At 41.6% G+C, this 144,179-nt stretch overlaps 4 protein-coding genes across 10 annotated transcripts in view; 3 read left to right on the top strand and 1 right to left on the bottom strand.

The window, feature by feature from the left end:
• Nucleotides 1-44,730, top strand: part of AGK (acylglycerol kinase) — a 75,681-nt gene extending 30,951 nt beyond the window's left edge. For both annotated transcript variants that reach the window (XM_042468093.1, XM_042468092.1), the window contains 12 exons: nucleotides 5,140-5,215; nucleotides 6,747-6,839; nucleotides 9,031-9,063; nucleotides 14,861-14,955; nucleotides 17,460-17,529; nucleotides 20,106-20,185; nucleotides 23,006-23,063; nucleotides 37,771-37,918; nucleotides 38,232-38,329; nucleotides 40,453-40,523; nucleotides 41,097-41,181; nucleotides 43,831-44,730. In XM_042468093.1, the coding sequence (XP_042324027.1) occupies nucleotides 5,140-5,215; nucleotides 6,747-6,839; nucleotides 9,031-9,063; nucleotides 14,861-14,955; nucleotides 17,460-17,529; nucleotides 20,106-20,185; nucleotides 23,006-23,063; nucleotides 37,771-37,918; nucleotides 38,232-38,329; nucleotides 40,453-40,523; nucleotides 41,097-41,181; nucleotides 43,831-43,965 (1,042 nt within the window). In that variant the 3' untranslated portion in view covers nucleotides 43,966-44,730. The remainder of the gene's footprint in view (nucleotides 1-5,139; nucleotides 5,216-6,746; nucleotides 6,840-9,030; nucleotides 9,064-14,860; nucleotides 14,956-17,459; nucleotides 17,530-20,105; nucleotides 20,186-23,005; nucleotides 23,064-37,770; nucleotides 37,919-38,231; nucleotides 38,330-40,452; nucleotides 40,524-41,096; nucleotides 41,182-43,830) is intronic.
• Nucleotides 44,731-49,425: 4,695 nt separating this feature from the next.
• DENND11 (DENN domain containing 11) lies at nucleotides 49,426-91,664 on the bottom strand. 2 transcript variants are annotated; one of them, XM_042470213.1, is made up of 9 exons: nucleotides 91,357-91,664; nucleotides 64,414-64,513; nucleotides 62,773-62,931; nucleotides 60,943-61,090; nucleotides 58,808-58,946; nucleotides 55,716-55,847; nucleotides 52,914-53,064; nucleotides 52,487-52,555; nucleotides 49,426-51,411 (listed from the first exon to the last, which is right to left on the bottom strand). In XM_042470213.1, exons 1-9 carry the CDS (start codon nucleotides 91,604-91,606, stop codon nucleotides 51,216-51,218), a joined length of 1,344 nt encoding a protein of 447 aa, XP_042326147.1. In that variant the 5' UTR covers nucleotides 91,607-91,664; the 3' UTR covers nucleotides 49,426-51,215. The 2 variants fall into 2 exon arrangements, 1 of the variants encoding a protein (XP_042326147.1); XR_006104240.1 differs by having other exon boundaries at nucleotides 51,350-51,411; nucleotides 52,487-52,551.
• Nucleotides 91,272-124,278, top strand: WEE2 (WEE2 oocyte meiosis inhibiting kinase). 4 transcript variants are annotated; one of them, XM_042470210.1, is made up of 12 exons: nucleotides 91,272-91,309; nucleotides 96,528-96,889; nucleotides 104,669-104,868; nucleotides 107,539-107,590; nucleotides 111,531-111,703; nucleotides 113,240-113,361; nucleotides 116,053-116,199; nucleotides 117,459-117,560; nucleotides 119,161-119,246; nucleotides 120,342-120,512; nucleotides 120,618-120,760; nucleotides 122,701-124,278. In XM_042470210.1, the coding sequence occupies exons 2-12, from the start codon at nucleotides 96,533-96,535 to the stop codon at nucleotides 122,882-122,884; spliced, it is 1,737 nt and encodes a 578-aa protein (XP_042326144.1). In that variant the 5' UTR covers nucleotides 91,272-91,309; nucleotides 96,528-96,532; the 3' UTR covers nucleotides 122,885-124,278. The 4 variants fall into 4 exon arrangements, with proteins under 4 accessions (XP_042326144.1, XP_042326146.1, XP_042326143.1 ...); XM_042470212.1 differs by lacking the exon at nucleotides 91,272-91,309 and adding an exon at nucleotides 93,124-93,183 and having other exon boundaries at nucleotides 120,345-120,512; XM_042470209.1 differs by lacking the exon at nucleotides 91,272-91,309 and adding an exon at nucleotides 93,124-93,183.
• A 3,009-nt stretch (nucleotides 124,279-127,287) lies between these two features.
• On the top strand, nucleotides 127,288-137,556 carry SSBP1 (single stranded DNA binding protein 1). 2 transcript variants are annotated; one of them, XM_042470682.1, is made up of 7 exons: nucleotides 127,288-127,421; nucleotides 128,874-128,944; nucleotides 129,969-130,035; nucleotides 130,196-130,336; nucleotides 132,513-132,600; nucleotides 134,367-134,455; nucleotides 137,378-137,556. In XM_042470682.1, exons 2-7 carry the CDS (start codon nucleotides 128,921-128,923, stop codon nucleotides 137,419-137,421), a joined length of 453 nt encoding a protein of 150 aa, XP_042326616.1. In that variant the 5' UTR covers nucleotides 127,288-127,421; nucleotides 128,874-128,920; the 3' UTR covers nucleotides 137,422-137,556. The 2 variants fall into 2 exon arrangements, with proteins under 2 accessions (XP_042326616.1, XP_042326617.1); XM_042470683.1 differs by having other exon boundaries at nucleotides 127,395-127,515.
• Nucleotides 137,557-144,179: the final 6,623 nt, after the last annotated feature.

The raw sequence follows: 144,179 nt of genomic DNA, 5'->3' as shown, positions 1-144,179 counted from the left end.
CGGGTCCTATTCTCTGGAGTAGCAGAAAACAAGCTTGCTCCATCCTCAATATGACATCCCTTCAAATATTTAAAGAAGGCTGTCATATCACCTCTTAACCATCTTTTCTCAAGCCTAAGCATACCCAGTTCCCTAGGTCTTTCCTCAGAAGGCATGGTTTCTAGACCCTTCACAATTTTGGTGGCCCTCCTTTGGACATGCTCCAGTTTCTCAACATCCTTTTTGAATTGTGGTGTCCAGCACTGGACACAGTATTCTAGGTGAGGCCTGACCAAGGCAGAATAGACTGACGCTATTGCTTCCCTTGATCTAGACACTATACTTCTATTGATGCAGCCTAGAATCACATTGGCCTTTTTAGCTGCCGCATCACACTGTGACTCATGTTCAACTTGTGGTCTACCTGGACTCCTAGATCCCTTTCACACATAGTCTCATTCAGCCAGGTGTCCCCCATACTATATCTACTGTATACATTTCTTTTCATTTCATTTCTTTCTTTCTCTTTTCTTTTTCTTCCCCTAAGTGCGGTACAATTCTCTCTGTTGAATATCATTTTGTTAGCCTTGACCTAATCTATTAAGGTCATTGTGAATTTCAATCCTGTTTTCTGGGGTATTAACTATTCCTCCTAATTTGGTGTCATCTGCAAATTCTTTCATCTAAGTTATTGATAAAGATGTTGAATAGCACTGGGCCCAGCACAAAACCCTGTGGCACTCCACTTGTCAGCTTCTCTCCAGGATGAAAAGGAACCATTGCTGAATACCTTTTGGGTTCTGGCAGTCAACCAATTACAAATCCATTTAACAGTTGTATTGTCTAACCCACATTTTACTAGCTTGTTTGCAAGAATGTCATGGGGGACCTTTTGGAAGTTTTGGTTCCTTTTAATTGAATCCCTCCATATGGACTATTTGTTTGGGCAACTTTGGGAAATAGTGGTTTCCAAAGCATCAGTACAAATACCCAGTCCAAGTATTTGTAATCTGCTACACAGTCTCCTCCTTCCATCTCTGCAAATGTCTGATTGACTGCTGCAGCAGCTGGCATCAGTTTGTCTAAACTGCAAGAATATCTGCTAAAGAAGGAATCACAGGTAATCCTACCTTAAAACCAACAGCTTTGAAACCAGCTTTGCAAACCCACTCTTCAGTCTGTGAAAGAGAAGGTCCTTTGTCTCATCATTGTAAGAAGACTTCAGATGCTGAATCTGATGTAAATTCTCCAATGGAGGTTATGCTTCCAGAAATGTTGCCTACCTAGAAATGTCTGAAAAAGAACTGGAGAGCTGGAAGGAACTCTAAACCAACTGAGAAGTTCAAAGGATAGGTTTTTAAAAATGCTTCCCTCCCTGCAGATAGATGACCTGCGCAGCAGATAAATGACAGAGCTTCCTGAGAACTTTATCTTAAATTTATTTTTAGCAGGTTATATGTTGTAATGCCCTTTGTTTCAAATCTTGTTTTCTATTCCCTGGATACTATAAATTATTTTTACAGAATAATTTATAATTAATGTGCTTATTTATTATGCTGTAACAGGCATAAAAATTCTTGAGAGCCATTGCAAAATAAGGTCAGCTAAAGTTTTTGTTTTAATGTTGCTGAATAATAAAACAAGTAATATTTCACCTTAAAGGTAGAATTTGCTTCCTGTCAACTAAGGGATGGTATTCCAGATCTCATTAGTTGGGCAATAATTCATAATTTGCTTGAGGGATTATTTACAGAGTGTGGGGATCACATGGGAGGCATTAGGGTTTCTGAAGTTGCTGTAGAAACATGATGGTCAGACTGGGGAAGGGGTGCAAAAATATTCACCCATTTTCTGGACAAAAAGAGTATGTCTCAATTATCGGCATTCTCTGCTGAGAAAATTGTGACATGGTATCTTCTGCAGTTCAGGATTTTTTTCACACAGAATTTGTCCTTGTCTAATCACAAGGGACTTTGATATAGAAAACAACATTTCCAGCACAGTAAACTTTAGAGTTTGTTTTCTTGGGGGGGGGGGGATGCCACATTATTTTTTGTGTGCAACATGATTTTGTGAATATCAAAATTGCATAGGAAACATGATGTTCTAGCATATTTTTATGGGTACTGGGATACACATTTCTAGCTCAGAAAATGATATTTTCTATGCAAAAGATTCATTTGGAGTGTTTTTCCTGCAAATTGCTCCTTTGTAAAAGTGTGTCTTTTCCTCAGTTCCTCTGCCAGCAGAGAGAAAGCAGTTGAAATTTTTGGTTCTTGCAAAATAAGCCACGATTTATATTCCTATGGAGGAGATGCAGCTATATGGCTAATTGAGGCACTTTGCAGACCGCCCAAAAGGGCGGTCTGTAAAGCACCCTCATTTGCTGCGCAGAGCAGCCTCAGCGGCCAAACTGCGCGACTGCTCCGCGCAGCAAAAAGAAGCCACAAAAAGTGGCTTCTTTTTGCAGTGCCATTATGACGCCGCAAAGCACCAGTGGTGCACTTGCAGCATCATAATGGCGCCAAGACGTGCAGACGCTAAGCGTCCGCTACATCAAGATTGCGGCGCCCATGTAGAATGGGTGCCGCCATTTTATATGTGCTCGGTGCGTTCTAGGGTTGGGGCGTACTTTTTGCCCGTGCGGAACAGGCCTGGGTTACCTTGAGTCAATTGTCACCTCTTAGCTTACCCAGGTGTGTGGTTATGAGGATGAAATAGGGATTGTGCTGGGATGGAGAATGCCACATTGAGTGTTCGGGAGAGAGAAGAGATAAAATGAAGTAGTTTATGTGTAGGGGATTCCCTGTGTCTAAAACGTGAGGGGTATTCTTAAATTCTCACAATGGCATTACTTTACTGTGGTGGTGGAATTGCATGCTCCTGTGAGGCAAGAGGCTATGCTGATGGTAGCACTGCTGCCAGTAGGGTTTTGCATATCAGGCAGGCTCTTGCTCAGGAGCCAGACCAAATGTGCCAAATAGCTACTGGGCAGCAACAGCAGTGCAGTGTGTGTGTTTTTTTTGGGGGGGGGGGTGTACACTAGCAAAGGATTTCTCAGAGACAATGGAGTGGTCCCCTGGCTTACACTTGTTAATGTGCACAAAATGAGCCACTGGTTTGAATGTTGCTTACCATGAAAAACCCTATGAGGAAAATAATCCATAGTGAAACAAAAGATATTATCAGAAGATGAGACTCCCAAGGTGGAAGGCACTCAATGAGCTACTGGGGAAGAGCAGAGGACCGATATAATTAACTAATGATGCAACTGGATTCAAGCCAAAACAAAGTTCAACTGTTGATGTTTCAGAGGTGAAAGGAAATTCCAAAGATGCACGGTACATATTATAGAAATATGGAATGTGAGAATCAGGGGAAGCTAGACATAATAAAACAAGAAGTGGAATGTATAAACATTTCTATACTTGATGAGAAGGAGATAAAGTGGATAGGAATCTGGCATTTTGAGTCAGATTACACAGTGTTTTGCTCAGGCAACAAAAATCTAAGAAGAAATGGAATGGCATCAATAATGAGGAGAGATGTAGCAAAAACAGTCAGGGACTATAATGCAAACTCTTGACCAAATAATATCAATAAGACCTCAGGAGAAACCCATCAGTATAACCATAATCCAAGTTTACGCTCCAACTACAGAGACAAAAGTAGAAGAAATTGAAAGATTCTATGCTGTGGTCCAGTAAAAAATCAAGAAAGCCACAGCCCTGGATCTTCAAGACCTGAGCAAGGCTGTTGATGATAGAGTGACTTAGAGGTCTCTTATTCTTAGGGCACCAAAAGTCAAAGTCTCACACACATTCTTGAATTGATGTAGAAATGGATATTGCACTAACTAAGGTATGTTCATATGGAAGTAATTGCTCAGTTGCTCAATTGAGTTGGTTTCTGTGTGCCACTTAACAGTGGAAAAAATAAGTTTTTTAATTTTACCTACACAGTTAGTATCATGTTGATTTAGGTCCTAAGATGAATCTACAACTTCACAGAAGAGTGAGGGATCATTATAAAGAGAAATTGCAAGACCAACATAAGTTGCACGCTCTGCATGAGCCAATGTGGTGTAATAGAACATTGTTTCCTTGCTGTATAATTTAGAGTTTAGAAGGACTCCCAAATACCCTAACGATACCAGATTCTGTCTGATCTTGGAAACTAAGCAGGGTCAGCCCTGGTTAGTACTTGGATGGGAGACTGACAATGAATACCAAGTGTTGTAGGCTATATTTCCAAGGAAGGAACTGGCAAAACCACCTCTGAGTATTCATCGCCTAAAAAAACCTTATGAAATTCTTGGAGTTGCCCTATGTCAGCAGGGGACTTGGAGGCACATACACACACAGGATTCCAGTTTGCTCTTAAATAGCCTTATTTTTGTGAAGCTCCTCTGCAGATGTTTTCTAAAACTGCCTGTGGTATGGTGGATAAAGTAGTTCAAACTGATTGCAATAAATAGCATTTGTCATCATAATTTCTCTAATGAACAGAGGAGATACTTATTTTACCGCCCTTAGGAACGTCATATTGTATCAGAATTATGATTATCTAAAGTTTCTTGTTAAGCACTGAAAATCAGTACGGAGTAGTGAACAAAGGTATTGTACTAGAATCCAGAAAACATGGATTGAAGTGTCTGCTGACCCATAAATTTACTGGATAACTTTAGGACAATTAGCATCTGTCTAATTTACATTGTGGAATGGTGTTAGAAAAAAAATCAGGTGTGTAAAGGAGGGAGAAACCATGTAAGCTGCTCATGGAGGAAGGACACAGTATAATGCAGTAAATAGAACAAGTCCAACACTGCCCCATGTTCCACTCTTCATATTTTCTTTCCCACTAATTTGCTTTGGCTATGTGAAAAGAAGATTCCATAGCTTACACAGGTATTGTACCATTTAAAACAGTATACTGATTACTCATTCTGCACATAAAACTAATGATGGTCAAATAGCCACTGTTATGTTGATAAAATAAGACTCTTTCCCCTTGACAATGGATTTAATTTGGTTCCCTTGCCAATTAGAATTTCCCAGGGACGTTCAGAACAGCTTGTTTTTATTGTGAACATAACTTGGTGTTTAAAGGCTTTTAAAAGAGCACCTGTAATTAAATGATCTGTCACCTTTTACTTTCCAGCAAAGCCAGGAGCCTTTTTGAAAAGAATGCTGCCCCAATTCTTCATTTGTCTGGTTTGGATGTGACTGTTGTAAAGGTAAAAACTAAGAACAGAGTTCCACTTTCTCCTCCTACTGAATATTTTCCCTTTAGAATTGCCTGGGCTTGAACAGAAGCTATTGTGGAAGAGAATAAATGCTAAGGAGGAGGAGGGCTATTTTTTATTACATCTGAAAATTGTGCCAATTTTAAAAAGTGGTTCAATGGCTTTTCATTTTTGGAATAAAGGTGATGGAGAGCAAGTGATATATCTTGATGAGAGATGTAGCATAGCAGTTTGGAATGTTAGCTGCCAATAAACTGTAACAGGCAGGGGTTTGGTGGCTTTGCCTAAGCAAGTTGAATTGTGTTGTTTAAGAGCTCAACCACTGCAGTAAGATACTTGAGATACATGAAAAGAGGTCCTTTGAATCAAAGGAAAAGGATGCATTACTGAAAGAGAAATTTAAAAGACAGGAAGGAAAGACTTGAATGGGTGAAATAGTTTTGAGATTTTGTAACCTAGATTTGTGGCAACAAAGGAGTTGTACAGGCCACCCCTTTTAGCACCAGATTGGGGCCAAGGCATGTAGTTGCCGTGGCCCCAATCTTGCCTTTCCGCAGCGTAAAAAACAGCTCCTTTTTCCACCGTGGAAAGGGTGCCACAGCTTTTTGCGCTCCTTTGGTGCTGCATCATGTACAGCCCCAAAGACTTTCTTTATTTTACTTTGTGCTATGCTGTACTTCATGAATGTTGTTTTTTTCTCCTCAACTGTAGTGTTCCAAATCCTGCAACTGGACATGTTGGTGATGGCTGAGATGTATATATTTTTGTCAATATGTATGGTACTGATGGAGTACTTTCTTGTAGGCAGAATGTGTTCTTTTGAGCTGTGAATCTTCTTTATTTCAAAACATCTATGTTTGTCCAAGTTGAATGTTTAAATACATATGAAACACTCACAGGTTGAGCAGGATTTTTTTCTCAGTGTTTGGAATGGAGATGTTTGCAGATCCCTCTACTGCTTTAGGATGTACCTTTGTGTAGTTCAATAGGTGGCACTATTAGCTTTCTGAAGTAAGCAAGGAGAAGGATAAATAGGAAGATGTGATTTTCAAAAGCCATCTATTTAAGCCATCTATTATTTCTGCAACCTTTTGAGGAAAAAGTGATTACATGTTTGAAATTAAATCATGTTAATTTAAAAGTAGTATGTACTATCTTTACAGTATCTTACCTGAGTATTAGAACCTTTTATAAAAATTTCTATGCATGATATTCTGTAAATGTAAACCAACTTGAAGCATTTCCTGTGGGATGGGGAGGATACAAATTTCAAAAATAAAGTTATACAAACCGCTGTATTGACTTAAGAGTACACATATGCAGCTAGGATGTTTGTCAGCCTTCAATTTGATAACCTCCAAATTGGTTGGACAACAACTCAGGGTATACTGAGAGTTTTAGTCCAACACATCTGGAGATGATCAGGCTGAGAAATGCTGGCATTATGATTCCACCGACAAACCCTGGTCTGGCTAGGCTGTGCTAAACATATTGCTTTTCTGTGCCCTTTTTTGTATCTTAGACAGATTATGAAGGACAAGCAAAGAAATTGCTAGAACTGATGGAAAACACAGACATGATCATTATTGCAGGAGGAGATGGAACTGTACAAGAGGTACTGTGAAAGTTCTTATTTATGCCTTCATTCCAGCACCTATTGCACATTACAAGTAGAGAAATGTCCAATACAGAGCAATTTTCCAGGGATCCTATGTAAGCATTTATCTTCATAGTGGAGACATTTGTGTAAATAATCTCAAACCTCCAAAGTGCTGCTGTCTGAGCACACAAGATTTAGGTGCTAGAAGTCAAGAGTATAGTGTCTGAGGCATGTAAAGCTAGTTTTTGGATTGTTGTCATTCTCATAATGGTTGGTGGACCAATCATTGTACCAAAAATCTCCCTTCTATAGTAATTGTCCCTGTCAGCTTCTCTTCCATGCTTGCATCTGTTTTACATCATAATTTTCTCTGTATTACTAGCAGAATACATTTCTGAGTCCAAAGATGGTTTGGAAAAAGTGTTTCAGGACTGTTCCTCCATTCTAGCTTCAGATCATTTGTTTTCAAAGGTTACTCCTGCCATGTATGTTGTTCATGATGAATGATGGCCGTTTTCCTATTGAGAAGAGAGCTTGTTGTCCAATAAATTACAACAGCACAAATGAGTGGCTTTTCCCTTGGTTGTGGCTAAGGCTCAGGAGCAGATGCAAATATGGCTGCATTCAGAAATTGTTGTTTTAACTGTTTCAAAACAGGATTTCATTGATACTTGCACAAATGTTTGGTTTTCCTGCCTTCTCTGCAACACCTTCTCCTGGAATACATATGTTATTTATTAATCTAGTTCTCTGGTAGCCTCATACCAGATTTATGAGAGAAGGAGCTACTTGTAAAACTGCATCTCATTAGAAAAGGAGCTTTAGCATTGTTGTTAGTTTTATTTTTTAGTTTAGGGAACTGGACATGGCGAGTATGCCCTGTTCCTGCTGGGCCTCATGGCAACTTTCAATATCATCAACCATGGTATCTGTGAACACACACCCAACTAAAGGTGGTGGCAGGTTTGGGTGTGCAACGCCGGTACCCTGGTAAGATCAGACTCTTCTACCCAAAAACGCTCTGATGCTGAACGTAAAGTTCAAAAAGGGTTTTGTTAAAGAACCTTTTGTTAAAGAACAAAAATAAAGAGTTTTCTTCTCCCCAGCTCTAGATAAAATATACTTTACAGACTTTCAGCAATCTTCAGGGTACCATCTTTCTGGGTCTGATCTTGGTTTGATCTCCTCTCTCAATGGAGCTGGTGCAGGGTCTTTCAGCTCCTGAATTCTTTGACTTGAAGTAGGTAACTAATTTCTGGTAACTGATGTGGCTAATGTGTAAGAAATGCCCTTTCCGGCTGCCTGGGCCTGTTTGCCACCAAAAGACAGCTCTCTGCCTGCTCACAACAAAGACTGCGCCAAACTAAAAAACCTCTAGCTAAAGCAGAGCATGCTGCGACAGGGGAAACCAAACCTGGAAAAATGCAGGGGATCCTACAGCTCCTCCCACAACTAATACAATGAATTTTCCTACACTAAAATATTCTATGGCCTGAACCAACATGAAAGAAAATGCAGGGGGAGATTCAAATAGTCCTGGCAGGACATCACAGTATCCTTCTGGACCGCTTCTCTGAGATGGGATTGGGGGCACTGCTGTGCAGTGGTTCTGGTCTTTATTAGAAGGACAAACTTAGAAGATGGTGTTGGGGGAATCCTGTTTCACTCCCTGATGTTTGGAGTCCTACAAGGTTCTGTTTTGTCCTCCATGCTTTTTAACGTCTGCATGAAACCACTGGGATAATTCATTTGGAGTTCTGGGGTGCAGTGTTATCAGTATGTGGCTAACACCCAACTCTCTCCCCTTTCCACCCAACTCCAATGAAGCTGTCTCTGTACTAAACCAATATTTGCTGTCAGTAATGGACTGGAGGTGGGCAAACAAACTGAAACTTAATCAAGACAAGACAGAGGTGCTCCTGGTCAGGAAAAAGACAAATCAGGGAATAGGGACTTTGCCTATACTGGATCGGGTTACACTGCCCCTGAACTCTCAGGCTCACAGACTCAACTCTGAACTTGGATGACCCGGTTTCAACAGTGGCCAGAAGCGCACTAACCTGATAAACCATTTAAACTCATTTCCATCAGGGGTTGGAAATCAGAGCAAAATGGTGTATCTTTGCTTTGAGAGTGAAGAAAAAATGTTAGTTTAGTTTTTGCTAACTTTTTCAGTGTTAGCTAATATGTTTTCTGCTTGTTTCAGGTCATAACTGGGCTTCTCCGAAGGGCAGATGAGGTAGGATGTCGTCTTCTATTGCCTAACAAAGCCTAGGAATCCTGTAATCTTTACTGTCAGCTGTAGTTGTGCTTTAGCTAAATTTTTAAGGCCCACAATCTTCTTGCAGTTTTGCCTGTCTGTCTTTGAGCCAGTTCTAAATGAGGTGGAAAACTGGTGACTAATTTATACCACTTTGTACTGCTAGTGATCATTTCTGAAATTGAATGCTTCTGAGTACAAAACTGTTTCCCTTCTCACAGAAGAGTCACACTTAAGGGAGAAGACAAGACTAGAAGAACCTTTCTCACCAGGACACTAATTTTCTGTGTTTTGTGACTAGTGGAAGAGCATTCCTTCTTGTGATCCTCCATCTGCAGTGTGAAGTGCTTCATTCTAGGCATAGGTTTGCCACCCCATTGAAAACAATGTTTTGGAAATGGATTCTTAACTCATTTCTGAGACGTTCCATTTAAGCAAAAGTGGAGAGTCTAAATATAAAATATTTTGAGAAGCTCATGAATGTGTGTGTGTGTGTATATATTTGTAATCTCATGAATCAGTCAAAGATCTGAGGACATTGTTTGCAAGTAGAATTGTGCCTGCTATTTTGCTTCCTTATGGGGAGACAAAATTATATTTCAGCATCAGTGAAAAGAATTAAATTTCTGTCAGATTTTAAGCTCAAATCAAAGCTGTCGAATCCCTATAGTAGAAAAGAAATTAGACAAAAGGAATAACATGCTGTGACAGCTTTGGAGCTAAATGGTAGATCATTATGGGGCCCTGCTATCTCTTCCCCCACCTCTGCAACAAACCAATTCAAGGGTGAACAAGCAGAGTATCAGTGCTACAGCAATTTGTAAGCTAGTCTCTGTTCCATGTTTTAATGGCTGAAGTGGCTTGTTGTTGCTGTTGTTGTTATTGTTTGTGTCTTCAAGTCATTTCCATTTTATGGCAACCCTGCAGTTGCTTACAGGTGAACTAGCTATTACAGTAATGAATTCACACAGTCTTTGTGTCCTTCATATCTGGCCCTGTAGCTGGAAAGTCCCTTTGCATGCTTTGAGAGACCAAATGTGCCACCTCTGGGTCTTGCCTTTCAGTTCCCATGCAGCATTTAGTTTGCATGTGCGAGCTTTTGGGAAGAGAGTGTGTTTATTACCATCTGTTCAGTTATGTACCTCCATAACTGTCATCTTTCGGCCTGTGAGGGAGTGAATAGGCTGGCCCAGCTCCATCAGGGCTAGCCTGAAGAAAGAGGCTCCTCCCTCCATAACTGACATCTTCCGGCCTGTGAGGGAGAGAATAGGCTGGCCCAGCTCCATCAGGGCTAGCCTGAAGATAGAGCGACCTCCCTCCATAACTCATCTTTCGGCCTGTGAGGGAGAGAATAGGCTGGCCCAGCTCCACCAGGGCTAGCCTGAAGATAGAACGCCCTCCAACCATAACTGTCATCCTTCAGCCTTTGAGGGAGAGAATAGGCTGGCCCAGCTCCACCAGGGCTAGCCTAAAGAAGAAGAGCCCTCCCTCCAGTCCTTCTGCCTTGGTCCAGGCCTCAGAGGGAGAGAAGAATGCTGGACCTGATCCCCTCCCTCCCTCACCATTCCCTTCTCCTTTTGTGTCGTGTCTTTTAGATTGTAAGCCTGAAGGCAGGGAACCATCTATTATCCCCTCTGTTGTAAGCCGCCCAGATTCCCAGTGATTGGGCGGCATATAAATAAATCCTATTATTATTATTATTATTATTATTATTCAGAAACTTTGTTTATTTTTCATTTTTCACTGATAAGGTAATTTTTCATTATTAAGGGCTGCTAGCTGATGAGATAGGATTAAATGGTCCCATGATGATGATTCATTTGAATGTTCTACCTCTACTCTGATTTAACACATGTGACAAAATGTCATATGCTTGTGTACAGTGGGCCTTCTGTATCTGCGAGCAGATTGGAGCATCCACGGATGGCCCTGCCCAATTATTGTCAATGGTGGCATGTGCATGCAGCCCTGCCAACAAGGCCACGCACACGTCAGCACCCATTGATAATAATGGAACATGAAATCCCATTTCACTGCCCTGGCTTTGGAAGGAGAATGGAGGCAGGCACAGCTCCATCTTGCTTGCCCCAGAAGCAGAGTAAAGGCCCTCCCTCCATTCCAACTGCCACCACCCTGGCCTTGGAGGGAGAGAAAAACCGGCAGTATCTGCTGGACTTGATCCCCTTCCACACTGCCAATCCCTTCTTTTTTGTCATGTCTTTTTAGATTGTAAGCCTGAGGGGCAAGGAACTGTCTAATTAACAATTTGTAAGCCACTCTGAGAGTCTTTGTGGCAAAAGAGCTGGGTATAAATATATTCTAAATGAAATGAAATGATTATTGAGATCCATGGAGATCCAGAACCAAACCCCCGCCAATATGGAGGGCTGACTATAGTTTACATTAACTTAAAATGTCCTTCATGTGATTGTTCTACAGATGCAAATCCATACCCCAAAGGCTCGATGTGCAATATTAGCATAAACCTCAAGTATAATTAATCTCTCTACTTAGTCTGTATGCAAAGGGATCTTGTAGTAGCCTTGAGACTAACTGAAAGGAAGAAACTGGTAGCATGAACTTTCGTAGGCTTGAGTCTACTTCCTCAGATGCATGGAATGGAGTAAAAGGTCCAACCATCAGACTTATATAAGCAGGCTATGAGTGTGAATGGCAAAAGAAATGCAAAAAGTTTATGGCTATGGAGATAAAGTGACAGGTTAGTCTGTAGTCAGTAATGTAGATATACTGTAATTAGTATGTTTGTATGATAATAGCCTACCTGTTGTAAGACATGAGCTGACGAAAAAAGAAAATGACACGAGGAAAGGAGATTGAATAAAGGGAATAATAAAAGAAAAAGATATTTGTAAAAGTGATGCAGAAGAAATGGATTGGATTTGCTGACTCACAGTGCTTCATGCTGCAGTATTCTGCAGAAAACCAGGGAGTTGAGGTTATATAGTCATGAACATTGACTTGCTGACACACTTAAGGGAGCATAGTGTACATGTGTCTGTCTGTCTATGTATCTGTGTTTGTTCTAGTAATGTGGCTTTAACTGTGCCCTCGTCAGAAGAAAAACACAAATAGCGACTTCCAGCCAACAGTTGGTAGCAAACAAGCTATCAAGAGAACACAGAGCTGCAGCTAAACTGCTAAGTTCTGTCTTAGCCATGGGATCACTGTGTGCTGCTTTTTAAGCAAATCACTCCCGTTTCCTCAGTGTGCAGAATCATAATTAAAATGATTTTTCCTCTATTGGAAGAAAAGCTCCAACAACCAGAGGCAGTTTATCCACTGTAAAGTCGAAGGCTTTCATGGCCGACATCCGTAGTTTTTTGTGGCTTTTTCGGGCTATGTGGCCATGTTACAGAAAAGTTTCTTCCTGACTTTTTGCCAGCATCTGTGGCTGGCATCTTCAGAGAAAGTTTATCCACTCTGCAGCATATTAGAGAGCATGAGGATTTCTTGCACAGAGTGGACAGGATTCTCCTGGTTGAGGAACACATAGGGTTGTCTCTGGGGATGAGGTCTTGTTCTCTATATACACATGAGATAGACAGTTGGAGAAGTGTGACATGTAGAAATAGAAGGATCAGGGATCATTCTGTGAGTTTGGAGTTGCACAATCAATTTCAGTGATGATGAAGCAAGAACAGCAGCAGTGTCAGTCCTCAGAGAATGTACTTGAGACCTTGGAAGGTTCAGTATATAAAATGGCTTCTGCCAAATCTCGCAGAAGGCATATAGTAGTGATAGGGGACTCCCTGCTGAGGAGTACAGAATTAATAGTTTGTGGGCTTGACAAGATGTTTTGAGAGGTGTGCTGTCTTCCTGGGGCAAAAATCCAAAACGTAATAGGGAGGCTGACAAGACTCCTCCAGTCCACTTACTGTTATCCCTTTCTTTTGGTTGAAATGGGAACCAATGATACTGCAAGGATTAGCCTTTAGAATATCACAAGGGATTATGTATCTCTGCGTAGGAAGCCGAAGCGTCTGGATGCACAGGTAGTTATTTTGTCTGTCCTTCCAATGGAAGGGCACGGCCCAAAAAAGGAGAGAGAAATAGTGGAAGTGAACAACTGGCTCCACAGATGGTGCCTCCAGGAATGATTTGGCTTCCTAGACAGTGGTGTGAGGTTTCATGGAGGTGGAATTCTAGCAAGGGTTGGGTTTCACCTCACAGCAGTGGGCAAAAATGTTTTTGCTAAGAGTCTGAAATATCTAATCAGGAGGGCTTTAAATCGAGTTATGTTGGGGTAGGAGACAGTATTCTTCAGGAAAGGAATTGATCACATGCTGGAGGTGATAGCCCAAATGTTATATAGAGAACAAGACAAATAGCACAAGAACAAAGCAGTGGGAGGAAAAAAACCTTTAAAAGGCAGTATAAAGAGATGGTCTTAGACATCTCTTTATACTAATGCACAGTGCATCAAAAATAAACAGGACAAACTTGAACTCTTAGCACAGCAAAGGAAATCAGATATAACAGGCATCACTGAAACCTGGTGGGATGAGTCTCATGATTGGAATATAGTAATGGAAGAATATTAACTATTTCATAAAAGCAGACCAAACAGGAAGAGAGGTGGAGTAGCTTTATACCAGGAAATATTCTAGAGCAGATTATTAAACAGATACTCTGTAAGCACTTAGAAAGGAATGCCCTGATTACTAAAAGTCGCTTGGGTTTCTCAAAAACAAGTCATGCCAGATAATATTTTTAAAATGGAATCAAATATATATATTTTGATAGAATTATAAGCTTGGTAGACGAAAGGAACACTATGGATGTAATGTATCTTGATTTCAGTAATGTCTTTGAGAAGATCTCCCATGATATCTTTGCAAAAAAGCTAGTGTGACTGTCAGGTGGATTTGTAAGTGATTGACCAACTGAATTCAAAGAGAAGAAACAGTTAAGAGGTGATAGCCCTGTATAAATATTTGAAAGGGTGTTGTATTGAGAACGGAGCAAGCTTTTTTCGGCTGCTCCAGAGACAGAGCAATAGATTCAAGAGCAATAGATTCAAGCTACAGGAAAAGAGATTTCACCTCAACATTAGGAAAAACTTACTGACAGTAAGAGGTGTTAGACAGTGGATTGTGATGCCTCAGAGAGTGGAGGGGTCAAAGAAGAAGTTCTTTGGAGGTTTTTAAGCAGAGGCTGGATGGGTTTCTGATGGGAATGCTTTGATTGTGTTATTCCTGCATGGCAGAGGGTTGAACTGGATGGCTCTTGTAATCTCTTCCAACTCTATGATTCTAAAAATTTGTATTCTTTTGAACAATAAGAGTGTTCACCCCATATTGCCTTGATGCTTTTGAATAGTCTTCTCATTGGCAACAGGTGTGTCTTCATTATTAATTTCTGTCCAAGTGAGAAATTTTTTACTTAGAGATAAGATGAGGCTTGAATGCCACCATGCTTTAGATGCCACCTCCATTCATTTAGTAGATGGCAGGTTGCTGACAGGATCTATATATTGCTTGGAGAAGAGGTGCCAGCCTCTGTGTGTGTAACAATGTGCCTAATGACTACAGAAGGCTGCTTTGTAGCCAGTTGGCACTTAGAAGAGTTGTCCGAAGAGCCTGATTTTCTGCATCATTATTTATTATGCTTCTCTTTCAGGAAGCGCTGCCTGCTTCATGCCAAAGTGTGCATGTCACAGCTGTGCTCCATCAAAAAGAAAAAAGGGGGGAAGAGAGAAAAAACAAGCCTGAATTCAGCTGTTGCTGATGTAATTTTCTTTTGCATTTGTTCCTAGGCAGCTTTCAGTAGGATTCCTATTGGATACATTCCCCTTGGAAAGACTAGCACCTTAAGTCACACTCTTTATCCTGGATGTGTAAACCAAGTCCAGTAAGTTTGCATTTTCACATCTGAACATATTAAAAGGAATAGGTTGACGGGTATGAGAAAACTAATATAGGATTGGTGGGAAGGCTAGCTGTTAATGTGATTTTTTAAAAAGGAAAAAAAATCCCCAAACCTATGTTAGGTGCTTTGCTCTGAGATGCAATATATGCTATTGTTTTTAAAGATCTAGAATTATATTGAATATTCTGGCCTTCACAATCCTTTCTTCACAGTCCTTTCATCCTCATAGCAAATAGCTCTGTAAGATAAGTTGGGCTATGAGAGACCTACTGCTTTGGGTCACCTTATAAGCTTTGTGGAAGTGGGGGTTTGAGCCTGAGTCCTGTAATCAGAGACTTACACCGCAATTCAGAGTTGCGGAACCTGAAGGGCTGGGCCAAATATTATGGTCCTGGTAGTTTCTCAGTTTCTAAGGTATCTCTGAAAGCCACTCCTTATTCTCCCTAACACTCACTTCCCAGCTTTAGTACCGCTTTTTCCCACATGGGCAATGCCTCTCTTGAGGCTTAGGTACTGGCAGTAAGAACTTTAAGTAAAGATTTATTGGTATTTTTTGGTCCCACCTTTTTACTTTTGGCTCCAACTATTAGTTGAATGTAGCCCCTGGGTACTTCTGACAAAAAAAATTAGCTCTTGGGCTGAAAGATTCCTCATCCTTGCTTCTGCTCTTACTACACTAGTTCTCATTAAATGCTGGCCTGGCCTTTATATACATTCAAAACAGCATTGTGGCTTGCTTGTGTTTAAAACAATGAAGCCCAGGATAACTTTTTCCAACAGATCACTTCCTATTAGAAATAAGTCCTTTTGTGGCCCTAAACTGGCCCAGAGAAGGCCAAAACCATGGTGTCATGGCCAGCCAAGATCAGCTCTCGGAGGATGAGGAGGAGGATGAGCCTCCTCCAGAGCAAGGGCTGATTGAGGCAACGCCAGGTGCTGATCCTGCTCTTGCCAGTCCCGCTTTGTCTTCCAGCCCCAGAGGAGGAGGTTCAACCAGGTCTTAGTGCTGAAGAGAGGTCTCCTATGGTACCACAGCCTAGTGGTGACTCTGGAGACGAAGCTTGCCTGCAGGTGCCTTCTTACCAAGAGAGAAGGGCCGAGAGTGCTTGCAGGCGCAGATCAAAGAGGTTGCCGAGAGGCAATTAGCCAACCAGCCTCAGGTGGCACGAGGGAGAGTTTCCCTTACTTAAGTGGGAGAGAGACTGTTGCTGGTGGACTAGAGTTTATTGCATGATCCCTTGGCGTGATTGCTGCTGGCACTAGCTCCTCGCATCTTGATTCCTTGTTATTGACCTCGGACCGGACCTTCGTTATCTCTGGCTGTTTTGACCTCGGACTGTTTGACCACGCTGTTTCCCGGTATCCTGACTTCAGCTTGACTCTCGGAACGTTCGGACTTTGGATCCTGACCTCGGCTTGTATTCTCGGACTGCTCTCAGTTTGCTTCCTTCCAAAGTCTGCTTTACTTTCAATGGGCTGAGGTACTATTATCAGCACTTGTCAGTGTTTGCTGGCAGCATTCCCAGACAGAATAAACTCTAGCCACCAGCAACAGTCTCCTCCCACTTAAGTAAGGAAACTCTCCCTCGTGCCACCTGAGGCTGGTTGGCTAATTGCCTCTCGGCATCCTCTTTGATCTGCGCCTGCAAGCACTCTCGTCCCTTCTCTCTTGGTAAGAAGGCACCTGCAGGCAAGCTTCGTCTCCAGATCACCACTAGGCTGTGGTACCATAGGGACCTCTCTCAGCACCAGGACCTGGTTGAACCTCCTCCCGGGGCTGGAAGAGCACAGCTGGGACCTGGAGAGCAGGATCAGCACCTGGCGTTGCCTCAATCAGCCCTTGTTCTGGAGGAGGCTCATCCTCCTCCCCATCCTCTGAGAGCTGATCTTGGCTGGCCATGACACATGGAGACATTGCCCTTATGCTGCACAGGGTGTTGTTTATTATTATAAATAATATAAATTATTATTATTGTTGTTGTTGTTGTTGTTGTTATTATTATTATTATTATCCTCAGGCTAAGGGAGTTCAGGGCATGCAACCCTCCCAGCTTGGGCCCACTGACCTCCAACAGCTGTCCACTGCTGGTATAATGCTTAGTCACTTCCCCCCCCCATCTAACTTATTGGATAGAGTTGTTAAGAGGATGAAAATGGGGTGAAGGGCATCTTGAGCTTATTGGATGGAATGTAATACTAATACCAGCCTTCCCCATTGTAGCACCCTCCAGATGCATTGGGCTACAATTTCATCACTCCCTTGGCCTGAGGAGAATAAGAAGAGTTGTATTACAGTACATTGGAAGGCTGCCATGTTGGGGAAAACTGCTTTATGCTCGTTTAGTCTAATGCTGTTAACTCTGACTGACTGTTGTGCTGTTCACGGTTGGTTTTTACTTGAGATACTTGAGACTGAACCTGGGGACTCTGCATGCAAACAATGTGCTCTTCTGCTGACTTATATGGTGCTTTCACTTTTTCCTCAGATGTATCACTGATGCTACCTTGTCTATACTGAGAGGAGAGACTATTCCACTTGATGTGTTACAGATCAAGGTACCAGCATGTCAATAGCTACTCCTTCTGTCTGGAAAGGGCATTTGTGTTGCTACATGTCTGTTTTATTATTGTTTAATGGCATTCAGTTCAGATCAGTTCAGTTCACATGAGAGGCAGATTAACATACAACCCTCAGGCTGCATGGAAGACTGTTTTTATGGGACCCTTCTCTCCAGGACCACCCTTTTCTTCTGGCAAGAAAGAGTGAGTTGCCTCTTCTGAAAGCCTCCAGTAAAGACAGTTCATTTTTTAAACTGGACACAGGGCTCTTTTTGCACTGTTAACATTTTTAAAAGACCCATTTTTCAACATCAGTAAATAACTTTTTACTAGTTCTAATTTTATTTCTCCCATTTTTTGGCAGTCTCTATGGGTCCTTGAGAGTCTGAGAGGCAGAAAATTAGCCCCCAAATTACTAAAGTTGCCCATTCATACTATAGAGATTTTTAATACTATAAAATAATTCTTGAGGGAGGAGGATGCCTATTGCAGGGTAGAGGAATGGAGAAAAAATAGAGTTTTAAACTGCAGCTATTACGAGTGAAATAGTATCATATGCCATCAGTGAATGCAGGTGCAAAATAAAATAGAGGTTACATTCACACAAAAGATCATTTGTCAGTACTCTATCTTTACTATGTGCCTTTTCTCCTGTTCACACATTGCTCTGTTCAGGAGCACATGTTTTACAGCTGTACATAGCCCTGCTTCTCCCCCTTTCTCAGACTGCTGCCTCAAACACATCTCATTTTAAGGAGTGGTGTGTGGGTATTTGAAGAGTTCTTGGCTCAGCTGCTTTTACAGTGAAAGTAGCCATCCTGAGAAGAAGAGCCTCTCCTCCTTCAAAATTCCCTTTTATTCCAGCAGCAATGTAGCAGTCAAGGATGCAGAATGTCATTCATTGCTTTAGTCTTCTGGTATTCAAATAATAATGTAACATCTGGTTAAAAAGATACAGCAAATCTAAGGAAGGTAAGTGTAGTACATTGGAGAAACCTACCTTATAGTGGGTCAAACTGCTGGTGCATATAGTCTGGTATTGTTGACACTGACTAGCAGTCGCTGTCCAGGGTTTCAGACAAGAGTCTTTCCATACCCTGCCTTGTCCTAGGAATATGCAGCTATCTTGTGGAAACAACTCTACTGGCTGCCAATCCATTTCTTGGGGGGTGGGGAATCACAGTGCTGATGATGTCTTATAAAGCTGAATACAGATTGGATTCAAACTATCTAAACAATTCTATCTTCTTACATGAGGCTGGCTAATTTCTAGGTGGATTGGAAGATGTCTTCCTTTCTTTCCCAGTATCCTTCAGCTGTACTTGGTGCTACGTGAGGGAGCCTTCTAAGTGGCTGCTCCCAGACTATGGAATTCCCTCCTACAGGAGGGTCTGTTGTTCTGCTCTCTTCTCACTTTTTACTGGCAGAGAGAGATCTTTTTATTTAAAAAGGCTTTCAAGTTTTTGGTTGTGAAGAAAGGGTTTAATAGAGTCTTCTGGATTTATATTATATTATATTATATTTAGATGATGATGATGAGTAGTAGTAGTAGTAGTAGTACAATTAAAACATACAAAAATAATACATTAAACTAGAAGTAAATTACTACAGTTATTAAAACAAATGACATATTAAAATATCAAATACTGTACTTTAAAAAGATAAAAATGTTTAAAATACATTAAAACAGTATAGTACCCCAGGCCATTTTTAAAAAGCTTTCTGTTTTGAAAGCCTGTCTGAAGAGGAAGGTCTTCACCTGTCAATGGAAGGCCATCAAGGAAGGGGCCATTCTGCATTCCCTGGGCAGGGAGTTCCATAGTCTAGAGGCAGCCATGGAAAAGGCCCTCTCTTGTGTCTCCACCAACAGTGCTTGAGATGGTGTTCTCCTTGTTTGGAGGTTTTTAAACAGAGGCTGGATGGCCATCAGTTGGGAATGCTTTCATTGTGAGTTTCTGCATGGCAGGGGGTTGGGCTGGATGATCCTTGAGGGCTATTCCAGCTCTATGATTCTGGTAATGTCAGGGATTGATCCCGGGACCTTGTGTTTACAGAATTCATGCTGTACCACTGAGCCGCAGCCCACAGTGGTGATGGTGATGGGACTTGCAGTCCATCGACTTGTGAAGGGCCACGCATTCTTAATCCCTGCATGGGTCCTTCTCCACAGTATTAATTTGTCATTTCTACCTAATGGAGTTGGCAGCACATTGTTATTCAGCCTGCTGCTGAATATTTTTGATATCTTTCTGCCAGCAGGAAAATGCCTTTTTATATAGGGACCTTTGGTTTTTTACCTTATTGCAGCAGCTGGAGTTTTTAATAGTGTGTTGTGTCTATATTTTATTATGTTCTAAATATTTTTAAACTGTTTTTGTGTTTTACAACCTTTGTGTTAAATGTTTTTTAAATTTTACTTTGTTTTAAAAGGTTGTAAGTTGCCTGTAAAAGGAGAAAATAAATAAATGTATATTTGATCCATTGCTATTGAGATCACCACAGATTAATTTAATGTAAAGGTTTGGCTGTTTTTGTATAATATTTAATTCATTTTGTTGTGTTTTGTTTTACAGGGGAACAAAGACCAGCCTGTGTTTGCAGTAACTGGTTTACGATGGGGATCTTTCAGAGATGCCGGAGCAAAAGTCAGCAAGTAAAGGAACAGCTGTATTTGCTTTGCATTCTCTGTGCTTTTGTTTTTTATTTCTGACTGTGTTCTTCCCTCCAGTATGCTTTTGAGATGATCTAGAGCATTGTTTTTCCCGATATCTGATATGGGGCACAGCATTTTTTTTGGTCTATTAGGTCAAATTACTTTTTCCTTCCTGGCAACCCGTCAGGCATCAGCAGTCAACGGCTCAAGCAACAGTTTAGGGACCACCTGTTTAAGTAGCAGTGGCCTAGGGCATAGAGGCTGAAATCTTGGCTCATGTAAATGTAAGATTTCTTGGCTGAAATCTTGGCTCATGTAAATATGTTCTCAGAGATCGAACAAGGTTGGTATACTATTCAGAATCCTTTTAGTCTGGTGTAAACCATTGTGCAAGCAGCTGTGCTTTCCGTAAGGCTCCTTACATGGAGTCCTTAAGAGGGAATACATAGAATAGGGAACACATAGCCATGCTGCCTGTTGTATGATTGGCTGCACAACAGTGCAGTGCAGTAATTCCAGTGTACCATCCTGATCCAAGTTTATACTACACAATGAGTGGGATGTTGGCTGCAGTATGTGAACTCCACATCATTGTCAGGCATATTTGGTTTGAAAACAGGGACTCTTAACATGATAGAGAGCTCCTCTGTAATTGTAACAGTGGCCATTTTTGTGTACCTGCTATAATTACAAAGGATCTCTCTGTCATGTTATGTTTGTCTATTTCCAAACCAGTTATGACTGACACTGATGTAGAATTCATCTATGCAATGGAAAGGAGTCCTGTTAAATTAATGTTATAGGTTATGGATGCTACAAGAAATAGCTTGTACATAATCCTCTACATACCTTATAGGCAATTCCCAATAACCTTTTCTGATTATTAAATTGTGTAGTCCATTTTACATTTATCTCTGATGCTGTTGGGTAGTCCTGAAGTTGGCGCATCCTGAAGAATGAAACCTCCTAGTGAGTTATTCCCAGATGCTCCCAATCCATGAGGATTGTTTTGGAGAAGATTGGGTTTCTTACCGTCATCAAAACCATTTTTGGCATTGTTCTGTAGTTGACAAGTTATCACCGAAAGCTGTAGTTGGGAAGTTTGAAGGAGGGGGATGATAAGGAGAAGGGACCAGAGATGGCTAGCAAGAAATAGAAGTTCTACCTTTTAGAGAAAGTTTAACTAAATTAAACTCCTGACTATCACACAGCTAGATTGCAACTTGAAGTAGACAACAGAATTTGCTTCTGCAATAATAAGCATTCAGCTTGGGGCACACGCTTCTGTTCCTCGGAAGTAGCAAAAAATAAAGATAGAAGGCCTGACTCTGTAAAGGTGATATAAAATGGACAGTTGGCAAGGAAGTAGTGCATTTGGGAATAGATTAAAAGCTGTGATGCTAGACTGCTGTTAACTCCTAGTGAATTCGACAGCCAAGAATTTAATGAGAAACACAGCAGTAATATGTATTTTTGGTAGCACAGATGTAGAGCTAGTCGTATTGTGTTGTGTGTTCCTGGGAATCAGGTGTCCCTCAAGGTGCAATACTGTCTCCAATGCTATTCAACATTTACATGAAGCCGCTGGGTGAGATCATCCGGAGACATGGGGCGGGGTGTTATCAGTACGCTGATGACACCCAAATTTGCTTCTCCATGTCTCGGACTGCTTCGGTGATCAAGGATGGCATCTCCCCTCTGAATGACTGTCTGAGCTCAGTAATGGATTGGATGAGGGAAAATAGACTTAAACTGAATCCAAATAAAACAGAGGTACTCGCTATAGGCAATCCTAATCCAGGAATGGTGATCTGTTCTCCAGTTCTGGATGGGGTCACACTTCCCCTAAAGGACTGTGTTCGTAGCTTGGGGGTACTCTTGGATTTGTCGCTTCAGCTGTTATCTCAGGTGGATGCGACAGCCAGGAGTGCCTGTTATCAGCTTCAGGTGATACGCCAGCTATGACCCTTCCTGGAACAGGAAAACCTAGAAATGGTTGTACATTCACTGGTAACCTCTCGTCTCGATTTCTGTAATGTGCTCTACATGGGGCAACCCTCATGCCACATTCGGAAGCTGCAACTGGTCCAAAATATGGCAGCCAGATTGGTTACAGGGAGTTCAAAATTTGATCCTATTACACCGATTTTAAAATCCCTACACTGGCTGCCTATTGGCTTCCGGGCACAGTATAAGGTGTTGGTCATTACCTATAAAGCCCTGCATGGCTTGGGTCCAGCTTACCTGAGGGAACACCTTCTCCCATCCAATCCTTCCCGCACTCTCAGGTCCTCTGGGAAGAATTTCTTGCAGTCTAAGAAAACCAGACTGGTAACAACTTCCCAGAGGACATTTTCTGTTGCTGCTCCAAAAATCTGGAATGACTTGCCGAAGGAGATCCACCTTATAACATCTTTGGAGGCCTTTAAGAAGGCGATAAAAATGGATCTCTTCCTGCAGGCATTCCCAAGTTGACCTCCTCGGAATGTTCACTCTCCAGTTGGGAACTGTCATTTTTAATGGTATTTTAAGGTGGGAGGGAGATAGGGATTTGGATTTTATATGTTTTGCTATGTTTTTTACTTGTGGCTTCTTGTGTTTATTTTTATTGTTCTTATGTTTGTTGTTACCCGCCTCGATCCAATACAGGGAGAGGCGGGATACAAATAATTATTATTATTATTATTATTATTATTATTATTATTATTATCATCTAATGTCCACAGGTTAGGGTGTAAGAAATATCTTTGTTAGAAATTGCATTGAGTTACCTTTCCATGTTCCAAGTGTATTTTGTGTTTCTGTTGCTTTCTTTTTCAGGTACTGGTATCTTGGACCTCTGAAAATCCAAGCAGCCCATTTCTTTAACACGTTGAAGGTAAAGAGATCTCCTGAGGGGTTACTGCCAATTTTCAGATATCTAAGTTCGTGATATCCACAGACTGATACAAACTCAGACAACGACAGCACTATATGTTTGTACTGAATGCAACAAGTGTTGCTGTTTGGATTCTGTGTAGCATATTTAAGTCAGTTTAGCAGGGTTGCAGAACCTCAGACCCTGGCACTGAATCTGAAACTCCTGGCATTCTCTGGAAGGCTACTGCCTTTCTCCCATTACATTATTTCATGGTTTTCTAGCATTTGTACAGTTTTTACTCTACTGTAAAAAAAAAAAGGCCTGTTCTAAATTATAGCTGGCTAAAACAGGATGATAGCATGCTAAAAAAGGCTACATTCATTCCTGGAAGTGTCAGATGTATCCATAACATATTTCTTGATTATATCCTGTTTTGAGTACTGTAACTCACTCCGCTTGGGGCTGCTTTTGGAAACTTTGAAAACTGCACTGGGTCCAAAAACTGCACTGGTTGTAGGGAACATATAACTCATGTTGAAAGTTTCATTGGCTACTGGTTCATTTCAAGGCACAAGCTCATGGTACCAGCTTCTTTGTTTAAGTGAGTGTCAAAGGTGCGGCAAGATCCTTTGGCATACTGATTTTCCAAACTAATATAGCTTTGTCTTTGAATTGTTTTTCGAACGGTTTACATTAATAGTTTAATTTTTTAAAATTTCTTTTCTTACCAGCTTTTGTATTATTCATTGTTTTCAAAAGCCACACACGACTGCAGAGTGGTTTCTGAAAACCTCTCTTATATTGAATTTCGCCCTCTGGCTGAAAGATTATTCTTGATGTTGCAGAATAGACTTCAGAGTAGTTTCTTTTTAAACATATTCACAGCTGGTCTTCTCTGCAGGGTGGATGTGAGACTGGGATGTATATATTTACTTCTGGCAGAAACCCAGCACTTCTATTAAGCAGAATCCTGGAATGCAGCTGAAATAACATTGCAGTGGTAGAAACTGCTAGCTGGAAGAATACTAACAATGTTGTGGATGGTTAAGGAGCGGCTGTGATGCAGCTGAGACCCATTAGAGGCTACTCTGCTGCCTTCCTCTAGTACAGGCCTCTCTCATGGTTTTTGTTATGCTAATGATTCACCCTGAGATTTATTCTGTTGACGTAAGTGGTGCCTATAAATAGAGCCTACAGGACTGTTGATAATCTGTTTCTTGCAGTCAGCCTACCTTCTGTAACAAAATGAGCAGAAAGGTTAATTGCTCTAGTTTGAAAGTTCCCAAGTACTGAAGGATTTGACATACATTAAAGGAGCTGCATTTTTTCCTCTGTTCATGCTGTTCTCCTGATTCCATAGCAGATACTAAGCATATAGCACTCTGCTTCACGTAACAGACATATTACAAAGTTTAAATTCCTGGCGAGGCAGGCACTAGTATGGTCCATGGGTAACCTGGATGAAAGAGCACATGGTCCCTGAACACTTTGTAATTGCCAAGTGTCAACTCGGATTTAGACTGGCTAATTTAGAACCACTTGTCTGCATAGGAAAAAGCATTTTCTTTCCACTCCATTTCCCTAACAAGTGTGGAGTACTAATACGTTGTGAAACAGGGTAGTAACTTGCTTATTATGTATTACAGTGTTCGTTTATTATTCAGAACCATATACTGCATGACACTACTGGTAAACAACCTGTCTTTCTCAATAGTGTTCTGTGGCATTCAGTTCCATGGGTAGTTATAGTTGGCTGGCTATTAAATTATTAGTTTTTATTCCTTGACCTTCCTCCAAAGATCTCTCTTCCTGCTTGTGGCTTTGGCGAGTCAGCTGATCTTCTCTGTAACTTTTGCTGAGTATGATCTGCATTTGTTGGTGGGGTTGGTTTCTGCTGTGTTTAGAAACAGTCATATATACTTGAATATAAATCAACTTCATGTATAAGTCAAGTTTTGAGACCAAAATTATGGATTTTCCAGTGATGGAGAGGAGACATTCTATATGATCGGTTATGTTCCTTTGATTTGCTGTGAGAGGCAGGAAGTAGCAATAGAAAGTACATTTCTATACCGCTTATCAGTTCACTTAAGCACTCCCTAAGCGGTTTACAGAGTGTAAGCTAATTGCCCCCAACAATCTGGGTACTCATTTTAGCAACCTCGGAAGGATGCAAGCCTGAGTCGAGCTTGAGCCCTTTTGCTGGTATTGAACTCGCAATCTTATGGTTGTGAGTGAATGCCTGCAGAACAGGTATTTAACCACTGCACCACCAGGGCTCAAGGACCTTTTAACTGGGCTGCCACTAGAGGAAGTAACTCCTCTGCAACCCCAGTCTAGTTCCTGCCTCGCTCCAAGTAGGTTTCACTTACCTCTCTTGATATGAATTTCAATCTACAGTATTTTCCCCTCATCCTATTCCTGCTCTTTGGGCACAGAGGGAGCAGACTATGTCCTCCCAGGACTCTTGACAGGCCAGAGATGTTGTCAAAATCCCTCAGGATCACAACCACACAGGTTTCCAGCCAGGCCGATCCCCAGGCCTCTGGGGAGCTGTGTGCCATGGCTGCACACATAGAGGAGGGAGATCCCTCATCTCCAGCCATCACCGATCACACCCACAGCCGATGCTTCTGAGATTGGGAGCAAACGGCAGAGGAGTGCTGTCCCTACACAGGGGTGAGTAATTTGGGACTGTTTGAGCAGATTTTTAACCCCAATTTTGAGGCCTTCCTTTCCTCCTTCATGCCCCTGCAATTCAATATGGCAGGGAAGGGGGTAGTTGGGCAGAGACCCTCCCAGCAAGTGTTCCCTCAGCCTTCCTGAACCTACAGGTGACAGACCAAGGGGCCCACGGAGATAGAGCTTCAAACAAGGCCGAGGAACACAGGCACAGAGAGTCTTCCTCTCCCCCTGCCTTCGTTCTTTCATGCATCAGCCTGGTTATCCCCGAGTGTGAGCTGGCCAAGTTCGTGCTCAAACCTCCTGCACACAAACTCTGTTGGGGAAAGGGGGGGAAACTGGCAGCAGCCATTTTTCCCGAGGCAAAGCCTCAGACTAAAAGAAAGGCGACACCTACTGGCCACCAGGTTAGGCCAAAGAGGAGAAAGATATCAATTTCCTCCCACTCCTCCAATGAGGATGAAGATGTTTTTTAACAATCTCAAGCAGACTCTGGAAGAGAAGATCTCTCAGGAGGAGGATGAAGCCCGTTTGATTACAACCATAGACTGTCCCATGTACCTGGTTCCACCCAAGGGAACTTTAGTGGCTACTGTTACCCTTTCAAAGACAGCTCTCTCTCATCATTGCCTGGTTCCACTTCCACAAACAGTAAAGAGGTTCTTTCAGTGGTGGACCTCCTCAGCCCTGCGGAGCGGTTGACCAATATAGTCAACACAAGTGATCCAACTGACGATGGATGCCAACTTAAGGGGATGGGAAGCCACCTGCAGGCTCCACTATGCCCAGGGAAGGTGGAACCATGGAGAGGCCATATACAGCATCAGTTAGTTAGAGCTGAGGGCCATCTGCCTAGCCCTCCTTGCTGATGCAAATGTGAGCGTGCAGAGTAAACTTGGAAGCCTGTGTGAAGACAAACAACTGTTAAGCTGCTGGAGCATGCCAGGAAAACAGCTGCTTGAAGAAAGGCAAACCAAAGCTTGGCTTATCTCAGAAGAGGCACTTTGTTTATTTGTTGCAAAGACACGCGAGAACAATTTCCAACACCATCCACCAACTACAAACCCCACAAACTGTACAAACGGACATCTGGGCTTATATACACATTTGCCATGCGGCCACCTTGTCCAGCCTCTTCCTGTACAAGTTCCTGTGAATCTTGGAATATCTTCCCCCTTGCAAAGATGATACAGTGCTCCCTCGGGTTACGAAATTAATTCGTTCCGCGGCTAATTTCGTAACCCGAAAAACCTTCGTAACCCAAATTGCCATAGGCGCTAATGGGAAAAAAAGCCGCGGCTCTGCCGCGGCTCCATTTAAACAGCGCCAGGGTTTTTTCGTAACCCGAAAAAACCTTCGTAACCCGAAACAATAAATCCCTATGGGATTTATTCGTATCCCGAAAAATTCGTAACCTGGGTAATTCGTATCCCGAGGTACCACTGTACAGTATATTTACACATTGCTACATGCTTCTGGCACACACTGCGACCTTGGACATCAGCTGCTGGTTTGAGTCCCAGCTGCAGCCAATTCCAGGCTTCTGCAAAGCGAATAACCAATTCCATTATAGAATCATAGAATCATAGAATCGTAGAGTTGGAAGAGACCACTAGGGCCATCCAGTCCAACCCCCTGCCATGCAGGAAATCCAAATCAAAGCATCCCTGACAGATGGCCATCCAGCCTCTGTTTAAAGACCTTCAAGGAAGGAGACTCTATCACCCTCCGAGGGAGTGCATTCCACTGTCGAACAGCCCTTACTGTCAGGAAGTTCCTCCTAATGTTCAGGTGGAATCTCTTTTCCTGTAGCTTGCATCCATTGTTCCGGGTCCTGTTCTCTGGAGCAGCAGAAAACAAGTTTGCTCCCTTTTCAATATGACATCCTTTCAAATATTTAAACAGGGCTATCATATCACCTCTCAACCTTCTCCTCTCCAGGCTAAACATTCCCAGCTCCCTAAGTTGTTCATAGAATCATAGAATCAATGATAGAGTTGGAAGAGACCACAGGGGCCATCCAGTCCAACCCCCTGCCATGCAGGAAATCACAATCAAAGCATCCCCGACAGATGGCCATCCAGCCTCTGCTTGAAGACCTCCAAGGAAGGAGACTCCACTACACTCCGAGGGAGTTTGTTCCACTGTCGAACAGCCCTTACTGTCAGGAAGTTCCTCCTAATATTGAGGTGGAATCTCTTTTCCTGCAGTTTGCATCCATTGCTTCGGGTCCTAGTCTCTGGAGCAGCAGAAAACAAGCTTGCTCCCTCCTCAATATGACATCCCTTCAAATATTTGAACAGGGCTATCATATCACCTCTAAACCTTCTTTTCTCCAGGCTAAACATCCCCAGCTCCCTAAGTCGTTCCTCATAGGGCATGGTTTCCAGACCTTTCACCATTTTTGTCGCCCTCCTTTGGACACGCTCCAGTTTCTCAATGTCCTTTCTGAATTGTGGCGCCCAGAACTGGACACAATATTCTAGGTGGGGCCTGACCAAAGCAGAATACAGTGGCACTATTACTTCTCTTGATCTAGACACTATACTTCTATTGATGCAGCCTAAAATAGCATTAGCCTTTTTAGCTGCCGCATCACACTGTTGACTCATGTTCAACTTGTGGTCTACTTGAACTCCTAGATCCCTTTCACACGTAGTTTCATTCAGCCAGGTGTCACCCATCCTATATCTGTGCACTTTATTTTTCCGCCCTAAGTGCAATACCTTACATTTCTCCGTGTTGAATTTCATTTTGTTAGCTTTGGCCCAGCTTTCTAGTCTATTCAGGTCATTTTGAATCTTGATCCTGTCCTCTGGGGTATTAGCTATTCCCCCTAATTTGGTATCATCTGCAAATTTGATAAGTATGCTCCCAATTCTGTCATCCAGGTCATTGATAAAGATGTTGAACATCACTGGGCCCAGGACAGAGCCCTGTGGGACCCCACTGGTCAGTTCTCTCCAGGATGAAAAGGAGCCATTGTTGAGCACCCTTTGGGTTCAGCCGGTCAACCAATTACAGATCCATTTAACAGTTCCTTTGTCTAGCCCACATTTTACAAGCTTGTTTGCAAGAATGTCATGGGAAACCTTGTCAAAGGCCTTAGTGAAATCAAGATATACTATATCCACAGCATTCCCTTCATCTACCAAGCTGGTAATTTTATCAAAGAAAAAGATTAGATTTGTCTGGCATGACTTGTTTCTCTGAAACCCATGTTGACTTTTTGTGATTATGGCATTGCCTTCTAGATGTTCACAGACTCTCTGTTTAATGATCTGCTCCAGAATCTTTCCTGGTATTGATGTCAGACTAACTGGACGATAATTGTTGGGATCCTCTTTTTTCCCCTTTTTGAAGATGGGGACAACGTTTGCCCTCCGCCAGGAGTTTTCAAAGATTATTGCCAATGGCTCCGATATTACATTTGCCAGTTCTTTTAATACCCTTGGATGGAGTTCATCTGGTCCCGGAGACTTAAATTCATTTAGATTAATAAGGTGTTCCTCTACTATCTCTTTACTTATTCTGTGCTGAAATTCTTCTATTCTGTCCTCTGCTCCATTATCCTCAGGTTGAGCACCCTTTGCCTTTTCTGAGAAGACTGAGGCAAAGAAGGTGTTGAGTAATTCTGCCTTTTCTCTGTCTTCTGTTAGCATTTTGCCATCTTCTCCACGCAGTGGCCCTACCGTTTCCTTCTTCTTCCTTTTGCTGCGGACATATCCAAAAAAGCCCTTTTTGTTGTTCTTAACCTCTCTAGCAAGCCTGAGTTCATGCTGCGCTTTAGCTTTTCTGACTTTACCCCTGCACATGCCTGCTATTTCTTTGAATTCCTTTTTTGTGATTTCCCCCTTTTTCCATTTCTTATACATGTTCCATTTCAAACTTAGCTCGGTTGAAAGTTCCTTAGTCATCCATCCTGGTTTCTTGAGACACCTCCCGTTTTTCTTTCTCACTGGAAATGTTTGAAATTGTGCCTTCAGTATCTCCCTTTTGAGAAAGTCCCATCCGTCCTGAACTCCTTTATCTTTTAGTATTTCTGACCATGGAATCGCCTTCAATACTTCTCTAAGTTTACTGAAATCCGCTCTCCTAAAGTCTAGGATGCGTGTCTGACTATGCCTGGCTTCTCCTTTCCACTGTATTACAAACTCCAGGAGAACATGGTCACTTCCACCTAATGCTCCCACCACTTGCACCCCTTTAACCAAGTCATCCTTGTTGGTTAGGATCAGATCTAAAATAGCTGACCCCCTTGTTGCCTCTTCCACCTTTTGGACCATGAAATTGTCTTCCAGGCAAGTGAGGAATTTGCTAGGCCTTGAGGATTTTGCTGAGTTTGACTTCCAGCAAATATCAGGATAGTTGAAGTCGCCCATCACTACTACATCTCTCTTTTCTGACTGTGTGGTCATCTGTTCTAGAAAGATATCATCCAATTCCTCAGTCTGACTTGGGGGTCTGTAGTAGACTCCCACCGTAACATCCTTGTTGTTTCCCTCCCCTTTAATTTTTACCCAGATGCTCTCCACCTGGCTTCCATGATTGATGTTCTGGATCTCTTCACTGGTGTAAGTATCTCTGACATATAGTGCTATTCCTCCTCCTTTCTTGTTTGGCCTATTTCTCTTAAAAAGGTTATACCCCTCTATTTCCACATTCCAATCATGAGACTCATCCCACCAGGTTTCAGTGATGCCTATTATATCATATTTGCTTTGTTGTACTAGGAGTTCGAGTTCATCTTGCTTATTTCCCATGCTCTGTGCATTAGTGTAGAGACATCGCAGACCATGGTTCCCTTTTACTTGCTGCCTGTGCAAGTTTTTTTGCCTCCCACTGTTGGGTCCTTGCACTTTTTTTCTTATTTCCTCTATGTCGGTTTGACTATTTTCGCCATCCCTTTCGCCTTCCTTAATATTGTCTCCCTTCCCCTCGGAACTCAGTTTAAAGCCCTCCTGATCAAGTTCTTGAGACTTTTGGCAAAAACATTTCTTCCAACTGGCGTGAGATGCAACCCATCTGTTGCAAGAAGTCCCTCCTCATGGAACCGCAGCCCATGATCAAAGAATCCAAATCCTTCTCGGCGGCACCATCTGCAAAGCCAGTTGTTCACATCCGCTATTTTCCTCTCCCTTCCTGGACCATGCCCTTCAACTGGCAGAAGAGACGAGATGACAACCTGTACATCCATTTCTTTCAGCTTCCTACCAAGAGCCTCGTAATCTCTTTTGATGTTCTGAAGGCTGTGTCTTGCAGTATCATTAGTTCCCACGTGGACCAAAAGGAAGGGGTATTTGTCAGTAGGCTTGACCAGTCTTGTCAGTCTCTCTGTCACATCACGGATCTTTGCACCTGGAAGACAACACACCTCTCGAGACATCTTGTCAGGCCTACAAATCACTGCTTCTGTACCCCTCAGCAAGGAGTCCCCCACTACGACCACACGCCTCCTCCGAGGCTTAGCAGCGACTGTTCCCTCGGGTGGGACTCTCAGGCTCCCCTGCTCTGTCCCTGAAGTCTGTCCATGCTGCTCTTCTTCATCCTCCTTGATAAGGGAAAGAGCTTTGAATCGATTCTCTAGCTGCAAGGTCCCAGAACAATCCCTTCTTGGCTTACTTCTCTTTGTGACATTCCTCCAGCTGTCTGCCTCCTGTGTATGGCAAGTGACCTCTTCCACCCTAGCATCTTCCTCTGCGTGGTACTCATCCAAGATCGTTAGTTCTATTGTGTCCAGGAAATCTTCTTGTTCCCTAATATGCTGAAGTGTAGCTACTCTGGACTCCAGCTGCTGCACTTTCTCCTCCAAGAGTGCTACCAACTTGCACTTGGTGCATGTGAAGTTCTCCACTTCTGTAGGCAAGAAGAGAAACATCCCACAAGAGTTGCAGGTGACTACAGCAGATCCCTCGTTGTCCATACTGCAAAGTCTTCAGTAATGACTATAACAGTCAATCTACTGGGAATACTACTTTAAAGGAATGTCCTGGCTGCTACCTTACACTTAAAGGGAAGGTTCTGTTTCAATATCTGATTGTAACCCGATGCTATTTGAGTAGAATTCTTGAGATAAAGAAATTTAAAATTTAAAATGGAAGGCTCTGGAAGTTGGTATATAAAGCTAGTCTGCTAGCTCTGCCCCTTGTGACTCACAGATGTGACTCACAGAAGCTCCGCCCCTTCAGCAACAATCACACGGTCTCAAAATGGCTGCCAAGCAGCTCCTCTCCTTCTCCTCTCTCTGGCCAGACTGTTCTGGAAGGCTCTGGAAGGTGGTATATAAAGCTAGTCTGCTAGCTCCGCCCCCTTGTGACTCACAGATGTGACTCACAGATGGGGAGCAGGAGTTCGAGGTGGTCCAGATCTTGGACTCTCGTCACCGTCGGGGGCGCCTCCAGTACCTGGTCGACTGGGTTGGCTATGGGCTGGAGAAGCGCTCCTGGGAGGACGCTTCGGACGTGCATGCTCTGCATTTGGTTCAGGATTTCCATTGCCGCTGTTCGGACAGGCCCTGTCCTCTGCAGTCGGAGGGAGAGCGTTATATGGGAGGGGGAATGATGCTTCCATGGACTCAGTTGTACTGGATCACTTTGAGTCTGTAAGTACCAAGGATGTGGACAAGATCCTCAGCAGCGTTAGGAAGACGACGTGCTCTCTCAATCCCTGGCTTTCATGGCTGGCAGTTCAAGGAGGAACGGGGGTAACAGAGATGTTGCTCCGAATTGTTAATTCATCTCTCAGGGAGGGCCGATTTCCATCTAGTCTAAAAACGGCCATTGTAAAACCTCTATTAAAAAAGCCCTCCCTTGACCCCCTAATTCAAAATAATTATCGGCCTGTTTCACTGCTGCCATTTCTAGGGAAGGTGATCGAGAGAGCGGTTGCCTCCCAGCTGCAGGGGGTCTTGAAGGATACGGATTATCTGGACCCATTTCAAACCGTCTTCCGGGCGGGCTATGGGGTTGAGACTGCCATGGTCACCTTAGTCGATGATCTCCGTCTGGGCATAGACAGGGATAGCGTGTCCCTGTTAGTGCTCTTGGACATCTCTGCGGCCTTTGATACCATCGACCATGGTATCCTTCTGGATCGCCTGGGGGAGTTGGGCATCGGGGGCACTGCCCTGCAGTGGTTCCGTTCCTACCTCTCAGGTAGATTCCAGATGGTGGAGCTGGGGGACTGTCGCTCCAATAAGAGGACCCTTACATCTGGGGTCCCTCAGGGAGCGATTTTGTCCCCTATGCTATTCAACATTTACATGAAGCCGCTGGGAGAGATCATCCGGAGACACGGGGCACGGTGTTATCAGTACGCTGATGACACCCAAATAGTCTTCTCTGTGTCTCCGACTGATGCAGTGACTAGGGAGGGCATCTCTCCACTCAATGCCTGTCTGGAGTCGGTAATGGGCTGGATGAGGGAAAACAGACTCAGCCTGAATCCAGAGAAAACAGAAGTACTTGTGATAGGCTCCCCCGGTCCTGGGAAGGAAATTTGTCCACCTGTCCTGAATGGGGTCACGCTTCCCGTGAAGGACATAGTTCGCAGTCTGGGGGTGCTTCTGGACTCATCGCTTCACCTGACTCCTCAGGTGGATGTGACAGTCAGAGGTGCCTGTTATCAGCTTCGGCTGATACGCCAGTTGCGACCCTACCTGGGCCGGGGGGACCTTGAAACAGTGGTACATGCACTGGTAACCTCTCGACTCGATTTCAGTAATGTGCTCTACATGGGGCAACCCTTGTACCAAACTCGGAAGTTACAGTTGGTTCAGAATATGGCAGCAAGGCTGGTCACTGGTAGCTCCAGGGCCAGCCACGTAACACCTATATTGAAAGATCTGCACTGGCTGCCAATTCGCTTACGGGCGCAATACAAGGTGTTGGTTTTTACCTATAAAGCCCTAAATGGCTTGGGCCCAGAGTACTTGGCGGACCGCCTCTCCCCATATAATCCGCCCCGCACTCTCAGGTCAGGTGGGAGACAACTTTTGAGAGTTCCCAATGTGAGATATGCGGTGTCTGCGCATAGGGCTTTCTCTGCTTCGGCCCCGCAGACTTGGAACTCTCTCCCTGACGAGCTCCGCTCGGCTCCCTCCCTGGAGTCTTTTAAGAAAAACCTCAAGACTTACTTCTTTCGCCAAGCTTTCCCCCACGTGTCCTAATGCCATCCTTCTCCTTGTGTATTGTGTGTATTGTAATGGTTGGAACTGCTTCCACTGTGTTTTTACTGGTTTTTATTTATTAGGATTGAATGATGGATTTTATAATTTTGTATTGTATTGTTTTAATATGGGGGGACTCTGATTGTGTAATTTTGTATTTTTATTATTCTGTAAACTGCCGTGATCGAAGGAATGGCAGTATATAAATAAAATCTCATTCATTCATTCAATCTCATTCATGGCCAGCCAAGAGTCGGACTCAGAGGATGAGGAGGAGGATGTAGCTCCTCTAGTACAAGTGGAAATTGAGGCTACACCAGGTGCTAATCCTGCTCTGCCAGATCCCAGCTGCGACCTCCCAGCTCCAGAGGAGGAGGCTCAGCCAGGTCTTAGTGCTGGAGGGATTCCTCCTGAGGCTCAGCAGCCTAGTGGTGACTCTGGGGAAGAGCCAAGCTTGGAGGTGCCTTCCTTTAAGCAACGCAGGGCTGAGAATGCTTGCGTGCGTCGGTCCAGGAGAATTGCTGAGAGACAATTGGCAAACAAGCCTCAGCTGGCACGGAGAAGAGAGTCTCCTACTTAACCACCTGGGAGAGGCCTACTCGGTGCCAGAGTTTATTGCAGTATCCTTCTGTGTGATTACTGTCAGCACTGGCTCCTTGCTCCCTGGAACCCTGGTTTGCCTTGAACCCTTGACTTCGGAACGGACTGGACTCTTGTTACCTTCTGGCTGCCCTGACCTTGGACCGAGCTGACTTCTGTGGACTCTGGAATCCTGGTCTTGGCTTTGTTACTGGTGTGCTTCTTGTGGTCTAACTGAAAGGTCTGTAGCCTGCCTTTTAGCTCCTATTTTTGTTAAACAATCCTTATCAGCATTTGTTTGGACTTGTGCTGGCCGTAGTCCAGAACAGGACTCAGTGTTTATCCCCAAGGTCAATTCTATGTTCCATAGATCTCAAGAGGTCATTCTTCCATCTTTTTGTCCAAATCCTAAGAAGGCCTTAGAAAAACTCTGGCACACCTTAAGCGTACAGAGAGCCCTTTACATTTACATCAGCCACACCAATCAATTTAGACTAAGTGAGAGGCTGTTCATATCTTTTCACCCAGCTTCTAAGGGCAAGAAGGTCTCTTCCACTACTCTCTCCAGATGGCTCAGGCCCTGTATCTCTACATGCTACCAAATGGTGATGCCTTATCTAGCACCATTTTTGCTCATTCCACATGTAGTAATGCTACCTTAGCTGCCCTCTCTACCTATGCTCCCCTTTCTGACATCTGTAGAATAGCTACATGGTCATCGCCTCTACTTTTGTATGCCATTACTGTTTGGATACCTACCAGTCTTTGGAGGCTTCATTCAGTAGATGCACACTTCATTCCATCATAAAACATTGATGTTCCTCAGTTCTCCCATCCAGGTGGGGAAAGCTTAGTATATCCCATCAAATAGGATGTCTCCTGTCCATCACTGGAAAAATGAAAATTGAACATTGACTTACTGTGTGATGTTTGTTTTCAGCGATGGAGATAAATAATAATAATAATAAAATTTTATTTGTATACCACCCTTCCAATGATCAGGGCGGTGAACAGCAGATTAACAGCATAATACAATACATATATTAAAATACAGTACATTATACAAAGCTATTAAAAGCAATACTAAAACCCCTATCAACCAGCTGCCATTGCTGTCGAAGCGGGGGGAAGACTAGCTGGAGCTTGATTCAGGGAATGCTAGTCGGAACAGGAAGGTTTTTAACTCCTTCCTGAACTGGGCCAGGGAGGTGGCCGAGTGGAGCTCTATGGGCAGCGTGTTCCAGAGGGCCGGGGCGATGATGGTATATGACCTCTTCGCTGTGGAGGCTAGTCTAGCCCCTGGGACCCTCAGTAGTTGCTGCCCAGATGTTCTGAGGGTGCGGGGTGGAATGTATGGGGAGAGGCGGTCCTCCAGGTATCCTGGGCCCAAGCCATGTAGATAGAAACATCCTCCCCACCTCGAACTGAAGATTAGCCTAACAAGCCTAGGCTCCTTGTTGGAACTAATTATCTCAATTTTTTCTGACTATCTCTTTTATTCACACTTTTCTGCCCAGTTCTCCCATGTTCATATTGTTGTTGTTATTTAGTGTTATACAGTTGGTCCTTGGTATACGCAGGGGATCTGTTCCGGACCCCACCCCCCCACGTATACCAAAATCTGCGTATGCTCAAGTCCAATTGTCCCCAATGCATGCCGCCACTGGGGACAAAAGTCCCTCCCCTCCCCTCCTGTTTCCCTCCCTCCCTGCTTATCTGCTTGGTCGCCGCCGTCGCCGCAGAAGGGTCAGGTGGTGGCCTGGAGGCCTCTTGGTCTCCAACACCATCACCCACGATTTCCTGCGGCAGCAGCGGCAACGAAGAGGTGGCGGCGGCTGGGGAGGGAAAGAGGGAGGGAGGCAGTGAGGGAAGGTGGGGGGAGGGGAGGGGAGGAGAGGGACTTTTGTCCCCAATGGCGGCGTGGGTGCACGCGCGCCGCCATTGGGGACAACTTACGGATTTGCTATCCGCGGATGCTCAAATCCGCGCATGGCAAATCCATGTAAAAGGAGGACTGACTGTACCAGTTTTTATTCATAGCTTAGCTGTAACAAGGACTGCAGTTGCAGAGGGCTTCTCCCCCTAGTGGCAGTCCAGTTAAAAGGTTCTACTTCCTGCCTCTCAGAGTGGATCAAAGGAACATAACCCATCATATAGGATGTCTCCATCACTGAAAACAAATATATCACAAGGTAAGTCAACGTTCATTTTTGATATGACGTGTGGATAAGGTGGTAACCCTTAGGGGCATGTAACCAAGGATCTAAATGATGAAGCAAAGGAAAACTATGCATAACTGTTTGTGCCTACACTAAAGGCTGGATGGATAGGGAAAGGGGTCAGTGCTTCGAAGACATATTACACTCTTGCTTTTTACCAGGGGATGGTTTCATTTTTTTGATAAGAGTTAAAGTATAGTACTTATATTGACCCATGGATAAGTCAACCCAGGTTTTTGGGGTCTATTTTTGACTAGCATTTCTAGACTTATACATGAGCATGTATGGTATGTGTTCATGCTCTGCCTTGTGATAATGACAGATTTTCTTCATGGTAATAATGGTTGGCAGGAGTAGGAAAACTGCAGACCACATGAAGCCCCAACCCTTCTCTTGTGCTCCCTGATTTCTCTTGAAATTCCCATATGCTCTTCAGATTTGGGGGAGATGGAAAATCACCCCTCCCCCCCAAAAAAGTTGAAATTAGGGCGGTTGCTACACCTAAATTTCTTCAGGAACAGTGAAATAGAAAACTGCCTTACATGTGTGAAAAGGCCATCAAACCCCTAGAAAATTTCAACCATGATACTCACTGGTGACTTCTGCCCAAAAATCAACTAGTGCAGCCTGTCACTGTGCTTTTACTAAGGAAAGATTGAACCCTGCTGTATTTGCCCACTGTTGTTCTAAGAGCTGATTTATACATACAATAAATTAGGATCCCAGTTGTTGTCAGAAACCACCACCCTTTTCAAGGAAGAAGTAAGAAAAGTGTACCTTTTCAGGTAGAAGGGGGAGGGCCCTTGTTTTTCCCTTCACTCAATGCTTTCCTCCTTCTATCTGCTGGACATTTTTCTTTCATCTGGAAACAATACATGTCTCCATCATAGAAGGAAGGGAGAAGCATCTGGCAACAGAACAATTAAGTAGTACATCCTCTTGTTTATGACCTCCCTCCTGCCAGCTGTCCCTTCTGCTTTGCATCTGTGTAGTGGCAACCAGGATTTTCAGGTCTGTATTTGCTGTGACAAAACCTTTCAGACAGGATATTTTGCTTTCTTTCTGGTCCATTTCCAAGGAGTGGCCTCAGAAGCATCTCGCCTCTCTTGCCTATTTGGGTCCAACACCAAGGCCCCCTGAAGAACCAGAGCAGAAGACTTCTAGACCTCCTTTATATGTCAGGCTTTACAAGAGGCTTGCACATTATTGGGCACCTGCCCCCACAGGTAAATGACGTGTGACAAAGTTACCCTTTCAAAAATGATATATGTTAGAAGCACACACCCTTCTCATTCAGGTAGCATGGCCTTTAGAGATACATCAGCTGATTCAATAGAGTGCAGATACTTCTCTTTTTGCTTTATGAATGTACTTTCTCCATCTCTGCTGCTATAGTTTTCATCTACAAGCATGTAATGTGAATTGATAGAAGCCTTGTGAAGTAACTAGGGGAAAAAACCATCTAGGCCTTTGGTAGTCTTACACCATACTGTCTTGTGTCATGCTCATCTTAATGATATCTTCACTGTCTGATCTTAGAAACCCCCAAGGAGATGACCCCAGAGGTCTGGGAAGTAATGCAGCTGTCAGCCATTGAATTCTCTGTCACTACTCAGAACAGACATCTTGACTTAAAAGTAAGACTAGAGACATTAAAACGTTCAAAAACTTCCTATTTCATAATATCACTGCACTGTGAGTAGAATAATTGTACTTGCTTTAAGTATGTTAGGTCTTATATATTGGGTTGAAATTGAAAATGATAACAAACTATTACTGATGTGGGGTGTGTGTGTGTTTTTCCTTTAAAAATTCACCAATTGAGAGTCTGTTTACCATATATCTTCTAAGTAGGACATGGTGAATTACACATGCTCACATACAGTATGCGTACCAAAGACTGTGTGTCTGTTGTAATTCCATAAAACTAAAGGATGTATATTTCAGAGCAGAATTCTTTGAAGGAAGAAGGGAGATCAAAGTTCCTAGTTGTTTTGGTGTTATTGTTTTTTTAAATCTTGGAAGTGTGTGGAGAATGTCTGATCAATCAGATAATCAGAGGGGACTCTGAGTGAGATTTCCAGTGATAGGGGAGTTGGCCTTCAGTATCCCATACATGCCTTTCTCCTTTGTATGAGCAGAGCCATAATAAGTAATGCAAATCTTGTGTAACTGGCAGACCGCATTGTGTGAACTAAAATAGGCTATATACATACTTTGTTTACTTTGCTTACTTTGCAAAATATGTCTAGTCCAGCTTTTTATGTTACAATCATTTTGTTTGTTTAGCAGAATTTACATATCCTTATCTATGGTCTAGTCCACAGGAAAGGAACACATGTCACTGCATCTTCCGTCATTCATCCACATTGCGTGTGCTAGCAGGAATGATGGGAGTTTCAGTCAAGCAACATGTGGAGGACCATACATTCTCCATCACTGCAGTCGCAAGAGCAATGGCTCTAACACCTAGTTCACCTCTTATATGTACTACATCCATGCTGTGAGTCTGTATTCCCATTCAGATGTGGTACCACATAGGAACTAAAATTAGTAACTGTGTCCTGCGTTGAGTAAATGCACTTTCACATACATGCCCAAGTTTAAGTCAAATGCCATGTGAACAGTTAATGTTCAGTTATCAAATGATGTGATAGTACTTGCACTTGTCAGCAAGGTCACAGAGATACTCTCTGGATCTTAGTGCTCTATTTGTATTTTAATCCCCCTTTAGAACCTGGGATGCCTGTGAGAAAAAAACCCATGTACATTGAGAATCATAGCTTAAAGTTCCATCCATGTAACACTATGCCACATTTGCCATCTTCCTGTCCTAGATAACTTCCTCTTGTGCTCTCCCATCATAGCCATTTAGTGACCATTGGAGAGTGGGGCATGTTAGAGAGCACCTGGCTCTGACCTTATAGTGAGATACAGAATGACAACAGCATCCTCTGGGACCCCAGAGGACCCTCAGAAAGTCCAGAAGGATGCCTCTGTCATTCTGCATCAGTCTATAGGGTCCTGCCAGATGATTTGCCAGTGCTCTCCACCTGGCCCACACTGGCCACTAAAACACTGTGGAAGGAGGGCATTCGGAGGAGGAAGGATGGTCTTGATGGGGTGGGGGCCATTGTACAATTGAGAGTGAATTCCTCCGCAATGACCAGCAGGCATATGTTACAGAGGTCAGTAAGTGGGTGTCAACCTCTGTTCCAGCTATAGAGAAAAGCCTTCTTGTGTTCACTGAGGTGCCCCTACAAGCAGAATGGAAGTACACTCGGCTATGCCATCATCTGAGGGCCAACAAATTCTGGGAGGTTGCACCCTCTAATTCTGAGGAAAAGATATCAGGGAAAGAGAAAACCAGCCTGGCCTCACCTGTCATGAAAGGGGCATATAACATGAAATAATTCTAATTTCACACACATACGCTTTAAAAAGAAATAATCTTGCTTGTGAGGGTTTTGATCCTCTATATTTGGAAAGAGTCTGAAGATATGTTCAAATAAAGATAAGGGATTTATGTCTCTGTGTGAGAATGTGCACTCTCTTTAGTTTTTAACCTGGCAGTGTGCTTAAAAAGCACATGCAAAAAACTTTCCTGTCTCCCAAATATAATGATTTTCCCCAGGGAAGAGGAGAATCAGATAAAATTTAAAATACAGACAGAAGAGTGAACTTATTTACCTTTTAGTAGAATATTTATAATGTGCTGTGTGTGTTAGTGTTATTTTGTCTTCTTCCTAAACATTTTTAGCGTACTGAAGACTTCATGAATATTTGCATTGAACCTGATACAGTCAGTAAGGGAGACTACATAACAAGAGGGTGAGTACTAGACAACCTGTAAAATATCTACCTTTTCATAGCCATGGCATTTGCTTGCTTGTTTATTTTTAGTTAGTAGGTAGCTTTTAATAAGGAGTGACAAGTTCTAAATTAGATTCTAGGTTTCACTGTCATGCTGAAATCAAAAAGAGGACTCAGCTAATGTGGTGCTCTTGCGGAAATAAACCTTCAAATGATTCCATTTGCTGTGTCATATATAGTCAGCCAAGACACTAAGGGAAAGGTTCTTGTTGGTTAATCCCAGTCTTTAATTTATGGTTTCCATGATCACTGTCAAAGTGCAGATAATCTCCCTGTTTCCTTGAATCTCTGTAAATCCCTTTTGCTGACATGCAGTGACATTATATATTACTATGCCTATATCTAGAGGACATTGGCATGAGCGCAGGGGGAATAGGGATTATTATTTTTCTAGTAAGAGGGATGCAGTGTGCATGCATGGTTTAACAATGGCCAAAAAAAAAAAAAAATCACTCCAAACACCTTTTTTCTTATGTATTTAAGCAAAGCCTTCAGAATTTTCTCTGTTCCTCTGCATTTTGTTTTAAACAGAAGTCTAAAGATGCAGGAACCCCACATGTGTCCAGAAGGAAGCCAGTTTCTTCAGGCTAGTAGATGCATCTTGGAGCTTCCAGAGGTGAGAAATAAAAAGAGCCTATTTGCTCTTCATTTTTCTTAAAGGGCATTATGCATGCTGTACAGGGTTTTGTTCCTACCACCATGTAAAAAAGTGATTGTCTACTAAGTCTTTATTAGCTTTTTGGAAGGACTGGAAACCCTAGATTGCTTTATTTTTTTGAGAAATAACAAAAGTTATGATTAGATTATTGGTTTTGAAAATTAGTAGAAGTTAAATGAACAAATGAAGTGAAACATCTACAGAGAGTGAGATCAAATTTTAGGAAATACCATGTAACTGCAAAAAAGACAACTGGAAGCCATTTTGTTGTTGTTGTTAAATATTGTACTGTGGGCCCTTAGTATTTGCTGACATTTGGTTCCAAAGTCCCCCATAGATACCAAAATCTGTGGATGCTCAAGTCCCATTAAATACAATGGCATAATAAAATGGTGTCCCTTATATAAAATGGCAAAATTGAGATTTGCTTTTTGAAATTTACACACACATACACATATATTTCAGTATTTTCAAGCCATTGATGATTGAATCTGTGGATAAAGAATCCATGGATACACTCTTTCAGTTCAATATCTAGTTTAATTCCTTTCAGATTTACTACTATTTACTATACGAATCCTTGGGTACGGATGGCCAACTGGTTTCTTTTAGTGTGTCTTTTTATATACAGATACTATAGTTCATTTTGTGTCTCTTTGTGTGTTTTACTCAACTTTTTTAGCATATATAGAATTTTAATAAAAATGTTTTTTTTTAAAAAAATACAAGGATGACTGCCCTTCTTTGAACTAGGAAGTAAATTGGAAGTTCCTAACTTCCTTCTTAGGAGAAGATCTCTCCTGGCCCTAAAATGGCCTAAGTGGAATGGTCAAAATGAAAGTGCCTCCCATTTCTCTTAGCAGGCATAGGACATTTTTTAAACTGACCTCCCATTTCATTCTGAAAATTATTTAGAGGGTGCTGGGAGGCAGCAGGAGCCTCACAGATGGCATGGAGTGAGGCACTTTACCCACTCCAGACCTGCACCATATTGTCATTGCTGTTTCTTTGTAAGAAACAACCTTTTTTTTTTAATTGGCACGTTTTTGTATTTGTCGGCTTCTCTTTCTAAATTAGTGTATACTGACTTAACTCTAGAGTTCCAAAGCAAATTAGCTTTGTTCTGGTGCATGTGTGGGACTGCACAGAGAACATGAAGGTTAGAAAAAGCCAAAAACAGTCTTTTTGGGCAAAGTTTTAAATTGGTGGTCCTTTATTTACATTTAATGTAAATTTTAATTATTTGATGCTTTTAGACATTAGGATAAGGGTGCAAAGATATATTCTACGAACTGCTTCATCTTTTATATGGAACCTGTATAGACTACAGTACAGTGGTGCCTCGGGTTACGAAATTAATTCGTTCCGTGGCACCGTTCGTAACCCGAAAAGCCTTCGTAAGCCGAATTGCCATAGGCGCTAATGGGGAAAAGCCGCGATTCCGTGCGAAAAAGCCGAAAAAAGCACCAAAAGTTTTTTCGTAACCCGAAAAAACATTCGTAACCCGGAACAATGTTTTCCTATGGGATTTTTTCGTATCCCGAAAATTTCGTAACCTGGGTATTTCGTATCCCGAGGTACCACTGTATTTGAACATATCCATGGCTGCTTTGTATCCCATTTCTACTGCTGCTATAGTCTCACCCCTAAAGAATTAAGCAAACATTCTTTAGTGGACATAGGTTAAATGGAAAGATTCAAGGATTGTTTAAGTCAGGTGTAATTAACCTTCAGCCCACCATGTTTTGTATTTCATCTCCCACAATTTCTTATCATTGGTCAAGTAAACGTTTAGAGAGCAACAGTACATCTGCATCTAGAATGATTAAACACTGTACCTCCCCTAAGCCTGGAAAAAGAATTCAGTTCATTGGTTCAAGGTCTGCACAAAGAGCGGCAGAGGGGCCATGACAAAAATGAAACTATATCAATTGTGCTCTTTGAGTATGCAGACTGGATGGTGCCTCATGGGAAGTGGGAGGCACTGTAAATAGAGTGACCAATGAAGTAGCTTAGGCTGTCAAAAGAAGAGACTTTTCGTAGCAATTGGCTTTCTTATCCACATGAGGATAAATTAGTTCATGATAATATTGCTTGAAATATTCCACACAAGGCTTGAAAAAACAGATAGAGTAGTAGGCATTCCAAACACACTCAAAGTAATGGTTAGAGTGGTCATTGCAAACTGTGTATGTTGTTTGCCTTCAAGTCATTTTCAACCTACAGAGACCCTAAAGTCATAAGGGTTTTCTTTGCAAGTTTTGTCAGAAGGGGTTTGTCATTGGCATCCTCTGAGGCTGAAAGAGTGTGACTCACCCAGTGGGTTTTCATGGCCAGGTTGGGATTCAAATCCTGGTCTTCCAGAGTTGTAGTCCAACACTCAAACTACTACACCGCACTGGCTCTCCATTGCAAACTATTAATTTCTTAAGAAATCCTTGGACATCTGACTGGAAACATACCAGAATGAGACATGAATATCAGCTGTTTTTGGTATGTTCCTGTACCACATAACTGGACAAACAGCAACTCAGACATAGCCTTAAGAAGCAGATATGTTAATCTTTCCTATGTAACCAATTATTGTAAATTTTGATTTTTCTGCAGAATTCAGAGGGCTCATTGTCTATAGACAATGAGGAATATGAAGCAATGCCAGTGGAGGTGAATCTGTTACCCAGGAAACTCCAATTCTTCTGTGATGCCAGAAAAAAGGAGCAAATGCTTCACAGTACATCATAATCCTCTAAGATGTCAACTATTCCATTTTTTAAAACAATGTTCAACTCCTGATTGCCAGGGGTTACAATAAACTGCAGCCATCACCAGTGCCAAAGGAAGCAGATGTTTCTGAAAAAGGTGTTCATTGTACTATCAACTGAACTGTTCAATGAATGGTCCCTGAAGACTCTGCTCTCTTCAACTATGATGAAAGCCTTGTGTGTAAGTACTGTAACTGGATTTCTGCATTTTAAATTCTCTGGCTTGGAGAGAAACAGGAGTTAGTCATATGTACCTACCTTCTGTTCTGGTATGGTCATTCCATGAAGGAAGAGATATTCTCTGCCCCTGCTACATCTGTGACAGTTGTGTGTATTTCAAGAGAGTGAATAGTGACACTTAGGACCCCCCCCCAATTTGTTTCCATTGCTAATTGGATTTTTAAAAATCGGGCATAACATGAAAGTGATGCACTGAGAATCCAAGGAGATGACAAAGCCTCTAATATGAATATGTCTTACCTAATCTGTTTCAGAAGCAACTTTGGTATTTCTCTATTCATTGTGATTGGCATGAATGTAAGTTACTCCTACTCTCCACTATAAAGTGAAGATGAAACACTGTAAATGCTAATTGTTATTATCTAAAACACAGGACAGTCATGGTCTTCCTTTACTAATGTAAAATGCCTTAAAATATCTCTGTTCTGGAACAAAATATGGTTAAGGAATTATGCATGTCTCATAAAAGTTGTTTGAGAATAAATCAGTCAGCACAAAGCATAAATGTGTTAAAAGTGAGTTTTAATAGAGTAAAAAACATCATCATCGTATGTACATAAGTCCCTCTTGGGCTGTATGGAGGGAGTGGCAATCCATAAACTTAGTACTCCTCTCTTACTGAAAAATAAAAAAAAGCCACTCATACTATTTATACTTCTCAGGAAAGGTGCTTAGTCACAGCTTGGTGAGAAGAGGCTAGCTGCCAATCATACCATATTCAACTTTACAAGTTTTCAGCAGAAACATGAAAATCAACACAGCCTGTGTTAGCCATATGGCAACACCAAGATAGCATCTATATACTCTTGAGACTGCATCGACTGTTGAGGGATTCCACAACCATTTGTGCAACCAAGAATATATATATTCTTTTCCCTGGGGGAGAGAAAAAGCACACTCTCATTGACACTCATAAGTATATTCAAGTTAATGTGACTGACATCTTGCCAGAAAATATTTCTAGTATCAGCAGTATCTTTAGGCCTGAACCTACTGTATTATGTGGGAGAGCTATGATGAAGCCTCTTCCTTTTAAAAACTTAAATTTATATTAGGGCAAGTCTTACACAGTGTTGCTAACCTTGATCCAGCTTAGGAGAAAGGAGTACATGCTCCTTAATTTTACTTTTTAAAATAAAATAAAGCAGTGGTAGTAGGTCAAATCATAGGGCCCCATGTTTTGACACTTGGCGGCCTTTAGTTATCACTCACAGTAATAACTGGGTTCCTTTCTCTTACATAAGCGTCTGGGTTGAGGATGTGTGTGTGCATATAGCACATTCCATTTGTCACACAGAAAGCGCTGCAGTGAAGCTAGTAGCCATATTAAAAGGATGTATATCAAGCAGTTACTTAAAGTACATGTTTTGACTTGGTTCACAAATGTATGTTTATCATTTGACTTGCATGGATTAAGAGGGACATCACAGTCCAAATTTTCATACTGCCGAATGTGACAACTTGCAATAATCATCCAGCTGCTTCCATATCAAGTGATCTACATGCATACGTAACCCATCCAGTGATAGGAACCATGCCTATTGTAAGAGTACACCATATCCACTATGGAGTATTGATGCTATGGTCAAGTATGTCTTTCTATATTAACGGAAGATGGGACAGTAGTTCACTGCTAAGGTGATATACCTTCTAGACACATAAAAATACCCAGTGAGCATCTACAGACCAGACTTGCACATCTTGTCCTGCCCAATTTATTATTTGTATCTGAAGAACAAACTTAATTCTCTTAATTTTCTATCCTTACATAGTCACAACTGCGCCATTCATGCAGGAGAGAGAAGTATGCATAGGCTTAGGGCGAACCCCAACATTTACAGAAGTATGTTCAGAGGACATACAGAATATTTTAACACATGGCTAAAATTCTGTCCAGAAACACTCCCCACAGCAGTTCTTATTGCAAGGCCCATGTTTATCTTCCATTTAAATTCATGTACCACAGTTGAGGTTATAGGACCACCAGTAAAAATGATATTCTCAAGTGCTGAAACATATTTGTATTTGATTTTTTTGAAGCCAAAGAAAGTCTTTTCAAGTGTTTCTTAAATACAAGACAGAAAGAAGAAAGTATTGATTCATTACTGAGCAATTTTCAATTTGTGTTAGAACAAGGCTCAGCAAGACGAAGAACAGCAGTGTGGCTTGGATCCTATGAATTTTCTTCAGCTGTCACAACATAAAAAGTTGAAACTGTATCCATAATTTGATTAGAAGAAAGTCTATCAAATTTCAGCTTTTAATGACATTTCTGCAACTGTTTATTCAAATGTTCCAGTGGCAATCTACGTTGTCTCAGGATGCCAAATTTTATTTACTACTTTACCTGACCCAGTGGCAAAGTTGCAGATGATAAAAGGACTACACATATTGTACATGGTTATAGGTTATCACATACCTGCACTCTTCTTTGGGAATAAAATCCTCTTGTACACAGAGAGGAAACAGAAGTAGCCACTTTCTGCTTACCCAGAGTGAGGAGGACCAGTGAAATAGCAGCCCCTAGCTATGGTAAGGCCACAGAAATGGTCTTTCTGAACCTCTGAAAAAAGAAGCATAGCAAGGAAAAGCAAGAAGGGACAGATTTTAGATTTACGAAGGTCTGCATATTCCTCTAGAGAATTTGTAATGTTTCAGACTAATGTTATTTCCCATTTGAGGCTTCTGCAACCTCCTACTACTGAAGAATTTTTGCAAATGAACAGATGTGGCTTAGCCCAGGACTTGACAATCCCCCTTCAGGTTTAGAAGTGTTGTCTACTGCCCTTGAAGGTTAAAAAGAGTGGCTGTGGACAGAACCTGAAGAAATCCCAGAAGTCAATAAAAGAAAAGATAGTGTGCAGGATTTCTGTTACTTTGCATAAATTGCACACACCCCTGTACCAAATGGAAATTAAAATATTTAAAAATGTGTCTATGCAGTTTACAGTCTTTATTAATTTGGCTTTGATGCTTCAGTTTGTTGCAGCAAATGCTTTTCCACATGTCATATTGTCATAGGTGCTAGCTTAAGACATGACTGTGACAGTTTTAGCAAATTATTTCTAACTTTACCATAGATATGATTCCCATCTAAGACCCATGCCAAGTATTCTAACCTGGCACTACAAGCATTCCTTAAATGTGCCTTTTAAAGACCCCAGTATTTGCTGTCACTGCTTCAAGACCTTCCTGTTGTCAACAATTTCTGTTGCTTACAAAGTGTAAGAAGAAGGAATGGACTATTATGTGTGCACAAACACACACACACACACACTGATTAATTCAAAGATTTAACCATGTTAGTCTGTAGAATCAGTATGTAGAGTGATCTTGCAGCACCTTTGAGACTAACTGAAAGAAAAGTTGGCAGCATGAGCTTTCGTAGACTTAAGTCTACTTCCTCAGATGCATTTCTTTCTTTCAGTTAGTCGCAGAGGTGCTACAAGAGCTCTGTACATACACAATGATTAAGGGGGGAATCTTTCCTAAATAACAGGAAAGTTGCATGGACTGAATCCATGAAACTAAAATGGATATTATCAGATGGGAAAGAAGTCTATGCAGCATGTTTAAAGACAAGACAGGGACTACAAATGAACCCTATGAGCATACTTCGATGATAGCTTCAACAGGTCCTACCTAAATCTTTTAAAATGTGACCATGCCTCTGCACCTTTAACAACAGCTTTCTGCCACACAGAGATTAAAACATAGAGCTTTTTGTAGTATGAAAGTACTGTATGCAAAAGTACTCTACCTGCTGTATTTCAAGCAAATGTAAAAATACTAGTTCTGAGTGCCCAGAATCTGATAAACTACTATGAACTTATTTTCCCCCCAAAAGGGTACCTTACAACTCACTCCCAGGCCCTGCAGTGTTAGGTTTATAGGCAACCCTATTTGGGGTATACAGTAATATATAAATGCAAGCAAATGACAGAATGCTCCACACACACACCCCGAGTGGTCTGACAAAGGGTCTCTAAAACCTGAGTTTCAAATTAAGGTTATGATCTACTCAGCTCCAAGCATGATATTCCAATAGTGAATGTGTTGCTGCATCTTTGCAGTTTGAGATGTGGAACATAGGCCTGCCCTGTCCATAAATCACCATTACTGCAATGGGCCAAGAGGTGCAACCATAAGAGTTGCTTGAGAGAATCATTTGCTGCTTACTGCAGCAGTAAAGTATTTCAATTCTTCTATTTCACAATATAAAATAAGTTACTCAAGTCCTTGCAGAAGATGAATCTCCCCTGCTGACCACCTAAATATGAGGTAGGAATGAAGGGTTAAGATAGAAACTGCCTTTCTTCCATATGGGAAAGAGGAGGAATGCCTTCACTGTTGTGGCCTGCAAATGGATTAACTGCATCATCCATCCATCCTACTTTCAGTACCTTTAATGGGTGTTCTTATTTTAAAAACAAAACACCAAGTATTCCCTACAATTAATTAGGGCAAAAGTCCACCTATGTACAAAGTAAGCAAAGCAAAAGAAATGATTTGAGAAGACTTATTTCTTCTGGTCATTTTTGATGGACACAGTGTGGAAGCCTTTCAGATGTTTTTAAACTTGTAACTTGCAGCATTCATCTAGCTAGGGCTGACATGAGCTGCAGTTCAACATCTGGAAGGACACAGTTGCCTACTTGCATTACATCCACCTCTCTTCCCTCTACAAGGTAAACAGTGACTTGATTGAAAGAACTGACAAGTTAATATGTGAAAAAACAACTAAGCTGGGCAGTCTCAAATGTCTACGGAAAACAAAATGAAGGATGACATTTAACCAGACACAGATTTTGAATTTAACAAGGGCCAGCAAATATTAACCCAGTGACCTAACCAGGAGTGGGGACCTGTGATCCTCTAGATATTGTTGGACCTTCAGCCAACACGGGAGGTGGACAGAGATGGAATTTCTGGGACAACAGTATCCCTTCCATACTACTTTCAGTTAAGTTCAACAGAGTTCTTCACTTGTTCATTTATCTCAGCAATTCTGGAGTGTCATGAGGATTAAAGATCCCAGTCTATGTGAAATTGAAGGCTTTTACAGCTGGCATCCATAGTTTGTTTTTGGTGGGGGGGTTGGGATATGTGGCTGTGTTCTGGAAGAGTTTATTCCAGATGTTTCACCAACATCTGTGGTTGGCATTTTCAGAGAACACATTCTCTGAAGATGCCAACCACAGATGCTGGCGAAACCTCAAGAATACAGTAAACTCTTCCAGAACACTGGCCACATAGCCCGAAAAACCCACAAAAATCTATCCCAGACTGTCTCAGAACTCATAGATGAGAATAGCAAAAATGCCTAAATATGGGAGTGTGGCACATCTGTGCTTGCTTATCTCTAGCCCAGCCTTCCTCAGATGGGACGGATGATGTTGGCTGCAAATGATCAAAGTTGGAGGATGCCAATTTGGGAAAAGCTGTCCCAGCCTATGAATGGAGGCACTGACTACAAAGTAGCCATGAAAGGCCTTTAGCTCCTAGCCAAACACAGAACTGAGCAGTATTTGCCTATCAATAGTAGATCAAAATTAGTTCATTATGGAAACAAGCAGTGAAACTACTACAAAAACCAAGCCACATGTAGCAACTGAACATCGATTGATGCACATTACTGCCTTTGACAGTTTAAACTGAACGCTTTTAACTGTAAAATGCTCTATTCATTAATAAATTATTTCACAGCTTTTAAAATCTTGTTCTCATAAATTGCAAATAAACCACAATATACAAGCCCAGTGCTTTGTGCAAGCAAAGTATGTACAAGTGTGCAGCATGATCACTCTTACCTACCTTCCTCAAAGATAACCCCCTCACTGTAGAACAGGCTAAAGGAGATTTTCTATCATACCTCACTGTTGTCTTTTGCCTTTTCAACTAAATCCTACCACTGCTTTTCTAGTTAGAAGCTTACATGTCTTTCTGTATAACCAAACATACAAACTCCTTTGTACAGCCTGTTACTGAAGAAGTAACACAGGTCAACAAATAACAAAGTGATAGCTAGATCCAACTATCTTCAGAGCTAGCTCAGTGAGAAGCAATCCAAAGACTGAAATAACTATAAACTGCTGAGAGATTCTGCAAAGCACTACTGGAAGTAAAGGCTGAGGTCAAATGTGTTGGTTTTGAGCAGGAATAATTTCATTTTGGACCCTACTCCTCAATGAGAGGGTGACTGCAAGGATAAATGTAGCCTAGTGAGGTCTAGCCAGAAGCCATCTCTCCAAGTGGGATCTGCTAAATAAGGTTGGGACTATGTGTTCTTCCAAATCCTGCTGAACTGCAACTCCCAGCAGTCCTATGCAGTTCAGTGGTGATGAAAGCTGAAAGTTGTAGTTCGGCACCTGGGGACTCATGCTTCCACCAGGTGAGTGGAATTCAAGCATTTTAATATGCACAAGGCAAGTGGTAAGAGTCATGTAAAAGAACACAAATAGTAATGGGGTTGCTTCTGGCCAGTTTGAAGAAGTATAACCTATAACCAGGTAACCAGGTAATGAAGTCTTGTCTCAAAGCAGCATTATTTTTTTCTTATTGGTCCCCAAGAGAATAAAGTGCTTTCTCCACCCACCCAAATTCTTGGCCAACACATCTGGGCTAGGCTCTCAAAAGCCACTTGTGCTGGGTTGTTTATGAGCAGGTGGGAAGGAGAGGAAGGAAAACCATCAGTTCTACAGAACTCAAAGTAGGAAAGCATGGTTGGGCAGTCTATCCTGGAGGACAAAAATCACATCTTAGTTATGGTATATCTGAAAATGATAGTTCACAGGAGAAATATATAAATATAGATAAATAACACTTTCTTTAGAGAATTTTTTTAAATAAAAGGCAATCCTTCATGATACAAGTTGTGATGAGTTCCAGTAAAGCTGCCCTCCTGCATCCCATAGTCTTTGAAGTTGCTGCCATCCCCTCAAATGGAGAAATTGGTGTTCTCCTTTTCTTGCCCTTCCGGCATCCTCTGTTTTAAGTACAGCAAGGGTTATCAATGACCAGCATGACATCAATGCCATAGACTTCTAGTAGGTCCATGAGGAAGCTACGATCTCCTTGGGGGTCCAAGCCCATTCCCCGGGCATGATCAGCTGTTAGTGTCTTGTCCTGGCTGGCTGACACCTCCATCAGTGTCTGAAATATCCGGTTGTTCTGTTCCATGAAGAACCTTCAGAGAGAGAATATAAAAGACACAAGAAACCCAGAGGAGTTCTATGATCGGAAGCCACAGATTTAGATTTAACTAATTTACTTGGCGTTCTAGCCACTTAAAAAGTAACAGCCTTCATAGGCAGCTATACTATAATGGCAGTAGCCATCTGTAGCCTAAAAAACAAATGATCTAAATGCAAAATGCATTCCTTAGGAGTTGCATATCTGGACAGTTTTGTATCTCTTTATCATGGCTTCAATTTTCCATTTTAACTGGGACTGCAGAGATAGCCTGGAGCATAGCTACATTATCATTTGATTGCCACTGTGCATTCCCCAATGTGCAATGGACAATAAGCAGGCACAGTCAATTGTGTAATGTCCAGATGTACAATAAGAGTGGTACAGATCAACCACTGCATAATCCATGAGTACATTAGTGCCATGCAGGATCTGTGCCTATATGTATATATTACCACTTAATTAGCTTGCCTTTCAATCCCTCTGTTCACCATAACTATAGAATATCACTGAGACTGGCATTTCTAGACTTAGAATATCCATTTTTGGTGGCTTAAAATATTCACATCAAATCTTAAGCAGAAGTATAACAGATTCCCCCTATTGCTCTGCTCTTCACCTTGACCACTGAGCTGGAGTCCAAGCAATGCTGACAGGTGGTTTTGGCCTTCCACTCCTAGACTGGCATATTGCTAAAAAGGCACAATCAATCCTGAAAATATAGTTTTCCCAAGGGCTACTCGCAGAAGATCTTGAGGAAACTACATTTCTCAGAGGCTACTTTGTTCTCTGTGTGTGCCAGCAGCATGGGTGGAAGAGAATTCACCATTGAAGCTCCAACAGCAGCAGCCAACCTATGTGAAGTGGGAAGAGGTGTGGGGATAAGGATGGCATCTTGGGTTTTCACAAGAAAGGGCTCAATCTTAGTTCTGAAGGGCTCAGAAAGAAGCTGAATTGCTTCAGTGTTTTTGTTGTGATGAGACTATCTTGGCTAAATTGTGAGCCAATCTGATTCAAGCCCATCCCTAGGATGGAGTAATTCCTTAAAGATTCCTATATGAAGAACTCACAGGATGAAGAGGTCTTCTTCACAAGAGCTGCAATCCCCATCCACCTCCTGGGAGTACATCAGCATCTGTCTGGATGAGAAAAACATACAGAGGTCCATCATATCAGGAAGGCAGATAGCTTTTCAAAGGACAACATGTACCAAATTGACTCAAGAAAACTAAGAGCCACTTCCTGGTCATTTGATCCGTACATCAGTGCTGCTAGGGGACATTAGGTTTAGACAGCAAACACTTTATTCTTGACACTTTGTGTATTTATAGCATTTATTTTCAGGCTCTTGAGCTTAAGAACAGTCTTCTCTGAAACCTTTGGAAGAAGAATGAAATGGTCTGAAGTTGGTAAATACAGCTTTGCTTCCAATTTCCACACTCAAACTACCCATAAATGTAGTAAACATTTTCCCATGCTAGTCTTTGATGGTACTACCTCTGATCATTAAGCCTCCGGTATTTTTCTTTGTCTGCACTATTAATCTTGAGGAGTGGCTGCAGGTGCTCATGGTGTGTTTTCACATTCTGGTTATCCACATAGACATCGTAGAGATCCTGTTTTTCTTGAAAGATTTTCTCTGTCGTGCCTGCAGAAAATACAACAAGAAAATGGGTCTGAATCCAAGCCATTAACTGCACTTAGTCCCACTGAATCGAAAAGAAAAGTATGATCTGAACCCTGCCCATTTACGCAGAAAGTCTTTAAAGCAGACCACCCTTGTTCCTTTGTTTGCAATTAAAAATTCCAACCACCTTATACTTCAGCAGAGCCTTTGAATTCTGAAATTAGGCCAGACTACAGGTTGAGTCTCCCTTATCTGTAATTCTGAAATCTGAAATGCTCCAAAACCCAAAACTTTTTTCATGGCTGGCTGAGATAGTAACACCTTTGTTCAGTGTAACCAAATTTTGTATCATGCACAAAGCTATTAAAACATGTAGGCTGTAGGCTATGTGTACAAGGTATATGTGAAACATAAATGAATGTTGTGTTTAGACTTAGGTCCCATCTTCAAGATATCTCATTATATACATATATGCCAATACAGGTATTCCAAAATTTAAAAAAAACACCAAAATCCAAAACACTTCTGGTTCCAAGCATTTTGGATAAGGGAGAGTCAACCTGTATTTCTACCAGCAAGCCACAGATCACTGGAACCTTGTAAATGACTGTCCTCTTAACTCATCTACCCCTTTCCATCTTGCTTGCATGTTGCATGATGCTCTTCCGAAATGCATAAAAACAGTCCTTATCAGAGACCTTCCAAGAACCCTGCACGACAAGTCATCTATCAGTCCTGAAACTTAGAAATGGCTTCTTGCCTGCCTGTTTGCTTTGAACTATCCTGCGAGTTCACAGCTAAGCTAAACAGGGACTGTCTGGTTCTTTCTGTCCACAGAAAGTTTTGGTAAAGGTAAACAGCCCAGATCAAAGGACAAGACAGCTGTATCAGTCTGTCATTGAAACACAAGGATGAAAAGCCTCAGTGGGTCCAGGGACCAAGAGCATTTCTCCACATAGCACATGTGTATCTACCCAAATTCAGCACCAAACCACACAAAATCTTTGCAGCAAACTTTAAAAAGGAAACTGCTCAAATAGTTCAACGAAGTGAAGGCAGACAAGTCATGATGGAGACAAAGGGAAAGGAAAGCAGAAGCTGTATTTGGTGAAGGCCTGATGACAGAAAGGAGGGACATTATACTCTGCATTATAGGCTTCAGAAAGCTTCCATCTGACATCCACATAACCTTATAGCACCTTATATTGCATGGGCCCATTGTGTCCCTTGACATAATTTCATGACTCCTATGACCCTTTACAAGCAAGCAATTTGATCTCCTGGCAAGAAGAATCTGCTTTCTTCCTATAGCCCACTTGGTAGAAGAGGAAAGGATGCTCACAGCCCTTCTGGGCTCTAGCCTTATTCACTGCTAGGTTTGGCCTCATCCCGGACAGAAAGAGACTTTGCTCATCCGCACTTTTATATGTCTCCGAAGAATCAGAACAATATTTTTTTGTTGACAGTGGCTTTGACAGTGAGAATTGACTTTCTGTCAGCTTCACTTTCACATATGTTTGTAAGTCCATTCTGTTTCTTTTTTAATTCACATCATAATTGTCTGGCAGGTGTGAACCAGAGTTCAAGAATTCTTCAGAAACATCCATACTTACAAATGGTTGGGTGGTTTGTATGCTGCAAGTTTGGATGTTCCCTAGAAAAGGAACTAAATGCAGGGGGCACTAAGCATATAAAAACAGTTAGTGGCAAAGATTCATTTTATCCTTCTCATGCCACTGAACTTTATCGCACCATGGGCTGCTGGCACAGAACTAGAACGGAAGGGGCCAGGAACGAGTGGGGGACACATTTTACTGCACACAAAGTCCCTCACTCATTCTGTTCTGTTCCCCATCCGTTCCAGAGGGGGCCATTTTTGAGAACTGTTCAAAACAGTTCTCAAAAATCTCCTACTCTGGAGACGGATTGGGAACGGAAGGGAACGGAACGAGTGAGGGACTTCCTGTGTGCAGTAAAATGTGTCCCCACTCGTTCCGTTCCCTTCCAGGCCCCTTTTGTCCCATTCTCGTCCTGTGCCTAGAGCCTGTACGATAAAGTTCACTGTCTTCTACATAACATTGAGTTTTTGTTACTGTTGGGAAAACGTCTGACACAAAAAAATCCTGAAAGGGTTTATTGTCATGTGCCTTCAAGTTGCTTCTGAATTACGGCAAGCTTAAGATGAACCTATCATGGTGTTTTCTATGCAAGTTCTTCAAAGGGGTCTGCTATGACCTTCATCTATTATTATTATTATTATTATTATTATTATTATTATTAACCTTTATTTATAAAGTGCTGTAAATTTACATAGCGCTGTACATACAATCTTTTAGTTAGACGGTTCCCTGCCCTCAGGCTTTCATCTGAGGCTGAGAGTGTGTGACTTGCCCAAGGGTCACCCAATGGGCCTTTCTACAGCCAAACAGAGATTCAAACACTGGTCTCCTGGATTCTTAGTCCAACATGCAAACCATTACACCATCCCATAAAACTTTTAGTATTTAATTTTGCTGATTGTATAAAGTGGACCATAGTTGCTTCGTGTTCAGTGCAAAACGTCTAAGACAACAATGGCAGCCGTTAGATTTTCGCCCAAATATTTGTCACTGCAGAAGCGAAGGATCCTAGGGACAAAAGGCAACACACATATAGAACATCAGCATACTTACAGGCCACATAGGACACCTCTGTCTCCAGCATTTCAATATCAGCCACATTGACATAGAAGAAAGGCTTGGATTCAGGGACAGTCCCACCAATTCCAGGCAAGGAGACATTAGCAAGGCAACAGCAGCAATAAACTGCAGACATGGACAAAAATTTCATCAGAAGGATGGACAAAATAGCTTCCAATTCTAGCACCCACTTTCAAAAGTGAAGATGTAACAGTTTCAGAAAAGTGGCTCCCTGTGAGGAAATATCAACATACAGAAGAAACAACCAAATCATCCTTATTGGATGACATGGCCTTATCTTAAATGATGTAATAAAAGGTTTGTTGATTGCCCAAAATAGTTCTCACATGCAGCAGTTTAGAACTAGGACCATTAGCTTAGTAAGATAAAATGTACCACAGGAATGGTCATAATGTATATAAGAATCTATTGATAAATTTTTGGGAAATGATTCAGCAAGGGTCCTTGACTTCCAGATATTTTAAAATAGCCATTTTAAGCCTAAAGAAAGAGTTGCTAATCTGAGGTATTATTTATTTTTATTTATTTATTTAAAGTTGCTTATGGACAATTCATAAAATACTGCAGAATTAAAAGCCTACTAACAACTTAATAACAGATAAAACCAAGCAGCAGGTAAAATGGTATCAATTAAAATTCCAGAAATGTCCCCAAACCTGGATGAGTGTCAAAGTCCATTCAATTTATACCCAAGCAATTTATATCCAACATCTAAAGCTGCAATCCTAAACACAGTAATCTTGGGACAAGCCTTAAAAATGAGTTTATGTCTGGACAGACGTATGTAGGACCAAACTATATGTATGATACCTGTATTTCTGATAGCAAAGATGTATACTGATTTTACAGATCTGTGTGTGTGCGCGCACGTGCGCGACCTATCACTTTATGGCAACCTCATGAATTTCATAGGGTTTCCTTAAGCAAGGAATACTCAGAGGTGGTTTTGCCAGTTCCTCTGAAATAAAACATACAGCACCTGGTATTCATTGGCAGTCTCCCGTCCAAGTACTAAACAGGGCTGACTCTGCTTAGCTTTTAAATTCAGATCTGGTGCCTTTGTGTACATTTGTTCAACTAAGTATACTCTCGAATACAGTCAAGACAGAAGCTCCTGGCTTCAGATAACACAAATCTCCTACCTTAAGATTAACTGTCACATACAAGCAGTAATATGTGCATCCAAACCAAACCATGGCCTGTTACAGACTGCCAAAATAAAGCTGCTTCGGGTCTCTTTGGAGGTATGCTGTTTAAATGATGCATGCACCCTAAGAATCCGGAAGCTGCACCAAACTTGCACTCCAGTGCTCAGGAATGGAGTGTGGCTTTGGCGTGACCTCCGGACTCTTAGGACCCATGCATCATTTAAATAGCATACCTCCAAAGAGACCCGAAGCAGCTTTATTTTGGCAGTCTGTAACAGGCCCATATCTTCAAAGTTTTATTCATATAAATGTATGAAAAATCAATTAAAAATCAGATAATCAGCTTATTAAGATTTCTGTAATGGCTGGCAGCTCTTCACTCACAATTTATGCTACCCATATTTCTACTGCAATCACGACTAAAATAAGACCTTGTCTTCATTCCTTTCCAAAAAGGAAGTAGATACTCGTGACAGAGGTCATTCTAGCATGTTCCCTCACCATAGAGAAACCACTGTTGTTGCTGAATTTCAGCAGCTACAGCAGTGGAGTTAAGTGGCAGTGGCTTAGCAGTGGCTGAAAAATTTAACTGGTTGTAGTAGGAATGTATCTTCCCACATGAGTCCAGTGGATCCCATTAACTCTGCTTTCTCCACATATTTGCTCATTCCTACTATTGAATCACAGAATCATAGAGTTGGAAGAGAACACAAGGGCCATCCAGTCCAACCCCGCTGCCATGCAGGAAATCACAATCAAAGCATCCCTGACAGATGGCCATCCAGCCTCTGTTTAAAGACCTCCAAGGAGGCAGGCTCCACCACTCTCCGAAGAAGTGGGTCCCACTGTCAAACAGCCTTTACTATCAGGAAGTTCCTCCTAATGTTGAGGTGGAATCTCTTTTCCTGCAGCTTGCATCCATTGTTCCGCGTTCTAGTCTCTGGAGCAGCAGAAAACAAGCTTGCTCCATCCTCAATATCACATACGTTCAAATATTTAAGGAGGGCTATCATATCACCTCTTAACCTTCTCTTCTCCAGATATATCCAGCTCCCTAGGTCCCTATAATACAGTTGCCCCTCCTAACCTGTGGGTCTGAGATCCGCAACCTTGAATATCTGCAGAGGGGCAACATCTGCTATTTTCATTGGCGCACACGCCCAGCGTGCACACTTGTGCCTCACGTGTGGGGGCATGCTCCATATAAGCCAATGGGGCTCGAATATGCGTGAGCCTCCATTTTCATCGGGGGGAGGAGGTCTGAAACAGATCCTTCACAAAAAGGAGGGCCAACTGTACTGCCTTGGGACTAAACACCATTAGACTCCTTCAGCAAAGGGATCTTGTAGCACCTTTGAGACTGTGCAAAAGAAGTTATAGCATAAACTTTCGTAGACTTGGTCTATTACTTCAGATGCATGAAAACATAGACCAAATCTATGAAAGTTTATGCTACAACTTCTTTTGCACATGCATCTGAGGAAGTAAGCTCAAGACTACAAAAGCTCATGCTACCAATTTCTTTCTTTCCATTAGTCTCAAAACATGCTACAAGATCCCTTTGCATACTGTCTTTCAGACTAACCAGGCTATATCTTGGAATTCTAGACTTACTAAGATTTTTACTGTAAGGGTGGAAACAGCCCTATCCTTCACCAAATAAAAGTCTTTTTTCCTCACAAGATAAACTGGGGCAAAAGTTTAGACAACTAAACTAAAACCTGACTAAAATTCAGCAAAGACACTAGGGAACTCAGGGAACTGTTTTGCAGATTGGATCTTGGCTATAAGCTACTAGGTGACCCTAAAATGCTTCCTAAACATCTCTTTGGTGACCCTTTAATCATTTGCAATTTACAACAAGACACAATGTGTTACTTTTGTCAGCATCTACCACCTGTCCTATTCCAGCCTTACCTCTATAGCAGACCACACCAACAGGTGGTGGTGAAAATATCAAAATGCGTTTGCGAAGCAAGGCAAACTTCCAGAGAGTAAGGATCTGCTCACCAAAGAACTTGATGAACTGAGACATGCAACCTGCAGGGTGTGTAATCTGCAACCGGAGAAAAACAAGGAAGGAAATGAGTGAGAAAACACAAACAAGATGGCTTTGATTTTGGCATCTGAGGGAGTGGTTGCTAAAACTAAACAAAAATTCCAAGAAGGGATGAGGAGAGCCCTGGAACTCCCCAAGTCACTACCAACTTCTCAGGATTATAGTAGAGAAGTCAAGTTGCTAACAGATTCTTTTCAAACTTGTTGTCCTTCAATAGGCAATGAATAACTGAATACATGTTAGCAAAAATTTTTTAAAGGAATTCCTGGATTTTTTTCATCTCTGCTATGTTCTATCACATAGTGTATTATTTTGTAACAGGTCAGAGCCAGTGTGGTGTAACGGTTTGAGAACTGAATTATGACTTTAGAGACCAGGGTCCAAATCCCCACTTTGGACAAGTCATACTCTTTCAGCCTCAGATGAAGGGCATAGCAAACCTCCTCAGAACAAATATTGTCAAGAAAACCCATGATAGGTTCACCATAAGTCAGAAACAACTTGAAGGAACACAACAAGAACAGGTATTAAGGAAGATAAGGACTCCTTTTCAACTTGTTTCCATTAATGAAGGAAGCTTATGTTACTGAGAAGGAGCAATTTCCACGGACTGTGTGATCTATAAATGATATACAGTATTTCTTTCAGTATTAAATATATACCATTGAGTACAGTGGGCCCTTAGTATCCTTTGGGGTTTGGTTTCAGGTACCCCGTGGATACCAAAATCCATAGATGTTCAAGTCCCATTAAATACAATGGCATAGTAAAATGGTGTCCCTTATATAAAATGGCAAAACCAAGGTTTGCTTATTGGAATTTATATTTGAAAAAAAATATTTTCAAGCCATGGTGGTTGAATCCAGGGATAAAAAAATATGTGGATACAGCGGGCTGGCTGAACTTCCAGATATTCATTCTATTTACATTTTAATTCATTACTTTGAATTCTGTCACATAGCTTTTAGTCTGTGGGAAGTGTGTGTGTTTGTGTGGGTGACAGAGAAGGATGTCCCTTATATAAAGAGTCCCTGAGTGAAATAAATTCGGGAATAGTTTCCAATGCATTTACTTCTTAAGATGGCAGAAATACAAGATGCTCTAATCTATTCTCACCTCCCACTGCTGACAGAAACTAGAGCACATAAAGTGTAGCCACTGCACACCATGCAAGTGGATCCTGAAGCTGCCAACAGACTGAATGCAGTAAATATATAAGACATGTGTATGGAGGATAAGCAGAACTGGACTTTGTCAGTGTCTGGATGGGTTTCTGCGGACCCCAAGCATACTATTTGGGATGTTTTGGAAGAAGAGTAATATGCAAATATGACAAATGAAAGATGAAGGGATGTATGGTAGAAAGTTGGGTAGAACATGAGTGAGGGAAACTTTTGGCTTCAAATCTCCATTCAGCCATGAAGCTCAATCCCTTCCCAGACTCAAGTGGCCATCCAACTATCTGTTTTGATGCAAGAAGTCCCAAATCAGCTTCATCTTGGCTATTAAACTCACCAAGCAATATGGCCACTATGGAGCATCAGCACATTCTGAAATAGAACACTATACAAGGAGGGTTTCATAAACAGTAGTCAAAACAAACAGGGGGAGAAGACTCTTCAGAATTTTGTGAACTTATTATAAAAATGTGGGGAAAAAACCATTATAAAAATTATTCTTCCAACCCCCAGTGACTATTATAAATAAGTTTTTCCACAGCGGAGCTTGAAGAACTGGAATATACACTAGACTTTGCATGAGCTATCTTATTTGTATACATGTATATGGTCAATAGATAATTGTTACTGTTTATTATAAGGTGTTGGTGCAAACAGAATTTGATATAGGAAGTTTTATAGTGTCTTTATTGTCTGTAGTACATGGTACTTAGGGATATATAGTATTTGAATACAGGTACTTTGTTATTCTTCCCCTGTTAGTTTTGACATCAGTACATTCTGCCACAAAACTATATAACCTGAATGTTCCTCACCTTCATCTCTGGGTACATGTATCTATGGATGGAAGGCAGCCAGTGGATGGGTTGTTGGGAAGCTGAGGTACCAGCAGGGAGAACACCTTTCTTATCATCATAAAATGCTTCTAAGTGAGAGTAATGCCCTGGCATCTCCAGCTGGTGCCTAAAAGACAAGCAATTAAGCAAGGCATGTTGTGAAAGTACCCACAGAATGGCCTTCTAGACATCAAACAGGATGAGTTTCCTAATCTGAATTATCAGCATATACTGTTCTCTCTCTGGGTTAAGAGAAACCTTTCTTCATAGTCCTCTTTGTCAGTCACCCAATTCCTTCCCCAGCTGACAGTCATAAGAAGACAGACACTGCAAAAGTGTTGATATTGAACACTGAACCACAAAGGAGAGCTGTTCAACACATCATCGAATCTTACAGTTTGAAGAGACCACAAGGGCCATCCAATCCAACCCCCTGCCCTGCAGGAATACACAACCACCACAGATGGCTATCTATCCTTTTTTCAAAAAACACGAAAGGAGACTCTACCACACTCCGATGCAGCATGTTACACTGTCAAACAGCTCTTATCAGCAGGAAGTTCTTAATGTTTAGATAGAATCTCTTTTCCTGTAGTTTGACTCCACTGCTGCATGTCCTAATCTCTCAAGTTTTCTCCATCTTCAATATGACATTTCTTCAAATATTTAAACATGTCTGTCTTGTCACTCCTTAACCTTCTCTTCTCCAGGCTAAATATACCAGCTCCCTAAGATGCTCCTCATAGGACATAGTTTCCATACCTTTCATCATTTTGGTTGCCCTTCTCTGGGCACACTGAGTATGCAATCACTTTTGGATGAGGACGGTGATGAATATTCCAAGATTTAAGCCCAAAGTGTGAGATGATCTCCTCATTCATCAAGGAAAACCATACAGGTGGAATGTTACCTGCACCACCAAATGGCTTCATTCAACCTCCATGTCAGGGATGATGGGAGTTGTAGCTCTTCACCTCTGGCTCGAACTCACCACCTGGTTGTGCACCGCGCTGACCAGTTTTGGCCAGTGGTTATAGCTTAGCAAGAGTTACAGAGAATAGGCTGAAGACCCCGACAAACTCTCCAAGCCTTCTCACTCTTGCTTCCACAGAAGTCTTCACCCTTCTTCAGGATCCAGCTGGTTCTTGTAGCTTCACCCAAGACACCAGACAACTTAGTAGTCTTAAATAAAAGATCTACTTTATTCTACTATATACAGCTCCAAAACTATCCAACACAACAATACTCTACTCCTCACAATCCACTCTACAACCCACAAAATACATTGGGATGCATAGTCATTATTATAGTCAATGCATGGTACCACCCACTGTTGTCTGTTTCCACCCAGTAGGCGTGTACATCATTCTCATTGGTTCTCTTGGTTCATCCTACAATTAATGATTTCATCATCTCAGCCTTGACCACTTAACAATTGTCAGGTGTGTCCAATTATCCACTTTACATTTCTTGTCCTAGGCATTCAGGACTTGTTAATTGTATTACCATTTACACCTGTGTGGTTCTCAATTGGCTTCTGCTGAGTCACCCTGACTCTCACATACATGTTTTATTTCATTTACTGTATATCCCATGTTGCTTTTTCCTTAACAGTGTATATGTCATTTTGCATGCCACAAGAAAGTAACCATCCCTCAGGGGGGAAAATGGCAAAATAGGACATTCCTGACAAAGTATTGTATATCCAGAAAAACTACCCTGGCTTCCCCAGGTGTAATGAAAATTGCTTCCAAGACACATTACAAGAATAAACAATTCCAAACCATCAATGCTTCCCAAAGGACATACCTGACTTGATTCTCCAGGAAGTGCATATATCTGTATAACAGGGTGTATGAAGGAGAAAGAATACCCACAGACTTCATGCGGGCACCACGTTCTAACTCGCTCTCCACAGGCATGTTTGCAAAACAGGCCAAGCCAAAGCATAGCCCTTTTCGGAAGTAACTGGAAAAGAACACAAGATATGATCAAAATAACTAGGCAGATGAGAAAACAGAAATATACCAGGGCAGCAGGATGGGGCAATAAGAACCACAGAAAAGGAGAAGAGGTAGAAACAAAAGCTGGAAGGACTTCAGTCTCTGGCCATTAGGTTGAGAACATTCCCTCAATGAAGAAGCAAAACTGACTTGAAGTGCACAGGTGGTCCCCCCTTGTGACTGAGCTGTGGGAGACGGCAGAGATTAGGGGATGTATAATCAGGTACTTCTTAGAATGGTTTATGAGTCAGAGAGAGGATAGGATCCACAAGCTGGTTCAAATTCATGAGCCTAATATTCCTCATCCTGTTTTAAGTAACATGTTTCAAGCCATATATTGCTTTATAAGAAAATATAAGCACTGTGAATTGGATTCAGAATTGGATCAGAAACCAAGGAGAAATTTCAATATTGGTAAGATGTGTTTTTGGCAAACAATTCCAGTGAAATAGTACCAGCTATATTCTGTACTATCTTCAGTTATCAGATTAGACATTAAGGGCCGCCTAAAATACAACATTATAGGGTAGACTATCTGGAAAATTACCAAAGCATAGATAACGCTAGCTGCCACTCTGAGGCAGGCAATTAATATTCTTTGCAGATAACATTGATGCTAACACTTCACTTAATTACATTTAAAGAGGAAAGGGAAAATTTGCTTCATAGAATGATAAGTTAAAGAAATTTGCTCCATAAAGGAGTGATGGTCCCTGGACCAATACTGATCCTTGAGCCACTGGCTGCAGGTCCCTGGCAAGTTTCCAGGAAAGAAACAGTTGTAGCCAATGGGCACAAATTAGTGCCATACCCTGGCACAATGAAAAACAGTAATTGCCAGTCCCTTACATCAGAGAAGCACTGGGTTAGAGCATGCATTCCCAAAACTGGCTCTTGCTCCCTTAAGCACACTTAAAGGAACCCAATGGCATAGCTACATCATCCTTGTAAAAATGTGTTCAGTAAATTTATGTAAGCAGAACTATCAGTTTTGGTTGGTTTGGAGAAATTAAACTTCTCCCTATGAAAGTCAAATTCCAATGTTCTGCCACTCGATATACAATTACTACAAAATATAACATGGGAAACATTAAGAGAACTTGTCACTAAAGTCATGAAGGATGTTTAACTTCCTCCCCAGTATTATCAGTTTGTTTATTTTTTTTCCTCCATTGGTTTGCCCTTTATTCATATGGGGATAAGATATAGTGGTAGCCTAATGTTCAAGAGAGGTGCAGTGTGTACCTGTATACAGAACACTGCCAAAGGCTCGTCACAAAATACAAACCCTGCCCTTCATAACACAGGGCAATTTGGCTGGGCAATCATGACAAGAATCTTGCCCATTTAATCAGGTACAGTTTGTGCAGGCTCATTTCTGGACAACATAAGGCTACGCACAACTGTACACTTTGAACAGAACTTTGGGAACATTCTGTACACTTACATGAAATCTGACTGAATTTTGTGGGACCCACTGGCCATAGATTTGAATTCAACACCTTCCAGATCAATGTCTTGTGGCAAACACCATTCAACCATGTTACCTGGGGAGAAGAAGAGAGGAAAATGCAGCATGAAAAGACATAAACCAATACCAAGTCAACTGCCCAACCATCTGATATCTGAATCAATTATGGAAATGTACACACATTAGTTAACCTACTTTATTAGTTATTTATTCTCCTACCCCTGAGATCTCCTACACGGTAATCATGAGTGTATCTAGTACATTTGTATACTGCTTATCAGTGCACTTAAGCACTCCTTAAGTGGTTTACAAAGTGTAAGCTAATTGCCCCCAACAATCTGGGTACTCGTTTTAGTGACCTCAGAAGGATGCAAGCCTCACTCACAACCTTATGGTTTGTGAGTGAGTGGCTGCAGTACAGGCATTTAACCACTGTGCCATCAGGCTCCTTAGATTTATTCTGGTGACTGCTCAAGGACCCAAAGTAGTAGGCTCAGGCTTTGTTCAGTTTATTTCCTCCTTGCTTTTTTTCACAACTTAGCTATTTGCATAAATCACCTTCCTCTGTAACTGGAGACCCCTCCTTTATATTTCAGATGCCCAGAAAAGACTGTATAGCAGATTTGTGTGGGGTTTTTTTTAACATCAAATGAAGTCTTGGGGAGGCCTGGAATAGCACCCAGTTCCTGCTTAGAACATATATTTATGTTTTCCCCACTCTAAGACCATGTTCCTTTACATCCACTAGAAGTTGTATGTTGGAACTCCACTGTCATATTATTTTTATTTTGGTTAGTTTTATTTAGACATTGCTCACAGCATGAACAATGAAAATCGATAAAATTATATTTAGCTGTTGAAATCAAGTATTTCCTGTCATAGTCTTTCAGGAGTCTGAATACATCCTACTTAAGAGATATGGCTAATTTTGGGAAAACAAATCCTAGTATTATTTCACTGTTTTTGGTTTAATACAAGGGTGGGGAAAATGCAGCTCCTGGGCCCAACTTTTATGGTCCTACTTTTTATACAGTCCTGAAGTCCCCTCATCAGTCTCCTGAAGCCTTAATTTTTCAGGCAAAATTTGCATAGAATCATAGAGTTGGAAGTGACTGCTAGTCCAACTTCCTGCCATGCAAGACACAACTAGAACGCTCAGCTGATCTATCATGGCCATCCAACCACTGTTTGAAGAACTCCAAAGAAGAAAAATACACCATTCTCCAAGACAGTTGAACAGTTCTTACATTAACAAACTTCTTCCTAATGTTTAGGTGGAGTCGCTTTCCTTGTACAGTAATTTGAATTCACTGGTTCATGTTCTAGTCTCTGGAGAAGCAGAAAACAAGCTCACTCCATTACATCTCTTCAGATATTTAAAGAAAACTATGTCACTTCTCCATCTTCTCTTCTCCTAGCTAAACACACAGCTCCCTAAATTTTAACCCAGCTCAAACTTTTAAATATGAAATTTTGATCTTGCCCTCTGAGGTATTAGCTAGCCCTCCTACTTTGGTGTCATCTGCAAATCTGATGAGAATGCATTTTATTTCATCATCTAAGCCATTTATGAAGATGTTAAATAACACCAGGCCCAGGACATAACCGTGAAGCACCCCAGTAGTCACTTTTCTCCAGGATAAAGAACAACCATTGGAGAGCACGCTGGATTCAATCTGTCAACCAATTATAGAGCCACCTAACTGAAGCACTTTCAGGCCCTCTTCTCTCCATTGAACATTCTCTGGGTTTAGCCAATAGCTCACCAGCCTCCTGCAAAGCTATTATGGGGAACCTTATCGAAAACCCTATTTAAATCAAGAGATACATGATATATACAAGATACTGTATACAAGCTACTAGGAGTCCTAGTAGACCACAAGTTGAACATGAGTCAACTGTGTGATGTGGCAGCTAAAAAGGTCAATGCAATTCTAGACTGCATCAATAGAAGTATAGTGTCTAGATCAAGGGAAGTAATAGTGCCACTATATTCTGCCTTGGTCAGAAGCCTCACCTAGAATACTGTGTCCAGTTCTGGGCATTACAATTCAAGAAGGATGTGGAGAAACTGGAGTGTGTCCAAAGGAGGGCCACCAAAATGGTGAAGGGTCTAGCAACCAGGCCTTATGAGACACTTAGGGAGCTGGGTATGTTTAGCCTTGAGAAGAGACGATTAAGAGGTGATACGATAGCCTTGTATAAATATTTGAAGGGATGTCATAATGAGGATGGAGCAAGCTACAGGAAAAGAGATTCCACCTCAACATTAGGAGGAACTTCCTAACAATAAGGGCTGTTTGACAGTGGAACACACTCCCTCAGAGTGTAGTGGGGTCTCCTTCCTTGGAGGTCTTTAAACAGAGGCTGGAATGCTATAAATCGGGTATGCTTTGACTGTGAGTTCCTGCATGGCAGGGGAATGGACTAGATGGCCTTTGTGTTCTCTTCCAACTCTGTGATTCTATGATTCTAAGCTATACAGTACTATATCCACCGTATTTCCTTGATCTTCCAAGCTTGTAACTCTGTCAAAAAAAGAGATACAATTAGTTTGGCTTAACTTGCTTTTGAGAAACCCGTGCTGGTTCTTAGTGATCACAGCATTTCTTCCAAAGTGCTCACAAACTGACTACAGTCATCCCTCCTCACCCTTGGATCTGAGATCTGTGACCTCAATTATGTGCAGAGGGGTGACCTCCGTTATTTTTAATGGCCCATGCACCCAGCATGTGCGCCCGGGCTGCGCACATGGGGGCACACCCTAGTCAAGCCCAAGAGGCTTGAATACGCGCAAGCTCCATTTTCATGGGGTGTGTGTATTCGGAACAGATCCCCCGCACAATCGGAGGGCCAACTGTATTTAATTATATGTTATAGAACCTTTCCTGTCAATGATGTCAAGCTGCCTGGTTGGTAGTTGTTCGGGTCCTATTTTTTTGCTCTTTTTGAAAATGGGGACAGCTTTGTCCCTCCTCCAGTCCACTAGAACCTCTCTGAAGGGTGAATGTTGTCCCAACCTTCAAATTTTTTCCTTCTCTTTCTACTTCCAAATGGTGACAGGAAGAGTCAAAATGTCACATCTGCTTGCCATTTTGAAAGAGAAATGGAGAGAAAACAGAATATTTTGGTGCACTCAGGGGTGATGTGGTCTGAAGAGGTTATAATATAAACTGTACTAATAACTTTTCACACACAGTGCCAGTCTGGAGGTGGGGGAAAAGAGCGATCATAGTCCTCCCCCCCCCACACACACACCAAGTACTGTCTGAATCCTCAGCATGCACCTTCAGGTTAAAATCTCATGATTTCACTGCAGATGTCAGGCAACTTAAATCAGCCACTGTGTGTTAGATCTTCCTTTTGCCAAATCAGCATCAGCATCGTCTGAAAGACAGCAGATAGCTGAACAGTTTTGAATGACCTAACTGAGGATCTCTCCAGGCTCTACAACAGGGTGCTGCATTTACATATCAATCCTATCCCTCTGTACTCACAAGTAAGTATCAAGAAGTTTAGTCAGTGATATTTATTTACATGTAAGGCAAGGGATTATTTTAAAATTCAAATAGGCTTCTAGTTTGAGATTGATTGTAGTTAAAGGGGTTTTAAACAGATTGCAATGTATGATTTCTTTTCACTGATGTGTTTTTATGCTTTAATCACTTCCCCATCTCTGTCTGCAATATTTTAAGCTGCCTCGAGTGTTGTTTTTGAACAGAAAGGTAGGATGTACACTTTTGCAGTTTTAGGCCTAAATCCATTTTCTAGATCATACAAGAGTAGAATCATTAATCAATGAATCAGTTGACCTTACATAAAGGTGTGTTTACTTAGTTCTCACTGAGTCAAGAGACCCACTCTAGTTGGGATTAACAATTAGATTTAGGCTTTCACCTTTTTCTGGAAGCTGCATCTCAATAAGACCAGAGAGAATCCTGGCATCCCCATTGCTATTCATCCTATTTGTAATCTCATCTTCCTTCCAACTAATTCAGGATATCATTCATTAGGTTATTCCATTTTATTATCACAACAGCCTTGTGCAGTAGGGTAGCTTGAAAGAGAACAACTGGCCCAAAGTTATCCAACAAGCTTTGTTGCTATGAAGAACAGAAGTGAGGAAAGATCTGAACAGAGATCTCCTTGGTCTAACTTCAGCACTCTAATTCAGCCTTTCCTAATCTGCCATCTGCCCAATTTATCTCATCATCCCCAACCAGCAGCACAAGTATGTTGGCTGGAAATAATAAAAATAATAATTCAATATGTCTGGAAGGTACCACATTGGGGGAAAGCTATTCTAACCACTACATACTAGTTCATCTAGGTGGGTTACAGACGGGCAAAAAGGGATGTACTCATGACGTCATGAAGGTAGAGCCTTCAGACGGGCTTTACCTGAATGCCGTCATGAACATGCCCCCCGCACGCCCCAAGCGGGAAGAAGCGGCATTAAAAAGGTGCTGCTTTTTCCCACTTCTTTTCTGTTTGATGCGTACCTGCGCAGCTCCGTCTGTAAGCTGCTGCACCGATATGTCAGAATTGCTACGCCGCAAATATAAGTTGCCCATTTAAAAGCTCCGTGTCAGCTGCGTCGCATAATGGGTCGGGGTCCCGGGACATGCGTGGTTTGCAGCCAAGCTTTAATTGCAACGTCCGCTGCCATGGAGCTGTGGAAGCTGAGGCACAGCTGCGGCGCATTTTAAGCCTCGTAACCCTAACCCTAGAGCCAGTTGTGCGCATGCGTTGCTAGAACCGCGGGAAGTTGTAACTTTTGCCGGCGGATGTTTTGGTTGTAGAAAGTGAAAAGGGAAAGTTTGGGATTTAAAGTGACCCCCTACACACATTCCTGCGCCATTTTCACCTGGAAACGGGCACAGTTCGGCTGCTCCTGGCACAGCTGTGTGGCGGCTCCCCTTTGCCACCAGGCAGGATGGCACAGCCATCCACCAGCACCCCGAAAAAAGGCAGGGGGACGTCTTGGTCTCATACTGAGACGGCTGACCTGATAGCTATATGGTCCCAGCCAAACATTTTGCAGAAACTGGAGCAGTCCTACCTGAATGCTGACACATATCGAGAAGGGGAAGAAGCCATGAGAGCTGCTGCACCGGTACACCAGAATTGCTACGCCGCTACTTTAAGTTGCCCATTTAAAAGCTCCGTCGCATAGTGAGTTGGGGTCTTGGAACATGCGCAGTTTGCAGTCAGGCTTTAATTGCAACGTCCGCTGCCATGCAGCTGTGGAAGCTGAGGCACAGCTGCGGCGCATTTTAAGCCTCCTAACCCTAACCCTAACCCTAACCCTAGAGCAACATGTACGCATGCGCTGCTTGGAAAGTTTGGACTTTAAAGTGCACCCCTACACACATTCCTGTGCCATTTTCACCTAACAATAAAAAACGCTAAAACTGTAAATATTGACATATGTACAAGGGAGGTGAGGGGAGATGGCAGGGGGACAGCGGTGGCAGCGGAGACAGCTGTGGCTGCGCATTGCAGATTCAGCAGGAGCGCGGGGACCAAATGAGAGGAGGCATCTATGATGCTGCTGACACTGGCAAAGTGCAAATGGACAAGGATGCCAACACCAGCTGATCACCAGCTGGCAGGAGACCACCATTGTTTTAAAGGGGCTTGGGCACTTTAAATGTGCCCATAGGCTTTCTGCCGCCGCTGCTTAGCCCTGCGCAGCTGCGCATTCGCCAGCCGGCAAAGGAAAAAAAAAAGAGACCCCGGAGCTTGAATGTGCCCAAGACCTTTTGATGCCCTCTAAACTTGCCCCCAAAGGCAAAGGGCAACTACAGGGGGCCTGGGCCTGGGATCAAGGGACAGGGAGCACTGACAAGGCACTAGGTCCCATGATGTCCCATAAAGACATCATTTCGCCTCCCAGGACATGTGTTCCCTCCCAGTCCTATCTACTCTATTCTACCCTTCCTGTTCTCTCCTCCCACCATGCCTGGCTCACTCGTCCCCAAACCAGCAATGTCCAAACTCTGTCCTTCCAGGCGTTTGGACTTCATCTCCCAGAATCCCCAGCCACCTTGCCCTGTGGTCTAGGATTCTGGGAGATGAAGTCCAAACGCCTGGAAGGACAGAGTTTGGACATTGCTACCTCACACCACTCCTGCCTAGCTTTAAAGTCACAGGGAAAAAGTTTAAAGGGGCTTGGGTGCTTTAAATGCGCAGACAGGCTTTCTGCCGCCGCTGCTTAGCGCTGCAGCTGCGAAGCTGCGCACTTCTCATGCGGCAAAAGAAAAAAAAAAGCCACGGTTTGGACCGCCCATGCGGAAGCTGCCTCTCTTTTTGCAGCGTCCTCCGAGGCGGCGGTTTGGAAACTCCGGGTCCGAAACAGACCCAGGTGAGGCGTCTTCACTGCCCCCCGTGTGGAAGCTCCAACACCTGAAGCACGCCCCCGGGGCGGGCCGTCTGGAGGCTCCGCATTCAGCTAAATACACCTCCAAGACATCCTCCTCTGCCCGTCTGTAACCCGCCACAGAAAAAAAAAACTACACACACATAAAAAAAAAGAAACACCAGAAACTTCTAAGTAATGCATGAAGAATGCAACATAAGAGATTGAGAAAGCTAAACTGCCACACTTCCTGCTTTGTGCATCTTAATTATATAGGCCTATTTATGCAATTATTTAACTTGACAACAAGGATCCAGAAATTATTTTAATCTGTGACTGTTTAACACATCCAAGGAAGGTTGCATGGAAATGCTGGCTTCTTTGACTCTGATCTCTTTCATTATGGGTTAAATGATGAAAACAACAAGTTGATTGCCACCTCCAGAAACAGGGCATGCTAGATTCATCATCTCATGCATAACACCTTGTGTCAAGTCAAATCATTTGCTCATTTAGTCCAGTACAGGGATTCAGCTTTGGTCATGCAGTCTACACCCAAGCAATCGGCCTTCTCCAAAAGTCTACAGATATTTTGGAACTGATGATCAGTTAATCCGTCTCACTTTCTCACTTTGCAACTCCATCAAAAAAAATATGTATTGATGTACATTTTACAGTGGAATGGTGTTCTAAAAGGGATGTTTCTTACAATAAGTCTGTTATTGTACCTATGACTCTGTTATAGGTAAAGTATTACGTTTGTATAAATTTGTATTAAGTGGAAATAAATAATTTATCTTCCTTATACCTAATCTGTTCGTCAAGTTTTCTGGAACTGCTTGTATAAAATTCTGCTGCTTAAACTCAGGCATTTGAGAGCTAATCCCACAACATCTTATCCTTCAAAGGTCTGAAGGTTTAGTCTGTGATATTAGCCAAATGTCTGGGGAAACAGACAGCTAGAAAAAGAACATAAGGAAGCTGCTTTATGCACAATAACACCATTGGACCAGAAGTTCCCAAATGTTGGTCCTACAAATGTTTTGGAATTCAGTTCCCAGAAGCCTCAGCCAGCCTGGCCAACAGTGAAGAATTCTGGGAGCCAAAGTCCAAAACACCTGAAGGACCAAAGTTTAGGAACCGCTGCATCCATTCTCTAACTTCCAGAATCTGCAGTCATGGCCAGTGCATTTTCCAGGCTTAGGATTTGAATTAGTCTTGTTTGCACTGACTATCAATGTTTATTCTGGCCATGTGAGCAGGTTAGGAGATGCCATTTGCTATTTAGCATTGGGCAGCAACATATCTTAGGCCAGCATTACTAGGACCCCCCTGTTCTAGAATTGCCTACTTCTGCACCCATGCTTGATCTGATTTCCCTGTTCTGGGTGGATGTCAATGACACATCATCGTGATTTTCATAAAACCTTCCAGTGTAGCTTGTTTAATTTGATTTAATGTCTTTATTATTTCTCCACCTTTCTCTAGACATGGAACCCAAGGCAACTCAAGGATATTGGAGGAAATTTAGATGACTCTGGCCCAGCTCAGATCGTAACATTTTGGAACTCCTTGGTATGACAAGCTAGTTTGGCATTCTCTTTTACTGCATTTTGCCATTATGGTGAAGAAAATATCACACATAATTACTAAGGAAAGTTAATTACTAAGGAAAGTTAAAGGAAAAAGTGAAAAGGCAGGCTTACTGATGAATATTAAGAAAACAAAAATAATGACCACAGAAGATCTACCATACATAAATTTCCTCAATAATGAAGAAATCCAAACAGTCAAAGATTCCCAAGCTTGGATCAAATATTGATCAGAACAGAGGCTTCATTATGTTGAAGACTTTCCTGTTCAAGCAGGCATTTGCGTCTCAAGTATCATGTAATTTTTATTCTATTTTAAAACTGTATTTTATTGCTGTTAGCCAGGCCTGAATGATCTATTAATACTATATCACTCAGGGCATCAGTTTTTATATAAAGTAATACATTAAATACTGCTGCCTATTTTGCTCAAGAATGAGTGTGACGTAGCGATCTGAGTGTTGGACTAGAACTCTGGAAGTCCAGGGTTCAAATCCCTGCTCTGCTATGGAAATCCTCTGGGTGACTTAGGGCAAGTCACACTGTCTTAGCCTCAATGTAAAGCAATGGCAAACCCTCTCTGAATAAATCTTGCCAAGAAAATCCCATGATACAGTGACCCTAAATTGGAAATGACATGAAGACACTCAACAACAGGAAAAAGAAATACAGTACCACTAGCCTTAGGGTGTATCCAAACTCCACAGACATAGCAGTTTAATACCACTTTAACTGGCATGGTTTTATTTTTCTATTGAATCCTGACTTTTTAGTATCATAAAGTATTTAGATTTCTTTACTGCACTCTCCTGAACTACAGTACTAGACCTCTCTAGTAGAGATTTCTAGGTGTCTCACCAAGTGCCTCGCCTACAAATCTCAAGATTCCCTAGAATGGAGCAATGGCACTTAAAAGTGGCGTATAAGCCCTGTTACCATCAGGACACATTGGCATGGGAGGGATCCAGTCTGCCAAGAGTCTAAGCAATAGCTATGCTTGTCCTGGACACACTATATCCAAAATAATGTAGTGCACTACTGATGGGCTGGTGGCGTTTTCTTTATTTTAAACTAGGTTTAAATCTTAAACACAATGGTGTTATTGTGCATTTTCATAAGCTATGGATATCCTCACTGGATGTTAAGCCTACAGCCCGTACAGACTGTCCTCTTTGCAGTGCTGCTTTCAGATCTGCATGGCAGCTTTAACAAGGGGGTATAAAATGTTTCAACAATAAATGCATCCGGTATAGCACTATAATCTTAGGAGGACCTCAAAGAGGAAATAGCAGTTTGCTGGCAGCTCTGAAGAGAAATTTCAGCATAGGGAGAGCTTGTTTGCCAGGATGAAATGGCTCGGGGCACTGTTTTGCTTCCAAAATTTTGTTTAAGTAAAACAGACTAAGAACAGGATATAAAAACAGGCTGGGACAATGGGGATGTAAACCAGGGTGTGGTGACTACCTGATATATCGCCTGCTTGTATTTTATGCATATCACTGATTGGCAGCAAATTTGGACATGATCTTGATGGGGGTGGCATGATTAACTGAATGATATCCACAGATGCCTTTATTTTCCATAAACTACAGAAAATAGAGTGCTAAAGTAAGCAAGAAATGTAACATTAATGCACCTGATTGGGATGTTTTAGTCCTCTGAGTCACTTTCTGTGTGCATAATGCACACAGAAATATCTTACAATGGTTACATTCTATAACAATTTAAGATATGCAGATGACACCATGCTACTAGCAGAAAATATCAGATATAATTACTAAGGAAAGTTAAAGGAACAAGTTAATTACTAAGAAAAGTTAAAGGAAACAGTGAAAAGGCAGGATTACTGATGAATATTAAGAAAACAAAAATAATGACCACAAAAGATCTACATAAATTTCCTCAATAATGAAGAAATCCAAACAGTCAAAGGTTCCCCTGCTTGGATCAAATATTGATCAGAACAGAGACTGCAGTCAAGAAATTAGAAAAAGACTAGGAATGGGAACAGCAGCTATGAAAGAATTAGACAAGTTCCAAAAATGTAAAGATAAACAACCGAGCCACTGAAATCCACAAACATCTGGAAAATTTCAACCAGAAAGAAAAAACCCTTAAAGTGAACAAAATTTGGCTACCAGTCCTGAAGAATAGCAAAATGAGGATTCAGCAAATGCAAATGGGAAATCACTCAGAGTCAGGGGCTTTCCCAGCAGATAATGATCACCAATTAGCAGACACTAATCCTCTTTTGCATTAGCCTCCCAGCCTGAGGCCTGCCATCAGCAACAGAACAATACACATGCAAATCACTCCTGCATTCCCAGGCTCACACAGTGTGTGTATGTATATACACACACATACACCCAACTTTTTCTAGGCAAGTATTCTCTGAAGATGCCAGCCACAGATGCTGGTAAAACGTCAGGAAGAAACTCTTCTAGAACATGGCCACATAGCCCGAAAAACCCACAAAAAACTGAGCACTAAAATTATAATTGTCCAAAACATTGTATTCCCCATCACCATGCACAGATGTGAGAGCTGGATAGTAAAAAGAATGAATAGTAAGAAAATAAACTCATTTGAGATGTGCTGAGGAAGAGTGCTGAGGATACTGGGGATGGCCATGAAGAGTAACAAATGGGTCCTAGAACACATCAAGCCTGACCTCTCCCCAGAAGCCAAGATGATGAAACTGAAGCTGTCATACACCATGAGAAGGTATGATTCATTAGAAAAGACAGCCCCCCTTATCCATGGATTTTTCATCCACAGATTCAAGCATCCATGGCTTGAAAATGTTTTTAAAATGTAGAAATCCCCAAAAGCAAACCTTGATTTTGCCATTTTATATAAGGGACATCATTTGACTATGATTTTATGATTCTATGACTATGCCATTGTATTTAATGAGACTTGAGCATCCATGGATTTTGGTATTCACAGGAAGTTTGGAAACCAAACCCAGCAGATACTGAGGGCCCACTGTAATGCTAAGAAAGTTAGAAGGCAGTAGAAAGAGAGAAAAACCACATGCCAGATTGTTGGACTCAATCAGAGAGATCACGAGCCTGAATCTGCAGGACCTAAGCAGAACAATGGAGGATAGAAGGTCTTGGAGATACCTCACTGAGTTCGACTCAAGGGCAGTGAACAACAACAGGGTGACATTTTCACCAGAGCATTTGTAAACAAACATCAAGATCCTACATTAGCCTGGTTGAGCATATACTTCTGCCCCTCTTTCCCTTTCATCCCAGTACAACCGGCCTTATTCATGTTTTAGTGCACTCACACAGCCAGTTAAGTGGCCAAGGAAAGATGGGGAACACCTAGGCAGTGTTCAACTGTGCTTCCACTTCTGGGAAAAGAGAAGACAGCCTCCTCTAAATATTCAGGAAAATTCATCCAAGGGCTGTCCAAACACCCATCTCCCCCAGCCACTCATTTCCCACAGGAGCGAACTCAGGCATGGACAAGGTCAGTTGTCCTGGGGGGTGGGGGATTATCACTATATAAAGAGGCACTGAACACCTCCTTTTACAGCAGCCTGCATATATAGACATCACAGGATGTTGCACATGCATGTGCCACCAGCAGGATTCCAGGCACCATCCCCAAATTTCAGCCACCTGTCATCTACAGTTTTTTCTTATAATGAAGCAAACATATATTTGGGGCAAAAGACAGTCCAACGGATTAATTGATTTTGCTACTAGAATACTTTTTTGTTATTATTATTATTATTAACCTTTATTTATAAAGCGCTGTAAATTTACACAGCGCTGTACATACAATCTTTTTAATTTTGTCAGTGTCAACATCACGTACTGGGATTAAAATTACTCCTCCAGTGCTATTTTTCAGCAAACCCTCATGCAGCAAAATCTGTTGGTCAGGAGGTGGGGTCCATTGAGGAGTTCTCCATGGAGGAGACACAGGAGTTCAGTGGCATCAGAAAATACTGCACATTTTAAAAAGAAAAACATATTTTATTCTATTTTTGCCTTTATTCTACCTTGTGTTTTTTGGCAATGAGCATTTGAGTGGAAGACATGTGATCCTGCATACACTCTTCTGAACATGATACATTTTAATACTCAGCAACACAAATGAATTCTCATTCGTGTCAGAAAATATCACACAACTCACACAGTGAAAGACGGGGAGGGTATCCTTGTGCATAAGGATTAATCATTCCCATTTGATAAGTCCCATGGTTTCATTGGTATGTAATTAGTTGGCAGGATTCCTAAACCTATTAAGCAATAGAGCCTGCTGGCAATCTTTACATTCATATTACAGGATTTTCTTCACAAAATAAACTTTTAAAACATATAAACTTTTCTTCATCCTGAGGTTTGGAAACCTTTATTTTAAATTCAGACATGTAGTTAAGCACTGACCTGGTTGCCATGAGTAATAAGGAATTGAATGCAAGTGAAGGATGGATGAACAGAGAGAGAGACAGACAGAATTGCCAAATGTCTTATCACCTGCCCCTGGTCATACCTGGCTTCTTTCATTACCTTTAGGTTTCTCTACCACTGTTAAACTTGTTGGCAATGTTTGGGCTGATGATGCCTCTCTCAGAGCTGCCTCTGCTGTAAACCAAGGGAGACTTACTTCTGAATAAACCATCTGCACATTTATTCTGTCCTTAAGTAGACAAATAAATAAAACATTCTGTAGGCTAGCTAATTTTGTAAACTTATTTACAAGGCTGTTTGGATTTAAAATTATAGGTAGGGTTTTCCAGGCTTCATGCTTTTCTAATACATTAAGCTTTCTGGATAACACTTCAAATTTCTGATCTACAGCAGGTCCACAAAAGTGCCTGGTATAATAGATTTGCTAGTCTTTATGATATCACAGGATTTTTTGTTGTTTTTGATGTCCTATTTGGCTAATGGAACAGACTGCCATGACTGTTGTTGTTTGCCATCAAGTTGTTTCTGACTTAAGGCAAAACTGTCAAAGGGTTTTCTTGGTAAGATTTGTTCAGAGGGGATTTGCCCTTGACTTCATCTGAGGCTGAGAGAGTATGACATGATTAGTCTTTCAGAATTAAAGATATTGCTCCATTGGACATAGTAAATTGCACACACTTATTCTTATTCTTATTCTTATTACATTGTTGCTATCATCATCATCATTTGTTGTTGTTGTAAACTGTCCTCGAGTCAATCTCAACCTATGGTGACCCTGTGAATGAAACATCTCCAAGACCCCGTTCTCCACTACTCTGCTTAGTTTCTGCACATTCATATCCATTACCTCCATAATAGAGCCCATCTATCTAGCATGTGGCCATCCTCTCTTTCTACTCCTCTCCACCTTTCCTAGCATTAGTGTTTTTTCCAATGAGTCATGCCTTCTCATGATTTGTCCAAAGTACAACAGCCTCAGTTTTGTCATCCTGGCTTGATGTCATCTAGGATCTATTTGTTTGTCTTTTTGGCTGTCCATTATTACTATTACAGTCACCCCTTCTTATCCACATAGTCAAGCATCCATGGTTTGAAAATATGTTTAAAATTTATAAATTCCAAAAAACAAACCTTCATTTTGCCATTTTATATAAGGGGCACCATTTTGCTGTCCCACAGTATATGATGGGACTTGAGTATCCACAGATTTTGTTATCCACGGGGGTCCTGGAACCAAATCCGAGAGATACCAATGGCCCATTGTACTATTACTATTATTATAAACATGCCAGCAGCTACAAAAGTCTGGTATCCAAGCCTGTGAAACTCTGGATCAGAGCTTTAAAAATTATTATTTAAAAAACCATTTCCTTTTTGGACTACAACTCCCAGAATCCCCCAACTGTGCGGTCATGCTAGCTTGGATCTTGTAGAACTTTCCATAGTTCATGAAAGAAGCAGGCTTTCAGTTTTCTTTCATCATCTCTTTCCTTCTCCACCACCTCATCTCTGCATGAAGTCACTCCTTTGTTTGCTCTAGCCATTTGCCTGACTGATTCCTATCTCAATCCCTCCCCTTTTTCTTGCCACGTCACCCATTTCACCCTCACGACAAGGAGGAACGGGGCGAAGCAGGTGGCCTGCCAGGCAAAATGCAGGGGATTTTGGCTAATGGATTTAAGCAGATGGCCAGCCTCCTCAGGGGAGGCATTGTCTTACCAAATCATACAGTGTATTCAGTTGGCAAATCGGAAGAGCTGCAGAGTGTCTCGTAGGCTTGTGGTTTATTTAGAAGCTTGCTGGTCTTCAGCTTTGTTTACTTGGATGCTGACTTAGCTGACAGAAATAAAAGTAAAGGGTTCTTTGAGATTTTGTCAGAACCTCGTCCCATTCCACAAACACCACACATTAAAAGAACAAACCCGAGAGCATAAACTGAATTAATAGTGCAAGCTAAAGAAGATTTGCTGAATATGTTAACACTTTTGCAAATCCACTGATTCAACAGGTTTACCCTGTTTAAAACTAACAATTAGATGTACGTCTTAAGGCCTGAGTAGACAGAGGGAAAAGCTGGAGTTTCCCAGTTTGCAGGAAGAACCCACTGACCACACCACTGGCTACTACAACAGGTTGAATGCCCATGGGCAGTCTGCACCCCCGTTCATCTGAAAGGACAGACCTGCCAAAGTGGAGCATTTGCAAGTACAAGCTGAACCATGTGATTCCCCCTCCCTTCTGCCTGGAACATAAGCGCAGGGAGATGTCAATAGCAGCCACCAGTCATCTCCCTCATCTCACCTACCTGCCAGACTATTTGATATCCTGTGAAACATACAACTGCCCACTTAGTCCCACAAAGGATCAACCACCCATATGGCACATCAGTGCACCCTGCAACAGATTTGCACAGCATGACCATGGAGGTCCCGGCCTACATGCCTTCTTTCCCCACTTCTTCCATGGCTCCTGTTGGACCAACCAGTTTGTTCATGCTATGATTAAATCCACTGTATTTTTGGCAACACCCTGCACTGGACATCATTTTAACTCATGGGCTGTGTAATGGGCTGATGGTGAGATCAGTCAATGGTGCAGCTAACCATTCATATACATGTGCTGTTGATTCACAGGGGCATGCCAAAAATATTATGGGCAGCTATGCTGCTAGCAACCTGCTGGCATCTTCCCCTGTCTCCGCAATGGTGTGCAGTCCATATGCTGGTGTGATAGTTTGCACTTTCTTGCTTAACCAGAGCAAAACAGAGTGGGGAGGGGATTGTTCCAATGTTTAGTCCAGGAGCATGGCTTCATCCCAGTTTCCTCCCGTGTTGACCAAGTGCATCGTTTAAGGTAGGTTTCAAAAGACTGCAAAACCATATTTTATCACTTGTGCAGATAGTCCCTTAGTGCTCTATGCTTACCCAACTGTAACATTTCAAACCTAATGCCAACACACCATTTGACATTCTTTGATTGGGCACTGGGCTATCATATTCTGTCCTCTTCACATACACAGTGATTAGTGACATCTTGTTTGAGTTTGTAACAAACCATCATTTGCCATTTCATTTAACAAGCAAGCAATACAGTTGTCCCTCCATATTCGCTAGGGTTAGGGGAACAAGATCCCCGTGAATATGGAAAAACCACAAATAACAAAAACACTGTTTTTACCTGAGAGGACACCTCTCTTGGACTCTCTAGGTCCTCCAGTGCAACTCTGTGGTCAATGTCCAACATACACTGACCATAGAATGGCACTGGAGTAGCTACAAATGGTCTTTCAGTGCAACTTTTAGTTAAAGTTGAGCACAGAGTTGCACTGGAGGACCTAGACAGTCCTAGAGAGAACATATTAATGACATCTGTGAATAATCAAATCCGCAAATATCAAAGCCGCAAATATGGAGGGATGACTATAGTTTGAACCTACCTGCAGAATATAATTGGAAAATATTCATTGCAATATGTGAGGTGAGGGCAGAGATGAGGAATGCATGTCCTTCAGATACAGTTGGCCTGAAATTCCCAGCATCCTTCAACACCAGCCCTGCTAACAAGGGCAGAAGGAAGCTCCGATCCTACAACATCTGGAGAATCACACATTCCCCACACTCCCCATCCCAGCTTTGGTAGTTCCTATTATTAAACCAATACAAATCCATAATGTATGTATGTCAGTGCATTAGTAGCAGAAGTCAGATATAGGCAGAAACACAGTGATAGACCTTTCTGCTCTCTTCTCATATACATTGTTGATATGTACCTTTAAGTCATTTCCAGTTTATGGTAACCCTAAGGCAAACCTATCATGGGATTTTCTTGGTAAGATTTGTTCAGAAGAGTTTTGCCTTTGTTTCCCTCTGAGGGTGCGAGAATGGGACTTCCCCAAGGTCACCCATTGGGTTTCCATGGCCATGAAGGGATTTGAATCCTGGTCTTCAAAGTCACAGTTGAATACTCAAACCACTACACCACACTGGCTATCCCATATATGACAGAACAGCAAATTCCTGAACTGCCCAATTGAATTCTCCCTGATACTGTATAGCTTTGGCCTCTCTCTTGCGCAACTTTTCTGAATACACTGAGCACAGTGGCAAAACTAGAAATGTTCTGAAGAATACACAACCTTCATGCAACTAAGAAAGGAAAAGAAATAAAACAATGGAGTACCATGTGCCTCATTGAGAAGAGGCAACCATAAATTACTCCTACAGTACTTACACAACTATATTCCATGCAGTGCTCATAATACTGTAAGGCTGGCTATTATAATATCATACTATAGACCAGCCTTCCTTAAATTTGTGCTTTTCAAACATACTAATCTAAAACCTCCATCATCCACAACCAATAGGGCTATCAGTGGAGGATGGGAACGGATGGCCATCACATCTGGAGGGCACCAAATGTATAAAGGCTGCTATAGACACTGAGACTTTGGGGAATGAATTACACTTCTTCAGATTGAATACTGGGGAACAAAGCCCTACTCCAAGTTCTCAATTTAATGAAATCAATAAAGAACATGAGAAATGTAAAATTGCACTTTTTTGTACACAACACATAAAATAAACAAATGGTGCAGAATGTTGCCCTGCCTAAGAGATAAGCAAAGGCCCAGTCAAGCTAGCTTTCTTTGAAAAGTTTAATACAGCATAGTTGTGAAGCACATGAATGCTCCCTCATGGAGTGAGTAATTTGTGACATCTGCAGGACTTTCCATTAATCCAGAAAAAGAGAACTTGATTTAACTACTACATCTGTGGTCAGGGAGAAATTAGCAAGGAAACATAGACCGCAACTTCCACTGGAAATGTAATGAATTGGGCTGGGTGTGGGATAAGTTAATACTATCATTAGTCTCCTCTTAGATAGGAAGAAGAAAAAGAGACAGAGAGGATATAAGAAAACAATGCACAGCACTGAATTTAAATTACTGTATTTTCTGGCGTACAAGACTACTTTTTAACCCAGGAAAATCTTCTCAAAAGTGGGGGTCGTCTTATACACTGGGTGTCATCTTATAGAGCAGGTGCTGAAACTTCTGAGCCGGACTGGAGAATCTGCAATTGCCGCATGTGGTGGAAGGAGCTCAAAAACGGCCGCAGCCACATCCCCACCGTATGCGACGATCATATGAAAGCAGCTACCACTCCAATAGTCTTGGAGACAGGGAGGGCTGGGCAGGCTGGGAGAGCTGACCAATCCAAGCAGGCTTTGTATACAACAAGGTTTCCTGCTAAGTAACTGCATGTCATTTGAATTAAAATTACCATACTGAAATCAAATCTGATGTTTTTTTAATTTTTATTTGGTGTGTGTTGGAAGAGGGGTAGTCTTATATGGTGAGTATATCCCAAACTCTATATTTTAACTGGAAAGGTTGGGGGGGTCATCTTATACGCCCAATCGTCTTATACGCCGGAAAATACAGTACTTCTCCTTCATGAGACTGTGTCTGTGGCATTTCAGCTGTCCTTTTGTTACATTTTATCTAGAACCAGTATCTTTTTATTGTTTATATATACATATATATGTGTGTGTTTCTTTTTAAAATGCTTTTATATTTGCAAATTTGGATAACTCTGCACCGAAACTACTTGAGCAATTAGGCAGGAGAGAATGCCATACAAGTATAACACAAGCATTCTTACTGGTGTTGCTTATGCATGGATACTATATCCCTAATTACACTCTACTTGAATCTGGCACCCCTAGCGTGCCTGTCTATATTCATTATCAAGGAGAAAAGAGTTCTCAAGTGTCCCGTCTTTCAAGGACTCTCTTATTCTGCAATTTTGCAGAACTGCAAAAAGCCTAACAAAACACATACAGAAAAGAAAGGAGGGAGTTCCCAAGATAGTTCCAAAGGCCTTTGTGGCCTCTCCAAACTTTCTAAATTCAAATCCCACACTATTTCTTCCTGTTATCTTTGCTGTTCCAATTCTGCTACCTTACCTTGTTGCTGTCGTGTGCCTTTATGTTGTTTCTGACTTACGGCAACCCTAAGGCAAACCTATCATAGGATTTTCTAGGCAAGTTTCTTCAGAGGTGGTTTACCATTGCTATCCTCTGAGGCTGGGAGACTGTGATTTGCCAGGATTCAAAGCACAGTCTCCCAGTTTCCTAGTCCAACCCTCAAATCCTTACACCATGCTGGCCCCTCACATCACTCTGGCCAGTTGGAAGTGACTTATACGTGAGTGAATACACACACACAAAAGGAGCCATTCACCTTTTTCCTTTGCTGGTCAGAAAACATTTTATTGCAAACTCATGCTTTACTGTTAAGACTTTGGCATACCATGGTTCCCCAACCTTGCTGTTGGACTATAGCCCCCATCATTCCCAGCCATCACCCCTAAAAAAATTCTTGGACTTCATTCCCCGCTGGGTCTAAGCTCAAGTAAGTATAATGCAGCCTTGTTTATTCCCTATTGGCCATCTCTCCAATCTCCCTCTACTGTATATATGATCTTAGATATCTACAATAGTGGTTCTTAAGCTTTGGTCCTCCAGGGGGTTTGGATTTCAGTTCCCAGGATCCTCAACCATCTGGTCCAGTGGCCAAGGATTTTGGAGCTAAAGTTGAAAACATCTGAAGGACCTAAGTTTGAGAATCACTCATGTATAAACCCTTCCTTTACACATCCTGATACTCTTGTCTATATTGCTTATAAACCCTGAATTCCCTCCCTCCAGGCTTGCTGCATGGTATTTACATTATGCAGACCCCAAACACCAAATCAGGTCTGGGATGTTTTCACGTGGTCCCTTTGAGCATCTCTGCCAAATTGTTCAGTGAGCATGAGTCACTCTGAGGTCAGTGATGGTGCTAGCTGGCTTGTGGGGACCACATGGAAAGGCAGCCACCCATCGTTTGCTGAAAAACCACAGCAAGCAAGGGAGCCAGAAAACTCCAGGGACAGCAAATGTAGACAAGCCCTTGGCTTCTTCTTCTCCTTCTTTTTTACTTCTTCCTAGGGCTGACCTCAAGAGAAAGAAGATAATCTTTAGGCTCTCCCTCATGCAGCTTTTAAGCCTGCCCAGCTTCCTACTCAGCATTGGTTTAAGTCCCTGTCTCCCTTTCCACAAACCTCTCTCCACTGGGATATGATACTCAACTCAGCACATGTGTTTCCTAATCTAACGCTCAAACCCTTACACTATGCTGGCCTTTCACACCACACTGACCACCTTAACGTAGAGTTGGCATAAGTTGGAAATGACTTGAAAACACACACACACACACACACACACCACCAACAACAACAACAACAATAACAACAATAACAACAACAAGCCATCTACCCTTTCTCCTCTGTTGGCCAGAAAAACTTTTGTGTACTACCAGGATCTTTTCTATTAAGATTTAGGCATACCACGGTGCAGCTTTCTGGAATTTCTTAGACTGAACTCTCATCTCTCATCGTGGTAAATAGTGTGGAATACTGTGAACTGAACTCTCACCACATCCAGAGGGCTACAGATTCCCCCTCTCTGCTTTAGACCTTGCAAGGCTACAGGGGCTCCATTAAGTACAAGGAGCAAGGACTGCCTACTGTGAAGCTGGCCTTTAGAGAAAACAGAACCTATTTTATCAGCTCCAGAACTCAGTACTTAACTGACCCTAGGTTTAAGGGAGGACTGGGAAAAATACCATAGGTGTCCCCCCTCCCTTCTTCTATTGAGTCCTAATGGACTTACTTGGCTGCAGTGGCAGTGCTCAGCTAGTTCTAACCACCCTCTTAATTCTCCCATAATAAAGTCATAATTTTCTTAATTCGTAATGGACAGTGATTCCCAAACTTTGGTCCTCCAGATGTTTTAGACTTATAATAAATAATAAAATAAAACTTTTATTTATATCCCGCTCTTCTGTAGCAAGACAATCAGAGTGGCTCACACTAAAACGTCCACATACAACATAATACATAAAATTACAATATCCCCCCTTAAAAAAGAATCAAATATATTAAATATATTACAATATAATATATATAATATATATTGTTTTCCTTGCCAGTGCTCTTATCCTCCCAGAATTCCTAACTGTTGGCCAAGTCAGCTAGGGCTTCTGGGAGGTGAAACCTGAAACACCTGGAGGACCAACATTTGGAAAATCAATCGGCTTAGGATTGGCATCTGTGGTGGGTTCTACCAGGACCTTGGCAACTGCCCATGGACACCAGGTACTAGCCTTGGCTCAGGCTCAGGTCAATTTAAGTTATCACCCTAAAATCTAGGAAGTGTGGTAGGAAGGAGAAGAGCCAGAGACAACCACTAATTACAACTGGCTAATAAGCCAGTCCAAAATTGGAAGACCCAAGTCTGTTTCTTTATAAGTAATCCTTGTACTTAACACCTTTCTAGTCACCACAGGTGACCAAAAAGTCAGTGCAGGTGAGTGAGAAGGCTGGTAGAGGAAAGACAAGGAATGATGTCCTTTTTCAGACACCCCAATTGGTTTCTGTGTAAGTTAAGGAAGAAGGAAAACCCCTTTCTCTGCCACCTGTACATGGCTGGTTTGGTGAGGAAGAGAAGAATTGATCTGCCCCCCTCCCTACATTGCTTTTAGAAAAATAGATAGAAGCCAACATTCCAATGTGGGGCATGCAAGATGGGGCTTCCCCTCTTCCACAGCCTGTCCAGAAATACGGGATGCAAGCCTGAGGGCAAGCAAGTAGCTCCTCTTTTTGCCAGCTTGTAATTTTTGTTGACTTATTTACCAGGCTGTTGAAAATGCCAAGCCCAATGAATATATATGAAGTCACCCTGTGAGTACTTTCAGGAGAGCAAAAGGCAGCCTGACTTAGCTATTTTGTCACTGAAGTCTTGTGCCTTATGAAAGTGCATCTCTGCCTTGCCCCACCCTCCAAAAAGCAGCCGCTCAAATACTGCCACACAGCAGTTCCCAAGAAAGGTGATGCAACATTTTAAAGGCAAACAAAGAGTCATCATACACCTATTCAGTACAGATATCATAAGAAAACTTGACAGACTTTGCACCATGTGACTAATAATTTGCAGGGGCATATAAAAAGCCTAGAAGATAAGGGCTCTTAAAGTAAAGCACTCCTTTATCAAGTTTCAGGAAATGACAAAGTCATCTAATAGTTTCTTAAACTAGGAGAACCTGAATTGTAACCAAGTCAGATGTCTACAATGACTTGGGCAAAGGGATGGTGAACATTACTGGCCCTTTGAAAATTGCTGGACTACAAATCCCATCATTCCTCACCACTGGCTATGTTGGCTAGGACTGATAAGAACTGTGGTCCAAGAACATCTGGAGGCTCATAAATTGTGAACATGTTTGGAAAGAAAGGTGGTCTATAACAAATTTGTTCAAGGTAAGCAAGTTATGTGTGAATGTTACACTGTTATCCTGGAAACAGAACTGGTTGACATGCAACCCAGCCCTTTGAGTTCATCAGAACTGACATCCATACAGGTGTATACAGGACTACAGGTTCAGAATAACCACTGAATTCAGTAAGGCCTAAAAGGTTATATTTCAAAATACTGCAACCAATGGACACACAGGTTTCCAAATAATTTGTTGCAACTCGGCATCCAGCTCTGTTGCAAACCTGTAACGTATTAATGCAATGGGTTTGTGGGCAAAGAGTAAAGGAAACCACATGAGAAAAGGGAAGTTATCAGATGCTGGGAAGAATAGGAAACACTCAGAAAGAATTACATCACCGAACCATTGCAATGTAAACTCTACTGAGGGAATGTGGAACCTCTAGCCTATAAATTTTGTAGCCTATGACCTCCTTTAGCTCCACAGAGCATAGTTAATCGTAAGGAAATGTGGGAGATGTAGTTCATAAATATCCAGCAGACCAAAAGTTCCCCATTCCTGCCTTACTTAGTTCTACTTGCCCTTACGAAAAAGAAAGAAAGAAAAAGTTGGGTACAATTCTCATCCAGAGGCTATTTTCAACACTAACCCTTACTCCAGGAACTGAAATCCCACAGGAGCAACTATTATGCCAATTCACCAGCCTAGTAACCACAACAACCAATCCTTGCAGTTATAATTAAAGAGCTGGACATGAAAGGTGGGCGGAATATGTAATAATGCCACCCAACTCTTGATTTAACTCTTCTCAGTGCCTAGAGAAGCTATTCCTAATTCACCAGGTTTGAAAGGAAGGTTTGTCTTCAATGCTCTTAATCAGCCACATTGATATGATTCCCACTATGATCCTGCTAATGTTCCTGAATCAAGTTCATCGGATGATCCCATGATCTACCATTTACAGAAAAGAGAGCAAGGAAAATGTGCTTCGGTTTTATCATAAATACAACCCCATATCACACAAGCATATGGAACTGCCAACAGTTGAATGGCGGAAATATACAGGAAGGGTATGACTGCTTCACAGTTTCCATACATATCCCATCTTTCTGAACAGGGATGAGAATCATGCAGCTGTCCAGATGCTGTTGGACTGCAACTCCATAGCCCTAGCCAGCAACTGAAATCCCAGTAGCCCCAGTGAGAGTTGAAGTTCAGCAACATGGCGCAGGGGAGACATGCACATGAAATGCAGCTAGTTTTCCTCAGTACCTAGAGAAGCTATTCACAGGATATGTCAGGGCAAAGGTGTGACATTTCTGGAAATATAGTCATGGTGTAAGGACAGGATATTTGGGTTGGGGGGGGAACAGGAAACAAAACCAGTATGATCTCCCTTCAGATATTTAACATCACTTTATTACTTTAGGAATATAAAATGCATTATGCACAACTTGGGTTATCATGCAATTATCATTGCAATTCCTGGTCTTAGATATATAAAAGTACTGTTCATTCAGAAAATAATTAAAAATTGGATTTACTCTTTAAAGAGTGCTGGTTTGGGGAGTTTTGTTTGTTTGGTTTTTACAAATGGAACTACAAAGTTCTGAATTACAAGAAACACGTGAACAATAAGGAACTTCTTTGGTTTTGCCAAACCAATACTATTAAAGCAGACAAAATTACTTTGTCTCCTCTAATCCTCCATAGTGCTGACTAGAACGAAAGCATTCATTCCTATCTTGAAGAATTAAAAAAATATATGAAGAAAACTAAGACCAGGAATTGAAATGATGTGAGTTACTATACACTCTTACCAACACTCTACTTGGTACATAGGTTTTAGAAATAACATGGGGGGGGGGGATAAGCATGTGAACACTTTGTTTTAGTATTTTATTCATCATTCTTAAAGAAAATATCGCATAATTCTTTTTTCCCAATTTTCCCAGGGGGAAGGGGAGGATCCAGAAAACAATTCCCCCCCCCCAAATATTTCCTTCCTCTCCCCCCAAGCCTTTGCATCTTTAGAGTAGGGAGCTTTGAATGAGATGAGAAGCCTAGAACTCACATAATTTTTTTTCACCTTGCATTCCTGAAGAAATGTGCTTTTCCCAGGACGCTTTTATCGCTCAAACTTGTTTCCATCTTTGTGGAAAGATCCTGTTACTTCTGCTAGGAAAGAGCTCCTAGTGGTCCTCCGGGTGTTTTGAACTTCAACTCCCAGAAGCTTCAGCCATCTTAGTGAACTGTCAAGAATTCTGGGAGCTGAAGTCCAAAACACCCAGAAGACCAAAGTTGGGAACCACTAGGCTAAGCTAAGCCATTCATAAGCAACATAAACCCTATGCCACAATAAATGTAGAATTTTGGAGGGTGCTGCGGTGACTGCAATTCCTGGACACATTTTCCAAGGAAAGCCACCTATACTTGTGAGAGAAAGGCATATAGAGGAGGACCAGGGTAGTACCTGGAGTGTTGGTTTGTGAATTAGGACAATGTTTCTCAAAGTAATGTGCCCTGGAGAGGCACATCATGCTGGTCCATCACCAGCACTTCTTTGTCGCCAATCTTCTGAGAGTTTCCAGGAAAGAAACAGTCGTAGCTAAAGGCCAGAAATACAGTACCAGTCCACAGCACACTAGGAAAAACAAACTGCCAGTTTCCCCACATCCGATAGCATGAGAAGCACTGAATTATGAGACCCCAGTCCAAGTTCAGACTGAACCACGAAATACACTGTGTGACCTTGTCTGTCTGTCTGTGCCTGACTTCCCTCACAGGGTTATTTCATGATGAAGAACCACATACATTGCCCCCTCCACATTTGGTGGAGTTAGGGGAGCTGGACTCCTGTGAAAATGGGAAAACTATGGGGGGGGGGGGAACCACATACAGTGGTTAAACCCAAGAGAACACTTTTCTAGGAATTTCAGCAAAACCATGTGGTTAACATCTGCCAAAAGTTTCATTTCATTTCATTATTTCTGCCTAAGTGCAGTAGCTTACACTTCTCCCTGTGGAAATTCATTTTGTGAGTTTTGGCCCAGCTTCAAAACAACCCTCTCAAATATAGCCATAGGTCAAAAGCAGTCTTATCCTAAAACAGGATCAAGCATCTGTGGCTCCCCAGATTTTTTATTAATTTATTTTTGTTTGTTTGAACTGCAATTCTCACAAATCCACTCACACCAAAGGCTATGCTTGCTGATGGGAGCTGCAGTCTAACACTATCCATGGTTCCCAATCTTTGGTCTGCCATATGTTTTGGACTTCAGATCCCCAAAAGCCCAAGCCAACCTGGCCAACTGTGAAGAAATATGGGAACTGAAGTCCAAAATATCTAGGGGACCCAAGTTGTGCAGTTCAGATGCAGCCAGTGAAGGAGAGGAGAAAAGAATGAATACAAACACCAGATATTCTGGGGAAGGAGAAGTACAATAAAAGTTATCAATTCAGCATCATTTCTGTTGTTTTTAAGTGCTTTTGTCCTTTTAATTGCATTTTATTCTTTTAATGAGTAATGTGTTTTAATACTGTATCAGTTTAATTCTAGTTTAAGGTCCACTTTTGTATGTTTTTAATTGTATTTTTTTTAATTGTACGTCCCTTTGAGTTCCAATTTTGGGGGGGAAAGGGGGAGAGATATAAATATAATAATAATAACAACAACAACAACAGCCATTGACCCAGAGGTTCATGGCTGTTCACTCCATCATAAGAAGAGTGGGAAGAAAAGTGACCTAATACAGAATGGAGATGCCATTAGTAAACCTTCCCCAATCTGACACCCACCAGATGGGCTGGACTATAACTTCTTTCAGCCCCAGGCATCACTTGATGATGGAAGATGCACTGCAATAAATCTAAAAGGCACCAGACTGGGATAGGCTACCACTCCTAATCCTCCTCCTCCATCTTCTGGGTTAAACCCAAAAACAAGTAAAAGGAGAAATAGGTGTAAATCTTCTTTCCAGAGGGAGGATGTCTTGTTTACGCTGAGGCACCTTTGGGCATCAGGAGACAATAAGCAGATGGTGACACATCCCTCTTTACTCCAATATTCCTTCTTAGATCCCTTCTGGAAGTTGGCATGGAGAGAAAATACCAGGTTAAGTGGCACCCCTGGAAACTTGATCCCTGATTCTGACCAACTGCAGTGTGAAACGGGGGGGGGGGACTCTGCACATGGTCAGAGGGACTCTGGCTGCATCCACAATGCAGAAATAATCCAGTTTTGCACCACTTTAACCGTCATAGCTCAATGCCATGGAATTCTGGGGACTGTCCTTTCTTGTGGCACTAGAGCTCTTTGACAGAGAAGGCTTAAGTGTTTCTCAAAACTACAGTCCCCAGAATTCCATAGTATTGAGATATGGCAGTTAAAGAGATATCAAACTGCATTATTTCTTCAGTGTAGACTAGACCTATGCCACTGAACTCTATTCAGAGGAGTGAGCGTGGCACCAGAACACTCCCAGAATCCTCTACCATGCGTGAAGCCATGACTGTCATAGCGGTGCCAACCCAGATTATCTCTGCAGTGTGGACGCAGCCACAGTCCAAGACACACTGCAGAAATGACCCAGTTTGAGACTGCTTTAACTGCCCTGGCTGAATGCTAGGGAATTCTGGGAGACATTAAACACACTGAGGAAATAACCCAGTTTTGAGACTGCTTTAACTAGCCTGCTAGGGAATTCTGGGAAATGTAGTTGTGTGAAACATTTAGAGAGCTCTAGTGCCACAGTAAACACACTGAGGAAATACTCCAGTTTGAGACCGCTTTAACGTTCCTGGATAAGTGCTAAGGAATCCTGGGAATTGTAGTTCATTGTGGCACCAGAACTCTCTGACAGAGAAGGCTAAATCATAGAATTGTAGAGTTGGAAGAGACTGCAAGGGCCATCCAGTCCAACCCCATTCTGCCATGAAGGAAATCTAAATCAAAGCATCCCTGACAGATGGCCATCCAGCCTCTGTTTAAAGACCTCCAAGGAAGGAGACTCTATCACCCTCCGAGGAAGGAGTGCGTTCCATTGTCGAACAGCCCTTACTGTCAGGAAGTTCCTCCTAATGTTCAGGTGGAATCTCTTGTCTCACAGAACTACACTTCCCAGAATCCCCCACCAGGGCAGTCATTTCTGCAGTGGATGCGGCCACGGTGCATTTGTCTTCATCGTTGTTGTTGTTGTTTCGAAAAGGACTTACCCGTCCTGGGGTCGAAAGTGACCACAAAGACGGCCACAATCTGGTCCTCCTCCACCTGCTCTGGACCTTCTCCTTGGAGCTGCTGCTGCTGCTGCTGCCCGGGGCCCAGGGCCTCCCCTTGGCGGCCTCCTCCTCCTCCTCCTCCGCTTCCCGCCCATGGAGGGCCCGAGGAGCAGGAGCCCTCAGGGAGGGAGACGCCGGGGCCCTCGGCCCATACCAAGAGCGGCGCCTCGTCGCCTTGCTCCCCCATGGCCCCCCAGGCAGACCCAGACGGCCAGGGAGAGGAGAGGCGGGCGGGCGGGCCTTCCTCCCTCCTCCTCCTCCTCCTCCTCCTCCGCCTCTGCCTCACAGACGCCGCCCAGATTGGGCCTCAGCCTCGGCTGCTTCTGGCCCTGGTTGAAGGCTGCATCCAGACTGGAGAAGTAACCCGCTTTGGTACCGCTTTAACTCTTTTTCTGCCACAAGGCTATGGAATTCTGGGAGTTGGAGTTTGTTGTGGGGCGGCCCACAACAAACTCCAACTCCCAGAATTCCATAGCACTTGAGCTAGACAGAGTTAAAGCGGTGTCAAACCGGGTTATTTCTCCGGTTTTGAGGCCTCTTCAACTGCCCTGGCTCAATGCTAGGGAATCCTGACAACTGTGGTTTTGGGAGACATTTTGTAGCCTTCTCTGTCAGAGAGAGCTCTGGTGCCACATTGAACTACAGTTCCCAGGATTCCCTAGCGCTGAACCAAGGCACTTAAAGCTGGGACGTGACTAAAATAAACCCATAGGGAAACCATACTTGCCCATAGGGAATCATTAGGGAATCCTTGCCCATAGGGATACATTGGGGAATACTTGCCCATAGGGATACAGTACTTTCTCTATGGGCAAGTATTCCCCAATGTATCCCTATGGGCAAGTATTCCCCAATGATCCCCTGTGGGCAAGGATTCCCCAATATATCCCTATGGGCAAGGATTCCCCAATGATCCCCTATGGGCAAGGATTCCCCAATGTATCCCTATGGGCAAGGATTCCACAATGATCCCCTATGGGCAAGGATTCCCTAGACCTTGAAATTAGGCACAGAAGCAGTGGCTAGCACAAGGTGAACCTCATCTCAATACACTTTTGAATCCAAAACACACTGCAGAAATAATCCAGTTTGAGACCACTTTAACTGCCCAGGCTTAACGTTAGGAATTGTGGGAACTGTAGTTTTATGAGACATTTAGACGCCTCTGTCAGAGTATGTGGGTTTAACAGAGCTTTGCAGTGGCTCTGTTCCTGCCTCTTGGGCAGATTCCAGATGGTGATGCTGGGGGGCAGCTGCTCTTCTAAAAGAGAGCTGACATCTGGCGTCCCTCTGGGCACCATCCTGTCCCCCATGCTGTTTAACATTTACATGAACCCACTGGGAGAGATCATCCGGAGACATGGGGCGCGGTGTTATCAGTACGCTGATGACATCCAAATATGTTTCTCTATGCTTCCAACTGTTGCAGTGACTAAGGATGGCATCTCTCCTCTGAATGCCTGTCTTGAGTCGGTAATGGGCTGGATCAGGGAAAACAAACTCAAGTTGAATCCAGAGAAAACGGAAGTACTTGCGATAAGTACCCCCGGTCTAGGGAAGGAACTATGTCAACCAGTCCTGGACGGGGTCACACTTCCCCTGAAGGACGAAGTTCGCAGTTTGGGAGTACTCCTGGATCTGTCTCTACAGTTGTCATCTCAAATAAATGTGACGGTCAGGAGTGCTTGGTACCAACTTCAGTTGATACGCCAACTGCGTCCCTACCTGGACTGAAAGGACCTTGAAGCAGTAGTACATGCTCTGGTAATCTCTCGTCTTGGTTTCTGTAATGTGCTCTACATGGGGCTACCCTTGTACCAAGTTCAGAAGCTTAAATTAGTTCAAAATACGGCAGCCAGACTGGTCACCGGTTCATCAAGGTTCGACCACATAACTCCATTTTTAAAAGATCTTCACTGGCTGCTGATTAGCTTCTGGGTGTAATATAAGGTCTTGGTTATTACCTTTAAAGCCCTACATGGCTTGGGCCCAAGTTACTTGTGGGAACACCTCTCCCTACATAATCTGCCCCACACTCTTAGAACATCGGGGAAGAATTTGTTGGAATTACACACTGAATTACACTGAATTACAATCTGACTAATTTCCAATTTCCAGAAAGCCTTTACGGCAGCTGCTCCAAAACTCTATAACAGTTTCCTGGAAGAGATCCGTTTCACTACCTCCTTGGAGGCTTTTAAGAGGGCAGCTAAAACAGATTTCTTCCAGCAAGCTTACCCACCTGATCTCTTATAAGACATATTCTTCTACCCCTTTGACCTAGATTGAAACATCTCTCTCTTCTTTCGCTTTGATAGTATCATTTTTAATTGTTATCTATTTTTATATTCTATTGTACTATATTGTTGTTTTTATTGTTGTGATTTGTATTTGTATATTGTATTGGGTAATCCTGCCTCAATCCACCTGGGAGAGGCGGGAAAATACAAATAAAAATGTATTATTATTATTAGAAGAGCAGTGTAGCCCTGGAGACGTTTGATTGCAGCTCTTAACATTCACCACCAATGGTTCTCCTGAGAATTGCAGTCCAACATTTGCAGGGTCATACAGTCCTACCCTCAGTGGGCAAGATCACCTGGCAAAACAAGGCTTCTGAGTAAAGATGTAAGACTGGACTGCAAATCTTGGAATCTACTGCAGTGTTTATTCATACTGGTGCATAATGTGGAACCCTAGCAGCATGATCTGTGCATATATTCTTGCAAAGGAGCAAGTTCAGAGTAAACCAAGGTACTAGGAACAAAGTACCTTTAAGATCATGAGTATTCTACTCAGCAGCAATTATTATATTTATATATTTCTTTGTTTTCCCAAAACTGGCACTAGTTGGGTTAAGAATGGTAGGAATGTTTCCACCAAACATTTTTCAACTGTACTAGTTCCCATACCAAAGCCTGACAATTGAAACAAAGAAAACCCTGCTCTGCTCCATAGATATACCTATCTGTAGAGGTTTCTCCAGCAGTTTCTTTTCTTCTAATTATTTACAATTAATTTAAGCATCTCCATTAAGAAATGCCCTGTTTTCAGTGCATAATGTGAGTCCAATTTATCCAACTGAGCATCATATTTTTGAGTGTCTTTTTCTTAACTGTGCATTTTGTGTCCAACTGCATGTTTTTAAAAAATCTGTACAGCTTGGCAAAATGTGACACTAGAGCTACCCTTTAAAAAAGAATTTACCACCTCCACCACCTTCTTCTCACTTCTATCCGTACTTCACATGCCTTCTTCCTCCAAAGCCAACCCATACCACCACTCAGAGAGGCAGATTGCAAGGCAAGTGAAAAAAAGTATTCTGTTTCCTCATTTTATTGCTTTGCATGTTCAGTGAAGGAGGGCAGGTGATGGAGGAGCAGATGTGGGCATAAGTTTTTGCAGGATAGACCATGCTAAAAGTATGGCTAAGCAGGAAGTAGCTCTTCTTAAGTGCATTTGCAAAAAACACTCCCTCCATTAGATCTACGCTGGTGGTTTTAACAGGAAGAAGATAGCAAGAAATGGTCAGGGGTAATTCTAAACAAATGATGACTATGCTTTTAACTATTGCCTTTTAATACTAGTGCATCATCCATCTGAGTGGTTATAAATTCTGTGGGTCATTCAGCAAAAAAACAACCTCCTTCCATGGGGTTTGGCAGAGAATGTTTGCTAGCTGGCTAAAGGGCTTTGCACCTGCATGCAGCATAGGCCCCTTTCTTCTGGGGTTTAGGGGTCCATGTAAAGGAGTTATTATGTAGAGACTTTCTCTTTTCTAGCTTGTATATGGTCTGACTGATGTCAGCTCTTGTGTGAGACCAGCTGTGGCCTGAATGATTTATTCCTAATGAATATAAAGTCTCTGTGCAGTCTTCTCCTGTTGCTCTTTGCTTGGAAAAGAGATTCACTCAGTTTAATAGGGCTTTCTCACCAAGTAAGCATACATAGAAAGTCAGTTTTACCATAACAACCAAAACATAACAACAGTTTATCCAGTTTAACCTGTGGATAAATTGGACGCACATTATGCATTGAAAGCAGGACATTTCTGAAATAACAGAGATGCTCAAATTAACTGTAACTTGTTCTTGAGACACCAGGGCCAATATTTTCCCTGATGTGGAGATTTTTCCAAAAAGAGTTTTCTAATGACTGTTGTTAATAGCAAAAATAATTCTGGGAATAGTGAGTGTTGTCTTCTCACACTTGTGGGGAAAGGACTGTTCAAAATACATCTTATTGTGCAATATGTAAAAGTTGAAGGCCATCTTTTAACATCTAGTGTGTGTGCTGTGTCTTCAAGTCGTTTATGGTTTATAGTGATCCTAAGGCCATAAAGGGTTTTCTTGGCAAGATTTGTTCAAAGGTGGTTTGCCACTGCCTTCCCCTGAGGCTGAGAGAGTGTGACTTGCTCAAGGTCACCCAGTGGGTTTCATAGCCAAGCTGGGAATCAAACCCTGGTTTCCAGAGTCATAATCCAACACTATCTAATTTAAGACAAATCAGGGTTATGAAAACCAGCAATTAGGGAAGCTGTGTGATACATGCTTTTAAGAATCAGATTGGTTAGGAAGAGCTAGTATTTAGAAAGCAGGTTTGGTATAATATCCAGAGACACATAACTGAGAAGGATATTGTCAAGGCCTTTGTAATTTGGAAGCACTGAATCTTGGTTTTTGGGGAAAAGGCAAAAGATATACTATGTTAATAAGGCCTTGCATCTACATTGCATAACCTTCAACATTTCACAAATGAAAACTGGAACCAAGGAACATCAGAGTGTGATCAAGATAGTAAAGTTAATAAGAACAGACATTCCAGGAGAGGATACAGCATTTTGCTTATGTTTGAGACTACAGTATTAGGAAGCAAAGATGCTGTCCCCCCCCCCCCCCCCAACCCTATTGAGTAAATGTTTGGTAAACTACTTTGACGTTCTGAACTCATATTGCAATAACTGAAGTCAGCTGAGGACAAAGGGAGAGGAGACTGAAACTGGAACATTGGCAAAGTGGTACCACCAAGAATTCATTGGGGGTCAGTTTCTTGCCAAATTGGGACACTTGAAGGGTATGTCATTGTATGCTTTTTTTTTTTCTTTGTAGCTGCCATGGATGACTGGAATAGCAGTAACAAACTTGTCCAGAGGCTGGATTTTTCAAGCTGTGGAGAAGACATAGAGTTGGAAGAGGACAATAGCATGCAAGAGGAAGAACTGAGACACGTCACCCCAAGGAAAAGCTGGGAGTCTCAGAGCTGGCGATCAAACTGTCCTGTTCCTGTTACACCACAGCGACAACTAAATGATTTCTCCCAAGATCTTTCAAAGTCTTGGGCAAGTCCTGTCAGAAAAGCCAAGGAATCTCGGAGAAAGAACATCACACCTTTGGAAGATTACCCTGAGACTCCTTTGCACTATGTCACATGGCAAAAGCTGCAGCTCTGTGATACCCCCAACACCCCAAAGGTAAAATGGTGGCAGCAACAATAGTGCATGAAATCCTGCAGTAGTCCTACCTAGAGTAGATCCATTGAAATGAAGTGAAATTAAATTTGCTGTGACTTAATTTGTTTCCATGGGTCTATGGTAAGTAAAATTGATATTGGATTTACAGTGGTACCTCGGGATACGAAATGCGCGGGTTACGAAATTTCCGGGATACGAAAAAGTTGGATTGGCAAAAACTGTTTCGGGTTACGAAATATTTTTCGGGTTACGAAATTCATTTCGGCGCGAAATTCAAATGCTATAGGCTTCCAGCGCTAACGGAAAGCTATTTCGGGTTATGAAATTTTCGCGTTACGAAGGGAATGGCGGAACGAATTAATTTCGTAACCCGAGGCACCACTGTAGTCCAAAATATTTGTGCTTTCCTTTTATGTTTCAAGTATCCAAAGCATGCCCTGTAATATATAATGTTCAATCTTGAGCTTCAGTATGCTTGAAATGTTTCTAATGTGAAACTTTCCTAGACTTTGTGGTTACTTCCTACTCGTCTATCTCTGATTCAATCTCCTGTCCTTATGGCTTTGAACCCTAGAGGTAGAAACTCTTGGTTCCTTAAAAAAGCTTTCACTGTATCATTAGGCACACTGTGTTAGCAGCTTCAAGCAGCAGATCCAGGGAGTGAAACACAAAGAGATAGGGCAGTGGTTCCCAACCTTCCTAATGCCGTGACCCTTTAATACAGTTTCTCATGTTGTGGTGACTCAAACCCATGAAATTATTTTAGTTGCTACTTCATAACTGTAATTACTGTAAATAGGTGTTTTCTGATGGTCTTAGGCGAACTCCATGAAAGGGTCATTTGACCCCCAAAGGGGACCCGACCCACAGGTTGGGAACCACTCAGATAGGGAGACGTCTTTGTGTTTTTTGTTTTTTGCCTCAGGCATCAAAAACAACTTGGCTGGCCTTTGGTAGTATACACCTTGACTTATTTGGGCAGGGGCTGGGGTGGCATTGCTGTTTACCTGATACAGTAAAATATCTTCAGCCAGTCTTGCAGAAAGTAAGCAATAGTGTGCCCAGGCTGGGTGCTGCAAGATGAATCAAAGTCTCTCTTCAGATTAAGATGTCAAATTGGTTGCATCTACCATTCCATTAGGAAGGTCTGTTACATACCTTCCAACATTTCATGGATGGCCAAGCAACATCAGAGTGTGGTCAAGATGTTGTTGTTGTTGTTATCTGCTATCAAGTCAAGTACTGTATGACTTATGGTGGTCTTAAAGAAAGACCTCCAAGTCATCCTGTCAAGTCTTGCAAACTCAGGGCCATGCCTTCCTTGACTGATTCTAGTGGTCAAGACGGCAAAAGTTGTTAATGATGAACAACACACCAGCTAGGAGACACTGCAGCAGTTTGTTTTTGACTGAGTTTACAGGGAAGGGTAAGATTCTGCCCCTCATCTCCTTTTATGTTTCAAGCATCACTGTTGATTTAATTGAATGTAAATTATTTTTGCACTTTGAACTTAGTTTGCAACAATTGGAATAAATTCAGAATAAAGGGAGAGAATGGGGAGAGGAGAGAGAAATTGAGATGTTTTAAAAGAAGCAGAAAAAGTGGCATGAGAGTGGATTAGCCAGGACTGTCCCTGCCAAATTAGGACAGTTGGAGAGTATGCTGTTATAACATTATGTCTCTACAGCACCAATCAATGAATGATTACCTTATCCTAGGGAGGATGAAGGGTGCTCCAGATTCCTTGATGTAAGCCTGTGCAGTCATATTTGAACAGTTGACATTGACTGGGATCTCATTGCTGATCACCAGAATTTCTTGGTTGCTCCTCCTAGCATTACCACCCTCTCACTTCTCTTCACTTGACAAGGGAGGGATGAAAAATGCCATATATACTCAACTATATGTCGACTTCATGTATAAGTTGAGGGCAACTTTTTGGGGCCAAAATTATGGATTTTGCTATGACCTGTGGATAAGTAAGGGAAAAATTTAGGAGCATGTAACAAAGGATCTAAAGGACGAAGCAAAGCAAAACAAAACAATGTGAAAGAACTTACAAAATTCCTACAGACATAACTCCCTTGTGTTTACTCTTAAGACTGGGTGGATGAGAAAGTAGATGAGGTTAATGCTTCCAGGACAGATTATACTCTTGCTTTTCACAAGGAGATGGTTCCTTCTTTTAAATAAGAGTTAAGATACAGTACTTTGACCCTTGGATAAATCAACTCAGGGTTTTTTTGGGTCAACTTTTGACCTAAATTTCTAGACTTATACATGAGTATATACAGTAATATGTGGGATTCTGCTCAGAAGCAAAAAGAGAGGGCAGTGGCAAATACAAAAGAAAGCTCTTACTAAAGTAATTTTGAAGCTGCAAACTGCTTTGTATCAGTTCAGATTGTTGGTCCTTTGAACTGAGAACATCCTACACTGATTTGCAGTAGCACATGCTCCATCACTAAAGGCCAAAACATACTGCAGAAATAATCCAGTTTGAGATCGCTTTAACTGTCCTGGCTCAGTACTAGGAAATTCTGGAAACTGAAGTTTTGTGAGACATTTGGCCTTCTCTGTCAAAGAGCCCTGTTGCCACAATAAACTAGAATTCACAAGATTCCCTAGCACTGAGCCAGGGCAGTTAAAGCAGTCTCAAACTAGATTATTTCTGCAGTGTGTTTTGGACCTATCACTTCCTTGATAGCCCTCCCACAAACCTGAAGATGGTACTGTAGGACAGTTTATCAGAAAGAACTGACAGAAAGGAAGACTAAATGTCAAATTCATTGAGCTGCAGTCAAAAAGAATACTTTTCTATTATTCTGAAGATGATTGTTATCTTGTATATTTTTAAAAGTATTTTATTTTCCAAAAAACCTTCAAAACAAGACAAAAACCATCAAGATGACAAATCACAACACAGTCAGCCAAGTAATAGAAACATTCATTCCAATATCAGCTGTATGAATAAGATAAAGTAACGTTAATAGCATAACCAACTTAAAATGATGAAGCCCAAAATGATTGCTGATATGATGGTGGACTCAGTTATTAAAGCAAAGAAAGGAGCCCAGACAGTGGCAAACATATATATTTTTTAAAATTTCCCCTTTAGCTACCGTATATAAGATGACCTCATGTATAAGTTGAGGGCAGTATGGATTTCGATGTGACCCGTGGATAAGTCAAGGGTAAAATCTAGGGACAGGTAACAAAGGAGCTAAACGGATGAAGCAAAGAAAAATAATGCCAAAGAACTTGCAAAATTCCAGCAGGCATGAGAGAGTAGAGCTGGGGGGGGGGTCAGTGCTTCCAGGACAGATTACACTTTTGCCTTTCACCAGGGGTTGGTTCCTTTTTAAAAAATAAGAGTTAAAATATAGTACTTACATTGGCTTCTGGATAAGTCTACTCAGGTTTTTTGGTTCAAATTTTTAAATTAAAGTTGTGGACTTATACATGAGTATATATAGTATTCTGATTCTACAGGTTAGTTTTTCTGAAAGAGCAATTTCCCAGACGTGGTCCAGCCAACATCAATATTTTGTAGATGTGCATGATATAATCCAGTCTTGAACAAACAGAACATTCTCCCAATTTTTTATTTTTTTGTTTTCATGAAGGAAGAGTTGTGATTCATTTAATGATCATGCTTAGTACCACTAGGAGTGTGTCTAGTACACAATTATAACATTTATGCATCACTTTAACTGTCATTGCTCCATTCTATAGAATCTTGGGATTTGTGGGTTGATGAGGCACATGGATTTCTCTGCTAGAGAGGTCTACTGCTTTTAATTTAGGGGACTATGGCAAAGAAATCAAAGAACTTCATGAAACTTAAAAGCCAGGATTTAATAGAATAAAGCCATGGCAGTTAAAGTGATGTAAAACTGATATATTTCTGGAGTGTAAATACTCAGGATAGTGGCACTATTTTTCTTTATCCTGTTTGTGAGTGCCTTCATGTTATTTCCAATTTAGGGTCCCCTTATGAGGTTTTCTTGGCAACATTTGCTCAAAGGGATTACCATTGGCTTCCTCTGAAACTGAGAAAATGTGACTTGCCCAAGGTCATTCAGTGGATTTTCATGGCTGAGCAGGGACTCTCAGCCTGGACTCCCAGAATCCTCCCAATCCAACACTCAGATCACCACATCATGTCCTTTTTCTTACTGTACCCAAGGAAAGTTTGATTTTTCCATGGAATTCACACTGCAAGACCTTACTTCCAACATTCAATGTAGTATATCCAAAATTATTGTATTCAGGTGATGGAAGGATAGAGGGGGGAATCTTTTTCATTCCCTGAGAGGGCTCTGGTCAAGGTGACTATGAGCAGCTGAAGCAGCTGCCTCAGATGATAAGATACTGGGGTATGAGGTTTGGCAGAAAGATGTTGGAGGACATGCCTTTCCATGCATTCCCTCAGCTATTGCATTCAGGTGTATTGGAAGATGCTATCCCATCACTGGTGTAGAGATATGATTCAGCTGCTAGTCTTTTATCAGCTTCTGTATGTGGAATGAGAGTGGGATGCCATCTTCTCCTTTGTTTTGGACAACAAAATATCTTGGAAGGTCTTGATCCTTGAGGATTTCCCATTGGCTTAACTCTTCCACTCCTGTCACTAATGTCCATTTACTTGCTCTATGGGCCCAAGCCATACAACTGCACAGTTGAGAACAGTCACCTTTTTTTGGACTACAACTCCTAGAATCCCACAGCCAGTTTTGGCTAACAGAACACTAGGACGTGTAGTCCCCCAAAATAAGTTTTCGCGTAAGGTGATCTGAGGTTGCTGCTACACCTCTTCAGTTTTGCTTCTATGCAATGGAATGACAGGTGAATTTATGAATGCTAGGAAAATATGTTTAAGTTTTCTGTTGAGCACATTGGTACAATATGCATTTTCCCTCCTAACCATCAAAACCATCAAAGCAGCATTGCAGGAATAGCTTTTCTTCAAAGCAGCTTCTGTCACTTTCTCATCCCAGGCTCAGATGTAGAGTCTCTGCAGGCTATAAAGACACAATCCTGATTGATTCTTTAATTGTGTTTTTGCTCTTTTAAAATTTGAAATGGAGCAATTTAGAAAATCCCCTTCATCTTCCTGCTTGTTAAGATGGATGTCTGGGAGGACTCCACTGGCATCTGCAGCTCCATATTGGGCTTTGCTGCCAAAAATATCTTGCTGTGAGAGTACCATAGCTAAAGGAAGAACTTATTTTGACTCTCTGATTTTAAAAAATCTTTGTGGCTGACAGTGATCCTTCTTGACAGGAAATCAAGGCTGCTGATTGACTTTTGACATTCCAGTTGCAATTTGTATAGAATTGTCCATTTTGTAACAGAGACGACAGCTTGATGGGAAGGTCCTTGCTTGAAGAAGATCCCAGGTTCAACCCTGAGCGCATAGCAACTGGTAGGGAAAGCAAAGCCAGCCTTAGACAAGAGGTCAGAATTGTGCAGACGTCCAGATGTTATCGGACTGCAAGTCCCAACAGCCCTAGCTAGCAAGCCCATGGTGAGAATTGATGCGGCAGCTAACAAGGCCAATGTGATTTTAGGCTGCATCAATAGAAGTAAAGTGTCTAGATCAAGGGAAGTAATAGTGCCACTATATTCTGCTCTGGTCAGGCCCCACCTGGAATATTGTGTCCAGTTCTGGGTGCCACAATTCAAAAAATTGAGAAACTGGAGCGTGTCAAAGGAGGGCATAAAATGTTTAAGGTCTGGAACCAGTCCCTATGAGAGGACGCCTTAGGGAGCTGGTATGTTGTAGCCTGGAGAAAAGAAGGTTAAGAGGGATATGAGATAGCTTGTTTTAAATATTTTGAATGGATGTACATATGGGAGGGGAGCAAGCTTGTTTTCTCTGCTTCCAGAGACTAGGAACCGGGAGCAATGTATGCAAGCTGCAGGAAAAGAGATTCCACCTCAACAGTAAGGGCTGTTCGACAGTGGAACACACTTCCTCGGAGTGTAGTGCAGTCTCCCCCTCCTTGGAGGTCTTCAAACGGAGGCTGGATGGCCATCTGTCAGGGATGCTTTGATCTGGATTTCCTGCATGGCAGGGGGTTGGACTGGATGGCCCTTGCGGTCTCTTCCAGCTCTATGATTCTATGATTCTATGAGAAATCCTGGAAGTCCAGTGGCATCTGGAGGGCAGCACTTTGCTTACCCTCTAATTTAGGTGGAGTGAAGCAGTGATGTAATGATAAGTTTTAAAGTTCACATTCACATTGTCGCACTTCCTGTAGAGACACCCCAAGAAGAGCCCCAAAATGCAGGCAACTGTCTTTATTTGTCTTGCTAAACAGGTTCTACAAGTTTTCATCAGGTCTTTCATAAAGCCGGTGGATCTTGTCCAGACCCAAGCCATCCTAGAATACTTTGGATCACAATAATACCGTGTTGATGAGAAAATCCATTTCTTCTCCTGTTTCTATGAGGAGTTTAAATAAACTCAGAGGGAACAGGACAGTCCACAGGGGTAGCTGGTGATGTCATATTCCTCGCTCATCAACAAGTCCTGGGACATCAGTACTATGAGCCCTGGGTCTGCAGTGCCACTGCTCTACTCCCCGCTATACAGGATTGGTTTCTGAAAATAAGCAATGTCACTTCATCTAGACTGTGATTACATTGACGCATTAAGCAGCAGTGAATGGTAAAGTGCAGTCCAGATTAGAAGTCTTGTATATAAAGAGGCCACTGCATGCTAGAGAGCTAACCTGTTAATATTGTTGAAGATCCAGGTTCAAGTTCCTACTGAACTGTTAAACCTGGCAGGTTAAATTAACTGTTTCACACACTCAGCCTGACCTACCTTACAAGGTTGTTCTGAGGCTAAAGTAGGGAGGGAAAGAGCGATGTGTGACACCTTCAGTTCCTTGGAAAAAAGACAAGATAGACATGTAATGAATACATGAATAATAATTAACATGGAAGACCTCCTGCCAGAAAAAAGTGTTCATTAGAGTCTTCACCCTAAAATGAAGCCTTCTCTTTGAAGGGGAATACCTGTAGGGCCATCAGTTGTTTTCTGGTTTTCAGTTTATTGGCTTCATTCTCTTTCATAAGCTTTCCAAAGGCTTGCTAAGATCTTACTTTTTGAAAAGAGAACACTAGGTCAGATGGTCTGTGTGTACTTTACAATATGCTAGCATTTTGAATTAATAGCGTACATGACAAAGCATATAAGGCTGTTATTACTGATGTTGGGAACACAAGTATTTATTTTAAAAAAGAAGGCAAACCAGTTCCAGTTGCATTAAAGCCATTGCATATGCATTGGATGACTAATGTAAGCTTGGTTAGCCTTAATTGCATAACACTGAAAAGAAATGCCTAACCTGTTTTCCTTTAAGTCTCCATTACTTTTTCCTTTGGTGTCATGTCATCATTATACTGTACAGTCCCTGCTTCAGGTTTACAGTATAATTTTGTGAATATGTAAATTATTATTGAAACCTTTCTGGTTGGTGGATAAAATATACATCGCCCGTCCTTTCTCGCAGACTTGAATATTTACAGAGGGGCAACCTCCATTATTCGCAATGGTGCTTGAGAATTCTATGGGGCTTGGATATCTGCGAGTCTCCATTTTAGTGGGGAGATCTAGAACATATCCCCCACAAAAACGTAGGGCTGACTGTATAAATGTTTTCAATAAATATTTATAGTTGTAAAGGGTTTTTTTCTTTGAAGATCAGGCAGTTGCACAAAACAGGTGGTTTAAAACATTCTTTGATTTTCTTCTGTTTTCTCTAGAGCCTCCTGAGCAAGACAGCTTTCCCTTCACCTGTGGGAAAATTCTCCCCCAAAGGGATAAGAAATTTGCGGTTCAACTCATGCACAGATGCCGAGGAATCTCCCTCAACGTCTTTGGTTAACATTAATCCTTTTACACCTGATTCATATAGACAGATGATTTTCCATCCCTGTGGAAAGAGGAAAGCTAGAGGAGAGCTGTGAGTGTTGTCTTGTTTATAATATTTTATCTCACTTAGAATACAAAATGGAATAGTAGAGTAGCAATTCTGTAGTTAAACTAGATACAATGAAGATATGACCCTGTTTTCCATCACACAGTGGGATTTTATCAGAGATGCATGTTTCATCAATCAGACTTGCAAATTAAGTTTGTGCTTACTATGCAATAGTTAACCCAGAGAAAAATATATAAAGTGCAAGATACAGAGGGGAGGAAAATGGTATCATGTATCAAACAGATGTCTTTCACAACTTGGTCAAAAAGCATGTTAAGTCTAGTAATCTGGTGATTTCCAAAACTATTTTCCAAGCAGTTTATGGAAAGCTTAATGGGGTTTGTCAATGAGGCATTTAGTAATAGGGGCCATTCTCCTCCTGGCTGTTTGCCTGCTGCTTCTGATCCTGCACAGCTAGGGGAGAGCACTAACTGGTAAAGATGCAGTCCCATAGAGTTATGGAGAGGCTGAACAGGGCTATCCAGTAGGGCTCACATACAGATTGTGCTTTATATTTAATAGTATATTTCCTCCAAGGAACTCAGGGTGGCTCTTCTGCATTTTAATCTTACAGCAACCCTCTTAGATTAAGAAATGATGTCTGGCTCAAGTTTCATGACTGAGTGAGAATCTGAATTGAGTGTGAATGTAGATGTTCTCTGTCCTAGTAAAACATTCTAATCACTTCACTATGGTGGAACTCTCTCTGTTTGATATGCTTTCAGTGTAGGTTTCCTGTATCAAGCAGAGATTGGACTATAAGGCCCTCCAATTTTTCACAAAGGCCTTTATGAACAATTCCTTATGGAAAGTCTCTGCTAAGGTCAGAATCTCTGCAAACCATCCTCTTAACCAAAGATAGCTCCTTTGCCTTGACTACAGGAATGCCTAGTAAGTGCTGAATTGATCAGTAACAGCAGATTTGGCCTTGCTCTTTGGGAATATTAGGAGTTGTAGTTTGACACATCTGAAGGATACCAGGATGGGGGAAGGAGCTTAAGGTGGGATTCAGGAAGAGCCCTGCATAGTTTCTATTCCCCAGTATTTAAAAAAGGCAGGAAAAAGAAGATTCCCCTAGTAATAGCTGGAGAAGTGAAAGTATACTGGTGACAGGAATCAAGCTAGAGCACTGACTGTGAGAGTCAGTATTATCCAGTAGTCAGAGTACTGAACTTGGACTTGGCAAATCAAGGTTCTAGTCCTACCAAGACTTCTAGTGAAGTGATAGAGAATCATGAAGGATAATTTGAACTCAATGAAAGAAAAATGGGATATAAATCTGCTAAATAAAACTATAATGGAACATTCAGTCTTCTGACATACCATGAAAAAAAAATCAAATTGAGCCTCTTTTGATCCAATCAGCAACTCTCATTATCAGCACTGCACCAGAACTTGAGCTGGATTGCCAAAGGACAACTGAGAACTCCCCTGAATGGTAGAAATGTGTCAGGACATTGCTGGGAGCTGTGGTGTTTCTTACTGTAAATATTTTTTGGTAGTGGTGGGAGAACGTTTTGATGCCCCAATGACATTTCTGTTACTACTATCCTGGACTGTTTTCTGACAGTTCCTTGCACTCACAGCAACATTTTATTCTCAATTGTGTTTCTTTTTCATATCCAGACATATCAGTCCAAAAAGTCCTCTTGTCTCTTCCTCCCCCACCCCACCTTTTTTGTTTAAATTAAGAGTTACGTGCATTAGTGAAATAGCCCTATAATACTATAATCTCTGATATAATAAATAAATAAAACATCGAGGGAAAAATTGGTCCTTGAGGAAACCACCTCAACCACCCTCTCTGGCCTGTACAGACTGCCAAAATAAAGCTGCTTCGGGCTCTTTGGAGGTATTGTGTAACTGCTGCTGCCCCTCGAGTCCGGGTCGTGCCCGCCACCTCCCATTCCTAAGCACTGGTAGTACAGCTTGTGGCGGCAGCTTTCTGGATGCTTAGGGACCCATGCATCCTTTAAACAGCATACCTCCAAAGAGACCCGAAGCAGCTTTATTTTGGCAGTCTGTAACAGGCCTCTGTTTTGTTTTGTTTTATTTTTTTTATTTTAAAAAACAACTTTGGAAGAGCCCTAGGGAATATTCAGGAGATCACTACAAACAGCCCTCAACAAGAATGGAATGAGTGGTTGCAGAGGCAACAACAGCCAGCAAAATCCAAGGATATATATTTAAACCAAGGTTTAGAAGAACCTTGGGAAACTGTTTTGTTGTTGTTCCAAATGCAGGAGAAATTTCTTTATCTGCATACATAAAGAAGAAAAGGTGCTTGCTGTTTGAAGTGATCTTTGCAGGTCTGTTTCCAATTGTGTGAACCTTTTCTTCCAGGTCATCTTCGAGTTTAGGCTTTCACAGCCTGAGAATGAGATTTCCTTTGTTTATTGGAAATTGGAATAGATCCCAAACTAGAATATGAATCTCCCAAGTTAAAGGCTGTCTGTCACCTTTGTGGTCCTAGAGTGAATTTTATTGTGGTTTCTGTTCATTTTACATGCAGACATGCCTGTATAAATATTTTATAAAGCTTGAGTAGTTCCTGAAGCTAATGCTTAAATATTTAAATGGTGAAACTGAAGGCTTGTGGACTATCTGTGAGTGCTAGGAGACCACTTCATGAGATTAATATTATTGTTTTAGGGATGATCCCAGGCAAAAAGGGGGCCCGATGGAGTTGGGCTTGCCAGCCAAGGTGAGTAACGTGTTTGCACAAGTACATAAATGCCATTAGTTCTATGTGTGAATGAGAAAACAACTTGCTAACATACAGCAGCAGATGAAGAAAATATTTGTAGTTGTGTGCCTTTAAGTCATTTCCGAGTTATGGTGACCCTAAGGCAACCCAAACATGTGGTTTTCTGGGGCTGAATGTATGTGACTTGCCCAAGGTCACCCAAAAGAAAGTGTTATTGGAACATAGTCATAAGAGCTTATTTCCTTCTTTAATTTTTAAATGTCGGGGAAAAAAAATCATTAAATGTATTTTAAGAACAGTCAAAGGCTTTCATGGCCGGCATCGATAGTTTTTTGTGGCCACATAGCCCGAAAAACCCACAAAAAACTATTTTAAGAAAACATTGTCAGATGAGGGCCATTGAAATGAAACGAGTACAATGAGAGAACTCATTGCAGTATTACATAATTGCTTGTAAGGCTTCAAGCTGCAGAACCAAAACACATCTGCAGTCCTATTTAAATACAGAGCTTGGAAACAATTCTTTGTTCTGCATTCTGGAATGCAGTTCCCAAAATCCCACGGCCACTGTGACAATTATGCTGGGTAAGTTCTGGGAGATATAGATAGTTGATATACTCTACTTTAAATTGAAGAGGGACACCAATTTTCAGCCTATGAGAATTATTCTCTTTTTTGCATATTTCATACTGTCTTGAAATCTAAACATATATTGGTAAGTACTCCTTCTCTACTTCAAGTAATATTTGAATGTCGGCAGTTTCTGACTATCTTGATGCTGTTGAACTGCAATTCACATCACCTCAAGATCAGAACAGCAAATGGTGTGGAATAATGGGAGTGAAGGCCAAACAATACCTGGAGGACTAGTCTTGTAGAAAACTTCTTCCCAGGTCTAAGTGTGATATAGCTTCACATGACAAGTTAATAATGGATGAGGGAAGGTTAAGGCATTTAGGCCGAGCTGATGACTGCTACTGTAGGTTACTGCTTGATGGCTTGCTTTCTCTTGTTTTTATTCTGATAGTCTGAAGTATTACTTTTAGCAATCAATCTCTTTCCACATGCAGTTCTTATTGACTGGGTTCACACACAGTGGTAAACGGGATTCTGGCTTGTTGCTGTACCTAAACCCATCTCCAGTTACTTAGCCAGACATCAACCACAATTAAAAGCCATTTCCTCCAAAAATATTGGAAACAAATGCAAATTGAAATGAAACAAATAATAGACATAAAATTGAAGTTAGATCCCACAATTTACTTATTGTGTATGATTAATGAAGAGATAGAAAAAAATATGGAAAAATATCTTTTATATGATAGTAGCAGGCAGGACAATATTTGCAGAAAAAAATGGAAGCATAAAGAAAAACCAACTATAAAAGAATCATTACTCAAACTATATGAATTTATGGAAATAGACAAACTGATCTCCCTATTAAGAGATGAAACACAAAAGAAAAATGAGAATGAATGGCTAACATTACATAAATACTTCAGACTGAAATGGGAGTCTATCAGAATAAATTATATGAAATAGAAAGAAATGATTTGACAGAAAATAGATAGAAATAAAAATACAAAAGAAAAAAGTCTATGAAAAGTAACAATAATAACAGAGAGGCATATGTTTGTAATATTGTTTAATTTTTTTTGTATGAGTGAATAGAATTATTTTAATAATGATAATTTTTTTAAAAAAGGAGTTCCCATTTCCCCCCAGAAATAGGGGGATTTGTTTGATCATCTGCAGGACAATTCATAACTAAAGCAACAAACTGGCTGAGCATGATTAGGGTTTCCAGTTCAAAAATGTGTCAGGTGCTGAGATTTCCAGGTCTAAATATTCCATAGAAACATACATTTGGAAGGGACCACAGATGTCATCTACTCTAGGTCCCTTCCAGATTAGAGTACACAACTAAAGCGCTCCAGAGAGATGGCCATCCAATCTCTGTTAAAAGAGACCACCAAAGAAAGAGAATCCACCACTCTCCAAGGCATTCTTTTCCACTGTTGAACAGCTCTTACTGTCAAGAAGGTCTTCCTAATGTTTCAGTGGAACCTCTTTCCTTGTACAGTGCGCCCACTGAAAGCCGCAGGGGGAGAAGGGACGAATGGGGCGTACACCCATGGCATGTGCACGCTGCCGTGCCACCATGTGCATGAGCCCCATTCAGTTTGAATTCTGAACCAATGTAGGCAGGGGAATACAAGCTTGCTGTATATTCTATTATCAATGGTTCTTAACCTTTAGTCCTCCTAATGTTTTGGACTTCAACTCCCAGAAGTCCCAGCCAGTGTGGACAGTGCTCAGGAATTATGTCAGTTGAAGTCCAAAACATCTGGTATACCAAAGTCTGAAAACTATTCTTCTACATGACATGTCTTCAGATATTCAGATTCTTACGATTGTGAGCAATACTGTAACAACTCTTCCCTTTTTGTGAAGTTGAAGGCTTTCATGGCTGGCATCCATGGTTTTTTGTGGGTTTTTCGGGCTATGTGGCCATGTTCTAGAAATTTTCCTTCCTGACATTTCACCAGCAGGAGATATAAATAAAATTTATTATTATTATTTAAATATTCTTACCATATCACTCCCCAGCCTTCTGTTCTCCAAGTAAAACATGCCCATTTCTCTGAACCATTCTTCATAGGGTTTGGTTTCTTGACCATATACAGATATATTTACATTGTCACTTCCATTCAGAATCATAATAATAATTTCAGAATAAGACAGAAATGTGGTCAGATTTAGGGGTGAAGATATGAGAAAGTGACACAGATTAGGAATGACTGCTTTGCCCATCTCTGCAATAGGTAAGCTCTGAACCACATCAGAATTCCAGTGTCTGTATCTGTTCCTTGCCATGTCAACCTGAGTCTGTGAAAAGCTATTGTGGCGTGTTCAGGAGAAGGAGTCCTGTAAGACAGCAAGAAAGCTAGCGTAGCTAAACCTTTCTAATGATTGTAGCTTTGTATATGGAGGGGTTTTATGTCTGTGTGAGGTCAAACACCACCACCCCACTGGCATCCAGCAGTGGTACAGTACTAGTGGGATTAGATAATCCCTCCTGCTTTTTCTGCACATGTTGATTGACTCTAAATGCTTTTGTCTTATCATTATTACCATTGACTGTTTTGGCTACCAGGGGAGAAATTAAGCAATCACAAAGCTTCTAATTGAAAATCTAATGAAGACAAAGCTTTTTACATGGGGTTTTGGGAGGGGAGGAGAGGGAAGCAGAGAACCTTACTGAGTGTTAGATAAATATCTCCTGCAGTGCTGCCTGTCCCTATGTTCTGGTGTACAAATCTCTCATCTGGCTCCCTTCCCCTTGAGTCAGTGCTAAGCACAATTACTACTGTTTACAAGATGGATTTTCATTTTCCAGTAGGAATTGTTAAAGTGATAAAGCAGCATTGCCCTCTTCTGGTGAGAGTCCAAACTGATTCTAAAGTGTAGTACCTTTCGCTGAGAAAAGATGGGAACAACGAGAAACGAAGCAGTCATCTTCTACCTGGTGTTGGACTGAGAATCCTACCACCCCACCCTGCATTGATTTTGGCATGCAGACTGGGGATGGTGGGAGTTGTAGTTGTGGTACATCTGGAGGGCACGGGGTTCGAGAAGACTGAACAAGTGCATAGATAATGGCATGGGTGAACATACATAATTTTTAACCGTGACTTGTGTATTGTTATCTTGGTTAATATCGCTACTTTCTTCTTTTAAAGACTAATATTTTACTGACATAAAATAATTTTTCCAGAAAAGAAAAATGAGGTAATGCATTGTGTGTGTGTGTATGTATGTTTTAAAAATATAAGACATAACATGGAGGAACCTAAATTGAGATATTGCATCATGGTGGCCTTTCCTTGGAGGACAATTTGTCTTCTTTGGGCTTTTTTTCCTTATCCACCTGTAGAGATTTCTTTTGCGTGAAAGCAACATGGTTTCTCGTTACAAGAAGGAATTCCTGGAGCTGGAGAAAATTGGTGTAGGGGAATTTGGTTCGGTATACAAATGCATCAAAAGGCTGGATGGGTGTGTTTATGCCATCAAACGCTCAAAGAGACCACTTGCTGGATCCTCAGATGAGTAAGTGAAACCACCCCCATGTGCTTGTGTCCTGCATGTATACATACGCAGCTGGGATGGGTTATGACAATATGTCTTTCTAGTGTTCATTTAGAGGCAATGCTTGCATTTCAGTTCTTTGTACTACATTGCACATTCACTAAAAAGGCTTTTTTTCTGCTATGTAGATTAGTAATACTTAGATATTGAAAACAAAAAGAGCAAAGGTAGAGAAAGTGGGTAGGGAGGTTTTTCTCCAAGTTCCCCAATACTAAAACTAGAGATATCTAGTGAAGATGCATTCAAGGACTGCTTCTTCACACATCACATTGGGCCCTTTCACACTATGCAGTTGTAGCATTGTGATTCTACTTTAACATCTGTGGTTCTATCCTACAGAATCCAGGGCTTTGTAATTTAGAGAGAGCTATTGAGAATTCTTAGACAGAGAGATTCAATGCCTCACCAAACTACAAACCCCAGTTTTCCGTAAGATGAAACCCAGTTAGTTAAAGTGGAATCATAGCTCTATAACTGTGTAATGTGAACATATCCATAGGCACGGTACAAACCACCTCAAAGAGGTGGCCCTTTTCGCACTGGATTGGGGCCAGGGCAACCTCACCAGCAGCCCTGCGGCCCCAATCCAGCGTTTTGCCAGGCCAAAGAGAAGCGGCAAACTACTGCTTCTCTTTGGCTGGAAAAGGGATGCCCTTGTGCCTTAGGTGCCAATGGCACCCCGGCGCTAAAGAGGTGAAAGGGGCGGCCCCTTTCTCCTCTGCATTGTTGGCGCGGCTATTTGGCTGCCACACCAACTATGTGGGGGCCCAAAGGTGTTCCGTTTCAGAGCTCCTTTCCACACCTCTGCCAGGTTGCCGTAAACGGCCTGGGGCGGTGCAGACACATCACATGTGTGCCACGTCATTTTGGTGCGTGCTCCCTAACCCTAGTATTGCCGGGAGCACGCCGCTTTATGGCGTTGTGTACCAGCCCATAGTTAAAGCAATGGAATCTACTATCACAAGATATAATCATTGCCACAGTTTTAGAAAGAGGTGAAGGAAGGAGCTGATATTGGTGCCTATAAATCATGATACAATAAAACCGAAATCCACAAAACAGTGATACTTTTACTGGGCCAACCAAAATGCACAAAATAAATGTTGCAAGCTTTTGAAGTTTCACTGAATCACTGAATGAGATTCTATCCAAAATTAGAAGTAGCAGGAGAAAAAAACTGGCCCTTTCCAGATGCTACTTCACTGTTAATGAAGTAATCCTCCTTAAAAACAGCTTCATCAGGGGTCCTTTCATTCTACACAGTTATAGCACTATAATTCCACTTTAACTGCATTCAAGCTCTCCAGCTGAGAATTCTAAATATCTTTCCCTAAGTGCAAATTCCAGGTTTCCATAGGGTAGAACCACATTTAAAATGGAATCGTAGTTTATTCCTTGACGGGACCTTGGGACTGTTAAGGAAGTTTACAGCAGTCTGTCTGGCCCCATTAATCTTCTTTCCATGTTTTATTTTATTTTTTGTCTCTTTCTCTACAGGCAAATGGCTTTGCGGGAAGTCTATGCCCATGCAGTGCTTGGCCATCATCCCCATGTGGTGCGCTACTATTCAGCGTGGGCAGAAGATGATCACATGATCATTCAGAATGAGCACTGCAATGGTAAGGAGATGTTCCACCCTTCTAATCTTTGCTCAGCTCCAAAGTACCTGAAATTCAAACGCCATAGAAATGTTGTGCATTCTTTCATTTAGTTAATCATGTATAACAAATGTCCATAGAGAGGGAATCTGCAGTAGAGGAATACAACTGATACCAGAACAAAGCTTGGGAAAATATCTGGCCATGCTGGCTGGACAGTTCTGGAAATTGTAGTCCTAAACATAACTTCTCCAACCTCTGCACCTGATTTCTTATGTGAGTCCGTATAAATGGAAAGTAAAGGGAACTAAATGAAGCTGTGAAACTGAGTACTTGGCCTATCAAAGGGCCCATTCACACTACATAATTATAGTACTATTATTCTACTTCAGCTGTCATGGTTCTATCCTATGGAATCCTGGGATTTGTAGTGTATTTGCAGGAGGAGTATTTAGAATTGTCAGCCAGAGCACTCTAGGCCTCACCAGACTACCATTCGTAGGATTGTGTAGGATGGAACCATGGAAGTTAAAGTGGAATAATAGTACTATAATTCTGTAGTGTAAATGGGCCCGAAGACTGGGGGTAGGAGGGCAGAAGGTTGATTGGGATCTACTGGCAAATTTTTGGGTAGTTTTCAGTAAATCAGCAGGGGTTTTCAGCTTGTTTTGAAAACCATTCTTTTTAATTCTAAATTAAGTTTCTGAAAGCATGAAAGCTAGGGACAGACGTGCGTGAGAGAAAGAGTTGTCATGAAAGCTCCCATTTCCCAGGCTGAGCATATGCTCAGAGGTGTCTCATTTTATAATTCTTGAGCTGCTATTTTTACCTGGTTCTCATTAAAGGACTTGGAGTTCGGTTGAAAAATAAAGTAGATCCAGCAAGCCTAAAGTCTACCCTTGCTAAAAGGCTGTACTTAAGGGCCAGTAAATATAAGTATCATCATTCTAAGAGGTTTGTGGGTTTTGTCAACTCCATACATGCTCATGAGCAGGGATTGGCACCCAATTGGGTCTTCCTTTTGTATACATTTGACTTCAGATATTAAGATATCCTGAGACCCTAAATTAAAAACGTTTGGGGTCCTTTTATTCAGACCCATATTGTTTTTGTTTTCTAGAGTCACTCATTAGCTTGTGTGGGGTCTTTTCCTATGAAAGCTTAGAAGGTCACTTTCTTGAACTGCAACTCCCCCACCCCCAAATCCAAGCTGCAAAGTTCTGTGGGTTGTAGTCTAAGAAAGTAACTTTTACCAAGCCCCTGTTCCCATGAGAGTAGAACAGCATGACTGCCAATACCTCAAAATTCCATTTGATGCTGCCCAAAAAACAGATGCCTGCCTAAAATCTAATAGGGTGTGCAAATGTGATTATACTCGATGCTGTTATGAGAGCATTGTGAATGGAATGGGTGCTAACTGATGCTGGAATGTGGAGTAGTCAAGGCTGCTTATACTATTCAGCAGAGTGAGGCAACTGCTTCAGGCAGCAGCTGCCAGAGCACAGCAAAGAACAATCCCATAGCCTTACTTTTCTGGAGAAGAGAAGAAGTGTGTGTGTGACTTAACTGTTCCAGCTTGCAACTGAGCTTCTGATCTTAGGTGTACTGGTGAAGATGACTCTCCTGTCCTTGGTGCTGAAATAAAATTCCATCTGGCATATGGAATGGGGTTGGCTGGAAGGGTATTTTTGTTCCAGGCAGCAAACTGTCTTGGGGCAGACCAGGTCTTGTTATGGAAAAAAGCCATGTGATACATCATGGTAGCATGATGTGCACCTCTCAATCATAAAATATGAAACAGATATAGATTTAGACTGATCTGTGCCCATAAATATATATATAATATACAGTATGTATATATATGTGTGTGTGTGTGTGTATCTCAGATACATGCACAAACGTGTATGTTTGTATGTATAATATTTTACCAATATTATATTTGTAATCTGTCTGTCTGTCTATCATCTATCTATCTATCTATCTATCTTAGATATAGAGGTTTGGCTGCTTGGCCATGGAAATCCACTGGGTGATCCTTGGGCAAGTCATACTCTCTCAGCTTCAGAGGAAGGCCATGGCAAATCTCTTCCGACTAATTCTTGCCAAGAAAACTCTGTGATAGGATTGCTTTAAGGTCATCATAAGTCAGAAATGACTTGAAGGCACACAATAAAAACATACATTATAAGTAGCAAAAATAAAACATAAAATATATGAAATATGACTAGAATTAAGAATAAAACAAATGGGCATTTGATTTAGTATACTGTAGTCTGAAAGCCAGGACTGGCTTTCCTATTAAGTAAGTTTTCTATACCAGTGCTTCTCAATTTCTGGTTCTCCAGATGTTATGAACTCTGGCTCCCAAAAGTCCCAGCTAGCATGGCCAATACTCAAGAAGCATCTTGAGCACCAAAGTTTGAGAAACAGTATACTATGTGATTAGTCTGATACATCATGTACATAATAGCCTCTTGAGACATGGAGCCTGAAATCTTAAAAAAAACAACCTACAATTAATTAACTTTCCCTGTTCGTCCCTCCTCCACTCAAGTGCCCTTGCGTTATGACAGCTGGCAGCATTAGGCTACCATTTAAGTGTTGACAAGCAAATTGGTATCTTAAATGTAAGATGGAATAAGCTACTTCAGAAGGAACGGACAGTGTAGGGCATTGCAGCCATGGCAGTATGATAACACTTATTTTCTGCAGGTGGGAGCCTTCAAGATGTTCTTCTGGAGAACTTGAAGACAGAGGATTATTTCAAAGAATCTGAGCTGAAGGAGATCTTGCTGCAAGTCTCCATGGGGCTGAAATATATTCACTCTTCTGGCCTGGTTCACATGGATATCAAGCCCAGTAAGCCTGTTTATTCCATAATGCACTGGGCATCAAATAGTTGTGGTTGGCACTTAGGAAAAGTGAGCTGAGTACACAGGAGCAAAGGAGATTTTCACCATCCTGGTACAGTCCTCTGAAAAGTTTCCACTGCATCCCCATTGAAGTTGCATTGCAACAGCATCAATACAGTGCTAAACTCAATTAGGGCTGCAGAACTATTGCTTCTTAATTATAAGGAAACACAAGCCTCCCTTCTAATTGAGCCATTTTACTGATGGCTTATTTCCACAACATGTAGAAAGCTGAAGCTAGTCTTTATGGAGTATGTTTAGCTTAGAGAAAAGAAAATGGAGGTGGGTACATGAGAGAACTCTTGAAATCCACAAAGACTGTCACATAAAATAGGATGAAGACTGGTTCTGTGTTGGCCAAGGGTGATAGAGGTTCTGGACTTCAGTCGCCAGAAGCTCAGTTTTGATTGACTGTTAGGAGAAATGCCTTGGCAATAAGAGCAGGTAGGAATAAAAGAATCTGCATTACACTTAATTGGACTATTGGTCCACATAGCTCAATACTGTCAATGCTTGACAGGCAGAAGTTTCTGAAGGTTTCTGACTCCTTTGGACTTTGCCTGCAAAGGCTGGAGATTGAATCTGGGACCTTCTGCATACAAAGTGTGTGTTCTTCCACTAAGCTACAGCTGCTCCCTAAAATTCAGCCATTTAGCTGCATTGATATGGAGGGCTCTTCCTTTTTAAAGGCCTTGAAGGACAATATGGCTAGCCATCTAGCTTTGGGTTTCCTCAGATAAATAGATTAGATTAGAGCATGGGAAGGTTACTTTTTTGGACTACATCTCTCAGAATTTCATAACAAGAGAATTCTTCAAGTTGTCATCTAAAAGAACACAATTTTTTAATATTCTGAGCTTGACTAGGTCTATAAATGGCTACTTCAACAATGTGATTTTGTGAAACCTAACAAAACAGAGCCTATAGTATTCTGATTACTAGAGAGTCCTTTCATACTTCCCTTGAGTTTGGGGTCATGAAGTTAAAGCTATAAAATCAGCCAAAGCTCTAGTAGAAACCAAATTCATTGCCTACATGATAGGATCTTTCACAGTCCCCCATTTTCCTTTAGAGGAAAAACTGTCAAGTGTTGCTCAGCAATGTGCAAATACATGCTTGTGGAATGCAAGCTTTATTGATTGTTGATAGTATAATTGATGTGAGAACATTGCAAACTTCATTATTCTTGTTTCTTATTGGTTTCAGGCAATATTTTTATATGTCACAAGCTGATTGCACTCACGGGGGAGGAGGAGAGTGACAGTGAAGATGATGGGTTTTCCTCTTCTAGTGTGGTATATAAAATTGGTGCGTAGCTTAAATATGGCTATGCTTCTGGAGAGTGTGGCATGGAGTGGTTTCCAACTCCAAGTTTTTTTTTTAATGTCTCTTGAGCTAGAGTCATTCCCCTTCTCTCTTACATATTTCTCTCTCTACTGTAGGACCTACTTACTCCAAAGTCTATACATGGGACCTGCTCAACAGATGGTCGTGATAATGGATTTGGTGGGAGGTTGCAGTATGGTGTGATGGTTGTGAACAGTGTAGAAAATACTGTAGGTTCAGTAAAAATCACTGCAGGATGCAAGTGCATAACTGGATGTGAGCTTTCTACTTGAAGGTCACGTTTCCATATCCTACAACATAATTTTTTTAGAGGAGTCCAGTGGATCGGACCAAAGCCTATAATATTCTGATTACTAGAAAGCCCTTTCATACTTCCCTTGAGTTTGGGGCCATGACAGTTAAAGCTATAAAATCAGCCAAAGTTCTAGTAGAAACAAATTCATTGCCTACATGATAGGATCTTTCACAGTCCCCCATTTTCCTTTAGAGGAAAAGCTGTCAAGTAGAGAGTTGGGCCGGGGTCTTGTGGAACTTGTTTTTATTGTTTTATATTGTATAAACTCTACTGTTACTCGCCTCGATCCTCAAAGTGGAAGAGGCGGGATATAAATAAATATTTTATCATTATTATTATTAGGCCTCTTTGGTCCAGTATAACTATACCACAGTAGCCAACTCAGTTTCTATGGAAAGCCCACCAGCAGAACATGAGCATGAAATCCTCCTGGTCATGTTTTCCAGCAGCTGTTACTTTGACACATACTGCCTGGTACTGACAGTAATATATGATTTAGTCATTAACTGCATATTCTACCAGGCACTGTGTTTATAGTTTTTTGTAGGTTTTTCTGGCTATGTGGCCATATTCTATCAGAGTTTCTTTTTCTTTTTTCCTATCAGAGTTTCTTTCTGACGTTTCGCCAGCATCTGTGGCTGGCATCTTCAGAGAATGTTTTGCCTGAAAAAATTGGGTGTATATATCTTTCCAGGCAAAGCATTCTCTGAAGATGCCAGCCACAGATGCTGGCAAAACGTCAGAAAGAAACTCTGATAGAACATGGCCACATAGCCCGAAAAACCCACAAAAAACTATGGATGCCTGCCATGAAAGCCTTCGACTTTACACTGTGTTTATGTTTATAGTTTGGTCTGTTAAACACTGTATACACACATGTGCGTGCATGCATGCGTGCACATGTATGTATCTTGCACATCCTGGAGATTGGTAACTTCATTGCAGCTAGTCTTTGCACTGGTGCACATCGTAGGTATTCAGTGCATAGCTATTATGCCCAATTTGTCTCTTCGGACATCCTTCTGGTAACAGGCCTACCCATCCTTAGCTAGGCACACTGGCAAAGACTTTCCATTCAAATAGGTCTTCAGTAACTGACTAACTGATATGTTCAAATCATATCAGTTAATAAATTTTAATATTTTAATTTTGTTTATTCTTTTATTTGTTACTGTTGAAGTTATGAAGATTTTTAGTTTAAGCTTTAATACTAATACTAATTTGCATTTACATTTGTAAACTAGCTCACCAGTTTCTCTCTCTTAGGAGACCTTGGACATGTGACATCCATAGCTACTCCACAAGTGGAGGAAGGAGATTGCCGCTTCTTGGCCAATGAAATCTTGCAAGAGGTAAGAACATAAGAGCCCTGATGGTTCAGTCTGTTGCATAGTGCACCATCATATTTCCCACAGTGGCCAACTGGATACTTCTTGGAAGTCCAAAGGGAAGATGCAAGGACTCAGTGTTGACTTACCAACAGTGGCATCACTTGTGATGGTGTCACCCAGTGTGGTAACATATGGTGTCACCTGGTAGAATTTTTTTTTACCTCCAAATCACAGATTTGCAATATGTTTTGTTTTCTTTTCTATGCCCTCTTCTGGCCCTTGTCTGCCCTAGGCATATCTGATGCCATCCCCCACCCCAACTGCAACTGGTTAAAAAAAAGAGACATAAATGGGCAGGCCCAATCTACACCAACCCATTTCCTCTGATTCAGGAGGGTGCGGTCTACCCCCACTCAAGGTAGATCTGGCTATTCTCTCACTATTGATCTCATGGCTGGGCACCTCATTCTACCTGAAGCATTTGGCCACATACAGCCATTTGATTTTGGAGTAACTTCATGAGTGGGGCTCAGCCAGGTGGCAAAGGAGAAGGAGAAAGAAAAAAATCTCTTTATCCTCAGAACTAGCACTGCCTCCTCAGCCAAGCCCTACTCACAAAATTGCTCCAAAGTCAAGTGGGTCTACATGGCCAAAGACTTCAGCCAGAATGAGGTGCCCAGCCACAAGATCAATGGTGAGAGTATAGAGCAGATCTGCTTGGGTGAGGGTAGACTGGGTCCTCCTGGGTCAGAGGAAGTGGGTTGGTGTAGAAAGTCATTTTGGTGTCACCCCCTCTGATGGTGTCACCCAGTGCAGTCCACTCAGATCCGCTGCTTACCAAATTCCTGTTGATTTAATGGATCTACTCTAGTGGGGACTACCAGTTGGATGCATACCACAGTATTCTAGACCTAGATTTTTAATGATAAAAACATTTATATTCATGCTCTATTGTATTATAGGATGAAGGCTTCTAAAGCCTACACCAGCTTGGAACTCTTGAGGTGGCTACACCTCATTCCTAGGTAGCATATTTAAACTGGACCTGATGTAACCTGGATGCGTTACTTCTTTGTAGTGTAAAACCTCTAGTTTTTCTTGTTACTTCCTCCACAGCAGTACTGCTATCTGCCCAAGGCGGACATCTTTGCTCTTGCATTAACCATTGCTCTAGCAGCAGGTTGTGACCAATTACCTGCCAATGGTACTATGTGGCACGACATCCGCAAAGGCAACCTTCCAGTAATCCCTCAGCAGCTGTCACATGGCTTTACAGAACTGCTCAAGGTGAGCTTTCTTTTGGGGAGTGTGAGAAGAGTATTGGTTATTTCACCAGTAATATGAAACCTACCCCTTTCTCACTCGCTTCTACTTGTTTTGTTTTGATCTCAGCTTATGATCCATCCTGATCCAATTATGAGACCATCAGCCACTACACTAACCAAACACCCTGTCCTCCGGCCTTCTATTGGGAAAGCTGCCCAACTTCAAAAGCAGCTAAATGTGGAGAGATTCAAAACTGCTATGCTGGAAAGGTAAAGTCCTTCAATAGGGTCAAGCCAAGATGTTGTGGGGCCTGATAAGAACCAGCAAATGAATATCCAGCAGCCAAACCAAAGTGTATGTAGCATCTAACAATTCTGAAGTTATTTTGGCGCACAGTAAGACAGAAAATCCTACAAGAGCCTCTACATGCCCCAATAGTAAAATAATTACTGTATATATTCCACTATGATGTGTATAAATCAAGGACAGGCTTTGAGACAAAATTAGAGATTTTGATATGACCCATAGATAAGTCAAAGGTATCCCTTCCTTCCCCTTCACAGTCTGGCTGTCCCTTTGGAGGACCTCCAGAGGACACCCGGGCTGAGGAAGGGAAGGAAGCAAACATTTGCCATCCCAGCCATTCCTCAGCCTGGCTGTTCCCTTGGAGGACGTCCAGAGGACACCTGGGCTGAGGAAATGGAGGACGCAAATGTTTCCTCCCAAGCCCTTCCTTAGCCCGGCTGACCCTTAGGGAGACAGCCAGGCTGCGGAAGAGGTTTGAGGGGCAAGGCTATTACCGTATTGCCCCATATATGTTAAACCCATTTTTGGGGGGTCAATTTTTGGGTATAAATTTATCGATTTATAGTCAAGTATATATGGTAATGCCATCCTGTGCTTTCATGTTAATCTGCTTTTTGAAGCTGCCACATCAATCAGCCTCGGCTGGATAAGTTATTTTTTTTTCTTCCAAACTGTCCAGATTTTTCTTCCCAAATTGTCCAGATAAGTTATCTGTTAAGTAACTTTTTCAAGTTCTATTCTAATTAATAATGAGGGAAGCTCTGGCTTTACTCCTAAACAGCAAAGGAGGATTTTGCAAATAAGGGCACTGGACTCTTTCCTGGGGGGAAAATGAATTATAAATGCAATTAAGATTTTAAGATTAGCTATATCTCTCCCCCACCCCCCATGACTATCATCTTGCCCCCATTATAGAATTTGACATTCAGTGTTTCCATAGTTGTCTTCTGATACCATTGGCCAAAGAAGAAATGCTTCTCCTGTATAGCACACTACACAAGCTGATTGTCCCATTTTAATTTGACACCTTAATGTCCTGCTGTTTTAAAGTGAGGAGCATCTGTGAACTAGTCAAGTCTGGCCAGGCCAGACCAGAGAACAGGGACCTTTTCTTTCTTTCTTTCTTTCTTTCTTTCTTTCTTTCTCTCTCTCTCTCTTTTTCTTTTCTTTTCCTCTGGACTCAACAGACATGGCTGCAGTTGCTTTTGTCTTCAATTTATATCTTTTTCTTTCTCTTGCCAAGGGACCCCAAAAGATTCATAAGGTAGACACGCAGCAATTGCTCTCAGAGGATGAACAAAATAATTAATCCCTGGCCATGCTGGCTGTGGAATTCTGGAAGCTGTAGTCCAAATAAGTAATTTTTCCAATGCCTGTACCCTCCACTAAAAATACATAAGACTGTTGGGAAGAACAGGGAGAGGCTTCATCCTCCAGTTTAATGTGTCTGTCTCCTTCCCTTCAAAGGTGGGCCTGAAACTCATGTATGAGTGCTAGTATTAGCTGCTAGGATAATGCTGCTTTTTTATTTTTTAGCTTTAGGCTATTTTTGGAAAGGGTAGGAAGGGTGTGTCAGTTGCCTGTTTCTTTGGGAATCAAAATTAACTCCCTACTGCTACTGGTTCTTCAGCTGTACTGCTAGCTGCATGCCAAGGAGTTGAATAGACTTTAGTTCTGCATACGTACTTGTATTCTGGTGTCAAACGTCACCATACTGTAAAATGCAATCATACTTGTGCACATGTTCAAATCTCCTTCATCTTGATCCTATGAAACCTTCTCACTTCTGATTTGCTAAACCTGAATGCCTGTTGGGAAAACCATAACTCTGAGAAATATTCCTTCCAGTCATTTGCACTCTTTTGGGGTCATTTTGTTAATGGCTGTCTCTTCTCTTTCTTAGGGAGCTGAGGGCAGCCCGCCTAGCTCAGACCTTCAAAAAGGACCAGGCCATCAAAAAAGACCTGTCTTTGGGATGTGCCAGGCCTCAAGAAACTGGAGCCAATTCAAAGCTTAAGAACAACAAGAAACGCCTGGTGGGAGGGAAAAATGCTCGGTCATTCAGCTTTACTGCTGGTGGCTACTGAAGACAGTTATTCAGATTTCTCAGGTTACAGAAGCATGTCCTAGCGAAAAACCAGCATAGTTGGCTTTTATTTTTTCCATCATGACTGCAAGTATGATGATGCTGAATCTCAGCCTCTGATCCATCATATTTCAACATTATCATCTGTTTTCAAACCTAGTCTGTCTGTCCCTTTTGCCCTTTGGACCTGACAGTCATAGCTGGTTTTATGGTGAGGCTAGTAAAACCATGAGAACATGAGGTACAGGAATATCATGTCAGCTTCTTCAGACATTACATCTCTTAAAACTAATGGGTGTATTTTCTCCATAGGATTGTCAGAAGAACATATAACTTTATTTCCTTTCTTTCACTTTTATATTTGCCTATTTTAAGGTCTTTTTGTGTTAATCTGTTTCTAAAAAAGATTGGAAATAGCTGTGTATTTAAAGAGGATACATCTTAAGCAGTTGGCATCTTCCCACAGTTGGGGATGAGACTATTATATATGAAGCTATGCCATCATTCTAACCTTTCAGTCTCTTAAGGACCAGAGAAACTTACTAGTGGTGAACTACAGCTCTCATTGACTCTAGCCAGCATTGATTTTATGTTGAAGGATCATGGGGGCTGCAGTCCTGAAATATCTGGACTACAGTTACAGTGACTCAGTCCCCCAGACAAGAACAAAATATATTTAATATTGAGAGTTCTAAAAAACAAGACCTTTGAAATTAACAAGTAGTTCTTTTGACAACAGGTGTTGAGGAAAATGTCTCTCTTTCCTTGTGCAACAGTAGGTAAGGTACAGCCTGGCTGGGACATGGAGGACTTTATTCTTAAACAGTGATGAGTTGAGTGGCTGACATACCTAATGAATAAAGGCTTGTAAGCGTCTGGAGTGGGGTGGATTTTTAAGCACACTGGAATGGAGGTTGAAATGCTTTTTGAAATGCCTTCATTTTCTGGGGAGTACGTTATGTAAAGTGTTCATAATAAAATAAAGTAAACCTTATGCCCCTGTTATAGTGTTAGCTTCTGATATTGTTTCATGATCCAGACCAACAGTTCAATTGGCTTCTCTATTTCTTAGACCTGACTATTGGGGCAATATTTTTAGTGGGGGCTTCCAACGTTTCCGTCAACTGTATGAGTTCCCCAGACTTCTCTGAACATGGTTTTAGTCCTAGCTGTTGGTTACCATAAACTTTTTTTATTGTTGTTTTTCATGTTTTTCTTTAAAAAAAAAGAAAGGAAAGCATATGATACTTTGAATAAAACTTTAGTCTTATTTATTTAACCATGTACTGTATGTGTGGGGGAATTTCTTTAAGTTCATACAAGGATTATGTCTTTAGTCCCTATCTTGAATAATTTGAGGCTGATTTTATAAATATATGTACCTCCTTCTCAACTGGCTACTCTCAACTGGCTTCCAGCTTTCATAATCTCCAGCCAGTGTGGTCATGCTGTGTGGGGATGATGGCAATTGGAAACCAGCACATCTGGAGGGTAGACAGATCTGATCTAAATGGCAAGATTGCTCCATAATGGATGCTATGAGGTGAACATGCCTTCAGTCTTAGTCCTCCAGGAGTATTGCAAGTGGTAAAGTTATCATAGTAGGTACCAAAGGTGGGTGTGATTAAAAAGTACATCAAATATTTTAACAATCAAAAGTCCAGCAAAAGTATAGTTACATCTTAATTTGGGGTATTTATAAAACCAGTACAAATGGACTGGATATAAATAATGTTTAGAAATTGGATGTGATTGAAGGAGCTAGTGCTCCTTCAGGAATAAACCTGAGTTTAGAGAAGAGACTCGGACTACAGCTCCCCAAATCCTTCAACCACCATGGCCACTGTAGTAAAAAAAACAAAAACAAAACCCACACAGTCACTTTTTCCAGCTTCTGGTGCACTGCAGGTACAATTTTTTTTATGTCCCAGAATCACGTCTGGTCAAAGACATTTTATCTTTTTTCAGCAACCTCTTTGAGATTAAAAACTGAAGTTCTAGGGACATAATGAAATGAGGGAAACGTGTGAGATTCTACAAGGATGGCTGAAAAGCCAGTAGTCAAGATTCTGCTAATGGGTCTTTCAGATGTGTGTTTTTTTTCTTTAGCGTTACTACTTGAATAAGCTCACTTGTGATTTCCGGTTTTGTTGTTCATACTATTTTATTTTAATTGAAACCGCAACTCTGTGAGTTCTGTTGCTTACTTGTGTCAGCACTGCGAATAAAGATGGATTTGATAATTCAGATGTATTTGAAACAAGATTTATTCCCATTTATCCTGGGTCTATTCAGATGGGTTATTCACACAGCCGACGATGCAAATATTTTAGGAAAACCCAGGGAAAAAACCAAGATCCATTATCCTGGGTTAAGTGGCGGGGTTTGGCAGACCTTCCCACAAGCTTAACCAGATGCATTTGAAATTCATCTGAACACAGATTCAGTCCAGATTGTACCAGGATTATTTTCACTCTGAATAATCCCAAAGGGAGATTTAGGAAGCAAGTGCAAAGGCAGGGTTACTGCAGAGCATTGCTTATTGCCATGTATGGATGTGAGAGGTGGACAGTGAGGAAAGCGGATAAGAAAATCAATTCTTTTGAGAGGTGGTGCTGGAGAAGAGTGCTGCTGAAGATACCATGGACAGCAAGAAAGACAGATAAATGGGTCCTAGAACAAATCCTGAGCTCTCCCTGGAAGCCAAGAAGATGAAACTGAGGCTATCATACTTTGGCCACATCATGAGAAGGCAGGAATCATTGGACAAGACAACAACACAAAGAAAAGTTGAGGGCAGGTGAAAGAGAGGAAGACCACACACCAAATGGATGGACTCTGTTAAGGAGGTCATGGCTATGAATTTGCAGGACCTGGGCAGACCAGTGGAGGATAGGGAGTCTTGGAGATGTCTCATCCATGGGTTCATGATGACTTGAAAATAACTTGAAGGTGGTTAACAACAACAGTGAGATTCTGTATACTTGTTTTGATCTTTAGCCCCTAACCTCTCCCTCTCGCAGCAAAATAAAGGGTGAGAGATTGTGGGATTGAAGCCGCGATTTACAGTTCAAAATATTTGGTGGGCTCCAAACAGTCCACCCCTCCAACTGATATTCCTTACCCAGGTCCAAAACACAGTGCAGAAATAATCCAGCCTGAGACTGCTTTAATTGCCCTGGCGCAGTGCTAGGGAATCCTGGGAATTGTCGTTTATTGTGGCATCAGAGCTCTCTGACAGAGAAGGCTAAATGTCTCACCAAGGTACAGTTCCCAGGATTCCCTAGCATTAAGCCCAAGGCAGTTAAAGCAGTCTCAATCTGGATTATTTCTGCAGTGCGTTTTGGACAAAACTATCTCGAACTGGATTATGTCTGCAGTGTGCCTGGACACATAGGTTCAGAACACACTCCAGAAATAACCCAGTTTGAGACTGCTTTGGCTGCCCTGATTGAGTGCTATGAAATCCTGGGAATTGCAGTTTATGGTGTGTTGTTATATTGTTTTAATGTATTTTAAGCATTTTAATTTATTTAATGTACTTGATTTTAGCATGGAATTTGTTTTAATTATTGTAGCAATTTAATTCTACTTTAATATATTATTTTTGTATGTTTTTAACTGTATGGCGTTTTTTAATGTTGTAAACCGCCCTGAGACCCAGCCCTGGGAGAAGGGCGGGATATAAATAAATCTAATTTCCCCAATCTTGCCTGTTTTAAATTTTGTCTATTTTAAATTAATTTGTAATTTGTAATTATAGTGCTGGTGTCTTAGTTAAGGTAAGGGATAAGGGATATGCAATTTTTAATTGTGTATATGCCTATATTTGTTTATATATACATATACATATATATATTTGTAACCTGCCTTGATCCTTTTGGAAAGGCGGGATATAAATGAATTCTATAATAATAATAATAATAATAATAATAATTATTATTATTATTATTATTATTATTATTTATCATGGCGCCAGAGCTCTCTGACAGAGAAGGCTAATAAATGCCTCACAAAGCTACAGTTCCCATAATTCCCTAGCAATGAGCCCAGGGCAGTTTTAAGCCAGTGGTGCTCAGACTGTGCTCTTTAAGGGAATCTTGGACTTCAACTCCCAGAAACCCACACTATTGACCAACATGGCTGAGGCTTCTGGGAGCTGAAGTCCAAACTCTCTTAAAGGGTACAGTTTGGGGAAACTACTGCTTTAAGAGGCCTCAGACTGGATTATTTCTGCAATGTGTTTTGGACCATAGTGCAAAAATGACTGAAAAGTAACTCAAAAACCACTACGTACGTGTGTGTGTGTGTGTGTGTGTGTGTGTTTTCCCACCGGAAGTGTGAACTGAGGCGCCATTACTAGCATCACTCTCACTGCGGTGCCGCTCTAGTCACCGCGTCTCTATGGCGGCCCTCTATCTGGTTTTCCTATTGGGAAGAGAAGAGAGGGAAGCCCACGTTCTGGAGGACCGGAAGTGCCCGCAGGGAGAAGGACCAGGAGGCTGCTGCTGCTGCTTGCAGCCTGAGCGTCTCTATAAGTGAGGAAGCACTGCAGCGAAGAGGGAGCCTTTTGCAACCACTCTTCCACGCGAAAGCTCAGCTTTTCAGGGGCGGGAAGGAGGGAAGCGCAGGGTATTGTTTATAGCTGCACCTGCACTGCAGGAATGATCCGGTTTTGACACCGCTTTAGCTGCCATGGCTCAGTGCTGTGCTATGGAATTCTGGGATTTGTAGTTCTGTGAGATGTTTAGTTGTGACCTAAGCTTTGGGCTGTGTATCCACACCGCAGAAGTAAAGAGGCTCGACACCGCTTTAGCTGCTATAGCTCAATGCTGTGCTATGGAATTCTGGGATTTGTAGTTCTGTGAGATGTTTAGTTGTGACCTAAGTTTCTGCAGACTAGGGGTGTATCCACACAGCAGAAATAAGAGAGCCTTTAAGGGCTGAAGAGCGGGGTATAAATACCGTAAATGAATGAATGAATGAATGAATAAAGTGGTTTGACACCACCTTAGCTGCTGTGACTCAATGTTATGGAATTCTGGGATTTGTAGTATTGTGAGATGTTTAGTTGTAATGTAAGCTTTGGGGTGTATCCGCACTGCCGAAACAAAACAGTTTGACACCCCTTTGGCTGCCATGGCTCAATGCTGTGGTTTGGAATTCTGGGATTTGTAGTATTCTGAGATGTTTAGCTGCAACATACGCTTTGGGGGTGTATCAACACCTCAGAAATAAAGTGCTTTGACACCACTTTAGCTGCCATGGCTCAGTGCTGTGCTATGGAGTTCTGGGATTTGTAGTTCTGTGAGATGTTTAGTTGTAACCTAGGTTTTGGGCTGTGTATCCACACCTCAGAAATAAAGAGGTTTGACACCATTTTAGCTGCCATGACTCAATGCTGTGCTATGGAATTCTGGGATTTGTAATCTTGTGAGATGTTTTAGCCTTCCCTGTCAGAGAGCTCTGGTGCCACCACAAACTACAGTTCCCAGAATTCCCTAGCATTAAGTTATGCCAGTTAAAGTGGTGTCAAACCAGGTTATTTCTGCAGTGTAGATACAGCCTATTTTATTTCATTTCAGCGCTGCCTTTCTCCCAGAAAGGGACCCAAGGCGGCTCACAAATGAAGTACGTAGTATTAGTTGTTGTTGTGTGCCTTCAGGTTGCTTCTGACTTATGGCAAACCTGATATAGGGTTTTCTTGACAAGACTGGTCCAGAGGAGGTTTGCCATTCGCTTAAACCTTTTTCTGCTTCTAGCTAAGGCTCGGGAGAAGGATTCTAACCTCTTAGGAATCAGAGAACCTATACGCAAGTGTGGAAATCAACATACAATGGAATGAAGTATACTTACACCTGCTTTATCTGTTTCTGTCCCTGTGGTTTCTTTCTGCTTCCGCATTTCTGTCCTGTTAAATATAACAAAGAAATGAAACTGATGTGTAATTTAACAACTTGGTGACTGACTTTCTTAACATTTTCTTTCAGAGAAAGCCAGGAAAGCACCTAAGCAGGAGTCTTTAAAAATAGCCAAAATGTTGCGCAGGCCGCTACTGCAGGTAAAAACTCATTTTCTTTTGTAGCTGTTCTGACAGTGGAATAAGGAATTGAGATGGCATATGGATTGTTGGAGGCTTGTTTTGGGGCTACATTTTTTCCTCCTTTAAGGAAGTGGGGAAAATGGGCTTAAGCATCTAAATAGAATGGAAGAAAATAGCCAAAACGTTACACAGGCCGCTCCTGGAGGTTACAATCTAACACTAAATGAGAAAAAGGAACTGGGACTTGGTGGAATCGAATCAAAATGAGGGATTGACCTTGGGTTCAAAGAGGTAAATATAACTTGTAGAAAACCCTTTCCTATCATAGAGTTATGTTGCTGTCTATTTCTGGACTTGAGTTCAGGATCGTCTTTCTGTTTGGATATATATATTTTTAAATTGATCTTCATTCTGTCAGTGTGATTGTTGTGGGGTTGGGTACATTGTGGCTGTTCAAAGACACCCATCTAATAATTAAATTTTGAAATCCCCCTTTTTAAATGGCGTGTGTGCTTCATTTTTAACTTCATTGTTGTTTTTTTAGTGGTATTTTAATGTTATCATTGGTGTTTTAAGTTGCTTTATATTAATTTTTAATGTGAAGTTTAAGGCTTTCACCGTCGGCATCCACAGTTGTTGTTTTGTGGGTTTTTCGGGCCGTGAGGCCATGTTCTAGAAGAGTTTATTACTGACGTTTCGCCAGCAGCTGTGGCTGGCATCTTCAGAGAATGCTAGATGGTCATCTGTCAGGAGTGCTGTGATTGTGAGTTCCTGCATGGCAGGGGGTTGGACTGGATGGCCCTTGTAATCTATCCCAACTCTGTGATTCTATGATTCTGTGATTGACCTCAGATCTTTTAAGTGTTTGGCAGCACGCCTCAGGAGAAGGCAATGGCAAATCTCTGAACAGATCTTGCCAAGAAAACCCCATGATAGGGTCGCCATAACTCAGAAACTACTTGAAAGCACACAGTGCGCGCACACAACACTCCTGCAAGTGAGGCCTGTCAGACTCTTTTTGCCCTTTGTTCTCTTTCTCTAGGTGATGCGACAGTTTGTGAGACATGAGTCTGAATCAACAACGACGACACCATTAGTTCTTGAAAGATGTAAGTAGCTTTTCTTGAGCTAAGTTGGGTGGCTCCTAAGCATAACACAAAGTCATGTCTGTCTAGTTAACTGTCTTTACTCTTGCCAAGAATGTGTCAGTTTTGGCCTTATGGGCATCTGACTTACCTCATGCTAATATATTTTCCTGTTTTCTCCTAGCACTGAACCGAATCCAGCTGCTTGGCCGCGTTGGACAGGATCCTGTCATGAGGCAAGCAGAAGGGAAAAATCCAGTCACAATTTTCAGCCTTGCAACCAATGAGATGTGGCGATCAGGAGAAAGTGAAGTCTTCCAAGGAGGTGAGCATGTGCAGTTGTTGGGGACATAATAGTGTAGAAAGTCTGAGGACTGTTCTGCCATTAAATTTAATTGAGAAATGTCTCATCTCCTTCACTGCTCCATAGTTTAATCAAAGTATGTTATAACTACAGTTTAAAAGGGTTTGTTTGTGTTGTTGTTGTTTTTTGGATTATAGCCCCCAAATTCTCTGACCAGCATCGCCTCTGACTGTGCTGGTTAAGGAATTTTGGGAGTGCCGTCTCCAAAAGTAACATTTCCAGACTGTGATTGTGACAATAGTGACAGTCCCTAATATGCATCATACATTGCTCTCTCTGACGAGATGCTTTATTTATTTAGAGTATTTATACCCAGCTCTTCAGCCACAAAGGCTCTCAGAACAGCTTATAATTATTATTATTTTTAATTAGATGGTTCCCTGCCCTCAGGCTTAAAACACTGTCCTGCTTCCACCATTTACACACTCTCTCTAAGTGTATAAAGGCTAGGGTCCCAAGTGGCTTACTTTTGTTCATTCAGTATATTAGGTAGCTTGTTTATTTTTGTCTATAATGTCAAGAATTCATTCAGACAAAGACTTCAGTGATAACAAATAAACAGTAACTTTATTGAATAACATTTAGTAAGAAAGTAGCTAGGTAAAATAGTTCAACTTAGTGTGGTTACTTAAAATAACAGTTGCAGGCTTCTCACGGTTTCCTCTTTACTACTCAAGTGCACTTCCTTATCTAGTCAGACTCCTTATCTGACCATACTGAGGCCCTTTGTCTCTCTTCCCAGTTTCTCCTACTGGTTTGTCAGAATAACTCTCTGACTTCCTGTAAGGCACAGTCAGATTCTCTATCTGACCATCTCTCAAGAACTCTCATTCAACTCGAACCTCCCCCAAACTTAAACTCAAAGCCACTCACTCCTACTTTTATATCTTCCCCTCCCTCACAGTCTGCCTGAACTGTGATTGGTTGTCAGGAATCCAAATCTGCACAATGAGTCCATCACACCCCCATATCCCATTTATTCCCTGAAGTCCAGAAGACATGAACAAGAGAGGTTTCTGTTCCATTGGGTTTGGATTGGAATTGGGAGCATAGGTGTGAGTAGTCTCTGACATCTCAGGAGGCTCCTATATTTTTAGTTTCTTTTAGTTTCTCCTGCTACCCTTTCTAGTGATTATAATCCATAATATTAAAAGCTTTATTTTTCTGACTCTCCTTTCTCCATCAACCCTTTCTTGGCCTTCAGAAGGCCTTTGGTTCATTTCCACTTCCATGACCTCCTTCATGTTGTGTAAGTGATGAGACCAAGATAGGCTCATTGATATCTCTTTTTTGGAGTCATTATTCATCTCCTTCTTCCATCGCCTGACCTACTCTGTGTTCATCAGCCATTTGAGCCTGAGGTCCAAAACATACATCAGAAATAATCCAGTTTGAGACTGCTTTAACTGCCCTGGCTCAGTGCTAGGGAATCCTGGGAATTGTAGTTTACTGTGGCACCAGACAGACAAAACTAAATGTCTCACAAAACTACAGTTCCCAGAATTCGCTAGCACTGAGCCAGGCAGTTAAAACAATCTCAAACTGGATTATTTCTCCAGTGTATTTTAGACCTGAGTTGCTGAAACATGTTTTGGCCCAAAGCTAATTCACCTTTTTATGCTGTACTGTATCAGTGTGAAGTCAATGTCTACAAGCAAAGTTCTCCTACCCATTAAGAAGGATTACACTAGGAGTGTTTTATGTTAAGCCCCATCAGCTCTTGACCAGTGTGTATAGTGGTTCTGCTGCTTAGCTTTGCCCCCTGTCCTGCTTGTCAACTCTTGTGTTGATTGTGTGTTCCAGTGACCACCCTTTTGTCAGCTGTATGAGCCCACAGTACCATCACACATTTATATAATGGCGTTTGGGTGGCCCCATCCTTTCCATTCCCTTGAATATGAGCAATTTAAACCTAAATGTAGGGGACAAAGTGCCTTCCAGGTGGTCCTGAACAGCAGTCCCCATTATCCTTCAACATTGGCTGTGCTGGCTAGGGCTGATGAAAGTTGCAGTCCACCAGCACCTATAGAGATACAAGTTCCTGATCTTTTATAACACTTGCTTGTGAGAAGGTTTGAATTTATGGGTGGTTTGGATTTGTTTCTTTGTTTTGTAACCTGGGTTTTATCTAACCAAGGTGACATCTCACAGAAGACAACATGGCACCGAATCTCTGTGTTCAGGCCAGGGCTGAGAGATGTAGCATATCAGTATGTGAAGAAGGGGTGAGTTGAACTGGAGCATACTTATAGTGAAGAATCCTGAATAATCAGACCCTTCATAAAAACAAAACCACACTGTTAATATTATTTGTATTAGATAACTTCCAGTATAGCAAGGGTGGGCAGCCTGTGCCTCCAGATGTTGCAGGGCTATAATTCCCAACTGCCCCCAGCTGTTTCAACCAGGCCAAGGGACACAGTTCACCAATGGTAGGAAGGCCATAGGTTCCCCACTGTTATATACTTTGTTTAAGGTAACCTCTATTTTAAAAAAAAAAATCTGCTGAAATGTAGGAAAACTGGTAGAGTGTAGGAGGGATTGCATCTGGTGCCATGGATGGTATTGCTGCCCTCTCTTTATGCTAGAAATAGACTTGCCTGGGTATTTGGAACAGTTTGAGTTATTTATCTTGCTGTGGAAGCAGGTAGAATGGGCTTCCTTTAGACCAAGGAATCATGTGGTCTCCCATGGGGATGATGATGGACATCAACCTCCAGCAGTGGTGATTCAAGCTGTGAGTCCAGCAACAACATATGGAAGTTTGTATGATCCTCAGACCTGCTCTAGCTGTATTAGATAGCCCAGCTGCTTCTTCCAAAGAAAAGGACTAGAGCAGGCATCAGCAGCAAAATTGCTACAACTTCAGAAGGATGGCACATACTGATACCCAAAGATCAGTCTGGGTGAAAGTCAAGAGTGGCAATAGATAAAAGATAGATAGAACAGGTTTTGCCCAGCTTCTGTAGAGGCCAGTACTTATCTGTTGCATGGCTTGCTTTGGTCCACTGCTCTTCAAGTGTCTGAATAGGAATGGTTGGTTAATTTGTGGCCTCCTTAGGTATACATATTCCTATTTGGCTCAGGTGATAGGACCGAGGTATTATGGTGCTGCTGTTTACATCATTTAGGTAGACTAAACATGAATTATTTCTTCAGACTTCTGAAAATTGCAAGTACCTGATTATGACCTATCAATAATATCTGATATGACCTGCCAATAAAACCTGGTATAGAAATACATCTCAGCCATAATAATAGGAACAGAAAGTGAAGCGAGGACTATTCTTTGAGACATTAGTGAAGATTACTTTTCTCCTATTATGGGAAGCACAGACACCTCAAAACTGGTAGCCTAACAAGCCAGAAAGTCCCCAGTTCCAAACTTACCTTGGCCATAAACACTCTGAATTTTAGGAAAGTCACTGTCAACCTCATTAATTTTGAATGAGATGAAGGAATATGGATTTTTACCTAGTTTGAAGGGCTATGTCAAGGATCACTGAAATATGTCAAGTGTTTTTAATGTGTAGGGGTAGGCAACAGCACCCTCGACTATGGATTCCATAATAGTTTACCATTGTCCTTGTTAGCTGAGATTTATGGGAATTGTAATTAAAAGTGTAATCTAGAGTGTACCAGCCTGGCTACCTGAATCATTGTTAAGTCAGGAAATAGACAGCTCCCCCCTCCTATCCTGAGACATGCAATACGATATACCTGGTGCTTGTTGTTCCTAATGGAACAACTGCTAACAACAATTAAACGCTAGATAGGAGCCCAAAGGTTCTGTTTCGGGTGCCAGACCTGATGAGACCGAGTGTCCTTTGTCTACCAGTTTTAGATCCTTCTTGTCTCTCTAAAGCTTCTGTGATTAATGAATTAATTGCTGAGCAGTGTCTGTTAAAGCACTGATTTAATGGTATGGAGTGAACCTCAGAATTAAAAGTGAATGTTAACAATTAATCTTCCCATTTTTGGCTCCTGACAGTGCTCGGATCTATGTGGAAGGGAAGATAGACTATGGTGAATACATGGATAAGAACAATGTGAGACGGCAAGCCACAACAATCATTGCAGGTAAAAAAAGTGGACAGGTTTGCCCAAATATTCATATTTCTTTTTTCTTTGGACTGTTTGATGGATTTAATCAAAACAGAGTATTATCTTCACTATCTTGGCTGTTCCACTTGGTGGCACTGCTGGGTCCTGCTCATGGAAAGAACTAAGAAAGACTTGGAGAGAAAATAAAATGCACATTAACTGAGGTTTTCAAATAAGTTGATCTAATCTGCGGTCATTGAGACCCTTAATGAAAGTGTGTATTGTAGCTTTCATTTCCTGTCATTGAGCAGCAGATTCCTCACATGCAAGTAGATGCATATAAATAAAAAATTGTATATTTGAAAATGTGCATAAACACTTGATCTTCTCACAATATATGCAAGAAATATATATATTACTTAAAAACTGAAGGGATGTATTAGTGAAATTACATGGTAGAAATCAGTCAGATTTCCATGAGGGAATTTTTAAAAGTCTTGCAAGCAGAAAATAGAATCTTCTATCAGTAGGATTCTGAGTAATGCACCAAAAGATGAAATTGTCAGATTCTCACATCCTTAAATGAGCAGACTTCCTAATGCTGCCTCCTCCAACCCATAATCCTTGGTCAATATCTTGGAAGACAACTCCCATAATTCCCAACCATCATAGTTATGATGGTTGAAGATGGTGGGAGTTGTACGTTCCAGATGTTTTGACCAACCAGTTTGGGGAAGGCTGTCATAACAGGCAGTTACAAACTTTAGCCAGCAAGCCATAGGTCAGTTTCTCTGCTGGCAGAGGCTAATCAGAGTTTTTCAGTGCAAGTGAGCTTTGCCTGAAAGCTCAAAATATAACCAGAAATACTAGAATGTCTGGCTATGCCACTGATTACAGGTTTCCTCCCAATTTCCTGCATTCTCTGTCCACCCAGCTTTTTTCAAGGGAGCCTTTAAGGAGTGAGTAGTTAAGAAAAGGATAAGGAGGGAATCAGACAAAAATAAATTCCCTTTAAAAAAGACTGGAGTGTTGAAACCAGTATTATGCTCATTAAAGCAATCTTTCCCCAGTCTGGTGCCTTTGGCTAGTTGGGGGATCATGGGAGTTGCAGACCAACATTTTTATTTTATTTATTTCTATGCTGCCTTTCTCCCAGAAGGGACCCAAGGTGGCACACAAACAAAAACACATAAAAAAACCTCACATAAAAACAATATAAAATTACAAACATTAAACCCACAATAAAAACACAATACCCACCCCCATATAACAACACCCCAAATAAAAAGCCGTCCCATGATCACACATTAAAAGTCTGCCTGAATAAAGCTGTTTTTACTTGCCGACAGAAAGCAAGCAAGGAGGGGGTCAGCCTTGCTTCCTGTAGAAGGGCATTCCACAGGACAGGAGCAGCCACCAAGAAGGCTCTCTCTTGTGTCCTCACCAGGCAATCCTGTGATGGGTCTGGAACTCCTGGAGATCTTAGGCCCGAGCTGTGGTAGGTTCATATGGGGAGATACATATCCTGAGAGCACCAAGTTGGAGAAGGCAGCTACAAATTTTTGGGCAAGCTCTTTTGTTTTAACTGGTGCTGGCTGTTAAACAAAACAAGTTGTGTGTGTTACATTTAGGCTTGACTGCCAGTGTTTGTAGCAGTCCTATGATGGAGGTGCAGGATGAGTAATGTGGACAGCTTGCATGATTCCTCTAATAGCAGCTGAGACCAAGGAGCAATAATGGCCATTTCTCATTTTTGAACCTATCAGATCTAGTAGTTACTGTGTTCTGCTTCCAACCTTAATTGGAACACCCAGGCCCCTTGAGAAGGCAAAGAGCAGAAGTAAAAGAGAAACACAGTAGTCTTTATGTCAGCAGTGTTGGAGATCTATGGTATTAATAGCATTCTTTCTGATATGCCAAATATTGCAGTTGTCTGCTGCTACATAGCCATATATGTTACAGTGACTTTAAGTGCAAGCCTGAAAAGAACAGTCAATTGTTCCAGGCAAGAGGCTAAGCTTTGAACCTCTGGATGTTTTGGACTGCAGCCACCATAATCCTTTATTGGCCAAACCTGCTTGGCATTTCTAGGAGTAGAAACCCCAAACATCAGGAGGGTCAAAAATTCTCCACTACTAGTCTAACAACTTGAACCTACACAGGGTTATGTGTGGCTCAGCCCCATGATTTCAGCAGCTGTAGCCAGATCTCACCTTGCACCAAACAGCTGGCAAGTGTTTTAGATTTGTTGAATTTATATTCTCTCTTTTTGGTAAAACAAATATTGTGGCCAACAATAATAATTCCCAAATGAAACAAACATAACTCAAACTGGAAAGAAATTCAGATCACACATTTTAATGTATTGGGAGCTGAGAGATAGGTATATTAGATCCTTATAAACTGAAGGTTGTAATTATAATGTCTGAGACTGGAAGACACAAATTAGGAAAGCCTTAATGCTATTTGAGTCTCAGGTGGCCTGTGGGAGCCAGGGGTGGGGGGAGTATAGCTTGTTAGTAAAACACTAGGTTCCAGGTTCTTTTCTGGTATCTCTGGATACAAGTGCAATTAAGGCTAGGAAAGGACCTTTCCCTTGAAGCCTAGGCAAACACTGTCAGCCAGAGTAGGCAGTACTGAAGAGGCAGTATGGTGCAGCAGTTAAGAACACTGTATGGGGATTTGGGAGATCCAGGTTGAAGGTTTCACTCTCTGTTAAAACTCACTTGAGCTAGCCATGAACACTGAGTCTGTCCTTCAAACAGTTGTATTGGGAAAGAGGAGTGATGGAGAGCCATGTACCCTTTGGGGGAAATGCCAAAGATAAATGTAACAATATAAATCATGCTCAGTTGTTCATCATAATGGGGGTTAGCATCTTATTACACATATGTTCAAACATGCAGCTTTTCAATCTCTCTCTCTCTCTCTCTCTCTCTCTCTCTCTTTGCTTTCCAGATAACATTATTTTCCTCAGTGACCTTATTAAAGAAAAAGAATGAAGTGACCAGCTTTTGTACAAGCTTCAGATATACCTTCTTATTTTTGTAGCATTTTTCCTAATTCTGCAATCATGTTTCAGCCAATTGTTTCCTTGCCCTGATTAAAAATAAAGTTTTGTACAAAATCTAAAGGCACATATGCATATTCTGTATTTATTTTGGGATCCCTTCCACCTTTCTTCCCCACCCAAACCCTATTCACACTTTAGACACCTGCAGAAGGGGAAGGTCAGCAAGGAGAGAAAATATGGCTTGTTTTTCACTTCTCTAACATCTGTTTCTGGATTTATATGAGGGTTGTCGCCATGTAAGTTGTCATACTCTGTCGTATTAGTGGTCCAACTAGAACTGATTGATTGAATCAATTTCTGAATAGTAAGTCAGCACTTACATAAAACCCATTGTTTCAGTGGTTCTACTCTAGCAGTTGCAGTTTCATTTAGGCTTTGGATAGCTCCTATCAGGCTAGATGATAGTTGAACTCATGGATTGATAGTATGATTTGGTATAAGGGGGTTTCTTGCCTTCTTGCAACACTTACTCCTCATCAGAGAACCCCTCACATAGCATAGCCAAAAAAGTTGCTTTCTCAACCCGTGTATCCAATTGCTTTCAAGTCTTATGGACTGAGTGGGTAGGGATTCAGGGAGCTGCAGTCCAAAACAATTTTCCAGCCTCTGCTCTTGAATAAGGGCCTATGAGATTATTATTCTGCCCATCACACAGCTTGATAACAGAGATCTATTGATCATTGCACTTGATGCTGTGATTGGCTGTGGCTCTCTGAGGTGCTGCTATCTGGTGTCCTTTAAATGGAGTTGTAGCGATTGAACTAATGATCTTCAGCCCTGTGTTGTCTTCTTCCTTTGGTAAAGTGTGATAGACATGGCGATTGCAGCCCACGCTTGTCCCCAAACTGCATTCCTCTAGTAGCACATTGAGATTCATGACTTTTTATCTTCCAGTAAGTTTTCTGCTCAATATCTATTCATGGATGAATTGTGCCATCCTTTCCTCATTGCCCCATGGACTTCTTCGCTTTCCCCTGACTCTTGTCAGAAGTACAGCTGCACCGACAAAATGATACACCTTTAAAGCTTGGGTGAGCACCTGTGGAGGAACCACAGGTTGTTCCGGTGACAGTAGCTATGTGGAACAAAAACACTGGCAGTGTGATTCAAAGCAACAGTGTGATTCAAATTGCAAAGCATTCTTGAGCAATGTCAGATTGCATTTCTGTCTGTTCTGCACCTCTTTAGCGAAGCAAAAAACTGATGACAGTTTCATACATGGATACAATATATATGTCGCTCTAGGATGCATCTTCTTTGCCCCCAGCGTTCTGAGAACATCTACAGCACAGCAGTGAAAAAGCTGAGCTGTGAATCCAGAAATCCCTAGTTTGAATTCTGCCATGATAATGAATGGGGCTTTTGTTCATACACTCCCAACACAGTGTCTTGGGATAATAATGCCAACTTTCAAGGGGTCCATGCTGGATTCTCCAGAACCTTGAAAACACTGCACACACACACATACACACATATTGGATTTATACCCCTTTCTCTCAAAGGAGTAGCACTTATGGAGGCTAAACTGATAAGATGAAACACAATAAAAATGTAAGAAAAACAAATTTTAAAAGATCAACATTAGTTAACTGGAGTGCTGTGGAAGGGTGTTTTTATTATTTTTAATTGTCAAAGGTCTGCCTGAATAAAAAGCTTTATGCTAATATCTGGTATCTGATTCTGTACTCCCTTGATGGCTTATTTATTTTTAGCTATTATGGTTATTAAAGCAGTTAACAGATTCATATCCTCTGGGCAAGCAAGTTACTGTGTCTTGTGCTGTAAGTATTGTCATAGGCAAAGCTATGCATATACAAAAATAAAATGGAACTGAGTGTCCATATTAGGCCTTCTCCCTCATGTGAATTTTATTCATATAGATAGGTGTATTTGTAAATAGGGAGGCATTCAAATCTGGAACCACAGGTCTAGTGCATTGTTAAGGAATTGCTGAGGGCAGCCTCTGAAGGTAATCCAATGTAGATTTGGTTAGTACTTTCAATGGAAGCCCTCTGGGACCCCCAAACTAAGAGCAGCAGTGTAAGTAGAATAGAAAAAGGAAATGCAATTAAATTTAAAGAAACTCTCCTAAAGGAATGGGCATTAAACTGGATTGTGTGAAGTAATGCATTTGGGGATAAAGATACCCTAGCTTCATAGACTGGTGGAATCTGAACAGATGGTAACAGACTAGGAAAGAGGGCCTGGGGTTGTGATGGATAGCTCAATGAAAATGGCCCAGCATGCAGTTGCTGTGAAAATGGCAAATTCTACATTGAGGATCATTAAGAAAATAATTGAAAACAGAATTGCTAACAATGTATGCAAATAGTGTTTCTGCATTAGGAAAAATGCCACAAACAGAAACCCGAATGATCAATGGTCTGGAACAATTCCCCTATCAAACGTTAACAACATTTGGGGTGCTTTTAACAGGCAGAAAAAGGCTAGTAATGCATTTAGAAAATCCTTTCTCCACATTTTTTCCTTGGGAGGAACCCTTGAAACAAGTTTTGTGTTTTAGGGAACCCCTACATAAATATTTTATCTATAGCTTTTAAAGTTTTTTTCTCCAATCACAGGCACTTGCAGAACTCCTAGTGATCTCTGGTAGAATCCCAGGTTTCAAGGAACCCTGGTTGAGAAACCCTGGCTAGAATGAGACGTATTATAGAGAAAGTCATCCCCCCACTTCCTCCTCTCCACCCCGGTCACACACATAGCTATACAGTCTCACTCATCCTACTAGTATCTGAGATCATCCAATGAAATGATATAGTGTCAGGTTCAGGTCAGATGAAGAGTAGTAGCCTTTAAAAAAAACCAGCTTTATTAAGTGCTGAGACAGATTGCCTATCTGGATCCCAAGAAAAATTACTTTATTGCTGCTAATAAAGTTTAAATTTTACAGTAAAATTTAAGAGGCAAGAGGGGAGGTGGCATTGAGGTCCCTCCCAGCCAACTACAACAGAAACATCTGATACAAAATGTGATTCTAACATTGTCTCTTTTCTTCTCTGGTATGATTTTTACAAATCTTTTGCCTGATGAAGGAGCCAGTGGATCCTCGAAAGCATGCAAGATGTATTTTATATATTTTGGTTGGCCAATAAAGGTATCACTCATCTTTTTTTTAAAAAAATTAAGTACATTTTCATAACATACATAACAAATTTAACAATTACTACAGAAAAATTAATTAATTATTAAAAGAAAAACACAAAACAGTGATATTTAACATAAAACAAAGCCACATTAATAATACTCATTCAATTTCACTCTATTTCATTTTGTTATTAAGCATTTTATTTTCTAAAAATTATGTAGTCATTCACATTCATTTTTTAAAACTAATAACTAATAGCTAAGAACTAATTGGTTGAGTCAGCCTTTGGATCATTACCAGTTTCTTATCTTTCAAATTTCACTCTACTTTAACCTTCCTTAAAAGGTTTGCATTTTGTTGGTTTTATATTCATTCCTCCATAGGCATTCCAAAGGTTGTGATTGACTAGCTTTATTCAAGTTTTCCAAGGTCTTTACAGGAATTTTACAGTTCTCTTTACAGGTACTTTATCAGAAGTTATAAATAAATGCAAAAGAACAGAATGTTATCTAAAATCGAAAAGCATAGAGACTTCACACACACACACACACACACACAGTGAGAGAGAGAACACCAAACAAAGCTAAAATGTATTTATTTACTGCACTTATGTCCTGCGTTTCTCCCCCAAAATTTTTGCAAGTCCACCACTTGTCAAGTCCATTTGTCACTGTTTAACCCTAAAAGAATCTTCACAATAAAGGGTCATTGCACAGTACATAGTTAAAACTTTGCAATTTGCTTCCATAACACATAGCGATGTTTGCCAACTTGGACAGCATTGAACACGAACTGAGAAAGTTCATGGATGGCTCATACTAAATATATGTTGCCACCAGTATCTGAGGTAAAATGCTATGGAACATGAGTAGGAGGTTGCTATTGTATTTATGTGGACTTCCCACAGGGAAATGGCTGGCCACTGTGCAAAAAGAATGCTGAACCAGATAGGCCTTTGGTTTGACTCAGCAGGGTTCTTCTTATGTGCATAAGTACTATTTTTAAAAATGCAATTTTCTGTCAGCATTCTGAAATTGTATAGCCTTACAAAATGTAGCAGGTGGGTTTGGTTGTTCCCGTCCCCCTAATCAGGAGAAAGTTTTGTGGCTGAGAGGGAGAATTTTTGCCACCCCCAGATGATGTTGGCTTCCAATTTCCATCATGCTGTACTAGTAGTCTGGTTGCTTTGGGGTTGACGGGAGCTTGAATCTCACATTTGAAGGGTTACATGACCCTTGGCCATGGTTTAAGGAATCTCTGCTCAACAGAAAGAGTATCAAAATCCTAGGAGGTTGCTCATCCATCTTCCGTGGGCTGGTGAGAAGGGAATGAAGGATTAATAACATGAAGCATGAAAAAGTTTGGCTCATTGACAGTCTTTAAATGTGTGTTGTTGCTTGTATTATATTCCCTCCCATGTTGTTTCTGCCTTGGTAAACAGGCAATTGCATTCTAGATACACATCTCTACACAACCCACTATCGCAGGCAACATGTAATCAGTGCTCATATTTGAATCCTTGAGGCAAATGCAAGGAATCTGCTGTACCTTATGCTGTTGATGGTGATGGAATGAATCAGCCAGAGCATTGCTACGTGTGGCTCCACACATGCATTTAACCCACCAAGAATTCAAATATTTCTGTAGTGGGAATGAGTGAGAAAGAACATGATTTGGAAGCTAAAGGTCTCAGATTCAATCCCTAGCGTTGTGTATTAAAAACATGAGGTGATGGGAAGGAGCAAAAGGGCTGTATGTCTGTGGTAGAGTATATGTTTTGCATATAGAAAGGATCCAATCCCTGTTATTACCAGTTTAAAGAATGGGGGCAAAACTCCTGCAGAGTAACTTCCAGTTGGTGCTGGTGATACTGGGGTAGAGTGATAGATAATTTGACATGGAACAGGGCAGCTTCCTGTTCTTTCAATTGTTTCCAGTATTTTGTTGTTTTTGTTGTTACGTGCCTTCAAGTTGTTTCTGACTTATGGTGACCCTAAGACGAACCTGCCATGGTTTTTTGTGGGTTTTTTTTACTAGAAGTAATATCAGCCCTGGAAGAAATATTAGTTTATGGTCCTTTTGTACAAGGCGGGATTGAATAGGTTGGGACTTTAGAGCACTTCCGGAAACAGGGAGGCCTATATGTAGTTGTGTAAGGTGCATGGTTGAAGTGCCAGCTCTGTGCTGCCAAAGGCACCCCTCCCTGTGGCCAGAACCAGTCCCTTTCAGAATGGGCAAAGAATGGGATGACTCAGGGCATTTCCCTTGCCTCACCCTCCATCAGGGAGGTCTTGATCCTGAATCTGCTGGACTTAAGCAGAGTAGTAGAGAATAGTGGGTCTTGCAGATGTCCAATTCACAGGATCACCATGAGTTGAGGTCAACTCATAGGCACCTAACAAAAAACATACAGTCCCCAGTGGGAGATGCCAATTGGGATTTTTCTCAGAGTCCTCTTACCTATGGTAAGAGAAAGGTGTCCCAGGAGTGTTTATGAACTAGATGCTCTCTCCTCTTAATTTATACTACACACACACTGCAAATATATTTGCCAACTGCATCTGTCACCAGCCTTAGACAGCATAATTAATGGTGAGGGATGTTGGAAATGGCAGTTGAACAATATTAAATGCTGCATGTTTCCCACCTCTGTTTTAGAAAGTGACAGACTCTGACATGTTTTTAAGTGCATCTGTATATCCTCTCTTAAACTGAAAACCAGTATATTGCTGCTCACTTGACCCTAAGAATGATGGAAGACGTGTCAGCATGGTGACTGGCTTGTCCTCTGTACCTTATAAGTCAGAAAGGAAGACCAAGCTGTTGCCCTCCGAGGTCATAGGATTAAACGGCTTGAAATCATTCCAATTTTCAAATGAATGTCACTCTGCTTTCTTTGTCTTTGCGTGACTTGCTCAGTCCTTGACCTTTAAAGGCAGCTCAGTTTTGATATTCAGGCCTGCAAAAAATCCAAGAAGAAAGAAGTCTTCCAAAATTGTTTATGTCAGCATAAAACCAAATGCCCTATGTATGCGTGCATTTTGATGCTTGGCCAGCACCAGGCAAGTATTATACTTCACTATAGCAAATATTGCATTAAAACAAACAACATTGTATCTATCATGCTTTCCAGTAGCCAGGGTTAAACTGACCTAGTAAAGCTGACCAAGATCTAATCTGCACTGCAGAAATAATGCAGTTTGATACTGCTTTAATCGCCATGGCTCATGCTATGGAACTCTGGGACTTTGTTGTGACATCAGAAGTTTCTGACAGAGAAAGCTAAATATCTCACAAAACACACATATGCATACACACATAGTTAGGTCTACTTTAGTCTGGGTCAGAAGAACTAGCACTGTAGAAACCTAACAAAATAAGGCCTTGGATGTTTAAGGGACAGTTGGGCTACAGAAAGAAAATCAAAAACATTCTCTAGCAAAATCTCATTGTTCTGGCAATGACTACAATCTTGAGCCCATTTCTACATGTTCCGGGTTGTCTATATCAGTGGATCAGTGTGTGTACATCATTGAGTGAGTGCTGCATTGCACGGTAAGTCCATACCTAACCAGGGACTT

Source organism: Sceloporus undulatus, chromosome 5, assembly GCF_019175285.1.
Source record: "Sceloporus undulatus isolate JIND9_A2432 ecotype Alabama chromosome 5, SceUnd_v1.1, whole genome shotgun sequence".
Lineage (NCBI taxonomy): Eukaryota > Metazoa > Chordata > Lepidosauria > Squamata > Phrynosomatidae > Sceloporus > Sceloporus undulatus.
Note: the sequence above shows the minus strand (reverse complement) of the source record. Positions and strands in the feature narration are given on the sequence as shown.

Coding starts and splice junctions, on each gene's coding strand:
- DENND11 (XM_042470213.1), bottom strand. CDS start 91,606: ATGGGGGAGCAAGGCGACGAGGCGCCGCTCTTGGTATGGGCCGAGGGC. Junction 58,947..60,942: donor ACATGTACCCAGAGATGAAG/GTGAGGAACATT, acceptor CTCCGGTTGCAG/ATTACACACCCTGCAGGTTG. Junction 53,065..55,715: donor AGAGGTGTCCTATGTGGCCT/GTAAGTATGCTG, acceptor TATTTTCTGCAG/GCACGACAGAGAAAATCTTT.
- WEE2 (XM_042470210.1), top strand. CDS start 96,533: ATGGATGACTGGAATAGCAGTAACAAACTTGTCCAGAGGCTGGATTTT. Junction 113,362..116,052: donor TCAGAATGAGCACTGCAATG/GTAAGGAGATGT, acceptor TATTTTCTGCAG/GTGGGAGCCTTCAAGATGTT. Junction 120,761..122,700: donor AAAACTGCTATGCTGGAAAG/GTAAAGTCCTTC, acceptor TCTCTTTCTTAG/GGAGCTGAGGGCAGCCCGCC.
- SSBP1 (XM_042470682.1), top strand. CDS start 128,921: ATGTTGCGCAGGCCGCTACTGCAG. Junction 128,945..129,968: donor TGCGCAGGCCGCTACTGCAG/GTAAAAACTCAT, acceptor CTCTTTCTCTAG/GTGATGCGACAGTTTGTGAG. Junction 134,456..137,377: donor AGCCACAACAATCATTGCAG/GTAAAAAAAGTG, acceptor TTTGCTTTCCAG/ATAACATTATTTTCCTCAGT.